Here is a 107,253-nt window from a genome sequence, read left to right on the forward strand (position 1 = left end):
CTCAGTCGGTTAAGCAACTGACTTTGGCTCAGGTCATGATCTCTCAGTCTGTGAATTCGAGCCCCGCGTCGGGCTCTGTGCTGACAGCTCAGAGCTTGGAGCTGCTTCGAATTCTGTGTCTCCCTCTCTCTCTGCCCCTCCCCTGCTTGTGCTCTGTGTCTCTCTGTCTCTCAAAAATAAATAAATGTTAAAAAAAAATTTTTTTTAAAAAGAGTCTTAAGTGTCTCAAATATGAACTCTTCTTAAGAAATCATGTGGGGGCGCCTGGGTGGCGCAGTCGGTTGAGCGTCCGACTTCAGCCAGGTCACGATCTCGTGGTCTGTGAGTTCGAGCCCCGCGTCGGGCTCTGGGCTGATGGCTCAGAGCCTGGAGCCTGTTTCCAATTCTGTGCCTCCCTCTCTCTCTGCCCCTCGCCCGTTCATGCTCTGTCTCTCTCTGTCCCAAAAATAAATAAACGTTGAAAAAAAAAATTAAAAAAAAAAAAAGAAATCATGTGTGGGGGTGCCTGGCTGGCTCAGTTGAAAGAGTGTGCTACTCTTGATCTCAAGAATTGTGAGTTCAAGCCCCATGTTGGGTGTGGAGGTTACTTAAAATCTTTAAAAAAATAAAAATAAATTAAAAAATTTTTTTGAAAGAGATGGGGCACTTGGATGACTCAGTCAGTTAAGCATCTGACTTCAGCTCGGGTCACGATCTCGCAGTCTGTGGGTTCGAGCCCCGCGTCGGGCTCTGTGCTGACAGCTCAGAGCCTGGAGCCTGTTTTAGATTTTGTGTCTCCCTTACTCTCTGCCCCTCCCCTGCTCACGCTCTGTCTCTCTCTCAAAAATAAATAAACATTATAATAAAATGTTTAAAATATTTTTTTAAACACACACACACACAGACTATGTGTGATGAGTAATGCCCTTTTTACTACTTTATCCATTTCTGAAATGTAGTTCTGTTTTTTCTGCATCATAAAGTTAAGACCAAGCATGGCAGAGCCATAAAACTGGAGGAAACCTATTTCCTGACAACAGAACGACACAGAAACCCTGGACCACCACCCAGATCACAGTTGATTGGGGCTTCATTGCATTTGCAGCTAAATCTAATAAATATAGCTTGGGTTTTTTTTTTTTTAAGTTTATTTATTTATTTTGAGAGAGAGAGAGAGAAAGCAAGCAAACAGTGGGGAGGGGCAGAGAGAGAGGGAAAGAGAGAGAATCTCCTCCAGGTTCCGCACTATGTCCGCAAGGAGGCTGAGCCGGGGCTCGAACTCATCAACTGTGAGATCATGATATCAGCCAAAACCAAGAGTCGGATGCTTAACTGACTGAGCCACCCAGGCACCCCAAATATAGCTTGTTTTAGAGTCTGTCTCTCCCAACAGACTTTAAGTTCCATCAAGGGAAGCACCCATCAGCCCTGACTGCCCTGTTCACCCTTGTATTATGAATATTTAGCACCGTGCCCAGCACAGCATCAGTGTTTAATAGTCAGTTGAACAAATAAATGAGGTAATTGAGCACCAGAGCAGTTGATTACCTTGCCTAAGGTCACACTGTATACCTGATGGGAGGCAATTTGAATCCAGGTCTATCTGCCTCGAGAGGCTGTGCCCCGAGTCCCCTGGTGGCTCAGCTGGTTAAGCATCAGACTCTTGGTTTCGGCTCAGGTCACAATCTCACAGTTTCGTGAATCTGAGCCCCGCGTCAGGCTCTGCACTGACAGTGCAGAGCCTGCTTGGGATTCTCTCTCTCCCCCTCTCTCTTTGCTCCCTGCCCCCCACTCATGCTCTGTCTCTCTCAAAAATAAATAAATAAACTTAAAAAAAAAAAAGTCTGTGCCCCTAAAACTCTGCTCCACTGACCAGGCTCACTCTCAAGGATAGCCTTACTTCCATTTCTCCACATTTTTTTTTTTAAAGATTTTATTTTCTTATTTAAAAATTTTTTTTAAATGTTCATTTTTATGATAATTTTTTTTCAACGTTTATTTATTTTTGGGACAGAGAGAGACAGAGCATGAACGGGGGAGGGGCAGAGAGAGAGGGAGACACAGAATCAGAAACAGGCTCCAGGCTCTGAGCCATCAGCCCAGAGCCTGACGCGGGGCTCGAACTCCCGGACCGCGAGATCGTGACCTGGCTGAAGTCGGACGCTTAACCGACTGCGCCACCCAGGCGCCCCTTAAATGTTTATTTTTGAGAGAGAGACAGGGACAGAGCATGAGTGGGGGAAGGGCAGAGAGAGGGGGAGACACAGAATCCAAAGCAGGTTCCATCCAGGCTCTGAACTGTCAGCACAGAGCCCGACGCGGGGCTCGAACTTGTGAACTGTGAGATCATGACTTAGCTGAAGTCAGATGCTTAACACCCTGAGCCACCCAGCCACCCCTAAGATTTTATTTTTAAGTAATCTCTACACCCAACGTGGGTCTCAAAGTCACAACCCCGCGGTCAAGAGTCACATGCTCTACCGACTGAGCCAGCCAGATGCTCCAATTTCTCTCCTTTTTTAAAGGATTGACGGTATTGAAAGGCTTACGGTTTCCCAGACGTATCTTGCTGTTTCACATCTTTGGATGTTTGCCAAGTTGTTCCTTCTGCCTAGAATGCCTCGCTCACCCCTTCCCACCTTGCCTTGTCAGCCTGGTGAACACCAACCTATCTCTCAATACCCAGCTCATGTATCACCAAGTACCTCCCTGGAGGGAGTGACCTTTCCTCCCTCTTCGCTCCCGCTGTAGTCTGAACAGATTTCTGTCAACCTACTGATAACCCTTCACGGTGCGATAAATTGCAACAAGTTCACACCGTTGTGCCCCATATTCTCTCTCTCGAACCTTCCTCTTTTTTTTTCTTTCTTTCTTAACAGCTTTATTGAGGTATAATTCACATACTGTACAATTCATCCACCTGACATATACAATTCCTTGGTTATCATTATACTCAGAATTGTGTGACCATCACCACGATCCATTTTTTTTTTACGATCAGTTTTTTAAGTTTATTTATTCATTTATTTTAAGAGAGAGAGAGAGAGAGAGGGCGCAGGAGGGGCAGAAAGAGAGGGGGGTAGAGAGAGAGAATCCCAAGCAGGCTTCGTGCTGTCAGCACAGAGCCTGATGTGGGGCTCAAACTCATGATCTGTGAGATCGTGACCCGAAATCAAGAGTCAGAAGCTTAACCAACTGAGTCACCCAGGAGCCCCAACTTCATTCCTTTTTATTGCAGAACACTATTCCGTTGTACAGAAAAACTTTATTTACTTGAATAAGTGTTAAAAAAAAAAAAAAAAACTTTATTTACGAAAACAGTCCAGAGGATTTGGCCCAGAGGCCCCAGTTTGCTGATCCCTGCTGCAGACTATTGTCACACGTCAAACTGGACACAAATTGAATATCTGAAAGTGAGTGAGAACTTATGGAATCTGACCTAGATGTCCCATCATTAAGGGCTCTCTTACTCAAGGGGGATAAAGAGGGAAGAAATATATTTTTTTTAACGTTTATTTATTTTTGAGACAGAGAGAGACAGAGCATGAACGGGGGAGGGGCAGAGAGAGAGGGGGACACAGAATGGGAAGCAGGCTCCAGGCTCTGAGCCGTCAGCCCAGAGCCCGACGCGGGGCTCGAACTCACGGACCGTGAGATCGTGACCTGAGCTGAAGTCGGCTGCTCAACCGACTGAGCCACCCAGGCACCCCTGAAAACAAAATTAAAAAAAAAATTTTTTTTCAACGTTTATTTATTTTTTTTGGGACAGAGAGAGACAGAGCATGAACGGGGGAGGGGCAGAGAGAGAGGGAGACACAGAATCAGAAACAGGCTCCAGGTTCTGAGCTGTCAGCCCAGAGCCCGACGCGGGGCTCGAACTCACGGACCGCGAGATCGTGACCTGGCTGAAGTCGGACGCTTAACCGACTGCGCCACCCAGGCGCCCCCAAAATATTTTATTCTTAAGTCATCGCCATACCCAGCACGGTGCTTGAACTCACAACCCTGAGATGAAGAGTCGCATGCCCCACCAACTGAACGAGCCAGGTGCCCCACGCTAAGGGATCTTGAGTTTCGGGCCACCTGGGTGGCTCAGCTGGTTAAGTGTCTCTTAATTTCGGCTCAGGTCATGATCTCACGGTTGGTGGGATTGAGCCCCTCGTCAGACACTGTGCTGGTAGAATGGAGCCTGCTTGGGAGTCTCTCTCTCCCTCTCTCTCTGCCCTTCCCCTGCTCGCTCTCTCTCTCTCTCTCTCTCTCTCTCAAAATAGATGAACAGACTTTATTTTTTTTAATGTTTTTTTATTTATTTTTGAGACAGAGAGAGACAGAGCATGAGCAGATTAAATCGAACAGATTTAAGGATTTAAGAGCTGTATTTCAAAAGGATCACTCTTACTACCCAGACACCCTCATCTATAAAACGGAAAAGTAATATCAATGAAATACAATTATGTTCATAAATTACTTAGCACAATGCCTAATAGTAAATATGCAGTAAAATCGTCACCAGCAGTAGCAGTGATAAAAGTGTCCCATAAATCAGTTGTGATTAAACACCTATGGGATTAAATTAGAAGTAACAAATGTGGCCTTAAAGCACGTTTTCTTCAGTCAGAACAGGGTTTTAAATTAAAAAAAAAAAAAAATCCGTTGCCAACATTTAAAAATCTGGAATTTTTACATCAATTTTAGATTCCCAGTTTCTTTTAAAACTCAAAAGATCTGCCCCCCCACCCCCTCCCACCCCCCAAAATCAGAAGACCTGGCAACTTTGGTCACATGTCCACATGGCAGAGATCTTGTGTTGTCTGGTGTCAGCTGTTCCTCTACGATGCATAAACCCTCTGTTTGCCCCCGTCCCCACTTAGCCCACTTCATTCGTTGGTGACATATGCCTGGCTCCCCCCAGGATTTGAGAATCAGAAAGGAATCTTTTTTTATTTTTTTTAATGTTTATTTATTTTTGAGACAGAGAGAGAGCATGAGTGGGGGAGGGTCAGAGAGAGAGGGAGACACAGAATCGGAAGCAGGCTCCAGGCTCTGAGCCATCTGCACAGAGCCCGAAGCGGGGCTCGAACTCATCAACCGCGAGATCATGACCTGAGCCCACGTCGGACGCTCAACCGACTGAGCCACCCGGGCGCCCTGAGAATCAGAAAGGAAATTGACTGTGACGGAGGATTCCAGGAGCAACCAAAACTCTGATCCAAGGTGACCGGGCAGTGATCTCGCGCAACAAGCCAAGACACTAGTCAATTGCATTGTAGTGCATTTGCAGAAAGGCAGAGGGAATGAGAAGGGATCCTATGCCTACAGCAGAGAGCTACAAATTGACCATGCCTTTCTAGCTTCAACATATTTGGGTTACAAGTAACAGATGCAAATTGTGGTTAGTTTAGTACAGGACATTTTTATTAAAATGTAACTGGCGAGGCGGTGGCCCAAGATGACAGCCTGGCCCTTGTATTATGTTCTGTCTGGGGATGCCACCGCAAGGATAGCAACATTTTTTTACATTGTATATATCTGCACCTAAAAAAGGAGATTGATCCCTGGGGGAGCTAGAAGTTTCAATAAATTTCAGGGTGGTGGAAAATGGGCGGCAAAGCAGATTGGTGAAAGCAGCGAGTGAGAAAATGCCGAGAAGGGGCTGCAGGAAGAGAGGGAATCTATTTTTTCGGCAGAATTCTAGAGAGGTTCCTGACTGGCAAATGAGAACTGGGATAACGAGGTAGAGTCAGAGATGGGCTGTAAACGGAGGCACTCACTGCACGTCTCACCCAGACGCCCTTCCGCCACACGCAATGGCAGGCTGTAATGTGGGGGCTCTCGTCTACACAATTAAGCAATTGAACTCTCTGGTGATGGTGAAGACGGATGGGGAAGACGGCGGCTACTGTCTGAATAAATCTCCCCTTGAGATCCTCCAGCACCGTGAGGGCCCCTCCCACGGCTCCAAAAATGAAGCTTTCAGCCAGAAAGCCTCTAGCAAGTTCGTGCAAGGCCCCTGAGAGCTTTTACACTGCGTCCTTCTTAGAACTGCACACACCAAACAAGACTTGCCAGGCATTTGAAGAAAGCTTCCATGGGAAAGAGGGAAAGAGGAAGACCAAGATAAATGGGGAGGAGGGGTGCCTGGGAGGCTCACTTGTTAAGCAACTGACTCTTGATTTCGGTTCAGGTCATAATCTCACGGTTTGGGAGTTCGAGCCCCGCATGAGGCTCTGTGCTGACAGCTCAGAGCCTGGAGCCTGCTTCGGATTCTGTGTCTCCCTCTCTCTCTGCCCCTCCCCCACTCGCACTCTATCTGTCTCTCTCTCAAAAATAAATAAACATAAATTAAACATTTTTTAAAAATAAATAGGGGCGCCTGGGTGGCTCAGTCCGTTAAGCGTCCGACTTCAGCCAGGTCACGATCTCGCGGTCCGTGAGTTCGAGCCCCGCGTCGGGCTCTGGGCTGATGGCTCAGAGCCTGGAGCCTGCTTCCGATTCTGTGTCTCCCTCTCTCTCTGCCCCTCCCCCGCTCATGCTCTGTCTCTCTCTGTCTCTCAAAAATAAATAAACATTAAAAATTTTTTTTTAATAAATAAAAAATATATATATATAAACAAGGAGGGAAAAAGATCTTGGAGGCAGCAAAGGTACTTTAGGGGACCCTCGATTATTGTCATCTCTTCAACAGTAACAGCACATTTTAAAAAATGAACAGAGGACAAGAAAGTCTTCTTGGAATTAATTACACGATTGCTTGAGTTGTTTGTTGTTGTTGTTTTTAATGCAGATAAAAGATTTTATTTTATTTTAAAAAAAATTTTTTTTCAACGTTTATTTTCTTTTTGGGACAGAGAGAGACAGAGCATGAACGGGCGAGGGGCAGAGAGAGAGAGAGACACAGAATCGGAAACAGGCTCCAGGCTCTGAGCCATCAGCCCAGAGCCCGATGTGGGGCTCGAACTCACGGACCGCGAGATCGTGACCTGGCTGAAGTCGGACGCTTAACCGACTGCGCCACCCAGGCGCCCCCAGATAAAAGATTTTAAATGAAAAGTGACAAAATTCCACAAAATGGAGAGCTAAGAAGACAGGCAGAACATTTTAAGAGCTGACTCAAGGACAGAAAAGTTGGAATACCGATCATTGAGAAGGGGCTGGAAGGTAATGAAAGTTCTATTATTTTTCTAAAAAGGGTGAGGCCAGATGTTCGAGGAGGAACAGGGCAGTTAAGTGGACTCAAAGTAATGTCCCATAAATATTTATTAATTATAAGGAGAAAAAAACAGTGACCCTGCAGTGAAGAAACAGAGGACACCAACTTAAGCAAATGGTCAGAGTTAACACCCCAAGACTGGGACAAGCAGACAGTTTCCTGGGGTCCTGGGCCCTAACAAGGACACAGCTCGCTTGTGTGATGCTCTAGCCAAATGCATAACTTGGATCTAATCACAAGAAACATCAGACAAACCCACGCGAAGATAATTGGCCCGGGCACTTCCCAAATGCCAAGTCAGAAAAACAGAGAAAGTCTGAGGAACTGTTCCCCAGATTATAGGAGACTGAAGACAGGACAGCCAAAGGCAGTGTGTGACCTTGGACTAGAGCCTGGACCTGGAAAAAAATAGCCCTAAGGAGCATTACTGCAACAAGCCATAAAATGTGAGTATGGACTGTATATTAAGTAATAGTAATACGCTAATATTAAATTTTCTGATTTTTGATAATTGTACTGTGGTTATATAAGAGAATGGTCTTGTTTCACATACATAGAAAGAGGGAGAGAGAGAGAGAAAAGGAGAGGGAGAGAGGGAGAGAAGAATGAGAGAATTATGTAGGGCAGAATGTAAATGTTTATTGAATCTGAAATCCTTGTACAGTTTTTATGACTTTTCTGTAAGCCTAAGGTTATATCAAAATGATTAAAAAATAATTTTAAAAAGGATATCAGATCAGATGCTTTCATAGCTGAATTTTCTCTAACCATTAAAACTCAAGTATATCTAATGCTATTTTTTGTATTTTTTTTGATGTTTATTTATTTTGGAGTGAGAGAGAGACAGAGCACAAGCAGGGGAGGGGCAGGGAGAGAGGGAGACACAGAATCTGAAGCAGGCTCCAGGCTCCCAGCTGTCAGCACAGAGCCCGATGCAGGGCTCAAACCTATGAACCTTAAGATCATGACCTGAGCCAAAGCGGGAGGCTTAACTGGCTGAGCCACCCAGGCGCCCCTAATGCTATTTTAGATCACAAAATTGAAAGCCTCACAATTTATTTGTATGAAACCGGCATAACCTTAAAATGTAAATTAATAAACTTGATACATGCCGAATTCACATTACATAGTTGTAAAAGTTCTTAATAAAACCTTGACAATTCAAATCTAGCAATATAATGAGAACATGATACACTGCGGCCTCCTTCACAGGGTATGTGACTATAATACAAACAGGCTTCATTGTGAGTATGTGAGTGCATTTGCTGTGAAAGAATACACTGATATTAATTAAGGAAGAAAACCCGTAAGATTACATGAATTGTGGGGCGCCTGGGTGGCGCAGTCGGTTAAGCGTCCGACTTCAGCCAGGTCACGATCTCGCGGTCCGTGAGTTCGAGCCCCGCGTCAGGCTCTGGGCTGATGGCTCAGAGCCTGGAGCCTGCTTCCGATTCTGTGTCTCCCTCTCTCTCTGCCCCTCCCCCATTCATGCTCTGTCTCTCTCTGTCTCAAAAATAAATAAATGTTAAAAAAAAATTAAAAAAAAAGATTACATGAATTGAGCCTGAAAAGCATGATCAGTTGTTCCTAATAAAAACTCTTAAGTAAAATATGACATATTTGTAGCTGTTTTATGATAACAGCTCCAAAATAGAAACTATCCAAATATCCATCAACAGGAAAACTCGAAAATAAATGTTTTATATTTATTTATTTTCAAAGATTTCATTAAAAAAAAATGTTTATTCTGAGACCTAAAAAAAAAGAGAGAGTGTACTCGTCGGGGAGCAGCAGTGAGAGACAGAGAGAGAATCCCAAGTAGGCTCCCTGCGGTCAGCACAGAGCCCCATTTGGGCCTTGATCTTATGAACCGGGAGATCATGACCTGAGCTGAAACCAAGAGCCGGCCCCTAACCGACTGAGCCACCCAGGCGACCCAAGATTTCTTTTTTATTTAAGCGTATTTTTATTTATTTTTCAGAGAGAGAGAGGGAGCACAAGCAGGGGAGGGGCAGAGAGGGAGGAAGAGAGCGAATCCCAAGCAGGCTCCCCCACTCCGGCAGTGCGGAGCCCATCATGGGACTCGAACTCACAAACCTTGAGATCATGACCTGGTCCGAAATCCAGAGTCAGCGCTTCACTGACCGAGCTACCCAGGTGCGCTAGATTTTACTTTTAAGTAACCTCTACACTCAACCCGGGGCTCAAACTCACAACCCTGAAGTCAAGACTGGCATGCTCTACTGACTGAGCCAGCCAGGCGCCCCAGCATGTTTTATATTTATGTGGTAGAATGTCACAGAGCAATGTAAAAAGAATCTACTCTGGCCTACACAGTAACACAGGGGAATCTCATGGATACAATACAGAGTGAAAAAAAAAAAATGCATGTCAAAGGGTACATCCTGCATGGTTACATTTGTACGAAATTTTACAACAGACAAGACTACTCTATCACAACACAAAGTGGTTGCTTTTGGAGAGGTCTTACTGCAAGGGGCAAGAGGGAGAAATCTGGGGTGCTGGAAACGTTCTCCCTTTTGATCTGAGAGATGATTCCATGGGTATGTTCATTTTTTAAAAAATAAAGTTTATTTAAGTAATCTCTCCACCCAACATGGGGCTCAGACTCAGAATTGTGACATCAAGAGTCACATGCTCCGCCTGAGCCAGCCAGGCGTGTCAGGTATGTTCATTTCTAAAATTTAACCAGTATATGTTTCAGATTTGTGCACTATAGAGGTGTTATAAGTTCAAGCCCCCTGTTGGGTGTAAAGATTACTTTAAAATTTTTGTGTTTATTTATTTCTGAGAGAGAGAGAGAGAGAGAGAGAGAGAGAGAGAGAGAGAGAGAATGAGCAGGGAGGGGCAGAGAGAGAAGACACAGAATCCCAAGCAGGCTCCAGGCTCCGAGCTGTCAGCACAGAGCCCAACGCAGGGCTCGAACTCACAAACTGCGAGATCATGACCTGAGCTGAGGTCGGACGCTCAACCGACTGAGCCACCCAGGCGCCCCTCCAATTTTTCTAAATTGACTTCACACTTGGGAAAAGAGAGAGAGAAGTGAGTTCAGAAGGAAGAACATCTAACTACGAGGAGTTCCAGAAAGAGAATAGAGAGAAGACACGTTAGTCCTCCAGAAATGGTCGAAGATCACTGATGCTCATGGGGAAGGGGACACGTCTCAATCTGGTCATTCCTAGAATGCAAATTTCCTTACTTCTGTCTCCTTCAGGACTCCAGTTGGAGAGGAAGCCCCTGTCAGGTTACAAAGGGTACCTACACACACACACACACACACACACACACACACACACATAAGGAGCAAACCAGTCTTACATTTACATATGTAACAGGGGTCACTCCAGGAATCCTTGCCTAGACTGCTCCGCACCTAGGTGACTTTCTATGTCCTTCTAGGGTGGGAAGCAGGCAGTAATTTTAAAATAGCAGCTTCTCTTGCCAAACTAAAAATTAAGGCCTGTCTCACTAGGCAGCCTTCTACATTATTAATGGCTAAGAGACCATTAAAATCTGTCTGGTCCGGCCCTTCTCTGCCTGGCTCCTTCGGTCTGGAAGAATCAGAAAGCCCCAGGTAGATGTGCTATCTGGACCCTAACTCCATGTGCCCTGGCTTGCTCCTCCCTCATTCTTCAGAGGACCAACCTGAGACTCAAGTGTGAACGATGAGCTCAAGGTCACTCACCTAGCGAGCTACCAAAGTCAGATCGGACGCTGGTCTCCTGTGCCTATTCCGTTGGGCTGTTCAGGAGGGCTGATCTGGCAGTGGACGATTCTGCACAGGAAAGGGCAGTCGGCATGATGGGTGTCACCAGCAGCGTGCCATTAAGTGTTCACCAAGTGGCGGTCAGGAGTGAAGAGACAGCTCCGGTCTGTCGCGTTGGCTGACTTCCTCGCTGTGAACGCTCTCACTGTGGCGGATTTCAAGCTGATTTTCTGCCCTGCATCAGCCTGAAGGTGGAACGGTCGGCTCCCAGGTGAGCAGACTCCAGCATACCTTCCCGAAAGCCTGCAGACCCAGGGTTCTGGCACCTTCTAGGTCAACTCTTGCCTCTGCCCCACCCCAGCAGGGCCCTGTTACTTCGAAAAACACGTTGCTCGTAAGGCTTTATGTTGAGGCAATGTGAGAAGAATGGGACAGGAACTTGGGGGTCTCCTAGCCTGGGTCCTTCCAACAGCGGCCCCGCCCCTTCCAACCTGGGCTACCAATTACGCTTCACCAACCTGGGCCTCGGTTGCCTCACCTGGAAAATTGGGATATTGACACCTGACGAGGTTGTTGTGAGAAATAAATGAGGTAATACTTGTGAAGCACTTGACATTGGGGCGATATGTATGTTCATACGTTACCACGAACGGCTGCTGCTCTTCTAATACTATTTGCAAATATCAGAACGCCAAACTCCTCCTGTGTGTTATTATCAGGGATGTACAGGTCGCCTGGGACGGAGGTGGGGGAGATTAATAGGAAAGCGCTGAGGCACCTTTCTAGGGTGATGAAAATATTCTTTTATTTTTTTTTAAGTTTTATTTATTTTCAGTGATCTCTATACCCAACGTGGGGCTCGAACTCGCAACCCTGAGATCAAGAGTGTCATCTTCCAACTGAGCCAGCCAGGTGCCCCAAAAATATTCTTTTTTTTTTTTTAATTTTTTTTTTCAACGTTTATTTATTTTTGGGACAGACAGAGACAGAGCATGAACGGGGGAGGGGCAGAGAGAGAGGGAGACACAGAATCAGAAACAGGCTCCAGGCTCTGAGCCATCAGCCCAGAGCCTGACGCGGGGCTCGAACTCACGGACCGCGAGATCGTGACCTGGCTAAAGTCAGACGCTTAACCGACTGCGCCACCCAGGCGCCCCAAAAATATTCTTTATCTGGAGAAGGGTGTGGGTTACAGGGCTGTATGCCTTTGTCGGACACATCTGACGGCATACTTACAATCTGAGGACATCATTCTGCAGACATTTAAGTCTGCTAAGAAATGAGGGGCTCCTGGATGGCTCAGTGGGTTTAGTGTCCGACTCTTGATTTCGGCTCAGGTCACGGTCTCTCTGTTCATGAGATCGAGCCTCGTGTCGGGCTCTGCATTGACAGGTGGAGTCTGCTTGGGATTCTCTCTCTCCTTCTCTCTCTGCTCCTCCTCCTTTCCTGCTCATGCTCTCTCTCTCTCAAGATAAATAAATACACTGAGAAAAAATGAAAAAAAGGGGGGAGAGGGGCGTGGTGATTTATTACAACGGACTTCAGAAAGCATGCAAACTAACATGTGGACGGGAGGCAGAGCTGGGTGAACAGCCTCACTGGGCCAGGCCACCTCTCATCCCTGCCCGGAGTTTGCCCTAATCTCTCTCTCCAGCATGAAGGTATCCAGGCAGCTGCTGATCACAGAGACCAGGAGGGTCCTGGGTTTAGGCAAGGGTGCCGTGCCCAAGCAAGATATACCACCTCACATCTATCAGGTTACTGTTCCAAGACCACACGCCGAGGGACCCAGAAGTCAGCGTTCATTCAAGACTTCCATGGTGCATGGGATACGCAATCCAGGCAGTGTGACTCCGCTGAAAAGTCTCACCCTGTAGAGCTGGCTGTTGGATCGAGTTCGTCTGACAGACATGGCGATTGACCTGACCATGCCTTTGAAGACTGTTAAGCGATGCCTTCCTGCTTCCTAGGTTCCTACAGCCAGCGCCTTGGATACTGTGCTGATCCAACCCTCCCCAACCCACGGGTGTCTGTGAGCTGACCGAACGCTGTTGCCAAGAGACCAAAGGCTTAGGAAACCCAAAGGAAACCTATCCTGCAATACTAACAGGAAAAAAAAAAAAAAAAAAAGGATGTAAGAGACATAGAGACATCGTCCTGATAAGAAACCAATATGATCTGGCCTCATTCATAGCCTTTCCTACAAAAAAGCAAAGAAAAGTACCACGAATAAGGTAGAAAGCAGCCGTTACTTCAAGATGAAAATTGGGGGCTGGGGGCGCCTGGGTGGCTTGGTCTGTCAAGCGTCCAACTCCGGCGGCTCAGGTCATGATCTCACAGTTTGTGAGTTTCAGCCCCGCCGTCGGGCTCTCTGCTCTCAGCACAGAGCCGGCTTTGGATCCTCTGTCCTCCTTTCACTGCCCCTCCCCAACTTGCTTTCTCTGTCTCTCAAAAATAAATAGGGGCGCGTGGGTGGCTCAGTCGGTTAAGCGTCCGACTTCAGCTCAGGTCACGATCTCGCGCTCCATGAGTTCAAGCCCCCCACGTCGGGCTCTGTGCTGACCGCTCGCAGCCTGGGGCCTGCTTCGGATTCTGTGTCTCCCTCTCTCTCTGCCCCTTCCCCGCTCACGCTCTGTCTCTCTCACTCTCAAAAATGAGTAAATGTTAAAGATTTTTTAAATTTTTTTAAAATAATAAATAAATAAATAAACATTAAAAAAAAGAAAAATGAGGAATTAGTAAAATGAGTAGAACTTCCTTTTCCTGTCATTCAGAAGACACTTCACCTAAGACCCTAGCAGATACAAATTCATTCTAATCGTGTTCCCATTTCATTTCCACTGATTTAAAAAAAAATTTTTTTTAACTTTATTTTTGAGACAGAGAGAGACAGAGCATGAACTGGGGAGGAGCAGAGAGAGAGGGAGACACAGAATCTGAAACAGGCTCCAGGCTCTGAGCTGTCAGCACAGAGCCCGACTCGGGGCTCAAACTCACGGACCGTGAGATCATGACCTGAGCCGAAGTCGGACGCCCAACCGACCGAGCCACCCAGGCGCCCCTCATTTCCACTGATTTTAATCTGGATACCAAAAGATGGGCAAAAGAGCTCAATATTTAGTGTGTGTGTGTGTGTGTGTGTGTGTGTGTGTGTGTGTGTGTGTTTAATTCATTGGGAGAGACAGCGTGAGAGGGGCAGAGGGAGAGAATCTGAAGCAGGCTCCACGCCAAGCATGGAGCCCAACTCGGGGTTCAATCTCACGACCCTGGGATCGTGACCTGAGCCAAAATAAAAAAAAAGAGTCTGACACTCAACCAACTGAGCCACCCAGGTGCCCCTAAGATTTAGGTTTTGGGGTTTTTTTTAGTTTATTTTTTGTTTCTTTTAAGAATTTGGATTTTTTTTAAAGTTTATTTCTTTTGAGAGAGAGAGAGAGAGAGCGAGGGAGGGGAAGAGAGAGAATGGGAGACAGAGAGCCAAGCAGGCTCTGTGCTGACAGCTCAGAGCCTGGAGCCTGCTTCAGATTCTGTCTCTCTCTCTCTCTCTCTCTCTCTGCCCCTCCCCTGCTCATGCTCTCTCTCTCTCTCAAACATAAATAAACATTAAAAAAAATTTTTTAATGTTTCCAACCAAAAGTAATAGAGCAATCCATTGTTACCTCTTTTTTATCTTTCAGAGTAATGTGTTTATAGCGTTTCCGTGTTTTTCTGGGAAAGTAATAAAAGATTACATAATACTAATTTGGGAAAGTATCTCAACAGGACTTTTTATGTGGACTGATGTCAAAACACCACATTTCTTACTCTAGAATGCAGTTTGTGATGCTCTGTTATCTACAAAATGCAATTCTTTTTTTTTTTTAATTTTTTTTTTTAACGTTTATTTATTTTTGAGACAGAGAGAGACAGAGCATGAACGGGGGAGGGTCAGAGAGAGGGAGACACAGAATCTGAAACAGGCTCCGGGCTCTGGGCTGTCAGCACAGGGGCCCGATGCGGGGCTCGAACTCACGGACCGCGAGATCGTGACCTGAGCCGAAGTCGGCGCTCAACCGACTGAGCCACCCAGGCGCCCCCAAAATGCAATTCTTAATAAAAACAACCTGACTTGCGGATCGAATGTTGCAGAATATAAATTCACTAGTGCCTTTATAAATAAAAACCTTGTAAACAAGTTGGCTACACGTGCTGAATTTATTTTGTTGGTGAACACATTTCAGTTTGTCTGTTTCAAAAAATACTCAGGCTTGAGTTTTGGATACTCAACCTGCTATAAAAATCCATCAAATGACATTTTAGAAAACATTATTTTTTAAACGGCTCGCTTTTATTTTTCTGTTGAAAGTACATACGTCTGGAGGGCTGGGATTTATGCTCGAAATTGACACCACGATCTGCATGCTTGAATAAACACCAAAGTTGCTTGAATTTTCTCCAGGGGCAAGCTAAATGAGGTCTTGTGTTATCGCAGGTGACTCAGCTTAAGAAATGTGTGCGTCCTGATGGACTTCCCAACTTTTCTTTCTGCCCCCCAAATACCTTTGATGGGTAACAAACCAAAGTACAATAAAAGGGACAAAAGGCAGCCCGTGGCCCTGTGTACAGCCAGCGTTCTCTGTCATTAGGAAGCAGAAATACAGCAAGCCTGTCTGGAAAAAAACAATCTCTTGAGACACATTGCGGTCCTAATTAGTAAACAGGAAAAGCAATAAAAAGACTTCACATGGTTGGGGTCCTAGGTTAAGGAGGTCTTGGGAAGTAACTTAGTTTGCTGCAGAGAGATCTTTGTTCCTGGTGAAAGCAGATGGTACTGGCTAGCTTTCCGGGCCCTCCAGTCTCAGGGGCCCTGGAGTGTAATCGCAGTGGCCATTCTGTAATCATGGTGCTGGATTCCCAAGTGAGGCCAAGGGGTTGCATGCGTCAGGCATGGGGCCCGGTGCGGGGCAGCATATCAGAGACAGAGGGGTGGCGTGGCTATTTCTAAATGGCCCGTTTCACCTTTACTTCGCTTTGGGCTAAATCCAGATAGCATTCACAAGCTGAATGTCGTTACTTGCCTTGGAAAGACCCTTCCAGCTCCTAAGAGTTCATTCAAGGCACTTAGAATACGATGTTGGCCCATGGCTCTTGAAACGTTTTGGCGAGAGAGATTTTTTCCCCCCACCTAAAATTTTTTAAATTCGATATCCACCTTTTCAAAATGGACGAGACTTTTTTAAAAAAACGTTTTTAACGTTTATTCATTTTTGAGAGATAAAGAGAGACAGAGCGTGAGCCAGGGAGGGGCAGAGAGAGAAAGAGGGAGACACAGAATCCGAAACAGGGATTCAAACTCATGGACTGAGATCATGACCTGAGCCCAAGTCGGATGCTTAACCGACTGAGCCACCCAGGCGCCCCATGATGGACAAGACTTTTTTTAAATTTTTTTATTTTTTTATTTTCGGGACAGAGAGAGACAGAGCATGAACGGGGGAGGGGCAGAGAGAGAGGGAGACACAGAATCGGAAACAGGCTCCAGGCTCTGAGCCATCAGCCCAGAGCCTGACGCGGGGCTCGAACTCACGGACCGCGAGATAGTGACCTGAGCTGAAGTCGGACGCTTAACCGACTGCGCCACCCAGGCGCCCCATGATGGACAAGACTTTTTTTTTTTTTTTTTTTTTTTCGGGACAGAGAGAGACAGAGCATGAACGGGGGAGGGGCAGAGAGAGAGGGAGACACAGAATTGGAAACAGGCTCCAGGCTCTGAGCCATCAGCCCAGAGCCTGACGCGGGGCTCGAACTCACGGACCGCGAGATAGTGACCTGAGCTGAAGTCGGACGCTTAACCAACTGCGCCACCCAGGCGCCCCTGGACAAGGCTTTTAAAAGAAGTACAGTTACCTTTTACATTGAACGTTTTTTTAAGTTTTTATATTGTTACATTTTAATAGTCATGTCACATGCTTTTCATAATTGTTGTGACGTGTTAGACTTATTCTTCATCGCCTATGAGAACACAGTCAAATTTCAGGGAAATAAAAAATGAAGATAGTAGTAAGGAAAATAGTACTAAGTACTATCTAAGTACTAAAAAATGAAGATAGTACTAAGTTTTCCCAAAAGGAAAACAGAGGAGGGAAAAGAGAGAGAAATGAAGACATTTGGAGGCCAGACTGAGGCCATGTTACAGGCACTCCAGAAGTGGAGAATGGGGCAAATGGCAGAGAGGCAGTACCTGAAGAAGTAAGGGGTGAAGACTTTTCCAGAACAGAAGAAAGACATCAGATCTCAGACTGAAAGTACCCAGCTACTGAGCAACTTCAATGAAAATAAGCCATCAGACCGGTAATAGTGGGAATCTCTGAAAGGGTTGGAATTGGCATGACGCTCCAAGCGGATTTCAGTCTTGGCGATAATCCACACATTTTAAATAAGGAGATGGGATTTGTCCCCAGGGACGCCTGGGCGGCTCAGTCGGTCAAGCGTCCGACTCTGGCTCAGGTCACGATCTCACGGTTCGGGTGGTGGGTTCGAGCCCCACAGTGTAGAGCCTGCTTGGGATTCTCTCTCTTTTCCCCTCCCTCTGCCCCTTTCCCCACGCACGCTTTCTCTCTTTCAAAATTAAATAAATAAGAGAACCCGACCAGACTTACACGTTGGGTTTCTAACTGGGAAACCAATCAGTTGGAAAGGCAGGGAGAGGTCTTTCGGGGAACAGCCGCTTGGATCGCCGCCTCCGCCCCGGAGATGCCAGTGCTGGGGGCGGAGACAGAGCCGCACGGAAAGGTGCGTCGTGGAAAGTCTCGAAATAGATGGAGACGTCAGTCTCTGGCAGCGGCCGCCGGTGTTCTGACCACGGCGCCAGGTGCTTCACCAGCAGTGGCTGATCTAAATCCCACGCCAGTCCCGAGAGCTGGGCCGTCGTGACGTCCCGCTTATGGATAAGGCATCGAAGGCGTAGAAAGAGTAACGCAGTTCCTTGAGGATGAAGTCATGGGCTGGTGATCACGTTAGCTGACGTTCAGCCAATGCTCTTTACGACGCGGGCACTAAGAACTTGTCGTGGGCATGTGTTCAAGTCACTTAATCCTCACGAAAACCCTATCAGGCCGCCCTAGTTTATCCCCTTCTGCAGAGGAGGAAAACTAAAAAGCCCAGGTATGTTCAACAGGCCAGGGCTAGAGCTGGGATTTAAATTCCACCAGAACAGAGTTTATGCCCTTACATTTCATACTCTCGTGCCTACGGGGCGAGGAGAGGGAAGAGGTTAGGGAGTGATCTGCGTTTGAAGACGAGTTCAGGATGGACCAGGGCAGGACACTTCTAAGTAGGCTCCGTGCCCGACGTGGGGCTCCAACTCACGGCCCTGAGATCAAGAGTCACATGCTCCTCCTCCCCCTGCCAGGGACACCAAGGCAGGACACGTTTGCGTGGGTCCTGGAGGACGCATAGGATCTTTCCGGAAGAAAGGGCATCCTGGCAAAAGACAAAACAGGAGCAGGGCTTGGCGGGGGGAATGGAAGTGTGGGCAGGAGGGAGGTGTCCCTTTGAGGGGAGGGTCTCTGAGGGCCTCTTACGTGCCTTTGATCTCAGGGTGTGAAAACAAGAAGTAAGCCGCCCACTCCGTCCTCAGTTGCTTTCTCTGTTTCACTGAAAACACGCTCACGGTGCCTGGCACCTCGTCAGCCCCGATACACGTCAGTTATAATTATTTGTTGCACAGGTAAGTCTGGTTGCCCTTTACATTTCTGTATTAGGCACAAGACTTTGCTCCAGTGATGGAAACCCAGGTCAGAGAAACGTTTGGTTCTGCTGTTTTGTTTTGGAAGACCTCACATCACCCGGAAAGTTGTAAGGGTCTAGCTTCGACTACTTTCAGGGACGGCCGGATCCCAGGGCTCGGAAACTGCCAAATCTCATCTCTGCTTCTCTCTGCCGGGACTCTAGGCTTTCAAACATCTACTGGGCTCGCGGTGGCCAGCCGCCAAAGAAGCTCCCATCTTTCCCACCCAGCCGGAAATCAGTAATGACTTTCCAGCCCCGGGTTTTCACAATTTTGGAGGTGGCTCTGATATAACGTGGCCAGGGAGGAAGGAGCCTAGCAGACCGGGGAGTAGCCACTCGACATGCAGGGTGTATGTGGAGGAGAGAGGGACAGAACCCCTTCCCAGAAGAGTGATGTGTCCTTCCGGGCACACAAAGCGACAGTTCACCCCCACTTCCCTCCTTCCCACAAAAAGTACGTCCCCGCACCCACACGGCGTTTTGCAGAGTGAACAGAATCAGTGTCCTTTGCTCAGCACGTCTGAATACCGTCACCGGACTCCCTGTGCGCGCGTGCCTGTGGAAAACTTGTTTTTCTCTCTGGAATCTTTTAACATCTTCTCTCTGTCCCTATTGTTCTGAAATTTCCTGCCGATGTAACTTGGCACAGGCCAATTTTCACCTACTTTTCTGGGAACTTAGTGGGCCTCGCTATGGTAACCAATGTTCTTTAGAGTTCTTGAATGTGCTCTTGGAGGATTTCCTCCACTCTGTTTCCTCTGTTCTCTTTGGAACTCCTGGGACTGAGATACTGCACCTCCAAGGCTGGCCCTCTGGTGTTCTGGTGATTTCTCTGTTCTTTTCCATCTCTGTCATTGGGCTGTACCACACCTGTATTCCTAACTCTTTGGCTGTAATTTTCGTCCTGTTTCTAAATTTTTTTTTTAACATTTATTTATTTTTGAGAGACAGAGCAAGGGCGGGGGAGGGGCAGAGAGAGAGGGAGACACAGACTCCGAAGCAGGCTCCGGGCTCCGAGCTGTCAGCACAGAGCCCGACGCGGGGCTCGAACCCACGAACCGCGAGATGGTGACCTGAGCCGAAGCCGGACGCTTAACCGACTGAGCCCCCCAGGCGCCCCAACTGTTTCTAATTTCATTGGTGTTTTCATAATTCGAGTTCCAAGGGCTGTTTCATAGGTCTGTGCATCACTTGACACAGAAAAGAAGGTTGGAACTTGTCAAAGCATCTCCACGTGCAGAACGAGGAAGAAGATTCCTTTCAGATGGTGCGTTTTCAGTCACAGTATCAGGTCCAGCTCAAGAGGGTAGTTTCAACCTCACACAGTGAGTAGCTTAAACCAAGATGCGGTCGTGTCATTGCCAAAGTGTTGATTTTACTGGCTTGCGTGCAGTCAACACTGCATTTTGGACCAAAGGAAACATCACCTTTGGAAGTAACGGAGATGAGAAAGGTGGGTTTGTGAGTTCGAGCCCAGCATCGGACTCTGTGCTGACAGCACGGAGCCTGCTTGGGATTCTCTCTCTCTCTCTCTCTCTCTCTCTCTCTGTCCCTTCCTCACTCTCCCCCCCCCCCAAAAAAAAAAAAGAATTCCTTCTGGGAAACCTGACTCAGGTGATACTTGTCTTATTCTGGGAAAAGCTCTTCCGTGTGAGCTTGTAGACGTTTGCCGATAGATCTGAATGCCTGGCACGTGAGGTGATTGAAAGGATGAATTTAAGGAATAATCCAAGCTGTTACAATCCCTTCTCCTTAGGATCAGACTATCACTTCTGATAGTTCACATCAAAGTACATGGACTTCCACGAGATACATTTTATGGCTCAAATACTTCTTGTGAATAACGCTTACTGTTCGGCTCTGTTGAAGGTGGCGAGCGTCTTTACGAAAGGTTTTATTCATCCGACTTTTTTCTTAACCCCAAATTTCAAAGAGGACAGGAACACAGTTCAGCGGTACTGAAAGTGTTCATAACCTCAAGGCAGAATTCAACTTTGGGAAGGAGGGATTGAAAGGGAGTGTGAAGGGAAGGAGAGATTGGAAGTCGGTGGTGTGTAACATGGGGAGGCAGGGGGGACCTCAGGCCTCCTCGCCTCCAACTGAGTTTCAGCAACTCTCGCCCCTCTCGTGTAGACCAGAGCTACCCGGTCCTTCCACGCCCCGAGCTTTGGGGTCCGCTGCGGCGAAGTCGGGCGGCGTCTCCACTCTGCCCTCGCCGGTGTAGATTCGGCTCAATGGGCTTTCTTCTCGTTTTAGTTCGAAGGAACACAGAGTAAGTGTGCCTTCAGTCTGCTCCACTCACCTGGAAGCGGGCAGGATTTCGTCCACCTTTTTTGAACCAGGGATATTTCTGAGCCAGGCCCTGTGCTAGCTCCCGGGGATGCAGACGTGGGCAGCAAAGCCCCTGCCCTCAGGGAGCCTGTGGTCCAGCGGTAGACGGACATGCATATAAAGTATTACGAGGCTTGGGGCGCCTGGGTGGCTCAGTCGGTTAGGCGGCCGACTTCGGCTCAGGTCATGATCTCCCGGTCCGTGAGTTCTAGCCCCGTGTCGGGCTCTGTGCTGACAGATCAGAGCCTGGAGCCTGCTTCATATTCTGTGTCTCCCTCTCTCTGACCCTCCCCTGTTCATGCTCTGTCTCTCCCTGTCTCAAAAATAAATAAACGTTAAAAAAAAAAAAAAAAGAGGGGCGCCTGGGTGGCGCAGTCGGTTAAGCGTCCGACTTCAGCCAGGTCACGATCTTGTGGTCTGTGAGTTCGAGCCCCGCGTCAGGCTCTGGGCTGATGGCTCAGAACCTGGAGCCTGTTTCCGATTCTGTGTCTCCCTCTCTCTCTGCCCCCCCCCCCCCGTTCATGCTCTGTCTCTCTCTGTCCCAAAAATAAATAAATGTTGAAAAAAAAATTAAAAAAAAAAAAAGTATTACGAGGCTTCAGGCCCCTGAAATGACACATGAACAGGTGTATCAGGAGGGGCTTGTCTTTCAGCTGGTCCTGAATGGAAACCCTTTTCAACCAGCTTACACAGATGGAGCGGGAGTGGGGTTTTTATTTTATTTATTCATTTTTTGAACGTTTATTTATTTTTGAGACAGAGCATGAACGGGGGAGGGGCAGAGAGAGAGGGAGACACAGAATCGGAAACAGGCTCCAGGCTCTGAGCGGTCAGCACAGAGCCCGACGCGGGGCTCGAACGCATGGAGGGAGTGGGGTTTTTAAAGGATGCTATGAGTGCAGGGGTGCCTGGGTGGCTCAGCTCAGGTCATGATCTCACGGTCTGTGGGTTCAAGCCCTGTATCCGGCTCACTGCTGTCAGCACGGAGCCTGCTTCGGATCCTCTGTCCCCCTCTCTCTTTGCACCCTCCCCTACTTGTGCTCTCTCTCTCTCTCTCAAAAATAAACATTAAAAAAAAAATCCCCAGGGGCACCTGAGTGGCTCAGTTGGATAAGCGTCTGACTTGGGCTCAGTTGACCCCAATGATCTCGCAGTTGGTGAGTTCGAGTCCCGCATCAGGCTCTGTGCTGACAGCTCGGAGCCTGGAGCCTGCTTGGGATTCTGTGTCTCCCTCTCTCTCTGTTCCTCCCCCACTTCCTCTCTCTCTCTCTCTCAAAAATTAATAAAGATAAAGAAATTCATTAAAAAAAATTTTTTTAAGTAAAATATATGTTAAAAAAAAATCCCCGTCTTTGTAAAAACCTAGCTGGACAGCTTAATTAACATTTCAGGACTTGCCCTCTCTTGCCCCTACACTTCCTGCCCCACTTCTTAGCCTGCTTTCTTTTCCCTCCTCAGCTCCTATCACCATTTATTTTTTTCCTTGTTGATATGACGTACTGTCTGTTCCCTATTAAAATGTACCCTCAAGAGAGCAGGGATTTTTCCTTTGGTGTTTCACGGCGTGTCCTGAGCACACGGAATAGTGCCTGACTTAGTGAATATTTATTCACTTATTTTCAAAAATCAATTTCTTTTTAAGTCATCTCTACGCCCAGTGTGGGACTTGAACTCACGACCCCGAGATCCAGAGTCGCGTGCTCTTCTGACCAAGCCGGCCGGGCGCCCTGATCAGTGAATATTTACTGAATGAATGAGAGTCTGGTCTAGCTTCCCTCTGTAGTCTGCCTTCTTCTCCTCCTCCTCCTTCTTGCTTTCCTCAGCATCTGACGGTAAATTGCCGGGTCAGTTCTGGAGCTCTGCGATAAATTCCAAATTCTTGGCCCAAGGACTCTGAGTGACCCAGTTTGAGACAGGTTTCGAGCTCAAGACTCATCAGCTATGGCCTCTGGGGAGGAACCATATGTATAACACGCTTCTCTGTGGTAGGGGTCAGTTCCCAGAGGATCAGAGCTGGACAGATGGCCCCAAATGGCTCTGTGGATGTGAAGAAGCAAGCTAAAATTTATCTAGAAAGTGGTAGCTGCCATCTCAATTATCTTAAACCCAAAACAAAACAAAACAAAAAAGCCCTTTGTATTTTATATATATATATATATATATATATATATATATATATATATAACAAAAAAAAAGACAAGAGACAAGAGTCAGGGCTGCCTCACGGAGACAGAAACAGAGAGAGGCCGTCTGGCGGCTTTTCACTTCTTCCTTCCACTCACTCAACAACCACTGAGCTTCCTTGCTTGGAGCTGTGCCGGTCCCTCGCGAGGTGAGCGAACAAGACAGAAGGGAGGCCTCCCTCCTGGAGCTTGCACTCCAGTCAGGGAGAAAAAAAATGAATGATTAACTCATTAATTAGCAGCACGATTACCAATGCGAATTAATGACAAGACGACTTAATTATTTACCAGGACTCCAAAGGCAAAATACAGGGTATTATAAAGACGAAGGGCATGAGATGTCACCCAGCCTGGGGCCTCAGGGAAGGCTTTTCTGCTGGGACCTCAAAGGTAAGTAGGAGTTAGCTAGGCAAAGGGGAGAATATTCTAGAAAGAAGAAATGGGCCGTGCAAAGGCCCTGAGGCACATTCAAGTAAACAAGGGGAGTCCAGCGAGGCCGGAGGGGTGTGAAGAGGGTGAGAGGAGGCGGAAATGGTGGGCGGGGCCTCCAGGAGCAGTGGGGAGCGTTACTTCGAAGGCCCCTAAACTGGGGAGCTGCTTCAAGTCACAGGCAGTTTAGGAAGGTCACCCTGGAGCCTGGGCTAAATGTGCTGACACGGAAAAACATTCAAGACAGATTCTTAAAGAAGAAAGGCAGTTGGCCAAGTGAAACACACAAAGCTATCCCAGCAGACAAAACATGCGTCTAAGTGAAAACATACAGTCAAAGGTCTGAAAGGCCACACCCCTCATCAAGAGCAGAATTTGCCTCCTCAGGGTGCCACCGACTTGGGACTTGGGACATTTAACATTGCTTTGGGCTCAGTTTTACTCGAATTTTTACAGCAAGACTAAATGTCTGTATGATGTATTTACTTAAACAAAAAGATAGATGTCATTTTCATGAAAGCAAATAAACAAATATGTTGGGTTTGTTTTTTGTTTTTTTTCCTTCCAGAAGCAGACCCCAAGATGAAACTTCTCGTGCAGGTGATTTATTAAGAAAGGACCCCCAAGAGAAAGCAACCGGTAAGGGAAACAGGACAGGGCCAGGGAAGAGGGCAAACAGGGTTGTGATTTCAGACAAAATCCTGAAGGGGGCGGGGGTAACATCTGCTTGATCCCCCTGGGCATTGGGGGTTCTAGAGGGGAGGTCACGGTCTCTGCCGCTGTCCTGCCCTGAAGCATCGGAGTGGGGCTTTCCTTTCGGCTCTGATCCCTCACTGGCTAAAGCACACGGGGGGGTAGGGAATGGGGCCAGGCCAGGAACTTAAACTCTCCAGTTTTTCCAGCTCTCCCCAGGACAAAGTGGCTGCAGCAGCAGGGTCCAGGCTTCTGTAGACGGCTCCCCCTACCCCCGGGGTGGGGGTGGGGGCGTGAGCACTGGAAACTGAATCACCAGCATGCAAACAGGGGAGGTGCACATAGAAATGGTAAAAGGGGGGCACCTGGGTGGCTCAGTCGGTTGGGCGGCTGACTTCGGCTCAGGTCATGATCTCACGGTGCGTGAGGGCTGTGAGTTCGAGCCCCGCGTCGGGCTCTGTGCTGACAGCTCGGAGCCTGGAGCCTGTTTCAGATTCTGTGTCTCCCTCTCTCTGACCCTCCCCCGTTAATGCTCTGTCTCTCTCTGTCTCAAAAATAAATAAATGTTATAAAAAAAAAAAAAAAGAAATGGTAAAAGGGATCCAAGGGAATCTGGGCTAAGCAGAAGTGTCCACTAGGATATTAATTAAAAAAAAAAATAATAATGGTGGGGGCGCCTGGGTGGCTCAGTAGGTTAAGCCTCCAACTTCGCCTCAGGTCACGATCTCAGGGTTTGTGAGTTTGAGCCCCGCATTGGGCTCTCTGCTGTCAGCACAGAACCCACTTCAGGTTCCATGTCCCCCTCTCTCTCTGCCCCTCCCCCGCACACGCACCAGTTGGTACAAAAGAATGTACCCTGTCCCTAGCCATTTTTGCTTTGCCTCAGGAGAACTAGGTTACCAGAGATACTCTGTGCATATACAAGCATACATTTATATTTATATTTATACTCATATTTATATATTTTCTACTCTTTTTTTAATTTATATTGGGAGAGAGAGTGGGGGAGGCGCAGAGAGAGAGAGGGAGAGAGAGAATCTCAAGCAGGCTCTGCATTGTCAGCACGGAGCCCAACATGGGGCTCGGACTCAAACCGGGAGATCATGACCTGAGCTGAAATCAAGAGTCGGCGCTTAACTGACTGAGCCACCTAGGCGCCCCTCTATTTCCTACCCAGTTTAAAAAAACAAAACAAACTAATAGAACAATGTATGTTGACTAACTGGAATTGAAATAAAAACTTAAAAACAGGATTCTCTGTCTCCTCTCTCTGTCGCTTCCTTGCTGGTGCTTTCTCTCTCAAAATCAATAAACAGACATTTAAAATAAAATAAAAATGTAAGGGCATTTGGGTGGCTCAGCTGGTTAAGCATCTGACTCTGCTTGCGTCATGATCCCATGGTTCATGGGTTTGAGCCCCACGTCGGGCTCTGTGCTAATAGCTCAGAACCTGGAGTCTGCTTTGGATCCTGTGTCTCCCTCTCTCCCTGCCCCTTCCCCCACTCATTCCCTCTCTCTCTCTCTCTCTCTCTCTCTCTCAAAAATGATATTTATTCCAAAGCAGGCTCCAGTCTCTGAGCTGTAACACAGAGCTGGACGCAGGGCTCGAACTCACCAACCACAAGATCATGACCTGAGCCGAAAAGTCAGATGCTTAACTGACTGAGCCACCCAGGTGTCCCTTAAGACTTTAATGTAAGTAATCTCTACACCCAACATGGGCTTAAACCTACAACCCCAAGGTCAAGAGTCCCCTGCCAGCCAGCTGGCTGAGCCTGCCCGCTGCCCCTATGCAGTTAAAATTTTTAAATAGATATTAGCCAATAGCCTTCTACAGGCCTGGTCCTAAGTTACGCACCCACCAAAAATTATGAAAATCCTGACAATTTATTTAACTCAGATAAGGGCATCTTCTGTAGAAGTCTCTTACCTCTCTCTGGTGCTTCTGTCTTCCTGGGCATTGAAACAAAAAGCAGATTAGAGTTTATGAAAAGGGAAAGAAAGAATTTTAGGTATAAGATGATTCACTGGAAGTAACACGTGTGTTTTTATTCTTTTTTTTTTTTAATTTTAGGGAGAAGGAGAGCATGAGTGGGGGAGAGGGGCAGAGGGAGACAGATTGAGAGAGAGAGAGAGAGAGAGAGAGAGAGAGAGAGAATGAATCCCAAGCAGGCTCCATGCTCAGTGCAGAGACTGACACGGGGTTCGATCCCAGGACCCGGGGATCATGACCTAAACCAAAATCAAGAGTTGGAACGTTCAACCGACGGAGCCACCCAGGCACCCCAGCATGTTTGTTTTCAAAAAGCAGCCCACTGCAGTATGGTGAGCAGGTAGACAGAGGCACCGGAGCTGGGGAGACGCTGGGAAGTGTCTTACAGTTCTCCCCGATTATTTCACAACCCCTTTTTATTTGATCGAGCTTGAACGGAGCTCAGTTTCAGTTTCTTGCAAACAAGTAGCCTTCACCAGGTCCCTGCCAAAGACCTTGTGATCCCTGGATGGGACAGCTCTCTGACATTGGCCTTCTTTGGACACGCCATCTAATCACAGTATCAATTCCAAGACAGAAAGAGAAGGGAGCTATTTGTAGCTCAGCACCCACCAGGCCCTCAACATCTCTTATGTAAATTGGTCCCTGGTGGTGGTCTTAGTCCCCACCTCCCACATCCATGCCACACCCAGATGACGTATCCAAGCTAATCATGATGATTCCATCCCTTAGACAGCGATGGCTCAAGATTGGTCAGGAGACCCAATTCTGCCCAATGGGACCTGGGCGGGCTCTGCCGGAGAGCTTCGGGGACATGTCTTCTCCTAAGAGACGGTCACAGAATGGTACGGACTCTCCTCTTTCCCTCAACACCGTGGTGCTTGGGTGTGAGCCCTCAGAACTGCAGCTCTTTCAACCGACCTGAGGATAAGAACCAACACGGAGATCGCCAAAGCGAAGAGGTGGCCTGAACCCGCGTCCTGCGTGGCATTGTGGAGTCATCATCAGCCGTCCCAGAAGCTCTCCCTACCCCTACCCCGTCTCTGATGTGAGATGATAAAGATCCTTTTTGCTTAAGCCAGTTTGAGTTGGGATTCCTGTTCTGTGCTATAGAATGCATTGTGACCGATTGGTGCTGGTGCCATCAACTGCCCCTCCTCGTTCCACGGTCTTCACAGGTACGTTGCTGAATTTGGATCAATGTGTGAAACGCATTTACTATGCTCTCCCTGGGCATACATGCTGTTATGCTGATGTCCGGCAGACAGATGGCTGAGAGGTGTAACGCCCCCAGCTGATGCCCCGGAGAGACTCTGTCTTGACTGTAATATGCAAGACCCTGGCCTTCTGAGTATGAAAGGACATGGTGAAGGCAGGAAACTGTTCTCAAACAGAGAAGGCCCTTGACCCAGCCTGATACTTACAAGCATTTTGAGCACATCATGCGATGTCAAAATTCTGTGGCCATCTTGCACTGTGATTACGTCTTTTAATCCTTTCAAGGTTGCTACCCAGAATTTCAAGAATGAATCACTACATTACAGTGCTGCGAGCTAACAACGGAGGTTCAAAGAGCTCAGTGTCAGACCTTGGGCTTGAACTCAGACCTGTCTGCCTCCAAAATCTGGCCTCTTTTCAGCTGGAGGCGCCAATTCTCCGGTTGAACAACATAAAATAACGATAGAATGGTCAGAGTTTTCTAAAGTAGACTGGTTGTACTGGTCTGCCCAGAACTCCTTCCTTATTCTTTTGGGGGAGAAAATCCTCCCTTATTTTCATTTTTATTTTTTATAAGGAGCTGTTCTTTGTGGTTTGACCAATACTAATTCTAGCCTAACTGTTCTTGGTGACAGGGGTGGGCATGACCATGTCCTGCCCAACAGGGTATCCTATTTGCCTAATCTCAGTGACTGGATCAGAGAAAGAACAGATACTTTCTCTGACTGAGTCAAATAGAGTCCGCCTGAGATATTTTTTCCCCCAGAGCTTTTGGAGAAAATTATCTTTCTTCCTAAAATTGTAAGCAAAGTCTTGGACTGTTGGAGGCCATCATCCTGTGAAACAAGAGAAATGGAAGACGTGACCTGAGATCCTGGATCCACGATACCCGAAGTCAGTAGTGTTCTATTTTTGAGTTGCCTAATGTTTTTCTTCTGCTTCTTTGATCTAGGCTTCTGCCTCTTTTTTTTTTTTTTTTTTAATTTTTTTTCCCCCACGTTTATTTATTTTTGGGACAGAGAGAGACAGAGCATGAACGGGGGAGGGGCAGAGAGAGAGGGAGACACAGAATCGGAAACAGGCTCCAGGCTCTGAGCCATCAGCCCAGAGCCCGACGCGGGGCTCGAACTCCCGGACCGCGAGATCGTGACCTGAGCTGAAGTCGGACGCTTAACCGACTGCGCCACCCAGGCGCCCGGCTTCTGCCTCTTTTAAGAGAATCAGTCCTATCATACTTCACAGCCTCCCGTACTGACACACGTGCTCTTTGCACCTCTCACATCCATGCAGAGCTCAGGGTCGATACTAAACTTGCCTGAGAACTTTAAGATCCCCCTCATTTTATACAAGTACGGTGTAAACAGGTGAGTGGGATTCTGACCCCTCGAGGGTTCCTTTGGAGCACAAGATCACACACCAGACCGTGAAAATAAAAGACCTTTGGCTTTCCTTTAGGGTAGAGCAAAAGGAACCGAGTGCCAGTCAGAAAGATGATCTAAGACTGGGGTGGATGTGGGGGGGGGGGGGGGTGGGGAGGGGAGTTTACAATCAATGGCCTGTAGGGTTAGTTGCACAGGTTTTGGGGTTAGTGACTTGGTCTGGATCCTATCTCTATCATGTAATCTCCGTGTGGTCCCGGGCAATTCACTTTCCCTGTCTAAGCCTCAGTTTTCCCAACTGCAAAATTGGCTAATCGTGGCAATCCTAAAATCTGTTCTGAGGGTTAATAAAACAATACACATAATCCCAAATCAAACTATCTTTAATCATAAAAAAAGAATTTCTTGGCTCATATATACCTGAAAAGTCCAGGAGGAACAGCTTCAGGCATAGCTGGATCTAATGGCTCAAATATTGTCATCAGAAACAATTTTGTAGCTCTGCTTTCTTTTGCTCTGGCTCCATTCCCAAACAAGCCACGCTAAATCGCTCTACTTTTTTTTTTTTTCTTAATGTTTAATTAATTTATTTATGTATTTATTTTGAGAAAGCACGAGCGGGAGAGGGGCAGAGAGAGAGGGGCAGTGGATCTGAAGCGGGCTCTGTGCTGACAGCACTGAGCCCAATGTGGGGCTTGAACTCACAAACCGTGAGATCGTGACCTGAGCTGAAGTTGGACGTTCAAACGACTGAGTCACCCAGGTGCCCCTAAATCACGCTACTTTTCACCACCGCTATGACCCTAGTCCAAAACAGCACGGTTTCTAGCTTGATGATGGCAACAGCCTCCTAACTGGTCTCCCTTCTTCCCACACCCCTGCCTCTCACTCCAAGCCTCATCTCCACAGAATGATCTTTTAAAAATGCGATGCCTGTGACTCCTCTGCTCGAAACCTTCTACTAGCTTCTCCGAATAAGATCCAAACCCCCCTCCGTGGCCTGCCTGGCCCCTCAAACTCCACCCTCTGTCTGACTCCCTGAAGGTTCTTGCTCTTTCACTCCGTTGCACTGGGCTTCTCTTTTTTTCCTCAGGCTGGGGGTGTTCCTCTGCCAGGACCTCACCCCTACGCCTTGCTGCCTAACTTCATTGGTAATTCAACTCCCTTGATCTCCTCTCTCCTAGGTCTCCACCCCCAGGATTCCAAGTCCAGTAGAAGGAAGAGCGCCTGCCCTGCTTCCCCACCGGTGGGAACCCAAGTCCAGGGCTGGCTTTCATTGGCCAAAGGGCACATCCCTGAACCAATCACTGTGGCCAAAGGGGTGAGATTCTCCGATTGGTTAGGCTCAAGTCACACGCCCACCTGGAGCTCAAGGAAGTGTGGGCTGAGCGGACAAAGACAGTTCCCCTGAGAAAAATTGAGGTCCTGTTACCGGAAGGGTGAAATAATGCTGGGCAGCAAAAATAACACGTGTATTTTTCGGTTTGCTCAGAGCCTGACATGTAAGAAATGTTGGGGGGAAAAAAGAAAAAAGAAAAAACCGAGTTGCACCGCCTGCAAGAACACCCAGGGGTCCCCTTCATCAACGTTCATTCATTTAACAAAATTTTATTGATATCACTTAATTCCAGAGTCCAAAAGGACTCTGCTACTCTCTTGATTTACAATGATAATGTAAGGGTGCCTGGGTGCCTCAGTCAGTTGGGGGTCTGACTCTTGATTTTGGCTCAGGTCATGATCCCAGGGTCGTGGGATTGAGCCCCACGTCGGGTCCCCACTGAGTGTGGAGCCTGCTTAAGACTCTCTCTCTCCCTCTACCCCTCTCCCCCGCTCATGCTCTCTCACTCTCTCTAAAATAAAAAGAAAATTAAAAATGGGGGGCCCCTGGGTGGCTCAGTCAGTTGAACATCCAACTTTGGTTCAGGTCATGATCTCACCGTTCATGGGTTTGAGCCCCACATGGGGCTCTGTGCTCTCAGTGCAGAGCCCGCTTCAAATCCTCTGTCCCTCTCTCTCTCTGCACCTCCCCCGCTCACGCTCTCTCTCTCTCTCTCTCCCAAAAACAAACATTAAACAAAAATTAAATGGCATAATGTAATTGGTGATACGTCTTTTCTAGAACAGCGCCTGCCATTCATTCAACAATACTGATTGGGCTTTGATTTAGCATCGGAGAGGAGCTCAGCTCACAACTGTGAATACCATAGGTGACCCCTCTCCTCCTAGGGCTTGTACATTCTAGTAGAAAGGAGACAGTCAAAAAGAACAGTTTGAATGGAGACCAAAGCCACTCATAAGGCTGATACCTTAGGGTGAAAAATCGAGTGAAGTGGGCCTCTTCTTTACTGAATAGCCTTTTGTACCTTTGGAATTGTATACTTTTATTAATAATTTTAAACAACATGGATTCATTATTTTTAGAAGTAACGCCATAGAGATACACTGCATCCATTAAGTGGGTAAAGTCAAGTCTGGCAACGCCAAATGACCCGGAGGATGTGGAACAACCGAACCTCTCATGCACTGACGGTGAGGACGTAAAATGCTACAACCACTTTAGAGGACTATTTGGCAGTTCTTACAAGAGTAAATCTACAACTACCCTATGATCCAGCAATTTCACTTTTTTTTTTTAAATTATTTTAATTTTAATTTTTTTTTTTTTTTGAGAGACAGAGCGCAAGCAGGGGAGGGGCAGAGAGAGAAGGAGACACAGAATCTGAAGCAGGGTCCAGGCTCCTAGCTGTCAGCACAGAGCCTGATGTGGGGCTCAAACCCACGAACCGTAAGATCATGATCCGAGCTGAAGTCAGGTGCGTAACCAACTGAGCCACCCAGGTGCCCCTATTTTATTTTATTTTATTTTATTTTATTTTATTTTATATTTTTATTTTTGAGAGAGAGAGAGAGAGAGAGCAGGGGAGGGTCAGAAAGAGAGGGAGATACCGAATCTGAAGCAGGCTCCAGGCTCTGACCTGTCAGCACAGAGCTCGATGTGGGGCTCGAACTCGAACTGTGAGATCATGACCTGAGCTGAAGTCAGATGCTTAACTGACTGAGCCACCCAGGCGCCCCTATTTTATTTTATTTTATTTTTTTAATTTTTTTTAACGTTTATTTATTTTTGAGACAGAGAGAGACACAGCATGAATGGGGGAGGGGCAGAGAGAGAGGGAAACACAGAATCGGAAACAGGCTCCAGGCTCTGAGCCATCAGCCCAGAGCCCGACGCGGGGCTCGAACTCGCGGACCGCGAGATCATGACCTGGCTGAAGTCGGACACTTAACCGACTGCGCCACCCAGGCGCCCCTATTTTATTTTATTTTTTAATGTTTATTTATTTTTGAGAGAGAGAGACAGAGTGCAAGAGGGGAAGGGGCAGAGAGAGAGGGAGACACAGAATTCGAAGCAGGCTCCAGGCTCTGAGCTGTCAGCACAGAGCCCGACGCAGGGCTCGAACCCACCGACCACAAGATGGTGACCTGAGCCAAAGTAGGACGCTCAACCTACAGAGCCCCCCAGGGGTCCCCAGCAATTCCTTCCACTCTTTTATCCAAGATAAATAAAACCTCAGGTCCACAAAAAGATTTGTGTAAGAATATTGATAGGGGCACCTGGGTGGCTCAGTCAGTTGAGCCCCTGACTCTTGGTTTCAGCTCAGGTCATGATCTCACAGTTTCGTGAGTTCGAGCCTCCAGTCGGGTTCTGTCCTGGCAGCGCAGAGCCTGCTTGGGATTCTCTCTCTCTTCCTCTCTCTCTGCCTCTCCCCTGCTCACACTGTCTCTGTCTCTCTCAAAATAAATAAGTAAACTTAAAAAAAAATAATATTGGGGTGCCTGGATGGCTCAGTTGGTTGAGCGTCTGACTTTGGCTCAGGTCATGATCTTGCCGTCTGTGGGTTCCAGCCCTGTGTCAGGCTCTGTGCTGACAGTTCAGAGCCTACATCCTGCTTTGGATTCTGTGTCTCTCTCTCTGCCCCTCCCCCACTCACACTCTGTCTCTCTCTCTCTCTCTCTCTCTCTCTAAATAATAAATACACATTTAAAAAATTAAAAAAATCATAATATTGATAGTTAATATAACCCTAAGCTGAAAACAATACAAATGTCCATCAACAGAAAAATGGTTTAAAACAAGTTATATTATAGTTATACAATGAACTACTCATCAGTTTCAATTTTTAAAAATTACTAACACGTACAACAATATGGATGACTCTCAAAAAAAGAAGAAAAAGTGATATGGGTGAATCTCGAGAAGATTATGCTGAGTGAAAGAAGCTAGACTCAAAAAAACATATTGTATGCTTTAATTTATATTCTTCTAGATAGAACAGGCAAAACTTACCTGTTGTCAGAGAAGGGAGTCCAGTGGTTGCCTGGGGTGGGGTGTGTGGGATTCCTTGGGTAGGAACTCTTAGAACTTTCTCTGGGGCTGGAGATGTTCTGTCTTGATAGAGATGTGGGTTACAGGGGTGTTTTCATTTCTGGGAACTCGTGGAACTGCACGTGTAAGTTCTGTCTGTGCATTTCATCGAATGTAAACGAAAACTCCTTTAAAAAAAAAGTATTTGAATAAGGAAGTTACCGTATACTAGGGAAATGTAGGACAGGGTAACTCCTGGAGGGTATGGGGGTGTGGGCGAACTGGGGGTAGCGTAGAGATCAGGGAAGGTCTGCACCAGAAAGTGAGATTTCAAAGCCCCTAGGGGGACGTCAAACTGTCCCGATGAAGCAGGATAAGGGAGGGGCGACCTCAACACATAAATGTTAGCGTTTGATCTGTGGAGACCTTCCAAAAACAAGTATCCAACGTTCATTTTGTACCTGCCGCTTTATATTGGTGTTTTCGCACTTAATCTCATAGTGACCCTTCCACTGCAGCATTTTGGCTCCCACTTTACAAGTGAGGAAACTGAGATTCAGGGAGGGGGTCGTCGAAGGGCTTCCTGAAGACCAACAACCAGGACGTGGTGTCAGGGCTGCTTCCTCGGTGTCAGTTTCCCTGAAACATAACCTGAAACAGTAACCGCAGAAGACGCTCCAGATCGGGAGGACTGGAGCAAAGGAATGTCCTAGGGAACAAAAGAAGGGCTGGGCTGGCGCGCTCGCACCTCCCACCTCCCCAGGCGCCGGCTCCCAGGTCTCCAGAGAAAGCGGGGTGGGGGCGGGAGCGCGGAAGGCTGGCTCCACTCCGCTGAGTCAGCGGCTCCCGAGACCCAGGCGGGCGGCTCTGGAACAAAGGGAGTCCGCGTGGGGCTGGTGGGGGGTTGGGGGACCAGGGCGGGGGAGAAGGAGCCGGGCCGGAGCCGGGGGAGAGGGGCGGGGAGCGGCGGGGCCCACGCAGAGTGGGGCGGGGCGTGCCCCTGAGAGTAGGGGCGGAGAGGCGGGGCCCATGCAGAGTGGGGCGGAGCCTGATTCTGGGAGTGGGGCGGAGGGGCGGGGCCCATGCAGAGTAGGGCGGGGCCTGATTCTGAGAGTGGGGGGGAGGGGCGGGGCCCGGGAGGAGTGGGGCGGGGCCCGAGCTCGCAGGGGCGGGGAGCCGCGGGGTCCCTCAGGGGCCCCTACCCCAGGAACGCGGCGCGCTGGAGAGAGCCGAGCGGTGGGGAACGCGCCAAGGGGCGCCGGATGGGCTCCCCGAACCTGCGCGCCGCCCGCTCCGCAGCCCCGCCCGTCCCCAGTGTGCTCAGGCCCGAGGCTCCACCGCTAGGGGCTGGGTCCTGGACCGAGTCCTTCTCCTGCGTGGTCCTGTTTCCTCTTCTGTGAATTGACGATGACAGGTCTTGTTTTGCCGGGTGTTGGGAGAGTGGGTTGCGAGAACGGAAGTGAGGAGGAGGGCTTGCTGTCATCTCCTTAACAGACGTCTATTTTGTACTTGCTAGGAAGAACTGTCTTAATAACTGTACTAACACTTCACTCACACATTTCCATTTATTGCACGAAACAATCCATAAACTAGGTAATATTATCACCCCCATTTTACAGCTGAGAAAAATGAAGCTCACACGCGCTTGTGTGGCATGCCCACATGAAGACAAGTAAGTGGCAAGCAGCAGGACTTAAACCTTGGGTCTCACTTCACGTTTTTGGAGTCTTTCTCACCCTAAGGTTCATGCTCTTAACTAGCATTCATTCGTTCATTCATTCATTCGTTCAAAGATATTTATTGATCACCTCTGTGCTAGGTCATGTGTTGGGTGTAAGAATACAGGAAACAAGTGACAGTCCCTACAGAAATGAAGATTACAGTATAGTTGGAAGACAGTGAGCAAGTAATGACAACAATAATTACTCAGTTAAAATTGCAGTATGTAATTGCATTTTGGTGGGAAAGTAAGGGAACTACAAGAACAGTGTTTCCTCAACAATGAGTGCCTATCATGTGCCAGGTTCTATCCTAAACCCTTTATGATTTGACTTCGGTTTCCCGCCCACTTAAGATCTTGACCAGACTCCTTTCAACATTGTATTAACCAGATTTCTAGCAGTTGCAAATGACAGAAACCTACCACAAGCTAAAGCAAAGAAGGAGGTGAGGGGGAGGAGAATTACTGGCACACTCTAGAAGTACAGGAGTTTTGGGTATGGCTGGATCCTAAGGGCTCAAGAGAAGTTTCCAGGGCCCCCTCTCAGCATCCCTCAATTCTTTCCATGCAGCCAGGCAAGATGGCTACCAACAGCTCTGGGCTTTCATTGACTATAGCTCTCAGTCCTCAAAGAGAAAGCATACTTTCCACTGGGGCTTCAGCATAGAAAAGCAGTCTTGGGACTGTTTCCCCCAAACTCCCTGAGGTCGTCCTCAACCCGTGCACAAGCTGAATCCCAAAGCCAAGTCTGTCCGAAGTCCTCCCTATCTGCTAAGATTATAGCATATTTGCTGAGCTTTTCATGTGCTAGGTAAAACTATCTGGTGAGCAGAGCAGACCCCAGTCTTGCCCTCACGGGAACTTACTGTCTGGGTGGAAAAGAGCATGGTATGTTCAAGGACTTGAAGGAAGGTCGGCAGGGTGCGTGCAGACAAGAACTAGCATGAGATGAGGCTGAAGAGGTAGTCACAGTCTGGTGGATTTTCCCCAAGTTCAGTCTGAGAAAAGGGGGTGTGCACAGAAGCTAATCAGGACCGTGCTACGATGTTTTGTGGGTCAATTAAATGAGGTGATGTGTGAAAGGGATTCTGTGTCTCCCTCTCTCTCGGCCCCTCCCCTGTTCACACTCTGTCTCTCAAAACTAAATAAATATAAAAAAATGTTTTTAGAAGAAGAAAAGGAGGAATAGAAAGAGCCCTTCTGGCTAAGCGACGGTCCAGGCCAAGGGCAGGAGGCGGGAACAGACTTAACTGATTTGGGGGAGGGGGAAGAGACTTCAAGGCTGATGGAAAGTGGAGGGGGTTTGCACCATAATGGTCATTGGTTGGATGCCTCCCTAGCAACCATCTCCAACCTGTTTATTTTAGAGCCACTGTTCCCCTCCAACTTAGAGAGTCTGGCGACCTTGGGTCAATACCCTCAGCATCAGGGATGAAGCAAGCACCTGACTTGGCTTGGCCCATCCTTGTATCACATTCTCTTGGCTGTGATGATTTGGTACGTGCGTGGTCGCATGACATACACCAGTCCAATCAGAATGGGTTTCAGAAGTTAGGCCAGCCTCCCAGCGTCTGGCTGGCTCAGTCCATGTTGCTTGCTTGTGACTCTTGAACTTAGGCTTGTGACGTGGAGCCCCATGTTGGGTGGAGAGATTACTTAAAAAAATAAAAAGTTTCAAAAAAAAAAAGGAAAGAAGTTAGAGTTAGGACAGCCCGCGAGGATGGGGGCTGTAGCATCCATTCACATGAGGGTCTGAGAGCTGAGCCAATCCAGAGGCCTTGTCACTGCAGGCTGAAGATAGAAACCAGTCCCGGTGACGTCCCGCCAGAGCCTACAGCCAGGCCTATTCCTGGGTTGTTCAGCTCCGGGGCTGATAACTTTGTGCTTTCGCTGCTGAGCATTAGGCTTTCTGCCACTTGGTTCCCGAGGTTGGGAAGCTGGTGAAACCAATCTAGGAAGGGCCTGGATGTGGGCCCGTCCTGGCTTTTCGATGAGGCGATGCCTTAGCTCCTTGCTGTGGAACCAGGAGACAGGCACAGGCATGTGGAGTGGGGAGACCAGTTCACCCGGTGTAGAGTGACCTGGCAGGAAAGGAGCCGGCAGCCAAGGTGTGAGGGCCTTGCAACCGTAGAGAGCTTTTGTGATGACAGTTTTACCGGGACTGGCCCAGGTCCCTGAATAACTACAGGGAGCAGAACCACCCACCCACAGGGACTATTCATATGGGGGCTGCTCTGTGAGAAAGACCCTTCCCTGTTCTTGAAGCCCCTGCATTGTTGGGTCTCTCTCTGTAAAAGCAGCCTGGCCTTATACCAATTAATTGACTCTCCCTGAGGCCTGGAGAATTCCTTGTCCACCTGTGACGCTCGGCTCAAAGGTCCCCTCCACCGTGAAGTCCTCTCTGAACTCACCCAGAACTATCAGCTGTCCTTGCAATGTGTGTCGAAAAGAGAACCACGGGCCCAAAACGATGCCACTTGGGCCTGTTCAAGTCACCAAACCAGGACTTCATACCTAATCTAATTGCATTTGCAGTTGCAACCTCCTTCAGAAATACGAGTCTTAACCGCTCAATCCGGAGTTTTTCTGCTAAGCACCAGCGAGGTAATCTGTCACCTGGCCCCTCTCCATTCCCCAAAGGCAGATGAGGTGGTCTGCCTGAATAGACCCCTTGTCCTTCCGCCCAAGGGAAACTGACCGTGCCTGGAACAATCCTTTCTTTTCTTTTGATCATAACTTTCTTGGCCCTCCCTCCTCCCTATAAAAATCTTCCATTTTGTACACCTCGGAGCTGCTCTCTCCTTGCGAGATGAGATGCTGCCCGATTCACAAATCATTTAATAAAGCCGATTAGATCTTCACATTTGCTTGACTCTTTCAAGTTTACTTACTTAAGTAATCTCTACACCCAATGTGGGGCTCGAACTCATGGCCCCAAGATCTAGAGTCACATGCTCTTCCAACTGAACCAGCCAGGCACCCCTGAATTTTGTTTCTTGTTTGCGTGCATGCGTGCGTGTGTGTGTGTGTTTTAGCTTATTTATTTTGAGAAAGAGAGGGTGGGGGGAGGGCCAGAAAGAGAGGGGGAGAGAGGATCCCAAGCAGGCTCCACACTGTCTGCACAGAGCCCAATGTGGAGCTCTGATCTCTCGAGAACCGTGAGATCATGACCTGAGCCGAAATCAAGAGTCAGACGCTCAACCGACTGAGCCACCCAGGCGCCCCTGAATTTTGCTTTTGAACATGCCTTTCAAGGTTGTACTCCCAAGTCCCTCCTCTAGGCCTCAGCTACAGGCGACATTGGACTCCAGTGTGCTCTTGTGAGGTACAGGGCACCTCCCCCATTGGAGCGTGACCCCTCAAGGGAGGTGAAGTCAGGTTGTAATGGATCATTTGACTCCTCCATTCATACTCTGTGGAGGCCCATGGTGCTCGCACGTTGTCTGCAAAGCCCTGGAACATACCGTGGGGGGTGGAATTTGGATTCTTGCCGTCAGCCGGCAGTTTGAGGTCCTGTTCATCCTGAGTTAGTTCGGGTCACGGAAACATTTCCATCCTATTCTCCTGGCTCCGGAAGACGTCTTGTTGAACCAGATTGAGAATTCATCCTCTTTCTCTGATAGCCACCAATCCCCGTCACGCGGGTAGCAGACTTTCCTGAAGATTTAGGGTAGGTTGGGGGCTGGGAGGTGGTTTAATATATAAAGCTGATCCCTATTTTATTCTCTTTCTCAGCAACTCGTGAGTTTGCTTCATGGGACTTATCACGATTTGCAATTACTTCACATGTCTTTTAACTTTTTCTTGGTTTGTTTCCTCCGGTAGTGAGTAGGAACTGATGTTACCATCATGCTGGCAGAGCTCACTGGGTGCTGGGGAGGCAGCTGTTGAATGAATGAATGAATCAATATGGAATCAGACATCCGTCTTGAATGTTCATCCTCCACTGGGAAACCCCCTCAAAGTTTCTCTCAGGCCTTCTGCTTGTCCCCTTTCTCAACTTTTTTTTTTCTTAAATTTTTAATGTTTAATTTTGAGAGAGAGAGAGACAGAGAGAGAGAGATGGGGAGGGGCAGAGAGAGAGAGGGAGACACAGAATCCGAAGCAGGCTCGAGGATCCGAGCCGTCAGCACAGAGCCCGACATGGGGTTCGAACTCGCGAACCGTGAGATCATGACCTGAGCCGAAGTCTACCTTTTTTTTTTTTTAACACCAGTTTGTCCTGGAAGGCCTCCAAAATTCTCAGCCAGTCATGCAGAACATTTACCATTCTCTCCAGCCCCTGGTTCCAAACCCGTCTGTGCATCTAACCCCCTCAAGGAATTCAGAAGAAACCAGAGGCCTGTGAAAGGAGGGACTCTCCACTGCCTAGGACACAGCTGTGGGTTTAGATGTCCCCTTTCCTATGCCTTTACAATGTTGTCACTATTGCCCCATGCAGGGCTCGGCACATTAGGAGTTGAGGCTGTACGTGCTATATTAAATTTCAAGGGAATGGAGAACAGTACCTCGAGAGGGGAGACTTCAGGTGGTGGGGCCGGTGACCGTGGTCACAAACTCTGTGCCAGGCTTCCTGTCTAAAGGTAGGGCCAGTGAGTGGTTCTTCCTCTTGACTCTGAGCTGGCCTGTGGCTGCTTTGACCAGTGGATTGTGGTAGAAGTGATACTGTGCCAGCCGCACAGCTTTTTTTTTTCTTTTTTCTTTTTTCAGTTTATTTATTTTGAGAGACAGACACAACTCAAGTGGGGGAGGGGCAGAGAGAGGGAGACAGAGAATCCTAAGCAGGCTCCATGCTGTCAGTGCAGAGCCCAATGTGGGGCTCGAACTCACAAACCATGAGATCATGACCTGAGTGGAAATCGAGAGTTGGAATCTCAACTGACTGAGCCACCCAGGTGCCCCTTTTCTTTTTCTTCTTTTTTTTTTTTTTTTTAAAGTAGTCTCTAAGCCCAACATGGGGCTTGAACTCATGACCCGGAGATCCAGGGTCACATACTCCACCAACTGATCCAGCCAGGTGCCCCCCAAACCTAGGCGGTACCCTCCTTGGTCTCATGGAGCTCTCAGTCACCATGGAAAACTCCAGCGATCCTGCTGGAGACACGGTGTGGGAACACTCAAACTCACAGGGAGGGTCCGGCTGGGTTCACTGTCGCTGCTGATGTCCCCAAGGCACCAGGCATGTGAGTGAAGCTTCATGGGTGTCTTGGAACCTCAGATCAAACTAGCCACCCACTAAACATTGCCAGATGACCCCAGTTGATGCTATGTGGAGCAGAATAACCCAGCTGAGCCCTGCCTACATTCCTGACCCACAAAAACTGTGAGATCTGTTGAAATGTTTGAAGCCACAAAGTTTGGAGCTGATTTGTGATGTAGCAATAGATAATTGGAACCGAGGGAACAAGACCGTTGGGCAGCCAGACCAAGGATGCTGGCTGGGCAGCCACCGGGACTCAGGAGGGCAGGTGAGTGATCTTCTGGTGGGAAGAGGAAAGCAATGAGAGCTTCATTTGCACCCGGGCAGGGCTGCAGCTGGACGGACGGGCAGTCACTGGCCACCCCATCTCTCCCTGACTGGCCCAAGCTGAGAGGGTTGTTAGTGGTCCATGGCATTGACCTCACATTGGAGGTGTTGACTTACCTCACGCTGATGCCATGGAACAGAAAGGGCTCATATATATTGAGCTCCTCCTGTGTGCCAGGCACAGCGATGCGTGGTGTTTTACCAGCTCAGCACAATCCAGAAAGAGAGCGAGAGACAGAGAGGGAGAGAAAGAAAGAGAGGGAGACGCACACACACGCAATGGATCTGCATTTCAAACATGGAAAACTGAGGCTTGTTGGGGGGACAGAGCTGGGACTGGAGCCTGGGCTCCAGCCCTAGAACTGTGGCCTGGCCATGTCAGAGGGGTTAGAAGGCCTTGAAGATGTCACGGCAGTGGGGGACAGCTCCCAGGGGGACAGAGTGGTGGCCCCCAGCACATGTGCACTAACCCTGGAGGAGGGGCTGTGGCGCCCCCTGCCAGGATAGAGGAGGATGGGCAATGTGGGGAGCCCAGGTCCCTTAAAACCCAAGGCATTGGGACAAGTGTTCCCACCACACCCATGGAGAACACAAAATGCTGCACGAGGCAGGCAGTGGAGACCGGCCTGTCAAGGGAGAGGGCACTTTGCCTCACCATGCCTCAGTTTCCTCATTTGTAAAAAGGGAATAACCATAGCACCTACCCTGCTATTCCTTCCTTCCCTCCTTCCCTCTTCTCTTCCCTCCCTCCCTCCTTCTCTCTCTCCCTCCCTTTCTTTCTTTCTTTCTTTCCTTTTTTCTTTCTTTCTTTCCTTCTTTCTTTTTCTTCCTCCCTTCCTCCCTCCTTCTTATCCTTCCTTCCTTCCTTCCTTCCTTCCTTCCTTCTTTCCTTCTTTCCTTCCCTTACTTAATGAACACCTACTGACTTCTGACAGGCCCAGGCCCAGGACCACACTAAGGTGTGACCCCGGCAGTAGTGTGCCAGTCCTTATAGGCAGCGGGATGGAGGTGATCATCCCTGGGGCCTGGAACCGTTTTTTTCCCTTCCAGGGGCCCTGCTTTCACCTCTAGGTAATGGCAGTGCTTATCACAGTGGAGGCTTGGAGAGACTTCACAGAGCCTCTGGGCAAGGCTGCAGGGAGGTGAGCAGATCATGGGCTGGAAAGAAGTTGACTGGTTCTCAGGGCCAAGTTCTGGGACAGTGAGACGGGCCCTTTGCCCATCGCCCTCCCAGGGGGCAGCTGGGGTTGCAGAGGCAGGTGGAGGAAGGCTGGGGCTGGCAGGAAAGGCTGAGCAGCCCTGAGAGCTGCCCCCAGGCCAGGGAGGCCTCTGTAAGCCCCACAGGAGGCGGAGCTGAGACTCTGGTCCCTCCAGACTGCTGTGGGTGCGATCCCGCAAGGAGGCCTCGGGCCACCCCAAATATAATGAGCTCTTCCCCTGTGGACAGCTCTTACAGTTTCCAGAGCCCTTACTCTTACTCTCTATGGCCTGAAGACACACATTATTAGGGCCGTTTTACAGATAGAAATACTGAGGCTCCGAGCGGCAGGCTAACCTGCCTAACGCGACCCATTAAACAGACAGGAACTTGGGGCACCTGGGTGGCTCAGTCAGTTAAGCATCCAACTCTTGGTTTCGGCTCAGGTCTTGATCTCACGGTTCGTGGGATCGAGCCCCGCGTCGGGCTCTGCACCGACCGCTTGGAGCCTGCTTGGGATTCTCTCTTTCCCTCTCTCTCCCTGCCCCTCCTCCACTCGAGCGCCTGTGTGCGTGCGCTCTCTCTCAAAACAAATAAATAAACATTAAAAAGAAGAAGAAGAATCACCGTCCGGTCACGCCCACCCCTTCCAGCTCCCCACCGACTTACTCCCAACCCCAGCTCCCCATCTACCCTCTTCTTGGGGCCCCCAAACCTCCCCACCCCCATCCATGGGGATCCCAGGGGCTGCCATCTTTCAGGAAGGGTGAGGCGTCAGGGAAGGGCAAGATTCGGAGGTTCACGGAGTGGGATGCCCCTCTGTCACACCCAGGCTCTAGGCAGGCAGAGAGGACACATTCCAGGGCCCCAGACTCCGCCCGCCTCCCCCAGCCCCCTGCGTAGCCCCTCAAACACGAATGCCTGCAGGCTAACGGAAGGGAACTCACCCCTCCTATCTTACATTCACCACCACCTGGGATCCTCACAGAACCCTGCCCAGGGAGGCATTTTTCAAGTGAGAGATGATAAGACTTGGCTGAGTGTGCCCAGGTAGCAAATGGCAGAGCTAGACCGCAAACTTCAGAATCCACGATCCTTCCTGGGCCAAGAAAGGAGAGGGAGAGGGAGGGCGCTGACCGGGCAGCAGGATGTCCAGGTATTCTGGGGGGGGGGACTTAGGACTCAGGGGTGCCTGGGTGAGGAGGGCCGGCTGACAGGCAGGGAGGGGTGCATTGCCAGCCAGCAGGTGTTGCTGGGACAGACGTGCTCCCAGACACCCCGCCCCCCCCCCGCCCCGTGTTCTGATGGGAGGGGTAGAGTGGGCTATTCAAGGGCAAGGCTAAGAGATGCACGGTATCACTTCCGACAAGTGCCCACGAGGCACTTTCCACTTTACCACCTGGGAAATCTTACTGCATTTCTCTATGCCTCAGTTCCCTCATCTATCAAATGGGAATACAGCAGCTACTTCACAGGGTTGCTATGGGGATTAAGAGAATTATGGAAGTCGGACACATCGTAAGGACGCAGTGAGTGTTTAACGTTGATCCCGTCCCTCCTCGTCAGTAGCAGCCCTCCCTGCTGGGTCTCGGGGGCTTTATTTCCCACTTTGCTCATGAAGCCTCGAGTCACTCCAAGGGTAGGATGCCGAGGGGGGCGACAGAAGTGCATACAGGGTGTTCACCTAGAGGGTGGGAGAGTTTGGAAGTCCGTGTCCCTGGCAGGTGCTCGGAATTTCTGACCCATCGAAACTGTGTGAGATAATGTCTATGGATTTAAGCTGCTGCATTTGGGGTAGCTTGCTAGGGAGCAATAGAAATCTAACGGGGTCCCCCCAGGTCCTAGAGCAGTGGTTCCCAAACCTAGCTGGGCACCGAAATTCTCCGCAAGGCAATGTGTGTCCATGGCTAGAGAAAGAGCCTGGGGTCAGAGTGGCTGGATTGGAACACCTATCTCACCACTTAGTAGGTGTATAACTTTGGGTATGTGTCTTAACCTCTCCCAGCTTGAGTAGCTCCATCCATAAATGATAGTAATAGAAGTTACCTTCTCGGGATTGTTACGAAGACTGAACAAGAAAATGCATGTCAATTCTGCCTAGAGGCTAAGAGAGCTAGGGCCTTGCCTGTCTTCTTCTGTTTTGTTTTGAAGTTTAGCTTTTTATTATTTATTTTGATGGGGAGGTGCAGAGAAAGACAGAGAGAGAGAGAGAGAGAGAGAGAGAGAATCCCAAGCAGGCTCCGGGCTGTCAGCCCCGAGCCTGATGCGGGCTGCAAATGCACAAACCATGAGATCATGGCCTAAGCCGAAATCAAGAGTCGGATGCTTAACTGAGCCTCACTGAACCACCCAGGTGCCCCTTTGCTTGTCTTGTTCATTGCCGTAGCCTCGGTGTCTAGAATGGTGGCTGGAACATAGTAGGTGCTCAATAAACATTTGACAGAGAATGAAATCAGTCAACTGAGACGACTCACTGATGCTAGTTTGCTGGTTTCCTGACTTCAGCCTTCCCTGGTGGTTCCATCAAATGTTCTCCAACTCCAAACGGGGAAATGCCCCAGGACTCAGGCTGCAACCCTCCTCCCTGTCTGCACTCATTCCTTGGTGGCTTTATCCATTTGCATGACTTGAAACGTCATCTTAACGCTAACGATGCCAAGCTTTCTGTATCAGCCCGGAGCTCTCCTCCTGTACCCAACTACCCCCTTGATATCTCCATGTGCACGTTTCACAGGCATCTCAGACTTTCCTGTGCAAAACCAGAATGCTGAAGTCCACCCCCACACCTTCTCTGTGTGCTCATCCCATCTCAAGGGCCATCCCATCCCCTACGTGCTCAGGCCACCATCCCTGAGGTCCTGTTTGACCTTCTCTTTCACTCACATTCCCCATGCAGTCTACAAATAAATGCCCGCTGGCCCTGCCCTCGAGATGTATTGAAATGCGGTCATTTCACTGTTGCCACCCTAACTAAACCACCAGCGTCTGTCACCTGGATTACCTTGATGGCGTGTGCCTGGTCTCCCTGGTCCAGCCCCTGACTTCCTACCGTCTATTCATCACACAGTACCCACAGTATGCATTCATTGCACATCTCCCAGCTCTGTGCTCTATGACCCCAGTGGCTCCCCATCTCACTCAGATTAAATGCTGAGACCCTTACGATGTCCTTCGAGGCCAAGAGCGTCTGACGTGCCACCTCCCACCCCTCCTCTCTCTGTGACTTCATCTCCTACCACTCTCCCTTTCCCTTGCTTTGAACCGCACTGGCTTCCTTGCTTCCCTCCGACATTCAGGCACGCTCCCACCTCAGGACCTTTGCACGTGTTGCTCCCTTTGCTTCCTACTTAACCTTCTTCATGTCTTTTACTTCTCTTCCCTGCCACTTTGCTCTGTGACACTTCTCTGATATCCCATATATTTTACTGGTTTATTTATGTATGCCTCTTCCCAATAGATACCCTCCCCAGAGCAGGGATTGCTTTTCGCTTTGTTCACTGTTGTACCCCCAATTCCCGGCACACTGTAGGTACTTAATAAATATTTGAAGAATGAATTCAGATGCTTGGGTTCCCTTGAATTAGTATGCAAGGTCCCCTTGAACCTGGTGTGCAAGTGGCGTCCAGGAATCGTGTATTTTAAAAAAGCATCCCGAGTAGGGTTAGGTTGGATAAGCCCTGTTCCAGAACGTCAGCAGTTTGAAGAAGCCCAGGAATGTGGTGCAAAGTCCAGCCCTTCGATTTCCCCCACGAAGTCACCGAGGCCAAAGGCGGAGGAGCTGCCCTGTGGCCCAGGTGCATGCGGGGGAGGGGAAGGAACTAGAACTTAGGTACGGGACGCCCGGCACAGGGCTCTCTCTGCAGCTCCAGCCTGCCTGAGCCTGCCCGGTCTGATTCCAGGGAAGGCTCGAGGGGAACCGCTGAGTCACTGGAACAGAGGCTCGGGGCAGGGTGTGGCCCCCAGCTCAGGTGGCAGTGGGGCAACTTGAAACTGCCCTCACCTCCTCCAGGTGACCGTGACGGAGGCTGAGGGAGGGATAAGGCAGGGCATGGACCTACCTTTGCTCCCACTAACCTAGTGGCGAAGTTATGTCAACCTTTACATTCAGGAGTAGAGCGCAGCCTTTAAAATGACTAAGCCATTAACACACACGCACACGCATATGCACGCTGATTGTCGGTAACAAGTGAAATTGAGCTCAGGGGAGTCTTAAAGTCCAGCTCTGACATGAGGAAGCTGGCAGGCATAATTTGATGGGACGTCCAGGACATTGGCGTGAGGGGGAGTTTCAAAAATGTCTGGATGTCTCTTCACCCAGGTCTAGGATTTCCCAAACCTTGAGCACAGGGGGCACTTGAAAAAAAAATGCAGATTCCTGTCACTGCCTAGGAGCTGTTGGGTCTGTGCTTTTGGATCAGGATCAGGAATTTGGATGTTAAGGGGTTCTTATGCTCTGGAAACTTGAGAAACCCTGTCCTGGGCCCGCAGCCTGTGGACTCGGGAGTCCTGTAAGGCAGTGAGGCCTTGGTGTCCGGCCCTCTCTCATTCCTAATATGTTTAGAAACTGCAAGGTCTTAAGGGGCGCCTGGGTGGCGCAGTCGGTTAAGCGTCCGACTTCAGCCAGGTCACGATCTCCCGATCCGGGAGTTCGAGCCCTGCGTCGGGCTCTGGGCTGATGGCTCAGAGCCTGGAGCCTGTTTCTGATTCTGTGTCTCCCTCTCTTCTCTGCCCCTCCCCCGTTCATGCTTGTCTCTCTCTGTCCCAAAAATAAATAAAAATGTTGAGGAAAAAAAAAATTAAAAAAAAAAGAAACTGCAAGGTCTTGGGACACCTGGGTGGCTCAGCCGGTTAAGCTTCCAACTCTTGATTTCAACTTAGGTCGTGATCTCAGTTTGTGAGTTTGAGCCCCACATGGGGCTCTGTGCTGACAGTGTGGAACCTGCTTGGGATTCTGTCTCTTCCTCTCTCTCTGCCCCTCCCATGCTCATGCTCTCTCTCTCTCAAAATAAATACATAAACTTAAATAACAAAAACAAAAACACTCCAAGATCCAATTCCAATGCATTAAAGAAAACACTAGCGTGTCTATAAATCCCAGTAGACTATTGCACTTGTCAAATGTACCTTGGGAAATTCGTGTCCTCTTAAAGAATGCCTTGGGTACCTTTGGGATTCAGCAGTTACTGGAAGATGGCCCCTCCTCCCTGGATTATTCTAATGTGCGGAGGTTGCTGGGCGGGGAATGGCAGAAGCTGGGATCTTCACCGGGTTTGGTAGGAAGACCGGCTTGACTGGTTCCAGAGTGACCAACTTGAACCCAGGCACAGCCTGACTCCTGCAGTTCATGGTGATCATTGCCCCACTGTACTAGCCCTCCCAAGTTTACACATAGAGCTCATGGCCACATACGTATCCCCGAGAACACACATCCACACGGGGCTGTGAGAAACCCGAGGTCGGCTCCTGACAAAAAAACCCTGCTTCCCACTTCCCTGCTCCACTCCAGCCTTCCAGCCCTGCCAGTTCTCGCTAAAGGGCAGCTCTAATGTTTCTTAAATTCCACGTGAGTGAAATCATATGGTGCTTGTCTTTCTTTGACTCGTGTCGCTAGGCAGAATACAGTCTAGCTCCACCCACGTCATTGCAAATGGCAAGATTTCATTCTTTTTTTTTTTTTATGGCTGAGGAGTATTCCATTTATATATAAACACACCCCACCTTCTTTATCCATTCATCAGCCAACGGACATTTGGGCTCTTTCCGTAATTTGACTATCGTTGTTACCGCTACTGAAAACTTCGAATTAGTACTTTTGTGTCCTTTGGATAAATACCTAGTAGTGCCATTGCTGGATCGTAGGGTGATCCTATTTTTGAGGGACTTCTGTCCTGTTTTGCACCGTGGCTGCACCAGTTTGCATTCCCACCAATACTGAAGGAGGGTTCCCCTTTCTCCGCATCCTCACCGCCACCCTGCTTTCCTGTGTTGGTAATTTTAGCCATTCTGACCGGTGGGAGGCGGTATCTCATTGTGGTTTCGATTTGTAGTTCCCTGATGAGTGACATCGAGCATCTTTTTATGTGTCTGTGGGCCATCTGGATGTCTTCTTTTGGAAAAATGTCTATTCACGTCTCCTGCCCATTTTTAAACTGGATTATTTGTTTTTTGGGGTGTTGAGGTTTAAAAGTTCTTTATATATTTTGGTATATATATATATATATATATATATATATACCCTTTATCAGATATGTCATTTGCAAATAGCTTCTCCTAGAAGGACAGCTCTAAAAGAGTGGCTTCCGCTCAAAATCCTTCAGGACTTCCCATCAGCTAACATGCCCTGATTTGACCTCAGTGTGGCTATAACCTGGATTCAACTCCTACCCCGGAAGGCAGAATGATGGCCCCCAAGGGTGCCTACATTCTCATCCCTGGAACCTGTGAATGTGTTACTGGCAAAAGGGACTTTGAGGTGGGGAGATAATCTGGTTGGGCCCAGCCTAATGACATGAGCCCTTCAAAGTGGAAAGCCTTTCCTGGATGAGGGAGATGTGAGGATGGAAGGAGGGTGAGAGAGACAGGACCTTGCTGGCTGTGAAGGTGGAGGAAGGGGCCACAAGCCAACAAATGCAGGTAGCCTCTAGTAGCTAGAAATGGCAAGGACTTGGATTCTCCCCCAGAGCCTCCAGAAAGAAATGCAACCCTCCAGCCATCTTGAGTTGACCCGTGAGACTCATGTCCAACCTCTACAGAACCATAAGATAACAAATTGTATTGTTTTACGACACTAACGTCGCGATCATCTGGGAGAGCACAACTGAAGCTTCCTCCAAGCGCGTGGTCCTTCGCTCTTCTTCCCCATGACACCGTGTGCTCTGCCCCCTCCACATCTGGCTCATGCTGCTGACCCTGTTCGGGACACTCAGGTCGCCTCTCGCCTGAGCCTCTTAGTAACAACTGCCTTTCACCCCACCCGGTCCTCAGCCCTGACCCCCTGCCAGCGGCATTCGCCCTTCTGCCCCGCCCATTCTGTCCTGCCCCACTAAACCATAAAGTCCTTGAAGGCGGGGTCTGTGGTTTGTTTTCCCCTGGGCTCCACGACCAGGAGTGGCCCACAGAGGTCTGTGTAGTGAACCTGGGGCATCTTGGGTAGTACGTCTGGTTCTCAGCTTCTAGCCGCATCAAGATGACCTGGGAATCTTAACAAGTCCTAATCTTACCAGACTGCCACGGAAGAATGGGAGGCAGCCCCATGTGTATCATTGGGCGGAAGGTCTCCAAGATTCAGAGTTAAATAGAAGCAGCAGGAGGAAGCTGAAGACTGAGGAGAGCATGTTGCCATTTGTGCGAAAAGGGGAAAATGTATTTACATAAGCCAACAACGAATGGTCTACCTTTGGAAAGATATGAAAAATAAGCAAAAGGACATCAGCGCCTGGAACTTTCTGAATTCTGTGGCATCTATGCATACGATCTATTCACAAAAGTAAATAAAATTGTAAAAGTTCAAAAATATGGATTCTGGCTGTATTGCCAGGAAGGATCCAGGAAACTGTGTCTAAAGCACTGTCCGTCAGCTCATTCTAAGTCAGAAACTGAATTGTCAGGAAGAGGGCAGGGTCGAGATGCAAAGGATATTTGGAGGCATAAACTTAAAATGTACTTCATGAAAAAAAAAAAAAAAAAGAACTAGAAAGCTCTCCCAGGGGTCGCGAAGCCAGGGTTGGGAACCCACCGACTGAGTCCCACCTCTGCATTTTATGGATGAGGAAAGAGACGGAGAGTGACTTCTCAAAACTACGCAGCCAATCGGAAGCACAGGCCGGTGCCCCAGGAGTGATAATGACAATGACATTGACTCCCAGCCCCTGCTCACCTTCAAGCAGGGACCCTGCTCACTCACAGGGCAGGAGGACAGAAAGATAGAGAAGAAATCACCATCTTTAATCAACCCACCTGCACAGAAACCAGGGGAGCACTCCCTGCCTTGCAAGGTCCCAGTGAGAAAAGAACTTGGGTCCCCTTGCAAAATCCATCTCATAAAAACAAAAGGCTTCAAAGCACCAGTGGCTAAACCCGTGGAGTAGAAAGGAGGCGGGGCGTGTGGGGGTGGGAGGAGAGGGCTGGAGGCAGGGAAGCAGTCAGGTCTGAAGGGAGCCGCTCCCTTCTTGAGCTGTACGCACAGTTACCTAGGCAGACCACCCGGGACTCAGTGCCTGGGGGAACTAGAGGAACTCCTGGGGCCGGCTCCTTGACACAGCACTACAGATGAGATGGTGGGGTGGGGTCCTAGCCCAGGATATTCTGGCCGCAGACGGTAGGGAATGCTAGATCAGAGGGTGGAGAGCAAGGATGGGAGTGTTCACCACGGACGGGCTCAGGTGTACGAGCCATCTGTGTTTCCCTCCAAGTCCCCCACGCCTCCTGCCCTCCTTCCTAACCCAGGGCCACTCCTGTATCACAGACTGGGAGCTGAGGCCTGATCCTCCTGCCCTTGGACTCCCAGCCCGTACACAGGAACCAAGGTCCTCAGGGGTGTCTGTGGAAGGAGGTGGGGAGAATGAGCTCTCATCTGTTTGCTCTCAAGGGTGCTGGCCCTCCCGGCCCCACACCACGACCCACTCCCCCAGTCTGCCTCTTCAGAACTCCTTCTGGGCTTCTTAGAGGTTTCTCCTGGACACTGGAGTGGTCACAAACGCTGGTGATCTTTGAAAAGTGGTGACTGGGCCGCGCCGACCAGCCCTCTTCTATTCCGGAACCACAGGTCTTCCATCTGGAAGGTGGATGGAACCATCAGGGGTCGGTGGGGTTGCTGACGAGGTAGGGATCATGGCTGCAGCAGACCCGGCCTCAGGGACCTGGAAGGGGGTGGCGTGACTGAGGTGTGGCCTCCCCTCTTACTGGAATGAGCTTGAAATGTTTGCCAAGGGTGGGCAGGGGCCGAGCCTAGGAGGGCTTTCCTGTGGGTCAGGCTGAATTCAGGGCTCTGGGCTCTGTTCATCTGGTTCCCAACAGGAGAACAGGTATATTGCTACAAGAGAGGTGGTGTAGATCATGTGGGTTCTAGAGTGTCCCAGATGGATGGGGGCTCAGAAATGGAATTCAGAGACCAGACCCCAGGGGTTCTGGAGCCTAAAACTGCAGAAAGTACACTGTGTTCAAGGCCTGCCTCCACCCAAAGCCTAGCTGTGTGGCCTCAAGCAAACGCTTCATATCTGGGCCTCAGTTTCCATATCTGAAAAATGGGAATTATAATCCCAGCCTCGCCCTGGGGACTTAAGAGTCAAATGAAAAGGCTAGAAAGAGCTCCACCTGCTAAGAGATTATTTTAATTATTTGAGGGAAACTGAGGCCCAGAGAGGGCAAGGGCCTTGCCAGATGTCACACAGAGAGTCAGTGACGGAGCTGCAACTGGAACCCAGGACTCCTGCTTCTAGGTCACAGTAACTCTCCCCAAGGCTGGTGAACCAGTGTGGTAAAATGAGGTGAATGCCATTTCTCTCTGGACACGGGACCGGAAGTTGGGTGAAGGGTTTCAAAAAGAAGAGGCTGGAGCAGGGAGGGAGGCCCCAGCGCACACCAAGGCTGAGATAAAAAAAAAAAAAAAAAATACAAACCCCCGCGATCCCCTCCCCCGCCCGGCCCGCCCCACCCTTGGAGTCGGGCTGCGAAGGGCCAGGTCCATGTCCGGCGGACCCAGCTAGTGCAGGCTGCAGTCGGTCCGCTAGCCGCCAGGGGCGCGCCTGCCATTTGGGCCCGACCTGGTGGCCTCAGCTTCAGTCTAGCCAGCAAGCACGCGGCGCCCGGGTGGGAGCGCGGCTACCCCGACCTGCAGAAAACAAAGGCAGGTTAGGGAAGTGGACCCCGAAAATATGGAGGCAGGCAGATCCGGCTGCCCTCCCCGCTCCTCCCTGCCCTTTGTTCCCCAGCAGCAACGCCCCGGTCCCTCCACCGCCCCCCCCCCCCACTGGGCGCCAGGACCCACGTGTACAGAGGCTGCAGTTGTAAATGCGACGTCTTCTGGGGCGCCTGGTATCCGTAGGAGTCAAAGCCACCGATGAAGTCGACTGTGGAAGGGGAGGTGGCTCATAGTTAGGGATGGGCCCCTAGGGTGCGAGTTATGGGAGGGTGGGTCCTGAAAAGGAGGAATCTGAGAGCCAGATCCCATACAGGGTTTTAGGGCCAGGCTTTGCTGCCAGATCCCAATAGGTGGACCTATGGGGAACAGGACATGGAGAAGCTCAGCCAGAGTGGCCAAAGCCCTAAGTGGACAGAGAGCCTGGAGGGGCGAGGCCGTCCTTTAAGGGAGCAGGGCTTGAGCCACGTAAGGGGGCAAGACCACGGAGGTGGGTGCGTGGTGGTGGTGGTGGTGGGTTAATGGGGGCAGAGACTGGGCATGGGTGGTGTTTGGTAGGGGTGAGCCTCATGGAGCTCCTCCGGGGGGCAGAACCTAAGAGAGGTGGATAGAGAGCGGCGCTGGAACCATGGGCTGGGCACCTGGATGTCTAGGTCACAGCTCAAAATGTGCTACGTAGACCCCCACTACCCCTGCCGCCTTTTCTCCCCCACCAAGAGGGTCCAGTTGGCCAACCCAGGGCTCCCTCCCTGGAGGGAGCTTGGCGGCGCTGTCCAGGGTGCTGAAGGAACAGGATGGTGTGCGGCCAGGCTTCCCCATTCCCTAGGGGCTCCCCACTCACAGCTGTCCTCCTCCTCCAGGAACACTTTGCTCACGTAGCAGGCGAACACAAAGCCGAACAGCTGGGGATGGAAGGAAAGAAGACAGAAGCTCTTCCTCCACCCTCTGCCTGGCTGGGCCTTGTCCGACGGGAGGGGCACGGTATGCGAAGATGAAGGCCAACCCATAACAACTTCCAGTGAAATGACTGGGCCTTACTGTCAAACATAGTTGGTTCCATTCTCCATTCTGCGAGTGGACTTTGGACAAGTAATTATTTTACCTCTTTGAGCCTCAGTTTCCCCAGCTGGACCTGGGCAATACTTTACTGACTTGTTTAGAAGAAAGAGGAGTATGTGACTTTGGGCATGTGGAGTGTGGAGGGCAAGACTAGGAACCAGAACTGTCTTGGATCCACTCTCACAACTCTTATGCACTTGATGTGGTCATTCCATTCTGTGAATAAGCAAACAAGCTTAGAGAGGGCAAGTGACTTGTCCAAGGTCACACAGCAGATACACTAGAGATCGGGTTGACTTACAGTCTGATGACTCATCCTAGTCATTAAACCTGCTCACGCCAGGCTGGGGCAGGGGTGAAGGGAGAAGATACAAGATAAGGAGACAGAGCCAGACAGAAGCACAAGAAGGCTGGGAGATCTAGGTTCTTCCCTTCTGAACTAGAGCTAAACAAAGGGGTTAGGGTAGACTCCACCTCCGGGAGTGTGTGGCTCAGGGGGACAGGAGGACTCACAGCCAGGAAGATCTGCAGAGCACTGCTGAGTGCTTCGATGTAGGGATAGTCAAGCAGGCAGCCGGTGACAGAGATGACATGGTGGTCTTCCAGGGCCAGGCGGGAGTTCAGGACAGGTGTCACTAGGCAGCCTGGCCCATTCTCCATCCACCAGGAGCGGTGCAGGGACGTGTTGAAGGTCATGATGAAGTCCCGGTCCTGGGGGCAGAGGGGCCTAGGATACTGAGCTGGGGCCACGAGGTGGCGGGAATCTTCCCCAGGCAGCAGGGAACTTTATATAAAGCCTACTTCACACCTGGACTGTTGAAGCAGCCTCCTCTCCTGACTTGACTTCAAGGGTCTGGAAGGGGGTCTGTTTCCACAAGTCTCTATTTGGCCAGTAGGTGGCGCTTGATGACTATGCAGGTCTCACACTTCCCTCAGAGACCGAAAGGGCTGGTGCTGACCCACAGAAAGCCCCAAAATTTCAGGGATGGAAGGGACATCAACAGTGACTGAGTCCAATTTTCCAGCCCTGAGCGGAATTCTCAACACAGACCCCTTCATGGCCCATGCAGCCTCTCCACTGCTCTCTCTGTGTGACCCTGGGCAAACGTTTCCTCTCTTTAGTTGTTGGTCTGCCCATCTGAAATGGAGAAGGGCCTGCCTTAGATCCGAGGTTCTCACCCACGGCGTCTACGTGTTTACCCATCCAGTCACTCGTGCAGCCTGTTAACAGATATTCACCGAGTGCTGACCAGGTGCCAAGCACTGAGATGTGTCATCTCATTCCATCCCTTCCGCAACCACATGAAGTAATTATCTGCACTCATGAGACAGGGAAACTGAAGCTCAGAAGGTAAACCACTTGCCCAGGGTCACATCACTTGGAAATGTTGGAGCTGGGATTTAAATCCAGCAGAACTACAAAGCCAATGTTCCCATTCATGTATTTTGCCTTCTTTTTGTCTAAAGTTAGAAGTTGTGCCCTCTGGGCTTGCTCTTCTACAAGCCAAGAAGTTCCACTTTCTTCAGTGGTTCCGCACGGGCCCTGGGCCACTCGATTGTCCCCGAAGTCTACTCTCTTTCTCTTCCGAAAATATTGATCAGAACGGGACTCAAATCGGGGCGCCTAGCTGGCTCCGTCGGTGGAACATCTGACTTGATCTTGGGTCGGGGGTTCAAGCCCCAGGTTGGGTGTGGAGATTAGTTAAAAATGAAATCTTGGGGGAAAAAAAAAAAAGAACTGGGCCCAAATCTTTGTGGCCTTAGCCGTACAAAGTGCGTGGCATTTTCATCTCCCTTGCACCGAACACCTGTGGGGCCTGAGAGCAGTTTTCAGGGCCACGAGGTGAGGCTGGTTTCTACCGAGCTTGGAATCACCTGGGACCCCAGCCCATCTTCATGCAGATGGCCCTTCAGTGTTGTCTGCTCCATCATTCGTTTCTGGCAGGTGCAGGGGCGGCCAAACGAAAATGTGGGGGTAGGGTTTGCGGAGCAGATTATTCGGATGTGTAGAGGGAAGTCTCTTCAAGAGACGATGTCCCAGACCCACACCTAACTTGGAGCCTTTGGGTAGGGGACAGGAAAGGTCCGGCTCTGCCCTCTAGCACTGCCAGGCCCGAGGCTTACCTGGGACAGCTGTCCGACCTCCAGGTAGAAGCAGATGATAAATGCATTCCAGCCAACCCAGAGCACCAGCCAGGCTGCATACTGGGGAGAGGAGAGGTGGGATCAGGGTGGGGCCTGGGAAAGTGGGGACAGGGCATGTCAACGCAGACAGAGCTCAGGGACTGAGGGGGCCTTCGCAGCGGGAAATGATGCCATCCCACTTAGACGGCACTTTATAGTTTACAAGTCATTTTTATATCCGTCCGGTTCTTACAACAACGGCCCTGCATGGAAGGCGCCATCCCTTCTTTAAAGATAACTCATGTAAGCCCTAGAGAGGAGGTTTAAGGTTTCCGAGATCACACAGCGAGGAAGAGATAGGGCTGCCACTCAAACTCCAGTCCTCGGGCAGCTAATCCGATGCATTCTGCAGAGAACAGCAGCCACAGCCTGGCTCTGGAGCGCTGGAGAGGATCTAGATATTTCCACCCAAGTTCCATGCCACCAATTTCCGTGCCGCCACACGGCAGACAGTGATGCTTAGAGTGGTACCTGGGGCTTTCCTGAGAGCCAGAGAGAAGGAGCCTCCCATCCCAGGTGACACAGAGCTTTGGGAGGGCCCTCTTCACCTGGCTTCTGGGAGCTCAGCCCGTGGGAGGCCGGAGAAGCCCAAGAATGAGCCGGAGGGGGCTCTGGCGGGAGCATGGCGTTGCATGGCACTGTTATCACAAGTTACCTACTGAAAAGCCTTTTCCCTCAAAAGAGGCGTATGAATGGGCCACTGGGGAAGAGCAGGGGAGAAGGGTGAGCCTAGCTGAAAGCAGGGGTTTAACAGAGACCGTCAAGGACCAGGGCTTGGAAAGAGGAAGCAGGAGGAGGGAGCCAGGGACACAACACAATCCACGCCTGGGATCGGAGCACAGGGGACACTGACCTCAAGCCACACTAGCTGCTCGAGACCATATTCCTCATGAACAGCAAAGGGCAGGTCTTCCTAAAGCAACCTGAGGAACTAAACCAGATGAAGTCTGTCCCTCCACTGGCTTCCGGAGGCAGCGTGAAGATGTGTCAAGAGTGTTCACTCCGGACCTGATTGCTCTCTAATCCTGCCACTGATTAGCTGTGTGGCCTTAGGAAGCCTCATAACCTTTCTGAGCCTCATTTCCTCATCTGGGAAACGGCGATGGTAAGCCATACCTTGCAGGGCTGTTGTAAAGATAAGCAAAACGTGCGGAACTCTCAGCACTGTGCTTGGCGGATGGTAGGCACTCACTAAAATGATATATCTTGTTAATATCTGGATTTTTCCCTAGGAAATTCTTTAGGGAGAATACCGCTCTTGTCTCTCTGCTGAGCAAAGAAGCATTGGTATTTGGGCATCCGCACCAGCAGCCGGGCTGGAGCTAAGACAGAGCAGGGGTCTGGGTGTCCAGGGTAGGGGGCAGTTCTGGCTGGAGGAGCCAGTGGGGGGGGGGGGGGGGAGGGGAGGGGCAAGTGAGCCATACCAGAATGAGGTACCGGGAGCGGTACTGCACGGTGCCGAAGATGCCCAGGATGACGGCCATGATGTGCAGGAAGTTGGCTAAGATAGGAGCCCACTGATAGCCCAGGAAGTCAAAGATCTGCCTCTCCAGTGCAGCCACCTGTGGGAAAGAGCAGGCTGAGGCCACAGGGACAAGGGAAGGCCAGGGACTAAAGGGAAGGGAAGGGATTCCTCCTTGACCTTGTGGAGCGGGTGACGCCACCTAACGTGGCGATGGGACACCACGGCCCGACTGTACGCGAGTCTCAGCATCATCCTAACTCTGCAAGACCACAGGGATACGGGGGAGTGAGGGCAAGGCTGTGGGGGCCGGCTGAGACTGAGCCCTGATCATCACTTCGGGGAGGGCTAACGGGAGAAGGGAACCACAGTTCAGAACACCTTCAAAGCCAAGAGGCTCTGCCCACTAGTACCTGCCCCTGTCCCATGTGGGGCTCTGAGCAGGTGGAGTTAGGATCCAGACTGCTCCCCGCCCTCCCAGCTCTGGCCAAGGGCTCAGCCATAGCCCTGAAGGGCTAGAAGTCCTGAAGTCCCTTCTTCCAAGGACTCCTGTCTGGAGGTTGCCCTGGCCCGTGGGATCCATGGGATGCAGAGAAAGGGATTTTTTTTTTTTTTTTACTCTCCTTCCCCCAGGGAACTGTAATGGGTTGCAAAATTGACCTCAAGTTTTTCCTCTCCATGTTGCCATGCTCTTCGACAATACCGTCCCACACTAACTCTGCATGGTTATGTGACTCGCTTTGCCCAATGGGACTTTAGCAAGCCCAATGCAAGTGAAGACCCCCAAAATGCTTGTGCATTGGAGCTTGCCCACCTGCTACACGTGTAACACAGAGAACACCACGTGAAAGAGCCCGGGTGCCCACCCGGAGCCTGAGAGGAGAACCAAGGCGCCCTAGCTGACAGCCAATCAACCTTCAGACGTGTGAGGCCATTTAGATCATTCCGCTAACCAACCCAGCAACTGACCTAAGACACGTACCTAGACCAGAAAAATCTCCCAGGTGATCCGCAGAATCATGAGCTCGATAAAATGGTTGTTTTAAACTGCTGTCATGGAATGATTTGTTACCCAGCAGAAGCTAACTGATACATAGGACCCCATCAGCACTCCCTGTCCCAGTAGCCCCGGTTCAACCTTGCAGCTGCTATACTTAAGAACAAAGGTGCCAGCGTGCCTGGGTGGCTCAAGAGGTTAAGTGTCGGACTCTTGATTTCAGCTCAGGTCATGATCTCACAGTTCATGAGTTCAAGCCCAGCATCAGGCTCTGCACTGATTGGGATTATCTCTCTCCCTCTCTCTCTGTTCCTCCCCCCGTTGTGCTTGCTTACTCTCTCTCAAAATAAATAAACAAACAAACAAACAAAAAAAAGAGAAGAAGAACAAAGGTGCCAGGGAAATCCATTGTCATTGATTGCCCAATACCTCTTTTTCTGGTCTTTGTTTTGGGAACCACCTTCCAGACCCTTAGTTCATGCGGTTTGGGTGGGGCTGAGCCCACCTCTAATTTCAGTGGAAGGCTCAGGACCCAGTCCTGACCAAATAATCGGCACATGGGGATCTGTGCAGGGATGGACACTCGTCCCCGTGCCTGCCCTTGGCGGTCACTGTGGATGGTTGCTGGAGTAACTGGGACAGAGATACCCTCTATCTGCCAGGGTATCTGAACGGGCATAGTCTCACCCAGAGCTGTTGGTGGCTGTCTCACAGGGACAGTCTGCTTGAGGAAGCAGCCCAAAGCTAAGGGGCAGAGAGGGAAGCAGAGTGGACAAGCGAGGTGAGTGTCCTGGTAACGTCATTTCCGGTCTCAGGATCTAGCCATCGCTGAAAACTAATTCTCCCTCCTTGCACTTGCGATTTCTGTCCCTTGCAACCGAAAGTCCTGACCTAAAAGAGAAGGGGAGCGGAGGGGATCTGGCTGGGCAGGGACAGGGAGGGTTCTGATTGAGATCCTAGAAGCCTTTCTCCTGGCGGGGAGGCAGGAGGAGGTGGGGCTGACGCTACCGCACAGATGGCAGGGCTTGGGCAGAAACCCAGGAAGCCGCGGGCCCAACCCTGGCACCCACCCACCTGGCGCCAGCCTGCCTCTTGTTGGTGACTCCTCTCCCGGGGCCCTGCAGATTGGAAAGAGCTGTCCAAGTGCACCTCTCATGGATACTCCTTGGCAGAAAGGCACGGCTGAGACCATTATCTCATTCTGAAGAAAGAGACCACGAGGCTCAGAGAAGGGAAGCGACTTGCCCAACGTCACTCAGCAGGTAGGTGGCAAAGCCAGGCAGTCATTCTGCTTTTCTCTGCCACCTGTCCCATCAAAGCCCCTCACTTTGCCCTGTTGCCACTGGCCCGGGAGTTAAGAGGTTGACAGTATGACAGACTCCTGGGTGACTTTGGGCGGGCCACCTTCCCCACTGGGTCTCAAGCTCCTTCCTCCATACATAAGAGGTCACTGGACTACATGACCTCTAAGGGCCCTTCTGGTTTTGACCCCAACGGTCTACTGACCTTGGGAGAGAAACTCCCCAGATCGCTCCCCCTGCTCCCAAAAGATCCTCCCTCATTTCCGTTCTTCTCCTTTCCACCCTGACTCTGCCGGGCCTGGGAGAGCCCTGGTGGTTTGGGGTTCCCTGAGGCTGTCAACTCTGCTGGCATCTGGTCCTGGCAAGGAGGATGCCATCAGAGGACAGAGGAGGTGGCTGAGACAGACTTGCCCAGGCTCATTGTGTAGCTGGGGAGACATCTTGCCTGGGTACGCCTACCCAAAACAGGACATCACCCTGCCCTGACCCTGGCACTTGCTCAAAGCCCTCTTGGTTCTTGGGGACCTCAATGACAAAGTAAGCAGTGGGAACAGTCACCACAAAAAGCTTTGGAGTCTCTAAAACTTGGGTTGAAACTGCAGCTCTGTGCGACACGGGGCAAGTTACTTTCCCTCTCGGAGCCTATTTCTTCAACTATAAATGGGGAAGACAATCCTTCCCTTGAGAAGTTGTGAGGATATGGAGACATCACATAAACTAACAGACAACTAGACTTAATCAATGGTGGCTCATTAGGAGAAGACTCAACAGTGGAAGCTTCTTAGTTGGGCACCGAAGGTTTCCTGGGAGCCGGCACAAGCCTTTATCCCCAGCCAGCTCCTGCCCCCAAGTGGCTGAAACAATGGTTTAAGTCCCGCCTTCATTTCCCTTTTCCTTCCTTCCTTCCTTCCTTCCTTCCTTCCTTCCTTCCTTCCTTCCTTCCTTCCATTTTTTAACATTTATTTTGAGAGAGAGAGAGAGAGTAAGAAAGAAAGAGAGGCAGAGAAAGGGAGCTAGCTGAAAGCAGCTGAAGCAGGCTCCAGGCTCTGAGCTGTCAGCGCAGAGCCCTCTTCGGATCCTCTGTGCCCCCCTCTCTCTGCCCCGCCCCTGTTCATGCGTTCTTTCTCGAAAATGAAGAAACACTGGGAAAAAATGAATCCGTGCACATATATATTTTTAATTTTTTTAATGTAAGAAAATATATTTGGGGCACCTGGGTGGCGCAGTCGGTTAAGCGTCCGACTTCAGCCAGGTCACGATCTCGCGGTCCGGGAGTTCGAGCCCCGCGTCAGGCTCTGGGCTGATGGCTCAGAGCCTGGAGCCTGTTTCCGATTCTGTGTCTCCCTCTCTCTCTGCCCCTCCCCCGTTCATGCTCTGTCTCTCTCTGTCCCAAAAATAAATAAACGTTGAAAAAAAAAAAAAAAGAAAATATATTTATCTTGAGAGAGAGGGAGAGCACGCACGGGGGAGGGGCAGAGAGAAGAAGAGAGAGAGAGAATCCCAAGCAGGGTCCACGTTGTCAGCGCAGGGCCCAGCGTGAGGCTTGAACTCACGAACCACGAGGTCACGAGCTGATATCGAGTTGGACGCTTGAGCCATCCAGGCCCTGGAAACCTTATTTTTACTGCGTATTTATTTTTGAGAGAGGGTGCGTGAGCAGGGGAGGGGCAGAGAAAGAGGCGGAGCGAGGATCCGAAGCAGGCTCTGTGCTGACAGCAGCGAGCCCGACGTAGGGCTCGAACTCACAAACTGTGAGATCGTGACCTGAGCCAAAGTCTGACACTCAACTGACTTCACCACACAGGCATCCCTGAACCTTTCTTTTTTTTAATTTATTTTTATTTTTTTTAAATTAATGTTTATTTACTTTTGACAGACAGAGAGAGAGAGCGTGCGCGCGCATGAATGGGGGAGGTGCAGAGAGAGAGGGAGACACAGAATCCGAAGCAGGCTCCAGGCTCCGAGCTGTCAGCATAGAGCCCGACGTGGGGCTCGAACTCACGGACCGGAGATCATGACCTGAGCCGAAGTCGGATGCTTACGTGACCGAGCCACCCAGGGGCCCCAATAATCTCAATTCTAAACTTACTATTTTTTATTAGAAAACCAAGTCAAATATTCCAGAACGTCTGCTTGTCCAGCTGTGGTATGTGGCTAATTAACAAATAAAGAGCAAACAAATAGAATTATCTTCCCCCTTTGGGTGCAGCAGCTTAGAACAATAATCTGAGGGCTGCAGTGACTGTAAATGCAACTGACCTCGGTGTGTCTTTTTACTCTCAGGGGAGGGATAGTGTGGAGACGACAGCACCTCCTTTGCAAAAGTTTCTTTTTTTTTTTCCTTTTGTTTTGTTTTGTTTTGCAAAAGTTTCAAGTGCACGTGCGCTGAGGGAAAACGTGACTTTTTTTTTTTAACCTGGTCAGCCCATAAGCTAGGTCTTGAGTCTCTCCTAGGCGGGCCAGAACCAGGACAGAAGCTCCTGTCGGCAACTGATGCAGCCTCCTCCCTGATCTCCAGCAAAGGGAGGTTGGCCACCACCCCCGTCGAGGGCTTTTCCTTTTTCCTTTTTTTAATGTTCATTTATTTTTGAGGGAGAGAGAGAGAGAGAGAGAGAGAGAGAGAGAGAGAGACAGAGTGCAAGCAGGGGAAGGGCAGAGACAGAGGAAGACACAGAATCCGAAGCAGGCTCCAGGCTCTGAGCTGTCAGCACAGAGCCCGACGCGGAGCTCTGACTCAGAAACCGCGAGATCATGTCCTGAGCCGAGGTTGGAAGCTTCAGCGACCGAGCCACCCAGGCGCCCCTCGAGTGCTTTTTCTAAAATACAAATCTGGTCCAGTCACTCTGTCATCAGGGCAGCCCACAGAGCTTGGGGTAATCCCTGCCGTCTCTGGGCCTGCCAACTCCCCAGCCACACAGGACCCCAAACCAGGACGAGAGCCCTGACCATCCCAGAGTGACAGATGAGAACGGGTCACCAGATCCTGTCTGCATCGGTCAAGACCCGCATGCCTGCCCCTCAATCCTCTCTACCCTCATCCCCTCAAGGCCCTGTGCTGCTCCCCCTGACCCAGCCCTCCCCCACCCCTTTCAGAAGTCCTCCCAAACCAGCCTGCGCCCCTAAAGGCTCAGCTCCTTCCCTGAGAGGTCCCCCCTCCCCTATGTTTTTGCACCCAAGGATGCCGTTTCTCTGTGCTCTTCTCAGTGACCATTTCTCTTCTCACATCCCCTGTTCCTTAGGCCCAAGGGTGGGGTAGGATCCTCTGGGGTCTCTAAGTTGCTTACAGAACTGGACAACCCTGTGCCCCCGGGGCTCGGGCCCTAGGGCTATACCACTCCCCCCACTGCTGACCTCGTCATCCGCTGGCCTCCAGGTCCTGCCTTTTCCTGAAAATGAGTTTCATCCCTGCATCACCCCAGTTGCCTTGGACACCGGGGACCACCCCCTCCAGCACCGTGATGACTTCTCATCTCTCAAACACCTCTCCTGTGACCTTTCCCTCCATTTCTCCTCCTACAACGGCCACCACGTGGACGGTGGCATCACCATAACTGCCCCGCCTCCAAAGTCACCAATTCGACAGCCCCTGCTGGACCACTCCAGCTTGCTTCCCAGCACCTGTGGACGGTGACGGTGACGACCTGGGTCCAGTGCATCAGGTCCCCTGCCCCTCACCCTCTACCCCTTCCATTCTCCATTTCCTCACTCACACCCCAGCTCGGCTTGCTGGGACGGCACGATGCTTCCTTACTTCCGAGTGAGCTTCGGCTGTAAGCCAAACTCCCATGCCCTCTGCCTTTCCATTGCACCTGTCAGGAAAGGCCCACACCTGCAAAAACCCAATTAACAGTGTTCTCACTGCCTGCAAAGCAGCCAAGCGCTGATAGAGCATGTCACTCCCCAGGCAGACAAGGTGCGTGACAGATCGACAGACCCTGTAATCATCAACTTTGAGAGCCCCCCCTCCGCCCACCGCCGCCCCACAACCCGCCTAGGCCTCTCTAGGGAACTCACTTTCCCCACTATCTCAGATCTTCTCACTGTCCTCAACCCTCCTGGGCCCCCAACCCCACCCCAGCCTCACTCTCAGAGGACCTGGCCTCTGTCTCCCCCTCCTCCGCCTGGTGCCTCCACCTACACCCTGGACCCCATCTCCTGTCTTCTCGGGAGCTCACACCATCCTCTTCTTGCCTGTAAACTCAACCTCAACCTCTCCCTCTGCCCAGGATCCTTCCCATGGGGTCCTAAACACATTCAAGCCACTTCTATTAAAAAAATGAATGAATGAACGAACGAACGAAAGAAAAGCCCCTCATGGTCCTCCAGCTATACCTCCTCTATCTCAATGCTCTCACGCCCAGACTAAGGGTCTCAACGTCCTCCCTACAACTCGTTCCCCTGCCTGCTTGCACGCTGCAGTGTGGTTCAGTGGTTAGGAGCTGGGTTAGAATCCTGGTACCACTGGCCAAGTCACTTAACCTCGCTGCACCTCGGTTTCCTCCTCCAGCGGAATGGGTATAATTCACAACACCTCCCTCATATGGTTGTGAAGAGATTCGGAGTCGTTTGTTTAATTTGCGAACACGATGCCCAACGTGGGGCCTGAAACTCACAACTCTGAGATCAAGAGGTGCATGCTCTAGGGGCGCCTGGGTAGCTCAGTCGGTTAAGCGGCCGACTTCGGCTCAGGTCACGATCTCGCGGTCCGTGAGTTCGAGCCCCGAGTCGGGCTCTGGGCTGACGGCTCAGAGCCTGGAGCCTGTTTCCGATTCTGTGTCTCCCTCTCTCTCTGCCCCTCCCCCGTTCATGCTCTGTCTCTCTCTGTCTCAAAAATAAATAAACGTTAAAAAAAAAATTAAAAAAAAAAAAAAGAGGTGCCTGCTCTAGCAACTGAACCAGACGGGCATCCCATTTTTCTTTTCTTTACTATTATTTAAAATTATATTCTGCTGCAGAACTCCCTTGCCCCTCCCCCCGCTTCCCCCCCCCCCCCCCCCGCTTTTCCCATGGCACTTATCACACACTAACATCCTACCCACTCCCTTTTACTGCCTGACTCCTGCATTAGAAGGCAAACCCCACGGGAGCAGGGATTTCTGCCTGAGGTGCTCCCGGCTGCACTTCCGGCAGGGAGAGCTGTGCCTGGCACGGGGGCAAGTGCCAAGGTTAAGCTGGTTCTCCACCCTTCCTGGCCACTCCCGATTCTGGTGTGGCTCATCCTCCCGTGTAGCCAGGGCCCTAAATGTCAGAACACCCCTCTTTATGCTCCCTTTGTCCAAGCAAACGCACGCCCACCCAAGCTCCAGGGCTACCTGCTCGTGTTTCGGCCTCCAGCCCCTTTATAAGTGGCTACTCACTGGATGAACTTAACATGGCCAAACGTGGACTTAATGAACCTACTATGCCCCAGACTGGTCCATTTCCAGTGTTTGGGTCCCATGATGTGCTGCAAAAGCCAGAAAGCTCAACTTCAGGTCCTGGTCTCCCTCCTGCCCTCTACAAGACTACCAGCTGCCCCCCCCCCCCCCCCCCCCCCCCCCCCCCCCCCCCCGCCTCAAGCCCAACCGGGCCCCTCTCCTTTCCCAAGTGAAGCCACCACCACGGGGCTCCCCTGCTGCCCCTCCCCCTGCCCTTAGCTCCCCACCCCCCACCCGATTATTTATTTATCAGGTAGCTGCCAGCTGAGGGGGATGCGGTTGCCATGGGAACCATCAGCCCCGGGTCAGGGCTGCCTCTGTTCTCAGTAGGATGCTCTTGTCTGTCTAGACGCCAACCCCAGGAGCCCAACACCAGGTGGGGGGTGGGGGTGGGGGGTCAAGGGATAAATGATGCGGACAGGCCCACCCCAGCCCCCAGGAAGCAGGCTGGGGGAAGAGAGGGCGGAGAGGGGCTGGGCTCCAGCCCCAGAACCCATCACAAGCCTCTGGCGCCCAAGCCCTTGCCCGCCAATTCTGCAAGTCAACTACTTTGCTGGCCAAAATTCCAGCCATGTCGCCGGGGGACACAGAAGTCAGGCCATCTGAGGGAGGGGTCCCTGAAGTTTTTGAAGAATGGTTTGGTCCAGCCCGGGTACCGTTATTGACCTGAGTTCACAGAAGGCTGAGGTGGGAAGAGCTCCCCGTTTGGGGACCAGCAAACCTGATTCTGTCCCCAGTCAGTGATTTCACTGGGCGACCTTGGGCAAGTTACTCCCCCTCTCTGAGCCGGCGCCTGGGACAATGTCCCAAAGCGCATGGAAAGCTCTCGGCCCAGCGCCTGGCACACGGTTGGTGCTCTGTATACGGCAACAGCCTTTGCTGCAGCCCCAAACTCCAACCCCCCTTTTCCCAATGGATTTCTGAGGCAGCTGACAAAATTAAACCCGACTTAGGCCCTCATCCATGAAATGAGGGAGTGGGACTGAAGCCAGACAGGAGGACCCCTGGAGATCCACCAGCCCAACCCCCTCATTAGGGAGGTGAGCCAACTGGCTGCCGTGAGTTGTCTGAGAGGAAGGACTTCCCACTCCCCCCCCCCCCCCCCCCCCCCCCCCCCCCCCCCCCCCCGAGCTCTGCCTCCTTCGCTGGCTGCAGTGGTCCCAGAGATCAGGTAGTCTTTGGCAGGGTCAGGGAAAAACAGGCCTGGCAGGGACTCAGTTCCTCGAAAAAATATTTCTTGAGCACCTATAATGCGCCAGGCTGGGTGCAGGGTATCCGGTGATGAACAAGCTGGTGTGGCACCCTCCTCAGGAGCTCAAGTCTGGAGACAAATCCCATAGTCCTCTGGGAGCTGATGATGGGAGCTTCTCTGCCAGGTTCCCCGCCCGCTGTGTGTAGGGACCTGTGGGGACTCCTTCCTACCCCCAACACACACACACACACACACACACACACACACACACACACACACAAACACGCGCGCGCTCCCTGTCGCTATCTCTTCTGGGGCTCCTGCGGCCCTTCTGCCTCTCTGCCCTGGTCTGATTCCTGATGGAAAATGGCCAAGGTCGTCACCGGTAAGTGAAAACAAAAAACAAAAACACAACAACCGCAGAGTAATAGGATTCCATTTACATTACAAAAAAAAAAAAAAAAAAGAGAGAGAGAGAGAGAGAGACAAAGCCAAAAAATAAAAATAAATAAAAAGACGCGAAACGTGTTTGACTAAATGCAGAATCAAGAGCTGGGGAGACACACATGACAAATGGTTATGAGAACTTCCCTCTAGGGAGTCGGACTGGGGAGATGGGGAGCCTTACACTTTTACTTAGAAATACTTCTGTATCTTGGATTTTTTACAACGAACGTATGCTTTTCAACAACGTTAAGAAGAAACGTCTTTCAGCGTCGATTCGTGTGCAAAAGCAGTGAAGTGGCTCAGACGATCTGAGGTCTCCTTGTCTGATGTGAAGGTGCTGGGGGGCCCCGGGCAAGTGTCCTCCTCTGGGCCTCAGTGTTCTCATCTGTACAGTGGGGGCCGGTCGCTCCAAACCACTGTCTGGGCCTGGTGATGCTGCAGCCTGCCTATGGGCAGGGGGCCTGGCCTTGGGGTCCTGCGACCTCTGCTGAGGGCCTAACAGCCCCTCTTCCCCAGAAGCTCGTTCTGGCAGCCCCTGGTAAGATTGCTGCTCGGGTTCAGCCAGCCGAGGCACTAGGGCTCCCCATAACCCTTGTGGAGCCGCCGGGATGCGAAAGGTGGAGGCTCAGAGTGGTCCCGGGTCTCCCAAAGTCACTCAGACAGGAAGTGGTAGAGTTCAGGTTCGAGTCCTTGTCTGTGCGCTCACTGTTCTTCCCGCCCACCATATGTCTTGCCAGAGACGGTTGGGGGCATAGGAAGGGGTAGATCCGAGGCGGGGCGGGCAGAGCCTGGCTTGGATCAAAAGCGGGCAGTGATGTAACAGCTAACATTTATTAATCTCCTATTAATGCCAGACACTATGCTGAGTATTTCACACCTGTTCATTCATTCATTCTACAAACAGCTCTCCAGGGCCTTTACTGGGCTAAGAGCTGAGAAGTAAGGGGACCCAGATCTTGTCCCCATGGGTTGACAGTCCTGCCTGTTCCCTCCTCAGCACTGACACCAGAACACCTGACTGAGCCCAGAGAGCCCAGAAAGCAGAAGAGAGGTAAGATGGTGGGGGGGGGGGGTGTTCTTTCCCATTAGAAAATAGAAGAAAACAACTCTCAATGGGCTTCAGAATTGTACAATCATTTATTGAGCGCCTAGTGTATATTACCCCTCATACCCATGTCTCTAAATCCTAACCCCATTGCTAGATGAGGAAACCGTGGCCCAGAGAGGTAAAGGGGCTTGCCCAAGGACACACAGAAAAGCTGAGCCTGCAGCCAGTCTGTTGGGGTCCCAACCCTCACTCTTCCCTACCACGTGGCTGAGACCGCGCTGCCAAGCCTGCTTGCATGCCCTGGCAGATGGGGATCTCACCCCTTACAGCCTTGCTGGAGTAATCTCCCGCCCTCAGTCCTGCTCCCTCCTCCTAAGGCCAGCTCCCCCAGCCCCCCCAGGCTCCAAGACTGCCATCTGTCTGTCCTTATGCCCTCCTGCTGTGGCCCAGCCCTGGACCTCAGCTGGGCCTGGGGGAGCGAGGGAGCAGCTGGCCACTGCCTTGTGCGTAATTAGCCCTCAGAGACCAGCCTGGAGCTTAAGGGAGGCCCAGGACTGTCTCAGAGGGCTGGCTGAGGCCAGCCTCGGTCCCTGCAGGAGGCAGCCGCTGGGGCTTGGCCTCTGTCTCCATGGCAACCCCACCCCCTCATCCCAGCGACAGCTGACCCTTCCCAGCTGGGGGACTCCTCAGACCCCTTCTGGGCAAATTCATCCCCGCTACATCTCTGAGCTGGCAGCTCCATTAGAACGGGCCCGGTAGTGGTCTAATTAGCATACATCTACATTAATTTGCATAAACCCAGCCTAGAAGCCCAGGGTTATACCAAGGTCAGTCTGAAATCAAAGGGTCCCTCCAAATCACGGGGCCTATCTCTTCATCCACAATCTGGTCCAGCCTACAGGCACCCCAGGGGGAGGCCACTGGGCGTGCAGAGAAGGGTCTTCAGGACAGTGACTCTGACCACGTCCCCTCTTCCGTGGACCGGGGACCAGGATGCCTACTTCGCAGCAGTGAGGGTCTTCCAGGTCCCACCCCACCCCCTTCAAGCGCTAATCTCCACTCCCGGAGCTCCTTACTTTGTGCCAGTGGGGCAGGCCCCTCTTACAGTTCCAGAAAAGCCCACAGGACCCCAGGAGAGCTGCCCCTTGGATCTGGGGCTCCTATGCCACCTGCCTGCCACCAGGCCATCCCGCCCTAACTTCTGGGGTCTGGCAGCAAAAGGACTAGAAGCTGGCAGCTACCAGCTTCGGCCTTTCCTCAACACCACCTCCTCTGGGCTTTGCCCTTGTGCCCGTTCACAGCCCGGGAGCAGGGGCATCTGACTTGGCTCCGGCCCCCAGCGCCATCCACTTCGGTGCCCTCTTTGGAGAACCATGAGAGGCAGTTTGACGCAGTGGGGCAGAGGGCGTGCTTGGGTTTGTCTTCCGTACGAGCCTCAGTCTCCCCATCTGTAAAATGGGGAGAACAGGGGCGCCTGGGTGGCGCAGTCGGTTAAGCGTCCGACTTCAGCCAGGTCACGATCTCGCGGTCCGCGAGTTCGAGCCCCGCGTCGGGCTCTGGGCTGATGGCTCGGAGCCTGGAGCCTGTTTCCGACTCTGTGTCTCCCTCTCTCTCTGCCCCTCCCCCGTTCATGCTCTGTCTCTCTCTGTCCCAAAAATAAATAAACGTTGAAAAAAAAATTTAAAAAAAAATGGGGAGAACAGCCCCCACACTTGCTGGAACTACCGTGAAAATTCAGTAAGACAACGTACGTCAAGTGTCTGACGTAGTAAGTGTTCCATAAATGTTGACTATTTTTTTTTTTAAATGTTCACTTTGAAAGAGAGACAGAGGGTGAGTGGGGGGAGGGGCAGAGACAGGGAGACACAGAATCCCAAGCAGGCTCCGCACCTGCCCCACGCCTCAACTACCGAGACCCGCAGCAGGCTCTGGAGTGGGCAGTGAAAGCCTGGGAGGAGGGCGTCCTCTTTAGAAAACACTTCAGACAGGATAGAGGGGACGACAACCCGGGCGGAGCAAATCCAGCAAAAAACACACTCACCCAGAAGATGCTGGCTGCAGATCAATGGACTTCTGGATAAATAAAAAAGTGATTAATCAGATCCTCCATTAAGTACAACGAACGACACCGTATAATTAAGCCAAAAAACTCGCGGCGAAAAGCACCTTTAAGGGAGCAGGCACTTAGGCAGGGAGAATTAAGGAGGCACTGAGGATAGCAGGAGCTATAAGGCTGGAGGTGAGGCGGAAGAGACCAGAAGGTTGACCAAAACAATCAGGAGTCACAGCATTAGAGGAGGCCAGAGCCCCGTAGTTATCAGCTCAAGCTCCAGAGTCAGGCAGACTTGGGATGGGGTCCCAGCTCTCACTTACAGGCTTGTAGGACCCGGGAAAGTCATTTCCTGGAGCCTCAGTTTCCTCATCGGTAAAATGGGAACACAGCTACCACTGATACCGACCTCCTGGGGTTGTGGCCGACTCGATGAGAATGGGAGTAAAGAAGTTTGCATATAGTAAGTGCTCAATAAATTCTCCTTGATTGGACAAGTCACTTTCCCTCTCCGGATCTTAATTTCTCCTTGGCAAATAGGGGATAATGATGTCCTGTCTTACAGAGAAATTGGCGGACCAAGTGAGATCACAACCAGGAAAGCAGTTTATATACCATAACGTGCTTTTTAAATTGTAAAGTACCGTGTCCCCATCGTCATTGTTAGGATAATGAAGTTCTTTGGTTTCATACCAAGGTCAGATCCCTGTTGCTCCTTTCCTGAGAAGCTGCACGGTGTCGTGGTTAAAAGTGTGGCTGGCCTAGGAGCCAGACTGCCTGGGTTTGAATCCTACCTTTACCCTGATTATTAGCCGTGTGACTTTCAGCGACTCACTTAACCTAACCTCTCTGTGCTTTAACTTCTCCGTCTATCAAATGGGGATAATGATAACAGTGCCTATTTCATGGGATTGTCGTGAGGCCTCAGTGAGGGAATATGTGTAAAACGTTCAGAACATTGCCTGGCCCGTACTCACGGGTAAAGCCACGTCAGTTGCAACGAGTCACCCAGAGTGAAGACTTTGGACCTGGGTCCCCTACAGGCTCAGAGGCCTCAAGTGCTGCAGAAGAGACTATAGTTGTCCTGGTGTGCACGCCCCAGGTAGCGCCCTCTCCCCGACCCACCCCATCCAGCCCAGCAGCTGCCTGACCCAGCCTGGCCCCTTCTCCACCTGGCTCTTCTCATTCACCCCCCAAGCATCCACGAACACTGACCTTGCCCTGGGCCCGCCCTGTCAACTGTCAGTTCGGCACAACCCAGAGAAGAGAGCAGGGACTTCCCTCCGGGGACGTGCACGGAGCCCACCCTGCACACACTGCCTCATGTCCGCGCGTTCCGCGTCTTCCTCCCAACGCTTGAGAGCCGTCCTTTTCCATGTGTAAAAACAGAGGCCCAGGGAGGGTGTGGGAGTGGTGGGGGCAGGATTCGCGTCTAGCTCTGTCAGGGCGATGATATTCCCAAAGTGAGCTAGAGTCAGCGCAGTCGCTGTCAAAATTCCAACGACTTGTTTTTGCAGAAATAGAGAAGCTGGTCCTAAAATTCAGAGGAATGCTCAAGGGACCTAGAATCATCAAATCATCTCAAAAAAGAAGAACGTTGGAGGGTGAGACTTCTTGATCTCAAACCTTACAGTAACATTACAGTAATCAAGACGGCGTGGTATTCACGTAAGGTTAGGCTGACAGGTTGAGATGGCATAGAATTGAGAGTCCAAAAACAAACCCATGCCTTTAACTGATTTTCAACAAGGTGCCGGGGCGCCTGGGTGGCTCAGTAGGTTAAGCGTCTGACTTTGTCTCAGGTCATGATCTCGCGGTTCATGAGTTCAAGCCTCGCATCGGGCTCTGTGCTGACAGCTCAGAGCCTGGAGCCTGTTTCAGATTCTGTGTCTCCCTCTCTCTCTCTGACCCTGCCCTGTTCATGCTCTGTCTCTGTCTCAAAAATAAACATTAAAAAAAAAAAAAAAAAAGAAAAGAATCAACAAGGTGCCAAGACCGTTCAATGGAGAAAGCGTAGTCTCGTCAACAAAGGGTGCTGGGACACATGGATATCTGCGTGCAGAAGAATGAAGTTGGACCCCTACCTCACACCAGATGCAAAAACTAACTCAAATGGATCACAGACCTAAGAGTTAAAGGCTAAAACTATGACACTCTTAGGAGGAGCCATACGTGTGACCTTGGAATAGGCATGTGATAATACGACACCAAAAGCACAAGTAGCCAAAGAAAAACCAGATACACTGGATGTCATCAAAATCAAAACCATTTGAACCTCAAAGGACACCATCAAGAAAGTGAAAGCCAACCCACACAGAATGGAAGAAGATATTTGCAGATCAGAGATGTGACAGAGGTCTAGAATCCAGAATATATAAAGAATTCTTAAAAGAAAAAAGAGGGGGGCACCTGGGTGGCCCAGCCGGTTAATCATCCGACTTCGGCTCAGGTCATGATCTCGCGGTTCGTGGGTTCGAGCCCCGCATCGGGCTCTGTGCTGACAGTTCAGAGCCTGGAGCCTATTTCAGATTCTGTGTCTCCCTCTCTCTGCCCCTCCTCCACTTGCTCTCTCTTTCTCTCTCAAAAATAAATAAAACATTAAAAAGCTTTTTTTTTTTTAATTTTTTTTCAACATTTATTTATTTTTGGGGCAGAGAGAGACAGAGCATGAACGGGGGAGGGGCAGAGAGAGAGGGAGACACAGAATCGGAAACAGGCTCCAGGCTCCGAGCCATCAGCCCAGAGCCCGACGCGGGGCTCGAACTCACAGACCGCGAGATCGTGACCTGGCTGAAGTCGGACGCTTAACCGACTGCGCCACCCAGGCGCCCCTAAAAAGCTTTTAAAAAAAGAATTCTTACCACCCAACAAAATGATACATAACCCAATTAAAAAAATGAGCAAAAGATTTGAATGGAAATTTTTCCAAAGAAGATACAAAAATGGCCAATAAGCACATGGAAAGATGCTCGCCATCATTACTCGTCAGGGAAATGGAAATCAAAAGGACCATAAGATACTACTTAATACCCATAAGGATATCTAAAATTGAAAAGACAGGGACACCTGGCTGGCTCAGGGGGGAGACTGTGCGATTCTTGATCTCAGGGTTGTGAGTTTGAGCCCCACATTGGGTGTAGAGAGAACTTAAATATCTAAACTTAAAAAAAAAAAAAAGACAATCACAAGTTTGGGTGACGGCGTGAAGAACTAGAACCTTCGTGGCATTACTGGTGGGAACGTCAAATGGTGCAGCCACTATGGAAAACGGGCTAGTTCCCTGCCCCCCAATTAAGCAGTTAGTACATGACTCAGCAACTTATTCCCAGGTAGATACCCTGAAATTGAAAACAAAGTTCATATAAAACTTGTACAGAAATGTTCGCAGCACCGTTGGTCACAGCAGCCCCAATGGAAACAACCCAAAGGTTGATGGACTGATGAACAGATTAAACAAAATGTGATAGATCCATACATGGAACATAAAGTCATAAAAAGGAATGATACCCGGATACAGGCTACAACAAGCATCAACTTTAAAAATACCATGCTGAGAGGGGCCCCTGGGTGGCTCAGTCGGTTGAAGAGTCCGACTTCGGCTCGGGTCACGATCCCATCACCCATGGGTTCGAGCCCCGCATCAGGCTCTGCACTGCCGGTCCGGATGGCCTGCTTGGGATTCTCTCTCTCCGCCCCGCCCCTCCCCCAGGCACTCACTCTCTCTCAAAATAAGTAAACTTAAGGAAAAAATTATGCTGAGAGAAGCCAGTCACAGAGGACTGCATACTGTATGACTCCACTTACATGAAATGTCCAGAGAGACAGAAAGCAGATGAGTGGGATCGCCAAGGGTTGGTGGGAGAGGAAAATGGGGAGTGACCGCTAATAGGCTTGAGGTTTCTTTTTGGGGTGCTGACAGCGTTCTGGAATTAGAGTGTGCTGATGGCTACACAAGAGTGTGACGCACTAAGAGCCCTGAATTGTACACTTTAAGGTAGTGATTTTTATTTGCTTATTTATATTTATTCATTTTTTAATGTATGTTTGTTTCTGAGAGAGAGAATGACAGAGCGCAAACAGGAGAGAGGTAGAGAGAGAGGGAGACACAGAATCTGAAGCAGGCTCCAGGCCCTGAGCTGACGCGGGGCTGGAACTCACAGACAGCGAGATCATGACCTGAGCTGAAGTCGTATGCTCAACCAACTGAGCCACCCAGGCGCCCCTATTTATTTATTTTTCAATGTCTATCTTTGAGAGAGAGAGCACGCGCGCAAGTTGGGGAGGGGACAGAGGGGGAGACACAGAATCCGGAGCAGGCTCCAGGCCCTGAGCTGTCAGCGCAGAGCCTGATGCGGGGCTTGAACTCACAAACCGCAAGATCATGACCTGAGCCAAAGTTGGACGCTTAACTGACTGAGCCCCCCAGGCGCCCCCTAAGATGGTGAATTTTATGTATATGAATTATACCTAAAAAAAAAGAAGACGACGATGAAGAAGATGAAGAAGACGAGGAAGAAAAAAGCCCAGACACAGCTCTGGGCCTCACAGAGCTTACATTCAGTGGGGTGGGGTAGGGAGAGGGAGCCAAACACACACACACACACACACACACACACACACACACACACACACACACAATTACTGTTATGCTAAGTGTCTGAAGGAGGGGTGACAAGAATGAGAACTATAATGGAAGTGGCCAAGAAAGACTTCCTGGATGGAGTGAACTGAAGGAAGAGGGGTTGGCAAGGGAAGGGAGAGAGGGAAGGACAGGCAGCAGGGAAAGCATGTGCAAAGGTCCTGTGGTGGGAGGGAGCTTGGCAAGTGGAAGGGTCCAGAAACGACCCCTGTGGCTAGAGCACGGGGAATGAGCGGGAGCAGGATGCCAGAGGGAAGGGCTGGGAGGGCTCTCATATCCTGAGGCCTGATGCCAACACGGCAGTGTCAGAGACGAGCAGGAAAGCAGCCTGGAGCCAGAGAGGAGGCACCAAGCCCTTTGGAGGGCTCCTGTGGGTCAAGCATCATATTGGAGGTGTCAGGCACCTACTGCGGAGGGTCAAGTGCTGGGAGGAGCTGACAGGTCATTTCTCCTGACTGAGCCGCTCGTCACGTGACCTGACGGAGGGAGGAAAAAATCCAATTCCCTGACTCATTTAGCAGCACCTCCCGTACGGATGCTCCCAGGAAGAAAATAATGATGAAAACCAGCCTCACTGCTATGGCAACAGCGGCCACTTCTGGCTTCCCCTCCTGACTACAGGCCTGGTGAGGAAGTCTGCCGGGTGGGGGAGTGTGGGGGGGGGTGTCAGGAACCCCTCCCCCAGGGCTTTTGGGTCCCCCTTCCACTACCGCAACAGTCTTGGGCTCAGATCCCAGCTTCCCCACTTCTACCAGCAGAGAATCACCGCAGCCACCAACATCCGGACAGCCCTTCACAGCTCAGACTGATTGATGCCCCCACGTGGGTTACTAGCCCCACTGGACAGATGAAGACACTGAGGCTCGGAGCAGCGAGGGGCGATGTCTATCAGCCTGGTATCCTTCCGTCTGTACTGCCCTTACTCCCAGCAGGCACAGGGCCGTTGACCCGGGCAGGTATCCCACTCTGATTCCTCTGTGGCACAAAGGAATAAATGAGTGGAAGGAATGTCACCCCCACCCCATCCTGCCCCCCTCTTCCTCTCCAGGTAATCTATCCGCTCTTCGGGGTAGGGGGTGCTCTGCTCTGGTCTAGCCCAAGTGGGCCAGACAGGGGTCATGTGGGGCCTGGGGGAGTCTGCACAGTGAGAAGGGTGCCCCCAGGTGCCTGGGCAGAAGTGTTTCCCTTCAAAATGCCCGGCCCTGAACTTTAGCACTAGTCTTAATGTTAATATGTTGTACACGCTTACTCTGGGCCAGGCTTCGTGCCAGGCACTTTGCATGCACCATCTCCCTTAGCTCTCACAAGCAGGGTGAGGAGTGAGGGATGGGCCATCATCCCTGTTCTATGGTGGGGGAGTGAGGGGGGAGGGGGGGAGGGAGAGGAGCCCAAGATCTCAGGGCTGGAGCAAACCCAGGTGGTCTGACCCCAGAGCCCAGAGCTTTTAACAGATACCTGCAGCCCTGGGAGACTGTCTCCTCCTTCTCCCTTCCCCCACACCCAGGCAGGCTAGGAAGATTAAAGGAGGGGGGGGTGCAGAGGAGCAGAGGGGAGGCTGCTGAGCTGCCGCCTGCAATCATTTCCTGGCCCTGGGCCAGAAGGCTGCAGGCAGAACCTGTTGGAGGAAGAGGTGTTTGCTGTCTGCGGGGAAGTGGGGTGCGGGAGGGCCCCCCTGGGAACGGGGCGGGGCCCGTCTCTAGGCCCGGGGTTCACAGGAGGCAGGAAGGGGAGTACCTACTATGTGCGCGTGCTGAGCCCAGCACTTTACAGGTGGCATTTCCTCTTATCCCCAAAGTGACACTAAGAGATAATAGCTAACACTTATACGCCGAGTGTCTCTTGAGTGCTTAGCATATGCTTGGATTCATTTAATCTTCACAGAGACATGGCAGGTAGAGACTGAGACCACCCTTGCTTTGCACCTAGAGTCCACGAGTAAGAGATTCACTATCCCGCCAGGGCAGCGGCATCCCCATTTTCCAGAGGAGGAGAGTGAGGCCCAGGTGTAAGAGTGGGGGTCAAGTCCCATGTTCTGGGACTTTCTGACTTTTTAGTGGCACATCCTCCACTGATGGGCACCTTTGCCACCGCTCCCCAGTAGCTCCTGCCTGGAAACATCGAGAGCATGGGGAAGGTTCCAGCTGCGGCTCTTGGCCCACGGCTGCCCAGACTGAGCAGAGGAGCTTATTTTTGTTCAGGGTATTTTTGTCTGGATTCACACACCTAACCACGGTCCTTTCCAGAAATGGCGTCAGCCCACTTCCTAGAATAGTTCACAAATGGGGCTCCACTGCCTTCCTGGGCCTCTGTGTACCCATCTGTACAAAGGGTTGGAGGATTGTTCTCTGGGAAGCCATCTGGCTTCTGGCCTGGGAGCTTCCCATTTAGCAAACAGTCATGACTCTGCGCCTTACAGACACGCCGCCCTCCAAAAGGCTTCTGGTGATTTCTATCGGCCGTGTCCTAAGTATTGACTAAATGCCAGGCGCCGTGCTGAGTGCTCTCCCTGGATTCTCTCACTGAGTTTGCTCGGGAGCCCTAAGAGGCAGGTACGATCGTCTCCATTTACAGAGGAAGCAAACAGCTCAGGCTGAGTAACCTGCCTGTGTTCACGTTCCTGGAGATGAGTGGAAGCAGGACGTCTCAGCATCCATTGCCTGGTTCGGCTGATCGCGGATGTCCAACATTTGGCCATAGCAGGCCCTGATAAACGGAGCTCGCCACCCCCCCCCCATCCTATCCCATCAGGCCTGGGGAGCCAACCAGCCCAGCCTGTCCCAGCCACAACAGCCACAGTGTGAGCCCCCGGCCAGGCCCCAGACAGTCTCTCACTTTGAGGGGGCGATCCTGTCTCCTCGGTGGCCTATCTTGGGGATGACAGCTAGTGGCAGCTTGGGGACAGCAGTCTGCTCAGAGGGCTCATGGGGCTGCTGACAGCAGACAGGCAGTGACAGGCTGGAGCAGCTGGCACCGCCCGAGGCAGATCAGGCACCTGGGAGCCTCTGCAGGCACCCCACCCCCAAGTCCAGACCCTTGGGGGTGTTCAGGACCAAAGCAAGAATACCCACAGAGCACCGTGTGTCTAAGTATTTAAGTTACGAACCAAGCTAACAAACTCCCAGATAAAATATGTCCTATCTTCCCTTCTAGACATCATGGTCCGGAAGGCTGGGCTGTGAATTTAAATCCCTCTGTCTCCTCAGAATACTGTGCTAGAACACCGTAGTGTCCAGCCAGCCCTGGTCAGCATTCCTACTTCTGTCTCCCTTCTGGGCAGGGGCCTAACACACAGGTCTGGACACCCCCCTCCCCCCCGGATACATGTCGGCAACATCCACACCCGTCCCCCGCCCTTCACAGTCGGCCTTTGTCCTCCGGCCTGGGGGTGCACACACACCAGCCACACACGCTGTCCTCTGGAAAAACCCTGGCAGGTCCTCAAAGTGAGCCTGGGGCTGACGGGACAGGGGACTGGGACCTGCCGGTGAGCACACTGGAGAATCCTCACGGGAGACGCATTCCCAAAGCAGAGCCTCAGGCCACTCTGGGAGCAGCTTGGGAGGATGAGGAGGGCTTGGAATTTAGCATCGGGAAATCGAGGCAAACCCCAGCTCGTGCCTTGCTTACAGACTCCTTGCGAGGCCACACTGACCCACTGACCAGCGTCTCTGCCTCCAGGGGCGCCTGGGTGGCTCAGTCGGTTAAGCGTCCGACTTCAGCTCAGGTCATAATCCTGTGGTTCGCGAGCTCGAGCCCCGCGTCAGGCTCTGTGCTGACGGCTCAGAGCCCGGCGCCTTCCTTCCTTGGATTCTGTGTCTCCTTCTCTCTCCGTCCCTCCCCCGCTCGTACTCTGTCTCTCTCTCTCTCTCTTGCGCTCTCAAAAATAAATATCAGAAAAAAAATCATTTAAAAAAAAAAAATAGAAGCCCTCCTGTCTCCCACACTCCTGAATCTGCACAGTACCTGGCACGGGGTGAGCACCAATAACCACCTGACTGACGGAGTGAGCGAAGCAGCCTTGTGATTATTCACCCAGGCTCTCCGTCTGCTCACAGGGGTCAATCAAGCACCACAGGTTCACGGAGGGCCAGAAAGCTCAGACGCCAGGCTCCCAGTCCAGGGCGTGAAAGTCGAGGCGGAAAAACGAATGTATGTCCAACAGAGTGCAGCAAATGCAAAGGCACTGTGCTGTGAGGCACGTGCAGCTGGGGTGCTTACATCAATGTGGCCTGAGCCCAGCGACCGGAAGTGGTGAGCGTTAGGGTTGGCGGACCTGCCTGGGCATCCTAGTGTCCCACTGGCTAGACCCAGTAATTCTCCCTTGTGTGGTCCCCGGACCGGCAGTATCGGCAGGCTTTATCTTAGCCCTACTAAATCAGAAACTCAGGGCAAGGTCCAGAAATCTGTATTTTAAGAAGCCTCCCCCCGCCCCCAGGTGATTCTGCTGCACGTTCAAGTTTGAGAAGCCCCACGTCAGACTTCTTCTTGAAGGCAACAAGGAGCCATGGACTGCTGTACACAGAGGGAGGCCGGTCCAGAGCGGCACTTCACTACGGTCACTGGGGGAGTCTGGTGAGGGGCTGGTAAAAGGCCCACGTCGGAAAGCTGGCCCCATGTGGACCCTCACCTCCACCGGACAGGGCCGCTGCCTCTGTCCGATGCCCAATCTATCGGCACATGTGAGGGAAGGGGCCACTGAGAAGTCAAGACCCTTGCTGGGCACAGGGCCTGCTGCCAGGGTGACCACCTGTCACTGGAGGAAAGGGGGCAGCGCCCCACGGAGGGTCAACGAAGGAGAGCTGGGTGATCATGGCAACCTCCCCTCAGGTGGGACAGGGTAATGGAAGGAGGCCTGGCTGTCCCACGTACCCCGCTCCCATTCCCAGGAGGGAGCACCACTGACCCCACAGTCCTCCTCTGCCCGCATCTAGCTCATCATCCCCTCCTCTGTCCATCTGGGCCCCAGGTGGCAGTGTCTCCCCCCTCCACATCCTGAAGACACAGCTTCCTTGCCATAGCCTAAGGGCTGGGGGGCTCTCTCCTTGGTTACAGCCCTAGCTCCCGTATCCATGGTGATCCTCTCTCACGAGGCCTGAGACCCTCATCTGCCAGGCCTTCACCTTCCTTTGCCGAGACTGGTCCTGGGGTCGGTGGCCCAGATCAGTAGCAGGGCCCTTACTCTCTTTAGCGGACACGGGGTGAGGAAAGGGGACAGAGGGCATTCAACGTGCTGCCTTCAACCAGGAGATGGATGCAAAAGACGAATTCAACGGCTTCCCAAGGCCCAACAGGGAAGCTCAGAACAACTCAGGCCCAACCTGAAGCTCGGGAGAGAGCAAATCACCCCGTCAAACCTGATAGAGCATAAAGCACGAGGAGTCTAGAGTCCCACAGGCCAACACTGTGTTATCTTAGGCAGGCTCTGTGACTTCTCAAGCCTCAGTTTCCACACCTGTACATTAGAGATATTCGTCTCCACCCTCTAGGGTTCCTGCAAGATGAAGTGAGGAGAAGCATCTGAATCAAGAGGCACGGTGCTCAGGGGCGCCTGGGTGGCTCAGGCGGTTGAGCATCTGACTTCGGCTCAGGTCGCGATCTCACAGTTCATGAGTTCAAGCCCCGCGTCAGGCTCTCTGCTGTCAGCCCGGAGCCCGCTTTGGATCCTCTGTCCCCCTATCTGCCCCTCCCCTGCTGATGCTCTCTATCTCAAAAATAAACATTAAAAAAGAAGACGAAGCAGAGGAGGAGGAGGAGAGGCAGCAGCACAACACCCAGCACCTCCTTTGTCTTCCTGTCCCTCTGGGAGCCAGGGACCGTCTAGCTGGATCATTCCCCCACTGACATCCTAAAGTCTGGGTTTTCTGAGAGGAGGCTGTCAGACATTACCTTTGTTCCTACACCAGACAGCCTGTCCCTGCCTCCTGGGTGACCTCTCTCTGCCGGTGGGACACCTGGTGGGGAAGACAGTGGCTCTGGGACGAGAAAACACTCCACAAACACGGACTTCTGGTACTGGTATTATTACTGCTAGTCATCTGACGGGCGAACGAGTACTGCCTGGTAAATTGCTTCCTGCAGGTAATTTACATTTCCTATTGTCAGTGTAGTCTTCAGTCACTACCATCTGATACAGGAGTTTTCCAGAAAGCAGGAGCCAGGCTGGGCTTCTGTTTTCCTGCAACCCCCGGCCCAGGCCCTGGCAGGGAGCACCCAAGGAGCCCAGCACAGAAGGGACGAGGCAATCATCTGCTCTAACTTAGCACGCAAAGCAGAAAGCTCTCCTTCCTAGTCTTTACCAAGTGTTTGAACGCCTCCAGGGATGGGCTCCTTAGTCCCTGCTGCACAGCACTCCAGGGAGGCTGAGCTCCATGGGGTGAGCAGGGGCTAAATGGGCGGCTGCAGGACTTGGGGCTGCAGGGAACTCCGGGGCCACCCCCACCCCCATGGCCTAGCAGCCCCCCCTCCCCTCCCACTGAGAGTTGATCATAGGAGTGGTTCTAATTATGCTCTAATTGCTTTCTTCCAGGCAGTTTCTCTGGAGCCAAGGAGTTCAGAGTTCATGAATAAATGAAGAGGGAGGAAGCGGGAAGGGATGTTTATTGATCCACAAATCTCTACGTGCCAGTGTCTCTGCCCCACAGACGCTTGGGCATGCAGCTGTGTGCAGTTTTGAACACATACACACAAACACACAGACGTGCACACTACAGCCCCAAACCTCTCTCTCCAAAGGACGAGCAGGGGGTAGAAGGAAGGTAACAAGAAATCTCCTAGAGTGGCTTTGGGTCCCAGTCCCAGCGCTGCCACTGACTTGCACTTACGGCCTCGGGCAAACCGGGGTCTTCCCGCCTGTATGGTGGAGGAGCAAAGGTAACGTCTGACAGCCTCCTCTCAGAAAACCCAGATGTTAGGGTGCCAATGGGGGAAAGATCCCGCTGGACGGAACCCTGGGCTGGGCCAGATGGGCACTGCTGCCCTCAGACTCCCCCCGCTTTCCTCTAGATGCCTCCTTCCCTAAGAAGAACCCGGCCAAACAGCCGGGTGCTCCAGGGACATGGTGGGAGGAACACTTACATCTCCATGCTGACGGGTCACCTGGTGGGGGAAAGGCAGGGCTCCGGACCGGATGTCTGCACTGCCACTCACCAGCTCAGTGGCCCCGGCCACACACTTCTTGAGGCTCAGTGGTTTCATCTATTAGATGGCAATGGTAGACTAGGCAACAGCCTTAGCCGAGCGCCTGGCACAGAGTAATAAGCATTTGGTAAGCGGTGGCTATGACTGCTAATAATGTTACAAACCTGCACAGTACAGGTTGGTGCCTTCATTACAGGTGAAGAAACTAAGGCACAGAGAGGTCAAGCAACTTGCCCCAAATCCCGCCTTAAGTGACAGAATTTGAACCCAGGCCCATCGGACCCCGAAGCCTCTGTGCTCCAGCCTTGGTTCTCCGCTGTGTCTGATTCATCTCGTCCCCAAGAGGTGGCACACAGTAGGTGACCGCAGTAATGTACTGAATGACAGAGAAATGCAGGAGAAAGACGAGCATAAAAAAAAATCAGGCTCTGTTTCCAGTGACCAGGGTGAGCAGCTTGATGGAGGGAGAGCTAGGACAAGGTTTCTTTCAAGGTCAAAGCGAAGTGCTGGGTCTGAGGGACCCCAGGACGCCGTGCCTCCTCAGCAGCTGGGGCCAGGTGGGGACAAGGGGGATCCTTTGTATGTGCTTGTGGAAGGAGATCTTTCTACTCCTTCACGACTTTTCTCTAAGCTAGGAATCCTGGCTTTTGGCATCAGCCAGCACCTTGCTGTGTGACTTCGGGCAAGCGACTTCAGTTCTCTGAGCCCTGAAGCCCTGCATCCAGGAAACGGGAGTGACAAGGGTCCACGCCTGGGGCTGCTTCCAGGGGGACAGGAGCACATATGTGAGGCAAGGGTGGAGGCTTGGGGATCCGACTGCCTGGCTTTGAATCCCAGCTCTGCCGCGGCCTGATGGAAGTGCGGCTTCCGTCAGATTCTGCTTCTGTGACACCGGGATGATGCGTCTACCACACCAGGGTGGAGCAGGGGGGTGCGGGGTGCGCTCCCAGGGGTAACGCGGCTACCACGGTAAGCAGTGTGGCAGAAATGCTCGATAAATCTCCCTGCTAGAATACCCACATGCAGAGACCCTGCAGTCCATTTCACATGTGGGGACGCAGCCCCAGAGAGGGGCAGGGACTAGTCCAAGGTCACAGAGCCAGTTCAGGGCAGAGCTGGGCCCCTGTGGGAGCTAGCTGTACGCAGGGCCCCCTGTCCACACCTCAGCTTGAACAGATCACCACGAGACCCTTCCCCGCACCTGGGCCACCCTGCTTAAGGCTTGCTCGGGGCTGGGGGGTGCTGAAGCTCCCTTCTCCTGTCTTCCCGGCTGGCTCCAACCAGCGGGGTGTGTCACAGAGCAGGGAGGGTGACCCACCTTCCTGGCCCACCCCGTCAGCCCCTTCACTCCCGGGGCTGGCTGCAGAGGCCTCAGAAACAATCCAGGGGCCCAGGACTGGAACACCATTTGTCAGCCCTGCATGGTGGTGGCGGGCTAGTTTCCATGGCAACCGTGCGGTGTGAAGGCATCCTGGCATCATTAGGGAGTGCGCTGAGTAGTATAAACAGAGGCTGCAGTAGATTACACGCCTATTATGAGCAGTCTCGGGCTCTGAGCACTGGTAATTATGCCTAATTGTGCATTTAATTGTGTAATTGAAAACCCACATCTCTGACTCAGGCTGGGGCTGCAGAACCTACCCCCCCCCCCCCCCCCCCCGCTTCAAAAAAAAAAAAAAAAAAAAAAGAGGCTCAGGAGCCATCACTACCCTGAAAATCCCAGGGCTGCCTCCCTTTCTAGAGCAACGGGGTAGCCAGAGTGGACGTGGAGGTAAAGAGCTCGGCCAGGCTCTGTGACTTGGGATGGGGTGAGGGGGAGCATGCTGAATTAAGGCAGAGCAACTGGCTAGGAGCACAAAAATGCCCACCAGATTTTCATTATTCGTAACAGATACCATTTTATGTTATTGCCACTGCCCTCTCAGGACCTAGAACCAGCATCTGGTGGTTTCCAAGGGACCTGGATCATCATCAGATCCATCACACATCCAAGGGGTCATCCAATTTACAAATTCTTCACCCCTGCCAGGGACAGGGAACTCACCACTTGACTGTCGGTCCGCCACTGCAGAGCCTCGATAGATAGCCTGAAGACCACTGATGGAGTTCAACAATCTCCTCTCCAGTTCCCAGTTTCACAGACTGGAGAAAATGAGGCCCCGGGAAGGGCAGGGCCAGCTCAGAGATGCACAGGAAGTGAGTTCCAGAACCCCGGGATTCTGACTTGCAGCAGAGGGCATACTTTGTACCCCAGGGTGACCTCGCACCTAGAATTGTGCCCGGCACTTTGTGGGTGCTTCATAAATATTTGCTGAATACAACTCCGGGTAGGGTTAGCTCGTGGCAATTCTTACTCTCTGACCCAACAGGATTTAGTTTTTTTCTGGATTTGAAGAAGTTGACCTGCAGCGGCCCGGGGTTTGGGATAGGTCAGAACCTCCTGCTCTTGAAACTCTGTGGTCTGAGACTTGAGTTTACAACCAAATATGCCGTGTGGGCATCGGGGACGGGGACAGTATGGACGCTCACCCAGAAGGCAGAGGAAAGGAGAGGTCACGTGAGCCCCTGACTACCTGACACCTGGGTGTAAAGCCTTGGGCAGGCCACTCGAGGCAGGAGTGTCCCCCTCTGCTCAGAGCCCGATTCTCACATCCTCGCCACTGCCCTCCAGCACGACAGGCTGGTGTAGCAGCAAGTCTGGTCTCTACCTGGGAAAGGATGGAACTCATTGCTAACTCAGAGCTGGAGGTCCTCCTAGATGATGAGTCCAGCTTCTCCCTTTATAGAGGGGCCACACCTTCCTGTCTGCTCCCCTCTGGTTGAGTGCTGGGCTCTGTGCCCAGAGCTCTCTCTCTCTGCGTTATCTCAGGCCACCCTGTGAGGGGGTGCTATTATTATTCCCATTTTATGGAAGAGAAGACTGAGGAGCAGTAAGGCCAAAGCCACACAGCTTTAGAACTTCTGCTTCACCTGTGTCTTCTACTCATTCAAAAGGGGACACGCCCCCTCTCCTAGATGCCACAGTATTCAGATTCATAGAACGTGCTATGCCATTTCTGGAGCATTTAAGAGTGTGAACCCTTTGTGAGCTCCACTCAGCACAGTTTATCTCAAAGGAGCCTCCTGGCAACTCTCAGAGGCAGATTATTATCCGGATTTAGAGAACTGCAGGTGCAAGCTCAGAGAGGTTAAGCGTCTTGCCCAAGGTCACCCAGCTACAAAGAGGCAGAGATGTAACTCAAAGCCCAGCCTGACCCCAAAGCTCAAGCTCTTCCCTGTTGACCTCTCTGCCTCTCGTCCACCAGCTGCTTTGAGAGGCAGAGGCCAGGAGGCCAGGTAACACAGTCAAGCCTGCAGCCACATTAACAGCTCTTCTAAAACCTTGGTACTGGGGCGCCTGGGTGGCTCAGTCTGTTAAGCGTCCAACTTAGGCTCAGGTCATGATCTCGCAGTCCGCGAGTTCGAGCCCCGCATCGGGCTCTGTGCTGACCGCTCAGAGCCTGGAGCCTGTTTCAGATTCTGTGTCTGCCTCTCTCTCTGACCCTCCCCCCGTTCATGCTCTGTCTCTCTCTGTCTCAAAAATAAATAAACGTTAAAAAAATTAAAAATAAATAAATAAAAATAAAACCTTGGTACTCACTGGCAGAAGCGTCTCTGATTCACCTGCCCTCTCCCTCTCCAGGTCAAGGCCTGGAGGGCTGAGGGCACTGCTACTGGGCTCCCTCTTACCAAAACTGGCTCCGTCCCCTGTGGCTGGGAACTAGCTTTAAAAAAAATTTTTTTTGATGTTATTTTTCAGAGAGCGTGCGAGTGGGGGAAGGTCAGAGAGGGGGATAGCGGATGTGAAGCAGTCTCTGCACTGTCAGCACAGAGCCCAATGTGGGGCTCAAACCCACAAACCAGGAGATCATGACCTGAGCCAAAGTCGGATGCTCAACCGACTGAGCCACCTAGGCGCCCCTGGAACTAGCTTGTAAAAAGCACATCTCGGGGCGCCTGGGCGGCTCAGTCGGTTAAGCGTCCGACTTCGGCTCAGGTCATGATCTCGCCGTTTGTGGGTTCAAGCCCTGCACTGGGCTCTGTGCTGACAGCTCAGAGCCTGGAGCCTGCTTCGGATTCTCTCTGCCCCTCCCCTGCTTGTGCTCTGTCTCTCTCTCTCAAAAATAAATAAACATTAAAAATAAATAAATAAAATGGGAATGCAAGCTGGTGCAGCCACTCTGGAAAATAGTATGGAGGTTCCTCAAAAAACTAAAAATAGAACTACCCTAGGACCCAGCAATTGCACTACTAGGCATTTTTATCCAAGGGATACAGATGTGCTGTTTCAAAGGGACACATGCACCCCCGTGTTTATAGCAGCACTATCAACAGTAGCCAAAGTATGGAAAGAGCCCGAAAGTCCATCGATGGATGAATGAATGGATAAAGAAGATATGGTATATATATATATATACACAATGGAGTATTACTCAGCAATCAAAAAGAATGAAATCTTGCCATTTGCAACTGCGTGAATGGAACTGGAGGGTATTATGCTAAGTGAAATTAGTTAGAGAAAGACAAATATCATATGACTTCACTCATATGAGGACTTTAAGAGACAAAACACATGAACATAAGGGAAGGGAAACAAAAATAATCTAAAAACAGGGAGGGGGACCAAACAGAAGAGACTCATAAATATGGAGAACAAACTGAGGGTTGCTGGAGGGGTTGTGGGAGGGGGGATGGGCTAAATGGGTAAGAGGCACTAAGGAATCTACTTCTGAAATCATTGTTGCACTATATGCTAACTAATTTGGATATAAATTATAAAAATAAAATGAGGGTCGCCTGGGTGGCTCAGTCAGTTGAGCGTCCGACTTCGGCTCAGGTCATGATCTCACGGTCCGTGAGTTTGAGCCCCGCGTCAGGCTTTGTGCTGACAGCTCAGAGCCTGAAGCCTGTTTCAGATTCTGTGTCTCCCTCTCTCTGACCCTCCCCCGTTCATGCTGTCTCTCCCTGTCTCAAAAATAAATAAACATTAAAAAAATAATAATAATAAAAATAAAATGAAAATGAAAAAAAGTGGAATGAATATCCTACTCATATCCAAGATATTTTCCATTACATCATACAGACTGTTGTTTTAAAAGAAAAAAAACCCTCAATCCTATCATTCTACAAATAAATTTCTAGTTTAATTTAAAAAATAAAAATAAATAAAATAAATAAGAAGCACATCTCTGGGGCACCTGGATGGCTCAGTAGGTGAAGCATGAGACTCTTGATCTTGGGGTTGTGAGTTCGAGCCCCACATTGAGCATAGAGACTGCTTTACAAAAGGGATAAAAATAAAAACCCCAAACAAAAACCACATCTCGGGTCTCAACTTGCTCATCACCCCTATGCCCCTGAAGCCAGAGGACAGAAGAGATGTCAGTCATCACGCTGACCATCCCTGCTTGGTCCAGATTTTACAAGCATTCTCAAATCGTCTTCCCTCGATCACTCATCTGAGGCCCAGACTGTATCTTCTGTTTCCTCGGTGACAAGTCACTTCATGTCTGGCCTCAGTATGCCCATCAGGAAATGGGTATAAAAACCACACCTGAGCCTGAGGGCTCATGGGTCTTCAATACAGGTTAATTTCTTCCCGGGATAACTTTCCCTCAACCTGCCTCTTAGCAACCTTCCACTCAGCACAGGCCTTGGGGTGCACAGAAATGGGGACAAGCAGCTCAGAAGGTCTGGGGTTTAAATGCTCATTCTGGGGGCGCCTGGGTGGCGCAGTCGGTTAAGCGTCCGACTTCAGCCAGGTCACGATCTCGCGGTCCGTGAGTTCGAGCCCCGCGTCGGGCTCTGGGCTGATGGCTCAGAGCCTGGAGCCTGTTTCCGATTCTGTGTCTCCCTCTCTCTCTGCCCCTTGCCGTTCATGCTCTGTCTCTCTCTCTCTGTCCCCAAAAAATAAATAAACGTTGAAAAAAAAAATTAAATGCTCATTCTGTCCCTGCTATCTATGTGGCCGTGGATAATCCAGACGACAACGAGGGACTAGGTATGTGAAGTGGTGAGCCCAGGGCCTGGCTCATAGGAGAGCAGTTGCTGTCATTATTTCCCTCCAAACCGTCCATTTGCCACAGAAAGAAACTGAGACCTGAAGGGTTTATGGAAATGACTCTGACCGCTAAAATCTCTGACCCCGGCAGAGAGGGGGGCTGCGGTGGCCCGTCCAAGTCTCGAGGCAAATGGCAGGGGGCCATAGGGAGCAATCCCCACTGGCACGATGCCTATACCGTCTCATGGGGGGTCTCCCCCCGCCCCCCAGGAGAGAGGCGGAGGCTCAGAGAGGGTAAGGGACTCGCTGGGAGTCACAAAGCGAGGCAGCGATGTCGATCTGACTGACCCCAGAGGTAGGGCTCCTGACCCCTGCCAGATCTCAGAGCAGCTGCCAGTGACGGGGCACTTATCTCAAAAACCTGCACCTGCCTACCCCTACAAAGGAGCCAAACTAGGGCCCTCCCGTGCCCCACCTCTCCCCCAGGCTCTCTTTTCTCTTCCACCTTGCTCTACCTGCCTCGTAAGGGTCTTCAGGGCTGTTTGCCTGTCCATCTGCAGAAGGGAGCTGCCTACCCCCGCAGTGGTGCAAAGGGATGCGAGGAACAAAAACGGTCAGTGGCCCAGACAGTTCTGTGCTCTGTGCTCCTGACTCCAGAGCCCGGCTGGAGAACCCGAGGCACCTAGAGCAGAGCAGACCCTCCCCGGGAAGCCACCAGCTTGCAGACGAAGCTGCTTCAGAGCGCGCTCCCTCCAGTCCTTACCATCACTATTGCTAATAACGACATCAATCAGGTTGACCACGTTTCACACCATTACTCCCAGCTCAGCAGGAAGCTACATATTTTCCCCCTCACGCACCACCTTCCAGAAGGAAGAGCTTTCCAGAAGGGACGAGCAGGCAGCGTTTCTCTAAATACCTACTATGTGCACGGCACCTGGCTAACCCCTTTTCTACAACCCTGCAAGGTGGGGGTGGGGGGGACTCTTTCTCTTTGAGGGAGGAAGAAACTAAGGCCCAGAGGAGTGAATGCAGGTGTCCAAGGTCACCCAGGGCTGGGACGGAGAACGACCGTGGCAGTGATGTATCACTGAGCACTCAATGGCTCACCGTGTCAGGCACGTGCACGATCCCACTGAAATATTACCATGTTCAGATGAGGAAACTGAGGCTTGAGGCAGTGAAGAGACCGGTCTGAGGGCACACACTGCATAAACATGCATAAACACACTGCATAAATGGGCGCAGGTGGAGAGGGTGGCTCTCCGCTCGGGCAGGAGAGTGCGCCCATCCTGGTCCTGCCACTGGCTAGCTTAGAGACCTCGGGCGGACTTCGTCACCTTCCTGAGCCTCAGTTTCCTCATCTGAAATAGGGGATAGCGAGAACATCCATCCCGCTGTGTGGAATAACGGTAAGGATAAAGACAGTAGGCAAAAAAAAAAAAAGCTAACGTTTATCGATCATTTAACATGCACCAGGCACTTTGCCAAACACTCTACATATGTAAGCTCATTTGGTTAAATGAGGTAATGCATATAAAGTGCTTAGCACAGGACTCCAGAAATGGGAGCGATAATGATGATGAAGAAGAAACTGATGAGGATTCCCTTGGGCAAATCTCCTTGGTTCATCTTACAGGAAGAACAGAGTGGCCTGTAAGGTCTCAGGAAGGAGGCGGACCTGGAAAGAAGGGCAGGGGTTGGACAGGGGGAAGGAAAGGAGACACACGTAACATTCAGGGAGTGAACGGCATTTAAAAGGTCAAGACGATACACTAAGTAGGAGCACGTGGGTGGCTCAGTCGGTTGAGCATCTGACTCTTGATTTTCGCTCAGGGCATGATCTCAGGGTTCATGGGTTCACCGGGGCTCTGTGCTGACAGCTAGGAGCCTGCTTGAGATTCTCTCTCCCACTCTCTCTCTCTCTCTGCCCTTCCCCCGCTCATGCATGCTTTCTCTCTCTCAAAATAAGTAAATAAACATTAAAAAAAAAAAAAAAGAGGGGCGCCTGGGTGGCGCAGTCGGTTAAGCGTCCGACTTCAGCCAGGTCACTATCTCGCGGTCCGTGAGTTCGAGCCCCGCGTCGGGCTCTGGGCTGATGGCTCGGAGCCTGGAGCCTGTTTCCGATTCTGTGTCTCCCTCTCTCTCTGCCCCTCCCCCGTTCATGCTCTGTCTCTCTCTGTCCCAAAAATAAATAAACGTTAAAAAAAAAATTTTTTTTTTTAAAAAAAAAGAAAAGATGATACACTGAGTAGAACTCGGGAAAGGAAGGGACCCAAGACGTTCTGCAGAATGGCACCGGACGGAGACGCCCTGAAACCTCCAGGGCCAGCTGGACGTGGTCCCACAGTCCCCGATGGACAGAACTGGCAGGAGCCCAGAGACACAGACCAGGGGTGCTGCCCATTTTACAGATGGAAGAAACCAAAGCTCGCGGTGGGAAAAAGACTTGTCTGAGTTTACAGGATGTCAGTGGCAGAACTGGACTTGAATCCAAGCCTTCTGTCAGCTCAGCACCCAGCTACCTGCTGCTTCCCACAAAGGAAGACTGCAGGGCGAGGGGGACCTGGATACATTTGGGCCACAATTCCAGGAAAGCACCCCATGGTATATATCATTATGATGACAGGAAGAAGCTACAGTTGATTGAATGCTCACTCTGTGCCTGGCACAATGCTAAGTTCGTTATATGCATTTACCCCTCCCAACAACCCTAAGAATTCAGAACGGTTTATATTATCTGTTTTTCACAGGTGACAACATTGTGGCTCAGAGAGGGTAAGCAACTTGCCTAAGACCACACGGCTAGGAAGTGACAAAGCCAGGACTCGAACCCAGGCCTGTCCTATCAAACTCCAGAGCCCTGTCCCTACACTTGTCCCTCTGAACGGTACAGCTCCCACTTGCCCCTCCTACCCTCCAGTAAACACTCACCCCTACTCCCTCACCCAAAGCCAGTCTATCCCAACTACAGAAGAGTGTTCAGAGCTAGCCTGTTTCATCATAACGATCAAACCCCGTCCAAAAGAGAAAAGTGACAGCTCGTCTTCTAAAGTTTTCAGCTGAGAAACATTTAACAGCCTTTTCCTTCTCGACCCCTTTCCACCGGGTGAGAAAACAGGCTCCCTTCTCTCTGGGATGATGTCAGGCTGGTGGATTCCAGCATCCAGGAGTACATGACAGAAGCTGCTAGGCAGCAGAGGCTCCTGGGAGTTAGTGACAGCTGAAGGGACCCACTCTGCAATCCGCCCAGACAGAACAGAGGCAAGAGATCGATTTCCAAGTCCCTTCTTGGAGCACGCCCTCCCCCCAAATTATCTCACGTAATTCCCATAAGTTGTCCGAAGCCACCCAGCCAAGATGTATTAGAGTCAGAATCCGACCCAGGTCTCGCCTACTTCCAGAGTCCCTATGCTGGCAAACTCTCTAAGCAGAAGGGTGGGGTTAGCTTAGCTGGGGAGAGTTCTGGAGGCTGGGAGTAGTAAGGACAAAGAACCCCTGATCGCTCTGGGCCAGAACTACTTATTTTATAATTAAGAAGGCAACAGAGAATGCTGGTCACCTGCCTGGCTTCAAAGCCTGGCGCTTAGCTGTAGAACTTTGGGCAGGTTACTTTACGGGATATGAGGATTAAATTAGTAAATACGTGGAAAAGGGCTTACAAGAGCTCCCAACATCCTAGTGAATGCTCCCCAAAGCTAACCGCTGTCGGCAGCAGCAGAGAACGAGTACGGGGCAGACTAACAACAGTGCCTACCTTTGGGGTGTGGGACAGGCATGGAGGCGAATGTACGTTTAAGTTCTGCCGTTTGACTACGGACGCGTTCATTTTTACAATATGTATGTAACTTTTTTTAAGCATGAAAAAAGTCCTAGTTTAAAAATTAAAAATTAACACACAGGAAAAAAACAAACAAACAAACAAACCTCCGAAAAGTTTCATCACTCCTTGGCATTTTATATTCCTCCAAGTAGATAAAGAAGGGTGTTTCTACTGTGAGCCAGGCGTTGCCAGATACCTGATTCATTAATTTATTTTACAAATATTAATGGAGTGCCAGGCACTGTTCCAGCTGCTGGGGATTTAGTAGGGAACAAAACAGATAATCTCTGCCCTTCTGGAGTTTCCACTCTACCTGATTTTAATTAATTCCCCCCCCCACCCCGCCCCCCGCAACCCTCAAGGATGGGCAATTTCCAGACAGGCAGACCAAGGCAGCCTGGCGAAGGGAAGTTGCTTGCCCTGCATCCCACAGCCGGGAGCAGGGCTACTACCTTCAGGGCCTGGCTGTTTCTACCACTGCCCAAGAGAGCAAGTCTGTGGCTGGCAAGTTTGGGGCTGGCGTCCCCAAGAGGAGAGAAGCAAGATGAATGAGGAGGTCTGCACATCCAGACTCAACGCGTCACTCGGCGCTATTGTGTGCACCTGTGCTGGAGGAGGCGCGGTGGGCGCAGGCAACCGTGGAGACGAGGCTGTGGAGTTAGGCACCAGTGAGGCTCAGGTTCCCCCACTTCACACCCAGCCCGGACTCCTGCCCGTGGAGGTCCCCACGCACCTCTGCCTAGAAGCTCAGCACAGCTTCAAAACCCCCCAGTCGCCAGGCCTGAGCTCTAGGGTTAGGCGGGAGACCCTGACCTCTCTTTAACCCGCTTCCCAACTTCACCTGCCGGAGCCTGAAGGGAAGAGCAGACCTGGTCCTCGTGAGCCCCCAAATTCACTCCACTGGCCTCCCTCAGAGGAGAAGCAGAGTTGCCTAAGCCGGGGTTGGGCATGGTTTCCCCAGATGCTCCCCTCCCCACCCAGGGCACCCACCCCTCACTGGTGCCGGCCAAGGCAGCAGGGCTTGTCTGCGGGTCCCCACCCATGACACTCAGGTGCGACTGATGGAGAGCCCCCCCCCCCCCAGCCGCAGTGGCCACAGCCAAAGCAAGGAGGGCAGCCAGCACCCAGTTTGTCAGACTGGCCCAGGACCTGGCAGCTCCTGGTGACTCTCTCCAGAGAGGCGGGTCTCCATTCCCACCCAGGCTTGCTCAGTCAGGAGGGGGGGAGGCAGGCAGCTACAGCACAAAGGAGGAGTGAACGGTTCTTGGAGTCTAAGATCCCAATACACACAGATGAACGTGGACCAGGAAAGGGTTAGAGATCTAGAGACACAGCAAGGAAAAAGCCGGAGACAAACACACACACAAACACACACGGAGGAGCAGAGACTTTGTGAGCAACACTCGCGCGGGCACAGACCCGGAGGACAGGAGAGCCGCGCACTCGAATAATCTAGAGGAAAACACCCAGCAGGGACCTCAAGGGATCCAGCTCAGCAGCCCGGGACACACCCCCGGCCCCAGCGAGCCACAGTCCCACAGCAGGCCACTCGCAGGGTGCCGGGCGGGCGGGGGACCGGCGCACAGGACGCACTCGGGGACCGGGGAGAGCCGGGCGAGAAGCGCACACAAAGAGCCAGCCGGGCCAGCAGGAGCAGGCTCCGCCCGTCCGCCCCGTGACTCCAGCCCACCCCCCACCCGGGACTCGCGGCAGACACACACGGAGACACACACGGGCTGTGCAGCCCACCCGCACGCCCGGGACCCGCCCCGCCGCGCCCCACCCGGCCCCGGCCGCCCGGCGCTCACCAGCTGCAGGCAGCAGAAGGCGACGAGCGTGCAGCGCCCGCTGCACTTGCCCATGGCTCCGGGGGCCGCGCGGGCCGTCCGCCGCGGCGCCCCTCTAGCTCGGCGGCCGCCGCCTCCTCCTCCGCGCCGCACGGGCTCCGCGTCCTCCCCGCTGCGCGCCCCGGGCGGCGGAGCCGGGCGCCTAGGGCCGGGCCCGGGGGCGCCGGGTCCTCAGGGCTGGGGCCGGCCGCTCGCGCCCCGAGTCCATGGTCCGTTGGCCCGCGCCGGCTCCGCCGCGCCGCGCCTCCTTTGTCTGGCCGGCCGGCCGCCAGGCGCGCCTCCTGCCCCGGGGCGGCTGGCGGGGAGCGCGGAGCGGGGAGCGCGGGCACCGAGCGCGGCGCACAGCAGCACTGCCCAGCTGGGGCAGCCGCCCGGGCGCTCGGCGGCCGCGGCTTCCCGGCCCCACCACGTGGCTCCGCCGCCGCCACCGGGAGGGAGTAAGGGAGGGGCGGGGCGGGGCGGCCTCGGGAGCAGAGGGGAGGGGAGAAGGGGTAGGGAAGTGGAGGGTGGAGGGAGAGACGGGGAGGGAGTGGAAGAGTGCAGGCTTGGGGGTGGACAGCCCTGGGTCAAAGCCGGACTTCACGGGCTGTGTGACCTTGGGCGAGTCACGTCGCCCCTCTGGGCCTCAGGTTTCTTAGCAAAGTGGGAATAACGTGTGCCTCGGAGTTGCTAAGGTGAAAAGCTGTTGTGTGAATAAAGCACTTAGCCCTGTGCCTGGCCCGCTGAGGGTGCTGGAGCACTCCTCTCTCCTCGCCCTGTCTGTAGGACCCCCCCCCCCCCCCGGGGTTCCAGCCTTGGACCTCTCCTGCCACTCTGGTTCCCAGGTCTGTTCCTCACCCCGGCCTCCCTCCTGAGTGTCAGGTCACATTTTCGTTCTTCCCTCTTTCCTTCTACTGGCATTTACTGAGCCGGGACTGCATACACACCCGTGGGGGCGCCCGGGATCCAGAGATGAGCACTGCGGCGCTGTTCCAGAACCCATTGAGCTTCCCAGGGAACAGACAAGCTCCCAGAGGCATGTGGGTGAGCTGCCTGATGGCAGAGACAGAGGTTGGCGCAGGGGGGCTGTGGCCTGCCCCTAACCCCTAACCGAGGCTGCAGTGAGGAGGACTGCCTTCTTCAAGACACTCTGAAAAGCACTCCAACTTCCAAACACATGCCAAATCCATGTAATCCTCCCCCCCCCCCCCCCCCCCGCCCTTCCCGCCTCACTCCTAACTTCTGAGTCATCTTGGTGGTTAGGATCACTCAGGTGGAAATCCCTGAGGCATCCTCTGGGCTCCTCTATATCCCATCTGACCATTCTGTGAACCGTACCTTCCGGCTAAGGTCTATGAAATACCTACTATGGGCCAGGATCTCCGCTGGGGAGAAGGGGATGCACCAGTCTCTGTGCTCAGTGAGAAAACAGTCCAATGAGGGGTTGTCATTACAAGAAACATACAAATAAATACATAATGATGGATTCTGATGAGTGCCTTAAAGGACAATAAAGAGGAAAAGAGAAGAAGGGGGCACAGTCCAGGTGTGGAGACCAGGAAGGGCCTCCTTGGGGAAATGACGTTAATATTGAGAAGACAATAGGAGGGAAGGAGAGGCAGAGGAGTGGGGAACAGTGTTCTGACAGAAGGAACAGAAGGTTGCCAATTCTTCCCATAGTCTCCATTCTGGCCAGCCCTCCTGACCCGGGGGCGGGGGTGGGGGGCAGCGTGATACGGATTCAGACCCATGGTTCCCTCTCCTCCCTGGACTACTAAAATGGGCTCTTCTCTGGTCCCCCTCCCCCAGCAATTCCTCAGCATGCTGCTTGGTATTTTAAAACACACAGGCTGCAGGCGGGCCCCTGGGTGGCTCAGTCCGTTCAGAGTTAAGCGTCCGACTTTGGCTCAGGTCATGATCTCACAGTTTGTGAGTTCAAGCCCTGCATCGGGCTCTGTGCTGATGGCTCAGAGCCTGGAGCCTGCTTCGGATTCTGCGTCTCCCTCTCTCTCTGCCTCGCCCCCACTTGTGCACACGCTCTCTCTCAAAAATAAATAAACAGAACACACACACACACAGGATATTCATAGAGTTGAAAGTACATGTGCTGAGGTTTTCACTTGGAAGAATAAAATAAGGTAACAGTGGGAACTTTTTTTCAGTCATGCTTGGCGAGTAACAGCTGTGTCCAACCAGGTTCTATGACTAGACAGGCTTCCAGGAGTCTGTGAAGTCCCTGAAATAATATGCAAAGCTTCGTGCGAGCAGATGTGCCTTTTTCTGGGGAGAGGCCCCGACAGCTTTCATCAGACTCTTCAAAGAGTCTGTTTCCCACAAAAGAATAAGAACTAGCCCCACGAAGCCTCGGCCCAGATGTAATGGTTCTCTAGCAGGCCCTCTCTGGGGCCTCTTCCAGATAGAGCCTCTGTCAGCTCCCCCCGAGACTCTAACAATGCAAATCGGTAATAATAACAATAATAGCGATAGCTTATTGAGCGCTTCCTCTGAGCCAGGCACTTGGCATATATCATCCCATTCAGTCCTTCTGCTGGGGCTGTGACCAGCCCTTGCCAGGCTCTCGGCTGTATCGCATCATGTTCCCAGGCCTGGCTGACTCACTTTTAAGTCTGACCCATGGGCCAAGAGATGGCTTGTCTGACCTCAGAATTAGCCTCTGGCCTCCGGTCGTTCCATTTAGCCCAAGTCCTGCCCTGATGAATCCACGCACACACAGGCTTCGCCCATTTTGTGCTCTCTGGAGTACATCTCCCGTCCAAATTCCCAGCCCGGAGAACTTCCCATTTCGAATCTTAGCTCCACAGTCACTTGCCCTCAGAGGCCTTCCTTAACTCTCTGTCACCTGGAGCAGTGCCTCACCTTTGGGCTGGCAGTGGTCTGTGCGACACCTCCGTTAGCACTTTTACTGGGATTTGCTGTACTTTTCTGATGTCGCTGGTCTCCCCCAATAGACTGTGCGTTCTATGGGGAGCCAGCAACAGTGTCATAAATTACCTCTGCATCCCACGGGGCTGGGATCACGTCGGGAGTCAGCAAACACGTGGTAAATGAATGATCTGCCTGGCCTCAGGCTTCAGCATACTCTGTGCCCTCTTTACCACCTGGAAGTTCTAAGGGGGAAGGCAATCCAATTGGAGGAACAGCCAGAAACAGCTTTGAAAGATGTCGGGCGGCGGTGGGGGGGGGGGGGGTTAGGAGCTGGGGATGACGTCCGGAGGGGCTCGTCATAGCTGGCGGCGTGAAGGATGACTAACCCTTCAAGTAGGGAAAGACTGTAGGGCAAACAAAGCAGGATTTAGAAATAAAGGGCAGAGATGATTCAGAGCATACCCACGCTTCCTGAGTGAGGAGGCAGAGTCATGGTCAGCCCTGGAGAGAGGCCCAGGGGGAGCTGTGGAAGGCCTGGGATTTATGAGGTGCTAAGGAGTTCCTCCTTGGCCCTAAACCAAGTGGTCACAGGGTCTGAATCTTCCACCGTGGCCCCTGTGAGGGTTGACACGAAAGCTTCTGAGAAAGTTCGCTCCTAAGATGGCCGAAATGTGAAGCCAATTAATTTCTCCTTCTTCCAGGTTAGAGGCCGGGACGTGCTCACCAACGATAGTTTCTGGGGTATTTTCTGACACCAACCGATTCTCCAACACCAGCCGATCGTTCAACAATTCACTTCAGGTCTGACACTAACTACCCAGAATGAGCGCAGACCCGCAGCTGAATTCAGGGTCAGTCCCCACGTGACCGCCTGCGTGTCGGATGCCTGCAGCAAGTCTGTGGTCACCCCTACTTCTGCCCGACCAGATCTAAGTCGGGGGTGCCCGTGATCTCCTCCTTAGGTTCGATAATGTGCTTGTGAACGGCTCAGAGAACGCAGGAAGGTGCTTCACTTACCTTTACTGGTTTCTTAGAAAGGATACATAGTGAACAGCCGCTCTATGCCAAAAATGGGGACAAAGACCAGATGTATTTTATATCATATCACAACAGCTAACATCTCTTAAGCATTTCTATACCAGGCACTGTTCTGGGCAATTTCTATGCAATGACTCATTAAACCTCCCAGCAAACCTTTAAGGTAGGTGCTATGATCATCATCCCCTTCTTTTTTCCAGATGGTTTGGAAACTGAGGCTCAGAGAGGTTAGATCACTTGCCCAGGATCATGTAACATAGAAATGGCAGAATCAAGATTTGAACCCAGGCAGAACCACTTTACCAACAAATTTCTATTCCATTCCTTACGCTTTCCAAACTTTTCTTTCTCTTTTTTTTTTTTTAATTTTTTTTTTTCAACGTTTATTTATTTTGGGGACAGAGAGAGACAGAGCATGAACGGGGGAGGGGCAGAGAAAGAGGGAGACACAGAATCGGAAACAGGCTTCAGGCTCTGAGCCATCAGCCCAGAGCCCGACGCGGGGCTCGAGCTCCCGGACCGCGAGATCGTGACCTGGCTGAAGTCGGACGCTTAACCGACTGCGCCACCCAGGCGCCCCTTCTTTCTCTTTTAAAAACGCTTATTTATTTTGACAGAGAGAGAGAGAGAGAGAGAGAGAGCGCACAAGTGGGGGAAGGGAGGGACGGAGAGAGAGAGACGGTTGTGTCCGACTTCAGCTCAGGTCACGATCTCACGGCTCGTGAGTTCGAGCCCCGCATCAGGCTCTGTGCTGACCGCTCGGAGCCTGGATCCCGCTTCGGATTCTGGGTCTCTCGCTCTCTGCCCCTCCCCCGCTCGTGCTCTGTCTCTCTGCCTCTCAAAAATAAACGTTAAAATTTTTTTTTAAAAAATGAATAGGCTATCCCGAGAATCCTCGGGATAATGGCTTGGGGGTTAGCACGCTGTTGGCCAGTCGTCTGGCATCGAATGGCATCGTCTACCATTTCTTTCTTTCTTCTTCCTTCCTTCCTTTCTTCGAAGTGATCTCTGTATACAAAGTGAGGCTCGAACTTACAACCCCAAGATCAAGAGTCGCATGCTCTACCCACTGAGCCAGTCAGGAGCCCCCATTGCTTATTTTCTTGAACTTGGCTGCTTCAACCCATTGCCTTCCCTCTCTGGCCCCTGATGGCACCTGAGTTTGGGACTCGTGGGCCTGTGGCCGAGGCAGAACATATAAACAGGCAGTTACTAGCAATGAATAGAGAGGCCTAGCGCCTACAAGAATGGTGGAAAGAATGGTTAACTCTGCTTGGGATTAGGTAGTGATGGAAAACTTCAGAGAAAAGGTGATGCTGACTGAAATATAGGTTGCCAGGCCAAAAAGAAATGCAGACACAGAAGCGTCTAACAGCCACGGGTGTTTCGGGAACTGTGAGCCTTCCTTTCTTTAACTTCGGCACATACTTCTTCTTATTGCCTCCTTACTGCCACCTCTCCTCTCCAACCAACTTCCTTTAAAATCCCAGTTTTAGAGCAAATCTTATTTTATTTTTTTTTACATTTATTTATTTTTGAGAGACAGAGAGAGAGAGAGCACAAGCAGGGGATGGGCAGAAAGAGGAGACGCAGAATCCGAAGCAGGCTCCAGGCTCCGAGCCGTCAGCCCAGAGCCCGACACGGGGCTCGAACTCACAAACCGCGAGATCATGACCCGAGCCGAAGTCTGACGCTCAACCGACTGAGCCACCCAGGTGCCCCTAGAGCAAATCTTAAAAGGAAAAAAAAAAAAAGCTCTGATAAGAAGGAATGGTTGAGAGAAAAAGAATAGGATGGAACAGGGCAGGGTTTAGGGTCTAGGTCAGGAAAACCCTAAACAGCTCAGAGAACGTTTCGTCTCCTTGTCTGGGGCTCTGGGGTCCAGAATCCCTAGCACAGCATCTGCTGACAGCCGAGACAAATCTCCCTTTCCACTAGCCCTTGGTGGCCACATGGGCTTCCCGTTAGTTTGCCCTCAGGCCAGCTGAGCTGGGGACATTGTGAGATGGCCCCTCCAATCAGCCCCACACTTCGCTGGGCCTTCATTATACACGGGGTTTGTCTAGGGGCCACCTGGGGATAGGAAGACAGGCAGGGTTAGCTCAGGCCTCAGGCCCCCAGGCCCTGACAGGATTCCCAGTCCCCTGCTGGCTCCCCACCCCTTATCATTTTCCATAAGCCATCACCCAGGTGGCCTTTCACAGAAAACAATTCACTGAATCCTAAAATTACCATCTTAGAGTCTGAGGCAAACGGCATCTATAATCATGGGACAGCGGAGCTGGGAAAGGGGTCCTCTAATCGCATGGCTCCTGATGCTAGTGTGCAGACCATCTGTGTCTGGATCAGGGCCCCCACACCAGCCCAGCCCAAACAGCATCTCTGGAGGCAGGACCTGCTTACCGGGATTTTGAAATATACTCCCCAGGGATTCTATGAACAGCCTGGGCCCTCTGAATCAATACAACACAAACACTTCTGTCAAATGGTCACCCAGCTTCCGCTTGCACACCTCCAGAGGGGAGGAACTCTCTATCCTTCTATCCGTGGGCAGCTTTGATTCAGCTGCTTTCTCTGTTGAGTGCAAATCTGCCTCTTAAATCCCACTTTGCCTTGGCTCTGCACTTTTGAAGCTTCCCAGAATGAGTGTTTTCTCTTGTCCAGCGTAGCCATTTGCCTTACGAAGACAGTGATCTGTCTCCCCTAGTTCCCGCAACCGTTCCTCGCGATGATCTTCTGAGAGGGTACCCAGAACCGACAGCATCCTCAGGCGTGGTCGTCCTCCTGTGCGGAGTCGCGACCTCGGCTGGCTCCCTTTCCACAGAACGAGCCCCAAATCTGCCACCCTAGCTTTCGAAACCCTTTGCAATCCGGCTCCAGTGCTTCCCAAGGTTCCTCCTCATCTGCCTGCAACTCCCCCAGCATCCTGTTACCGCTACCCCGTGCGGTGTGTCATTTTTGAACACACCCGATTTGGTGATCTGTGCTGCTGTCCCTTTTTTTTTTTTTTTTTTTTTCCCCATCACCTCAACTATACTTCCCAGCTCCCAGCTCCCGCGCGCTTCTCCCCGGGTTCCAAGCCTCCTTTAAGATTCCTTAAGACTCATTTCCTCGGTAAAACTTGCTCTAACTCCAGAGCCCTTTGGTACTGCCTCTGACAGTATGGATTAGATTATACTCGAATTGCTCATTTGTTATGTTTCTAGAACAAGTACAGGAGAGGACACAAAGCCCAGATAAATGTGGTACCTTGTCCTGGAGTGTCAATTTTACTAGGTGCTCAGTCATTGAAAACATTTATTAATGTAAAACAAACAGAGCTACATCGTGAAGCAGCACACAAAACCACATACATTTAAATAGTCAATTTCACCAGGAAAAAGGTAGGGGGACTGTTCTGAGGTAAGAGACACTAGAGACACAGAATAGCCAGATAGATGAAACCTGATCGATTCCAGATTGGAAAAAATAGCTATAAAAGACATTTTTGACACTGAAGACATTTTAATATGATCATTAGATAGTACTATGGAATTGCTGTTAATTTTCTTAGGTGGGGTGATGGTACTGTGATTATGAAGGAGAATATTCTTGGCAGATGCTTGTCGAAGTATTTAGGAACCTTTGAGAGTGAAGAATTATGAGGTCTGTATCTTACTCTCAGTAGTCATTCAAAGTCATATATATGTGTGTGTGACAGACAGAGATTATTGAATCTAGGTGGAGCATGAAGAGATATTCATTCTACTCATCTTTCAATTTTTGTTTGCAATTTTTCAAAATAAAAAGTTAGCGGGGAGGGTCTTATATTTTACAGATATGAAGTAAAATTTCAAGGTTATTAACTTCAATAGTCTCTCTGCCCCAGTTCATTCTCCTCTGCCATTTTTTTTAAATTAAAAAAAAATTTTTTTTTAATGTGTATTTATTTTTGAAACAGAGAGAGACAGAACATGAACGGTGGAGGGTCAGAGAGAGAGGGAGACACTGAAGCAGGCTCCAGGTTCCGAGCTGTCAGCACAGAGCCCGATGCGGGGCTCGAACTCAAGAGCTGTGAGATTATGACCTGAGCCAAAGTCGGATGCTTAACCGACTGAGCCACCCAGGCGCCCCCATTCTCCCATGCCATTAAGGACACTTGCCAATTTTTTTTTTTAATGTTTATTTATTTTTGAGAGAGAGAGACAGAGAGAGACAGCACAAGTAAGGGAGGGGCAGAGACAGAGGGAGACACAGAATCTGAAGCAGGCTCCAGGCTCTGAGCTAACAGCTGCAGGGCTTGAACCCACAAACCATGAGATCATGCCCTAAGCTGAAGTCGGACACTTACCGGATGCCATGTATCATGTATCAGGCGCCCCATGCCATTAAGGACACTTAAGGGGAAAAGTTTGAGAGGCCCTGATTTTTGTTTTTGTCCTCACCCTCTGCCCTGGGAACTCCCAAAGAATATATGACTCAGTCATTTCTGTATTCTCAGAAGCCAGCACAGGGCTCGTCACAGAGGGATGTTAAATAAATGCTTCCCGAGTGAGCAGAACCCCTAACTTAGTAATAGGCACGTAAGCTGTATCTCCCCTCAGTTTCCCCTTCTGTAAAATGAGGTTGGACTAGATGACTGACCTGAGTAGCTGGGAGGCTCTTTCTAGCTCTAGCACCTTCCGAAGCTATACCTGGAGTTCCAAAGGAAAGCCACAGGTCTTTTTTTCAAAATAAAGCCCCGGAGTCATCAGGCAGAGATGATCACAGTAGATCAATCTCTACTCTCTGGCCAAGGTCCAAAGTTTTAGCTCAACCATAGGCTTGGGAGAAGTGGGCGTAAACTCACGCAGACCATGAGCCAGAGCAGTTTCCTGGAGAGCCAAGGGGTGGCAGGGGAAGCCAATTGGCTTTGTGCTGCCCTCCTGGCTATAGCTGCAGCCATGTCCTTAACCTTGATTTCATATTGCAATCCCCGAACAAAGCTTTAAAAGAATACTCCTGTTCACCCTGGAGATTCTGATTTAACTGGCCTGGGGTAGTATGATCTAAGCCTCTGGATTTTTAAAGGCTCCCCAGCTGATTCTAATGTGAATTCAAGGTTAAAAGCCACTAAGGCTACATTGTGGTGATGGGGTTAAGATCTCCAGCTAGGTTTACATCCTGGCTTTGCCACTTACTGGTTAAGCTTGGGTGTTACTTCTCTATGAACCTGTTGCTTAGTACTTGACAATCAAGTGAGATAATGCATGTACGAAACTGAGCCAGAAAGAACAGCTACGTAGTTAGGGGTAACTATGAATGAGTGAACAGAAGGCTCTGTGGCTCTCCTAGGAAAGATTAGAACTCTCTGAGCCTGTGGAGCAGTGGTTCTCCAAGCTTGCATCAGAATCACTTGCAGGGCTTGTGAAAACAGATTGCTGAAGACTTCCTTCTCCCTAGGTTTCCGATTCAGTAGGTCTCAGGTGGGGCTCTAAAATGTGCATCTCTAGCATGTTCTCAGGTGATGCTGCTGCTGCTGCTGTCCCTGAGAGCACACTTGGAACATCACTGCTCTGGAGTAGGGTTTCTCAAGAGCATCACTGATATTTTGGAGCAACTAATTCTTTGAACATTTCTGGCCTCTACCCACTGGATGTGCACGGCATCCCTCCAGTTGCGACAATCAAAAAAAGTCTCCAGACAGGAGCGCCTGGATGGCTCAGTGGGTTGAGCCTGTCTCTTGACTTTGGCTCAGGTCATGATCTCAGGGTCATGGGATCGAGCCCTGTGTTGGGACCTGGGCTGAGCATGAAACCTGTCTCTCTCACTCTCCCTATGCCCCTTTCCCCAGCTAGCTCTATCTAAAATTAAAAAACAAAAACAGACACACACACACACACACACACACACACACACACACACACACACACACACGTCTCCAGACATTGCCAAATGTCCCTTGGGAGGCAAAATTGCTGAGTTGAGAACTACTGATTTGGAGGATATAAGTTAAAGAACAATCTAAGGGTCTAGGTGGGTATCAGAACCAAGTGATGAAAAGTTGAAGCCTAAAAGAAAGAAGAGTTGGGGATGGCTCAGGGCTTGATGCAGAGGGGGTGGGTGCCTATCAGGGCTTTTCTGAGGGATCATTATGGGTCTAGAGTACAGAGACAATTGACCAGAGGGCAGACTCAGAGCTGTCTTGGCTTTATTTGATCCCACAGGAATAGGGGCTTTAAGCCTGGCCCCTCCTTTTGTTCTGAGACACAGTTATCCAGCCCTGAAGTCTCCTAGAAGGGGCAATTCCGTCTTAACTCAAATGGCTTGGTGGCCTTTCCCCAAGGCTCAAGTGCCTGCAGCCCCAAATTGTTCAGATTTCTCTCTCACCTCAGTTTCCCATCCATGCACTTTTGAGATATTAACAAGCAGCAGACTCTAGGTCTACCCGTGAGAAACCAGTAACTCTGTAGTTTTGCTGTGAAGAAGCAACTCTGGTAAGATTCCTGACCTGTCCAAACCCACCTCTCTCAGAACTCAGCCCACAAAACTCAACCACCCAGCAAAAAAAGACTTGGCTCTTTAAGTGCCAATGGTATTAAGTGCTAGTGACTGTGGAAGTCATAAAGGGAAATTAACTGAAAACCAGAGATGCCATTACTCATTCGGGAGCAATCTATCTCTCCCAAAGTGAGAATACAATTTGCACCCTCTGGGGATGTTTTATACTCAAATCTTTATTCCCCAGGCAAGGGCCTCTATTCCCTTCAAATTCTAAGTGGTGCTGCTATTTCCTGCTAATGGCTTCTAGCCAGCCTTTGAAGAAGGCACTTGGGAGGAGTGAAGAGGCTGAGGTTGGAGGAAAGCCCTTGTGGTCTCCAGGGCCTTGGTTCCTCCCAATCACAGCCAACTTCTCAAGGGATCGGTAGGCTTTGAAAGTGGTGTTAAGGTTCAAGCCCTGTTCTACCCCAAGCCAAGGGAGATGAGGATGGGTGGAGGGGCCTGGGCAAATGACGGGGTACGTGGGCCTGGTGTTTAAGAGGGATCAGAGAGTAACCTGTGACAGTGCTAGAGGTGTGAAGAAGAGCCTGCAAACCATTCTTGGCTAAATCTCTCCTGGGTAAAGGCATAATCTTCTATATAATAATTGCTCAGGCCTGAAATCTGAGTCATCATTCCCTTTGAAGATCCAACTAGGTTTTGTGTATTAAAGGCTCTGAGCAGTCCTGCAGTAAAGAAACTGGCTTTTTATTGAACCCAGTTTCCTCCAAACTTATCTGAGCATGGGATCTTCATGCCCCAATGGACCTCACAAATCAGGGAAACTGCTCTGTGGAATACACTTTAGGAAACCTCAACCTATAGGATCTAGCACGTGAAGGACAAACTCTCCGAGATTTGGCTCCTACTGATTTCTACCACCTTCCTGTCCCTATCACCTCTGACCAAGCTGAAGTTCTTTTGGTTCAGGAAATGTGCAAGGCTTTCAAGCTCATGCCTGCAGTTTCTTGGAATGGATACATTCTTTGTCCACCTGGCAAAGCCCTTCTAAGTCTCAAACTAAGCATAGTTGCACCATCGGTGAGACTTCCTTAATTCTTATAGGCACGATAAATTAAAAAAAAAAAATTTTTTTGTTTTTACGTTTATTTTTGAGAGAGAGAGAGACAGAGCACTAACGGGGGGGGGGGGGGGGGGGGGAGGGAGAGAGAGAGTCTCGGAGACACAGAATCTAAAGCAGACTCTAGGCTCCGAGCGGTCAGCACAGAGCCTGATGCGGGGCTTGAACCCGTGAACCGCGAGATCATGACCTGAGCCAAAGTCAGACGCTTAACTGACTGAGCCACCCAGGCTCCCCACAATAGATTTGTTTCCAGTGCACTTTATTGAAATTCCATTGACTGTATTAAAAGTACTTGCTTTGTGGGGCGCCTGGGTGGCTCAGTCTGTTAAGCATCAGACTCTTGATCTCAGCTCAGGTCTTGATCTCAGGGTTGTGAGTTCACGCCCTGCATTGAGGGCATGAACTTTTTAAAAATAAATTAATTAAAATAATAAAAGTAATTGGTTTGACAACTTTACTAATTGGCTCCTTCCTTAATGACTTAACTAAATCTTGGACATGTGCTCACTTAAAACTACCCTCTCTCTTACAAAAGAGAAATCTATTTCTTGAGAGAAATAGATGACTGAGGTTTGGGTGCTAAACATATAAAACCAAATTATGTTCCAAACAGGCTGGAGATGTGAAGCCCTCTGTGTTCTGACAGGAGATCCAGAAAAGACACATGAGAGCGTCTGTGTGGCTCAGTCAGTTCAGTGTCCAACTCTTGATGTCGGTTCAGGTCATGATCCCAGGGTCATGGGATACAGCCCTGTGTCAGGCTCCCTGCTGAGTGTGGAGTCTGCTTAACATTCTCTCTCTCTCTCTCTCTCTCTCTCTCTCTCTCTCTCTCTCGATCACAACCAACACAGCAGGAATAAAAACAATAATAAGAGAATATTATGAGCAATTATATGCCAATAAAATGGGCAATCTGGAAGAAATGGACAAATTCCTAGAAACACATACACTACCAAAACTGAAACAGGAACAAATAGAAAATTTGAACAGACCCATAACCAGTAAAGAAATCGAATTAGTAATCAAAACTCTCCCAAAAAACAAGAGTCCAGGGCCAGATGGCTTTCCAGGGAAATTCTACCAAAGATTTAAGGAAAAGTTAACACCTATTCTCTTGAAACTTCCAAAAAATAGAAATGGAAGGAAACCTTCCAAACTCTTTCTATGAAGCTAGCATTACCTTGATTCCAAAACCAGACAGAGACCCCACTAAAAGGAGAATTTCCCAGACCAATTTCCCTGATGAACATGGATGCAAAAATCCTCAACAAGACATTAGCCAACCGGATCTAACAATACATTAAAAAAATTATTCACCACGACCAAGTGGGATTTATACCTGGGATGCAGGGCTGGTTCAATATCCACAAAACAATTAAGGTGATTCATCACATCAGTAAAAGAAAGGACAAGAACCGTATGATCCTCTCAATAGATGCAGAGAAAACATTAGACAAAATACAGCATCCTTTCTTGATAAAAACCTTCAAGAAAGTAGGGATAGAAGGATCATACCTCGAGATCATAAAAGCCATATATGAATGACCCAACGCTAATATCATCCTCAATGGGGAAAAACTGAGAGCTTTCCCCCTAAGGTCGGGAACAAGACAGGGATGTCCACTCTCGCCACTGTTATTCAACATAGTATTGGAAGTCTTAGCCTCTGCAATCAGACAACACAAAGAAATAAAAGGCATCCAAATCGGCCGGGAGGAGGTCAATCTTTCACTCTTCGCAGATGACGTGATACTCTATATGGAAAACCCAAAAGATTCCACCAAAAAACTGCTAGAACTGATTCATGAATTCAGCAAGGTTGCAGGATATAAAATCAATGCACAGTAATCGGTTGCATTCCTATTCACCAACAATGAAGCAACAGAAAGAGAAATCAAGGAATCAATTCCATTTACAATTGCACCCAAAACCATAAAATACCTAGCAATAAATCTAACCAAAGAGGTGAAAAATCTATACACTGAAAACTATAGAAAGCTTATGAAAGAAATTGAAGAAAACACAAAAAAATGGAAAAAGATTTCATGCTCCTGGATAGGAAGAACAAATATTGTTAAAATGTCGATACTACCCAAAGCAATCTACATATTGAATGCGATCCCTATCAAAATAACACCAGCATTCTTCACAGAGCTAGAACAAATAATCCTAAAATTTGTATGGAACCAGAAAAGATCCCGAATAACCAAAGCAATCTTGAAAAAGAAAACTAAAGCAGGAGGCATCACAATCCCGGACTTCAAGCTATACTACAAAGCTGTAATCATCAAGACAGTACGGTACTGGCACAAGAACAGACACTCAGATCAATGGAACAGAACAGAGAACCCAGAAATGGACCCACAAACATACAGCCAACTAATCTTTGACAAAACAGGAAAGAATATCCAATGGAATAAAGACAGTCTCTTCAGCAAGTGGGGCTGGGAAAACTGGACAGCGACATGCAGAAGAATGAACCTGGACCACTTTCTTATACTTTACACAAAAATAAACTCAAAATGGATAAAAGACCTAAATGTGAGACAGGAAGCCATCAAAATGCCCGAGGAGAAAGCAGGCAAAAACCTCTTTGATCTTGCCCACAGCAACTTCTTACTCAACACGTCTCCAGAGGCAAGGGAAACAAAACCAAAAATGAACTACTGGGACCTCATCAAAATAAAAAGCTGCTGCACAGCGAAGCAAACAATCCGCAAAACTAAAAGGCAACCAACGGAATGGCAGAAGATATTTGTAAACGACATATCGGATATAAAGGGTTAGTATCCAAAATCTATAAAGAACTTATCAAACTCAACACTCAAAGAAAAAAATAATCCAGTGACGAAATGGGCAAAAGACATGAATAGACACTTCTCCAGAGAGGACATCCAGATGGCCAACCGACACATGAAAAACTGCTCAACATCACTCATCATCAGGGAAATACAAATCAAAACCACAATGAGATACCACCTCACACCTGTCAGAATGGCTAACATGAACAACTCAGGCAACAACAGATGTTGGCGAGGATGCAGAGAAAGAGGATCTCTTTTGCATTGTTGGTGAGAAATGCAAGCTGGTGCAGCCACTCTGGAAAACAGTATGGAGGTTCCTCAAAAAATTAAAAATAGGGGGCGCCTGGGTGGCTCAGTCGGTTAAGTGGCCGACTTCAGCTTAGGTCACGATCTCGTGGTCTGTGGGTTCGAGCCCCGCGTCGGGCTCTGGGCTGATGGCTCAGAGCCTGGAGCCTGCTTCCGATTCTGTGTCTCCCTCTCTCTCTGCCCCTCCCCCGTTCATGCTCTGTCTCTGTCTCAAAAATAAATAAACATTAAAAAAAAAAAAAGGGAAAAAAACAAAAATAAATAAATTAAAAATTAAAAATAGAACTACCCTATGACCCAGCAATTGCACTACTAGGTATTTGTCCAAGGGATACAGGTATGCTGTTTTGAAGGAGCACATGCACCCCAATGTTTATAGCAGCAGTATCAACAATAGCTAAAGTATGGAAAAAGCCCAAATGTCCATCGATGGATG

General features: G+C 50.8%; 1 protein-coding gene and 2 long non-coding RNA genes across 5 annotated transcripts; 1 reads left to right on the plus strand and 2 right to left on the minus strand.

Moving 5' to 3' along the window:
• Positions 1–23,509: 23,509 nt before the first annotated feature.
• Positions 23,510–27,392, plus strand: LOC109502202. Its single transcript, XR_002744391.2, has 3 exons — positions 23,510–23,590; positions 24,198–24,268; positions 27,048–27,392. It is a non-coding gene; the product is annotated as an uncharacterized LOC109502202 (long non-coding RNA).
• Positions 27,393–27,784: 392 nt separating this feature from the next.
• LOC109502203 lies at positions 27,785–34,189 on the minus strand. Its single transcript, XR_002160648.3, has 3 exons — positions 33,740–34,189; positions 33,261–33,466; positions 27,785–28,369 (listed from the first exon to the last, which is right to left on the minus strand). It is a non-coding gene; the product is annotated as an uncharacterized LOC109502203 (long non-coding RNA).
• A 16,847-nt stretch (positions 34,190–51,036) lies between these two features.
• On the minus strand, positions 51,037–92,622 carry NKAIN1 (sodium/potassium transporting ATPase interacting 1). Of its 3 annotated transcripts, XM_023258399.2 has the most exons (7): positions 92,184–92,605; positions 56,247–56,384; positions 54,763–54,843; positions 53,152–53,349; positions 52,421–52,481; positions 51,709–51,790; positions 51,037–51,552 (listed from the first exon to the last, which is right to left on the minus strand). In XM_023258399.2, the coding sequence occupies exons 1-7, from the start codon at positions 92,235–92,237 to the stop codon at positions 51,543–51,545; spliced, it is 624 nt and encodes a 207-aa protein (XP_023114167.1). In that variant the 5' UTR covers positions 92,238–92,605; the 3' UTR covers positions 51,037–51,542. The 3 variants fall into 3 exon arrangements, with proteins under 3 accessions (XP_023114167.1, XP_023114168.1, XP_044891380.1); XM_023258400.2 differs by lacking the exon at positions 53,152–53,349 and having other exon boundaries at positions 92,184–92,622; XM_045035445.1 differs by lacking the exon at positions 92,184–92,605 and having other exon boundaries at positions 53,152–53,365; positions 56,247–56,302.
• Between the last annotated feature and the right edge of the window lie 14,631 nt (positions 92,623–107,253).

The sequence above is a fragment of the Felis catus genome, chromosome C1 (assembly GCF_018350175.1).
Source record: "Felis catus isolate Fca126 chromosome C1, F.catus_Fca126_mat1.0, whole genome shotgun sequence".
Classification (NCBI taxonomy): domain Eukaryota; kingdom Metazoa; phylum Chordata; class Mammalia; order Carnivora; family Felidae; genus Felis; species Felis catus.

What these genes read in the sequence shown, in the direction of transcription:
- NKAIN1 (XM_023258399.2), bottom strand. Translation starts at nt 92,237, where the DNA reads ATGGGCAAGTGCAGCGGGCGCTGCACGCTCGTCGCCTTCTGCTGCCTG. An exon ending in AGGTCGGACAGCTGTCCCAG is followed by an intron (nt 53,350 to 54,762) that starts GTAAGCCTCGGG and finishes CTCTGCCCCCAG; the next exon opens with GACCGGGACTTCATCATGAC. An exon ending in CTCTGCAGATCTTCCTGGCT is followed by an intron (nt 52,482 to 53,151) that starts GTGAGTCCTCCT and finishes TTCCATCCCCAG; the next exon opens with CTGTTCGGCTTTGTGTTCGC.